This window comes from Carcharodon carcharias (genome assembly GCF_017639515.1).
Source record: "Carcharodon carcharias isolate sCarCar2 chromosome 37 unlocalized genomic scaffold, sCarCar2.pri SUPER_37_unloc_1, whole genome shotgun sequence".
Lineage (NCBI taxonomy): Eukaryota > Metazoa > Chordata > Chondrichthyes > Lamniformes > Lamnidae > Carcharodon > Carcharodon carcharias.
Genome location: NW_024470758.1, coordinates 1 through 115,000, shown reverse-complemented (window position 1 = coordinate 115,000; position 115,000 = coordinate 1). Strand labels below are relative to the sequence as shown.

General features: G+C 54.4%; 1 protein-coding gene across 1 annotated transcript; it reads left to right on the top strand.

The window, feature by feature from the left end:
- Positions 1–9,300: 9,300 nt before the first annotated feature.
- Positions 9,301–78,709, top strand: LOC121274488 (EH domain-binding protein 1-like protein 1; the record flags this gene model as incomplete). Its single annotated transcript, XM_041181827.1, has 12 exons — positions 9,301–9,746; positions 40,998–41,055; positions 45,138–45,233; positions 49,575–49,628; positions 52,178–52,356; positions 53,591–53,733; positions 61,719–61,796; positions 65,068–65,491; positions 67,360–67,867; positions 70,858–71,027; positions 75,057–75,105; positions 76,271–78,709. Coding segments are annotated over exons 1-12 (4,302 nt in total), but the record flags the coding sequence as incomplete, so codon positions are not given.
- Positions 78,710–115,000: the final 36,291 nt, after the last annotated feature.

Sequence of the window (115,000 nt, the reverse complement as noted above, 5' to 3'; positions counted from 1 at the left end):
CTCCCTCCCTAACCGCACAGTGGGTGTACCTACACCACAGGGGCTGCAGCGGCTCACCCCCACCTCCTCAAGGGGGCAATTAGGGATGGGCAATAAACGCTGGGCCCGGCCAGCGACGCGTGAATATATTTAAAAACAGAAACACCCTATGGGGGTGGGTGGGGTGGGGCAGTGGTTTGGGGCTAAGGAAAAAGGATAAAACAATGAATGAATAAAAAATAAAAATAAATAAGTATGAATGAAAATAAATATGACAGGGAAGCGGCCAAAAGTCACTCTTGCACTTGCTCTTCAGCAGAGCATTCGATTGGTTAGCAAACTTGGCATTCAAACTGTGACGATAGCTTCACCTCCTAAGGCCCTTACAAAAGGGGAGGAGCCCTTATTTTGGAAATGTGCCCCCTAATCCTAGACTCCTCCACGAGGGGAAACATCCTCCCAGCATCCACCTTGTCGAGTCCCCTCAGGATCTTCTACGTTTCAGTAAGATCGCCTCTTGTTCTTCTAAACTGCAATGAGCGCAGGCCCAAACTGCCCAACTTTTCCTTGTAAGACAAACCCCCCTTCGTCCCAGGAATCAGCGGAGGGTATTTTCTCTCAACCACCTCCAGCGCAAGCACCAACCACCCATACGTGGTCTTTTTTACCCCCGCAATAGCCTTTGACCCTGTTAACCGCAAAGGCTTATGGGGTGTCCTCCTCACATCTGGCCACCCTCAGAAATTTGCCACCATCCTCTGCCTACTTCACGGTGGCATGCAAGCCGTGATCCTCGCCAACGGAGCCATCACGGTGAAGACTGGGGTCAAACAAGGCTGCGTCATTTCAACAACGCTCTCCGTTGTGGCGATCCTGCCCTTCACGCCCAGCGACTTACCCACCGGCCTGGAGATAATCTACAGGGCAGGCCGGAAACTGTTCACCCCACGCCGCCTAGAACCCAAAACCAAAAGCACTCCGACCTCAGTCATAGTCAGTTGACTTTTGACCGCTCTCCAAATTTTCCCCTCCCGCCCACGGTGGTGCCCACTGTGGGCAGGGCCAGAAAATCCTGCCACTGGTGTCGTCGGCAAACATCTGGTTCCTTCATCCAAGTCATCGTTGTAGATAGTTGAGGTCCTGGCACTGATCCCTGTGGCACTCTACTAGTTGCGGCTTGCCAACCTGAAAAAGATCGATTTATCCCTACTCTCTGCTTCCTGTCAGCTGCCCTATCTATTATCCAGGCTAAAGTTACCCCCCTTACACCACGGGACTCTTATTTTGCATTGTAGCCTTTGACATGGCAACTTATCAAATGCTTTTTGGAAACCCAAGTGCACCACATCTACAGGTTCCCCTTTATCCGCCTTGCTGGCTACTTCTTCAAAGAACTCTAATAAATTTTTTAAACACGGTTTCCCTTTCACAAAACCATGTGGACTTTGCCAGACCCCACTATGATTTTCTAAGTATCCTGCTATAGCCTCATCAAGAGTCCTAGTCCAGGATTCTCTTAAGGTTAACTTGCAAGTTGAGTCCGTAGTTAGGAAGGCAAATGCAATGTTGGCATTTATTTCGAGAGGACTAGAATATAAAAGCAGGGATGTGCTGCTGAGGCTTTATAAGGCCCTGGTCAGACCACGTTTAGAATATTGTGAGCAATTTTGGGCCCCGTATCTCAGGAAGGATGTGCTGGCCCTGGAGAGGGTCCAGAGGAGGTTCACGAGAACAATCCCAGGAATGAAAGGCTTAACATATGAGGAACGTTTGAGGGCTCTGGGTCTATACTCGATGGAGCTTAGAAGGATGAGGGGGGATCTGAATGAAACTTACAGAATACTGAAAGGCCTGGATAGAGTGGACGTGGGGAAGATGTTTCCATTAGTAGGAGAGACTAGGACCCGAGGGCACAGCCTCAGAGTAAAGGGAAGACCTTTTAGAACAGAGATGAGGAGAAACTTCTTTAGCCAGAGAGTGGTGAATCTATGGAATTCATTGCCACAGAAGGCTGTGGAGGCCAGGTCATTGAGTGTATTTAAGAGCGAGATAGATAGGTTCTTGATTGGTAAGGGGGTCAAAGGTTATGGGGAGAAGGCGGGAGAATGGGGTTGAGAAACTTATCAGCCATGACTGAATGGTGGAGCAGACTCGATGGGCCGAATGGCCTAATTTCTGCTCCTATGTCTTATGGTCTTATGGTCTAATTTGCCTATGGCCTATGGCTCATAGGCCTATCAATTTCTGCGTTCTGCCTCCCTTCTTTCTTGAATAAAGATGTCATGTTTGTTATTTTCCAATCCGCAGGGACGCTTCCAGATTCTAAGGAATTTTGGAAGATTATGACCAATGCCTCTACTCTCCCAGCAGCCACCTCTTTTAGGATCCACGGACTTGTCGACCTTTAGGCCCATTAGTTTTCCCATTACATTTTCCCTGGTGGTGGTGATCATTTTAAAGTCCTCCCCCACCCCCAGTCCACCGCACCTCCTGCCCCCCTCCCTTTCACCTCTTAATTTTCAAATATCTTTGTTAGGGAGGTCATAGCAGGGTACGGAGAAACTCATAGTGGGGGCTGGCAGAGTCCACATGGTTTTGTGAAAGGGAAACCGTGTTTAAAAAAATCTTTGGGAAGTTTTCAAAGTCTTCTAGATGGACACGGACCATGTGATCAACCCTTCCACCCACCATGTCCTTGTTTCCCATTATTAATGCCCCAGCCTCACTCTCGAGGGGGCCAACAGTCCTTTTCGTTACACGTTTCCCATTTAAACACTCGGGCCGTGGAAGCGCTCACTCAGAAAGCTAGCTCAGGGTCGCCGCCTCTGAGGCCGGTGAGAAAATGGGCCTGGTAAACTGAGGTCCTCTCTTAACCAGCTCCCACACCAAAGTACCTCCTCCCCCTACCCCCGCGTCGATTAAGATCAATGGTGACATCCTGGCAAACGTGGGACCATATTCCACATCTTAGGATCCTCCTCTCGATGAAGGTGCAAGTCTTCATCGCTTCCAATGTGCCAGTACAGCCTTCATCTGACGGAGGACGAGTATTTGCAGATTGCGATCTCAAGCCCAATACTAAAGTCAGGGGCAGCAGTGACCCTCCTGCTCCTATAGGCTTCGGAGGCTTGGACAGCCAACGGCGGGTACCTCAAACCATCGCCGCGCTACCACCAGCGGGGTCTTCGCAAGACCCTCCAAACCCAGTGGCAATGAAGGCGGGCCCAACCCCCAGCGCCCGTTCCCGAGCCAACACGACAAGCGTCGAGGCACCAGTCGCTCAAAACCAGCTCCGCTGTGTGAGACACGTCGGCCATAGGCCTGAGCCCACGCTCCCGAAGCAACTGCTCTGCCCGGAATTCGGACGCGGCAGGAGACTCCCGGGTGGAACACCGGGAAGTCTTTAAGGATGTCCTCAAAGAATCCCGAAGGGGTCAAACACCTCCCCCACCCCCCCCCCCCACCGCCCCCCTTCCCACGCCGACTCCTGGGAATGTCCAGCTTGTGACAAACCAAATTGGAGAAGGCTCATCTGGGACAGCACAGAAGACATCGAGGGTCTTCGCTGGACGCGTGTAGAGGTGAGACCGAGGCGCGGAAGAGGACCCTCCAAACCCAACCCTTCCAGCACTGCCCGCCCAGCGTGAGAGAGAGTCGGCATCGGACTTGCCGGCCATCTCGGACCCCATCAAACCAGAGTGGAAGCAAGTCATCCTCAATCCCGAGGAGACGGCCTAAGAAGAAGGACCCCTCCTTAAGTGAGGAGACCCAAACTGCACCCCATACACTAGGGGCCATCTCACCAAGACTCTGTACATCTGTAGCAAGGCTTCCATACTTTTATATCCCATCCCCCTTGCAATAAAGGCCAACATGCATTTTGCCTTCCTAATTACTTGCTGCACTTGTATGTTAACTTTTTGTGATTCATCTACAAGCACCAGATCCCACTGTACTACAGCAGTCTACAGCCTCTCTCCATTTAAATAATATTTTCCTTTTCTAATCTTCCTGCCAAAGTGAACAACTCACATGTTGAACATGATGCACTATCGTTGCACACGCACTTAGCCTATCCATATTCCTTTGCAGGCTCTTTGTATCCTCGGCACAACTTACTCTCTCAGCTATTATTGTAACATCACCAAGGAACAGAGGAGGTGCAAGCTATAAAGTGACGGAGACAGAGTACGGCAGCTTGGATCAACTGGTATCCCTCACTCCCTCTTACCCGAGTCAGAAGATCGTGGGTTCGAGACACAATCCAGAGATGAGTCCATAAACCATGTGATTAGGTGAGCAGAGGGGAAATAGTGAGGGAGTGCTGCACTGTCAGAGGGTCAGTACTGAGTGAGTGCTGCTCTGAGGCAGGTCAGTAACTGAAACAGCACTGCAATGTCGGAGGGTCAGTACTGAGGGAGCGCTGCACTGTGGGAGGGCCAGTACTGAGGGAGTGCTGCTCTGTCGCAGGTCAGTAACTGAACAGTAACTGAAACAGCACTGCATTGTCGGAGGGTCAGTACTGAGGGAGTGCTGCACTGTCGGAGGGTCAGAACTGAGGGAGTGCTGCACTGTCGGACAGTCAGTACCGAGGGAGTGCTGCACTGTCGGAGGGTCAGTACTGAGGGAGTGCTGCACTGTTGAAGGGTCAGTACTGAGGGAGTGCTGCACTGTCGGAGGGTCAGTACTGAGGGAGTGCTGCACTGTCGGAGGGTCAGAACTGAGGGAGTGATGCACTGTCAGAGGGTCAGCACTGAGGGAGTGCTGAACTGTCAGAGGGTCAGTACTGAGGGAGTGCTGCACTGTCAGCGGGTCAATACTGAGGGAGTGCTGCACTGTCGGAGGCTCTGTACTGAGGGAGTGCTGCCCTGTCGGAGGGTCAGTACTGAGGGAGTGATGCACTGTCAGAGGGTCAGTACTGAGAGAGTGCTGCACTGTTGAAGGGTCAGTACTGAGGGAGTGCTGCACTGTCGGAGGGTCAGTACTGAGGGAGTGCTGCACTGTCGGAGGGTCAGAACTGAGGGAGTGATGCACTGTCAGAGGGTCAGCACTGAGGGAGTGCTGAACTGTCAGAGGGTCAGTACTGAGGGAGTGCTGCACTGTCAGCGGGTCAATACTGAGGGAGTGCTGCACTGTCGGAGGCTCTGTACTGAGGGAGTGCTGCCCTGTCGGAGGGTCAGTACTGAGGGAGTGATGCACTGTCAGAGGGTCAGTACTGAGGGAGTGCTGCACTGTCGGAGGGACAATACTGAGGGAGTGCTGCACTGTCGGAGGTTCAATACTGAGGGAGTGCTGCACTGTCGGAGGGTCAGTACTGAGGGAGCGCTGTACAGTCGGAGGGTCAGTACTGAGGGAGCGCTGCACTGTTGAAGGGTCAGTACTGAGGGCGTGCTGTACTGTCAGAGGGTTAATACTGAGGGAGTGCTGCGCTGTCGGAGAGTCTGTACTGAGGGAGTGCTGCACTGTCGGAGGGTCAGTACTGAGGGAGTGCTGCACTGTCGGAGGGTCAGTACTGAGGGAGTGCTGCGCTGTCAGAGGGTCATTACTGAGGGAGTGCTGCACTCTCAGAGGGTCAGTAATGAGGGAGTGCTGCACTGTCAGAGGGTCAGTACTGAGGGAGTGCTGCACTGTTGGAGGGTCAATACTGAGGGAGTGCTGCACTGTCGGAGGGTCAGTACTGAGGGAGTGCTGCACTGTCGGAGGGTCAATACTGAGGGAGTGCTGCACTGTCAGAGGGTCAGTACTGAGGGAGTGCTGCACTGTCGGAGGGTCAATACTGAGGGAGTGCTGCACTGTCAGAGGGTCAATACTGAGGAAGTGCTGCACTGTCGGAGGGTCAGTACTGAGTGAGTGCTGCACTGTCAGAGGGTCAGTACTGAGGGAGTGCTGCACTGTCAGAGGGTCAGTACTGAGGGAGTGCTGCACTGTTAGAGGATCAGTACTGAGGGAGTGCTGCACTGTCGGAGGGTCAGTACTGAGGGAATGCTGCACTGTCAGAGGGTCAGTACTGAGGGATTTCTGCACTGTTAGAAGGTCAGTACTGAGGGAGTGCTGCACTGTCGGAGGGTCAGTACTGAGGGAGTGCTGCACTGTCGGAGGGTCAGTACTGAGGGAATTCTGCAATGTCGGAGGGTCAGTACTGAGGGAATGCTGCGCTGTCGAAGGGTCAGTACTGAGGGAGTTCTGCACTGTCGGAGGGTCAGTACTGAGGGAGTGCTGCACTGTCGGAGGGTCAGTACTGAGGGAGTGCAGACCTGTGTGAGGGTCAGTACTGAGGGAGAGCTGCACTGCTTTTCAGTTGAGACATGAACCGGAAGTCCCATCTGCCCTCTTGGTTGGATGTAAAAGTTCCCACGGGCACTATTGGAGGAAGTGTGTTCGGGAGAAGGAGTGTTGTTCTTCCCAGTGTATTGGAGCCAATATTTACCCCTCAACCACCATAACTAAAAGTAGATAATCTCATCATTATCACATTGCTGTTTGTGGAATCTTGCTGTCATAGAGTCGGCACAGCACAGCTGGCCATTCAGCCCTTCGATTTCATGCTAGCTCTCCGTACAATGCAGTCAGTCCCATTCCCCCCTGCTCTACCCCCGTATCCCTGCACGGTTATTTCCCTCGAGCGCCCACCCAATTTCCTCTCGGAATCATTCATCGTCTCCGCTTCCACCTCTCCCCGCCTCGTGGGCAGTGAGTTCCGGGCCGCGATCACTCGCTGCGTTAAAATCCTTCCTCCTCACATCCCCCCCTTCCTCACCCAAAACCTTAAAACCTGTGTCCCCCACCCCCAGTCCTTGTCCCACCAATGGAGACAGAGGGGAGCAGCATGTTGCTAAAGAATAGCGACAGACTGAGGGAGCGGGCCAGGCTCTGGTGTCTACAGTTCGACCTGAGGAACAGTCGAGGGAATTCACTCTGGATCCAAGGAAGGCAAGCTAGAATTGTTCATTTTTAACGCTACCAGATGGAGGAGCAGGGAGATTTGGACGTACAAATTTACAAATCGCTAGAAACTGGAGGCCAAGTACAAAATGTAATTAAAAAGTCTAATGGGAGATTATCCTTTATCTCAAGGGGTCTTCAATCCAAAGGGGGTGGGAGTTATGTTACAGTTTATATAAAACTGGTCAAACTACCCCTGAGGACTCGAAACGTCAACTCTTTTCTTCTCCGCCGATGCTGCCAGACTTGCTGAGTTTTTCCAGGTAATTCTGTTTTTGTTTTTGTTTTGGATTTCCAGCATCCGCAGTTATTTTGTTTTTACCCCCTCCCCACCCCTACCTGGAGTAACCGGGTTCGGTTCTGGGCCCCGCACCTCAGGAAGGACACTTCGGCCTTGGACGCAGCGCTCACAGATTCACCAGAACGATCCCTATGCTTAAAGGGTTAAATTGCGAGGACAGGCCGCACAGCCTGGGCTTTTATTCCCACGGGCGTAGGGGGTCAAGGGGCAATCTAGTCCAGGGGTTTAAGATGATTGAAGGATTTGAGAGGGTCGACGGTAGAGAGAAACTGTTTCCTCAGGTTGTTTGGGGGTGGGGCGGGTGCAGTTCAGAACAAAGTGGGGGCCGAACCTTAAAACGAGAGCCAGGCCGTTCGGGGGGTGATGTCAGGAAGTGCTTCCTCACACAGAGGGGAGTGGGAATCTGGGAAATCTCTCCCCACCCCCATCCCCCCGCAAAAAGCTGTCCAGTCTGAAGATCAATTGAACATTTCCAAGCTGCGATTGATAGAATATTTTTGTTGCGCTAAGAGGGCTCGGGAACTAAGGCGATGTTAAGATACAGATCAGCCGTGATCTCGTTGAATGGCCGGAAGGGGTTCGAGGGGCTGAATGGCCTCCTCCTGTTTCTGTAGCTAAAAGCAAAATACTGCGGATGCTGGAAACCTGATACAAAAACAGAAAACGCTGGGAAAACTCAGCAGGTCTGGCAGCATCTGTGGAGAGAGAGAGAGAGAGAGACGGAGTTAACGTTTCGAGTCTGTATGACTTGAAAGAAGAGTCACGGAGTTCTGAATAAGAGTCATACGGACTCGAAACATTAACTCGGTTTCTCTCTCCACGGGCGCTGTCAGACCTGCTGAGTTTGTCCAGCATGTTCTGCTTTTGTTCCTCCTGTTTCTATATTGATGGGGCTGCTTTGCCCCGGCCTGTGGGTACAGTTGGTCTGTCCCTCTCTTGACTTCTCACACCAGGTCCTCTCACGGGCCTTCGTCTGCTGGATTACCTGATCATGGCCTGGGTTGAGTCGGTAGTTAGGAAGGCAAATGCCATGGGGAGAAGGCGGGAGAATGGTGGGGGGGGGGGTTGAGAAACTTATCAGCCATGATTGAATGGTGGAGCAGACTCGATGGGCCGAATGGCCTGATTTCTGCTCCTATGTCTTATGGTTAGAACTGGTGTGTGGGACAGTGTAGTGGTAATGTTACCAGACTAATAATCCCGAGGCCCAGGATCGTGGTGGGGGGGGGGGGATGGGTTCAAATCCCACCACATAGAGTCATAGGGGTCTGCAGCACAGGAAAAAGGCCCTTCAGCCCATCGAGTGTGTGCCGGTCAAACAAGTACCTAAGTATTGTAATCCCATTTTCCAGCTCTAGGCCTGTAGCCTTGTAGCCAAACGCTTCTGATGGAATTTAAACTCAGTTAATAAATCTGGAATTATAAAGCTAGTCTGTAGTGACTTTGAAATCATCATCGATTGTGTAAAAAAAACCCCCATCTGGTTCACTAATCGGAAGGAACCCTGCTGTCCTTACACGCGTGAATCCAGACTCCACACCCACGGCACTGTGGCTGACTGTTAACTCCCTCTGAGAGCCACTCAGCTGAAGGGGCATTTTTTGTGGGGGTGGGGGGTGGGTGGGGCAAGAAATGCTGGCCTTGCCAGCGACTCCCACATCCCGTGAAAGAAAAAAGTGTGTTGGGGGTGGGGGGGGGGGGGGGGAGGAATAAGGCGCTATATGAATGCAGGTTATTGTTGCCTGGTGTGTGTGTGTGTGTGTGTGTGTATCTCTCTCTCTCAGAGAGAGAGGTAAAAGGCTTATCTGGATCGGTGCTGAGTCTCTCTGAAGGGTGGTTTACATCAGTTTATGCAGCGGTGACACACATAAGGCAGGACTAAGGAAAGAGGAGGGGCAGAGCTAGACAGAGTGAGAGAGAGAGAGAGAGAGCGAGAGGGAGCTGGTCAGTTTGCAAGTCCTTTCTCAATCAAGAGATTGCAACTGTCGGGAAGGGAGCTGGGGAAATGAATTGCCTCTGTGGACATTGACAGGAGAAGCTTGGGGCTGGGGTCTGGGGGGGTTGGGGGGCGCGGTGTAGTGTACACCAGGCAGAACAGACGTGGACTGAATTCAGTGTGTGTTTCATTTCCTGACTTGGAGTAGCCCTGGGGGAACATTGACAAAAGTGGATTAGGTCTCTATTTGAAAAGTGTGACTGGGCTGCAGACATGTGATATATATAATTTCTTGTGAAGTTTGTTTGCAAGGCAACCTCCTGCTCTTACACCACCCCCACCACCACCCCCCCTCCTCCTCCACCACCACCAAACACAAAACAAAACTGTTTTCTCTCTCTCTCTCTCTCTCTCTCTGTGGTGGGTGTTTGGTTTGTTTACAGCCCGAGGGATTTTTTTTAGCTAAAAGCACAAGACACGAGAAATGACCTCGGTGTGGAAGAGGCTCCAACGAGTGGGCAAAAGAGCAGCCAAATTTCAGTTCGTCGCTTCCTACCAGGAGCTCGTAGTGGAATGCACCAAAAAATGGTGAGTCAAAAAGTTTCATTCTATCCGAGAGTTTCTCTCGCAAGATCGAGGAGAGGGAGCCGGAGGGGCAGGGTTCTGAGACTTCTCCTGCGACTGACTAGGGAGGGGAGAGGCAAACAGTTTAAGGAAGTGTAGCTGCCAAGTCCATTTCTCCTTTTGACACAAGCCTCCCCTCCTGGGGACCCGCGATGGTCTTGTTTTGCCAAAGCCAAAAAAAGATCGGACTTGTTACAATATATAAATATATATAAGGAGCAAGAATCGTTTTGTTTTTTTGTTTGAGCTGGGGGTGGTTTGGTACAGTCTTGCCTTGCAGCTGAGTTTGTTTTGTGTGTGGTGGGGGGGGGGTGCAGTAATCTATTTTATAATCAGTGTAAATCCTCCAGGAAGGGAGAGACAGTTGATCCCCTCTCCTCCCCTCTACTCTTCGTCGGCCCCTCTCCTCTGCCCCTCTCCTCTGCCCCTCAGTCATTGAGGCTCGGTGTGCCTGGGGTTTTGGGGCAATTATAGCCATGGCAGGGGAGAGATGATAGCCACTCTGCCTTGCCCCTCCTCTCAGTGTGTAGAGTCCAGCTCGCTCCCAGCACTCCTGTAACCCGAATGGGTGCGTTTATTTTTAAAATTAAGTTCATTACGACGTTGCTATGCACTTTGAGATCCCAGGGGGGGATAGCTGTGTGAAGCTTTCACAATGTTCCTGTGGCTGTGCCCTTTTGTGTTTGGGGGTTACTCGTCTGGGTGAATTCAGGGAATCAGTAGTCCGCAGGGTGCTGCACTCTTCCTACTTTACGCTCCATTCTCACCCACCTGGTGTTCGACAGGTAAAGCAGGCCCCGTCTTCTGTACTCCAGACCTTTACACAGCCTTTGTGACTGCTGACAGCTTTCATCTGCACAGTCCCCGAGCCAAGCTGCAGCTCCCTGGATCTACCCTCACCCTGTGCTGCCATGGCTCTGCGGAGTGGCAGAGAGAGATGGCGGCGCCCTCTGGCCTGCACTACAGTGCCTCCCACCGCCCCAGTCCCCCAATAACATCTCCAGGTTGCTGAGGCAGTGAGGGGGAGCTTTACTCTGTATCTAACCCCATGCTGTACCTGTCCTGGGAGTGTTTGATGGGGATGGTGCAGAGGGAGATTTACTCTGTATCTAACCCTGTACTGTACATGTCCTGGGAATGTTTGATGGGGACAGTGTAGAGGGAACTTTACTCTGTATCTAACCGCGTGCTGTACCTGTCATGGGAGTGTTTGATGGGGACAGTGTAGAGGGAACTTTACTCTGTATCTAACGCTGTGCTGTACCTGTCATGGGAGTGTTTGATGGGGACAGTGTAGAGGGAGCTTTACTCTGTATCTAACCCCGTGCTGTACCTGTCCTGGGAGTGTTTGTTGGGGACAGTGTAGAGGGAGATTTACTCTGTATCTAACCCCGTGCTGTACCTGTCCTGGGAGTGTTTAATGGGGAAAGTGCAGACGGAGATTTACTCTGTATCTAACCCCGTGCTGTACCTGCTCGGAGTGGGGTTGGTGGTACCTGTCTCTTTTAGTACTGACACCACCTATCCGATAGAGGACAATCAATTTGCATCTAAAAAATTAATACTTCTTTGAGGGCACAGATTAAAGTGTGGATATGGCACTTTTAGAAACATAGAAACTAGGAGCAGGAGGAGGCCATTCGGCCCTTCGAGCCTGCTCCACCATTCATTATGCTCATGGTTGATCATCCAACTCAATAGCCCTGCTCCCGCTTTCTCCCCGTACCCTTTGACCCCTTTCGCCCCAAGAGCTATATCTAACTCCTTCTTGAAAACATACAATGTTTTGGCCTCAACTACTTTCTGTGGTAGCGAATTCCACAGCCTCACCACTCTCTGGGTGAAGACATTTCTCCTCATCTCAGTCCTGAATGGTCTACCCTGTATCCTCCAGACTGTGGCTCCCTGGTTCTGGACTCCCCCCACCATCGGGAACATCCTTCCTGCATCTACCCTGTCTAGTCCTGTTAGGATTTTATATGTTTCTATGAGATCACCGTGCATGTTTCTCTGCAAGTTTCGTGGAAATGCGTTGTGTTGCAGCCCAGTGATTATTGACGGTATATCTTTGGTTGTAACATCACTATCTATGTGACTGAGTGATGCCAAATACTCCCAATGCCTGGGGAGAAGTGGGCTAGGAGGGTTGATTCGAGTGAACTGTCACACTAACAGCACCTTACAGCTCACCCTGCCCCTCTGGGACATCTCGAAACTGTTCATACGCTGTCAGTGCTGGTTAGAGAGGCTGTTGCTGTTGTTCGGAGGACCATTGGAACCTGGCACCGTTTACCACAACACTGAGCCTGAGGCCTAGATCCCCATTTAAAAGGGAATTGAGAACCCGTTGAGGAGGAAGTATAAAAATGGAGATGGGGAAGTGGGATTAGAGCAGGTTGCATCAGTTAACCATGTCCAGAGTCTTGGATCTTGTGTGTCTCCCTCATTATTGCTGGCCCTCGATCAGACCTTCCAGCATCACTGGACCCTGGGCCTTCATTGCTAGGCCTTGAACCTTCCCCCATTATCGCTGAGCCCAGGGGCTGCCTCCGGTATTAGTGGACCTTAACCTCCTAGTTGTCGATGGGCCTCAGTCCTCCCCCCCACCAACACCCACCACCCCCCCCCCACTCCCCCACCCCACCTCCCCTCCCCACTGGGACCTGGGCCTCTCTCAATATCACTAGGCCTCAGGCCTCTCCTGTTATCGCTGTGCTTTGGTCTCCTTTTCTATTATCAATGGGCCTCGAGCCTCCCTCGTTAATAATAGGACCTCCAACTGTGCCCATCAGACTTTGGGAAAGGGACACTGTGCGAGGGCAGCTTGCACATGCTTACAAATTCTTCAATTTGGATTGGGATTGTCATGAGGCTGCAACTCTGATCTTGGAGATCCCCCTTACATACTATGAAACAGGAAACAAACATAGATGAACTGGTCGGGCAGATAACAACTCTTCTCTGTTATCATGGAGACACATGGACCATCAGAAATGCTCCCTTCTTCATTCACTTACAGGATGTGGGCATCGCTGGCTGGGCCCAGCATTTTATTGCCCATCCCTAGCTGCCCCTTGAGAAGGTGGGGCTGAGCTATCTTCTTGAACTGCTGCAGTCCTTGTGGTGTAGGTACACCCACTGTGCTGTTAGGGAGGGAGTTCCAGGATTTTGACCCAGCGACAGTGAAGGAACGGCCGATATATTTCCAAGTCAGGATGGTGAGTGGCTCAGAGGGGAACTTGCAGGTGGTGGTATTCCCCATGTGTCTGCTGCCCTTGTCCTTCTAGATGGTAGAGGTCATAGGTTTGGAAGGTGCTGCTGAAGGAGCCTTGGTGAGTTGCTGCAGTGCATCTTGTAGATGGTACACACACTGCTGCTACTGTGCGTCGGTGATGGAGGGAGTGAATGTTTGTGGATGGGGTGCCAATCAAGCGGGGCTGCTTTGTCCTGGATGGTGTCGAGCTTCTTGAGTGTTGTGGGAGCTGCGCTCATCCAGGCAAGTGGGAAGTATTCCATCACACTCCTGACTTGTGCCTTGTAGATGGTGGACAGGCTCTGGGAGTCAGGAGGTGAGTTACTCGTTGCAGGATTCCCAGCCTCTGACCTGTTCTTATAGCCACAGTATTTATATGGCTGGTCCAGTTCAGATCCTGGTCAATGGTAACCCCCAGGATGTTGATAGTGGGGGATTCAGTGATGGTATTGCCATTGAATGTCAAGGGGTGATGGTTAGATTCTCTCTTGTTGGAGATGGTCATTGCCTGACACTTGTGTGGTGTGAATGTTACTTGCCACTTGTCAGCCCAAGCCTGGATATTGTCCAGTTCTTGCTGCATTTGGACATGGACTGCTTCAGTATCTGAGGAGTCACGAATGGTGCTGAACATTGTCCAATCATCAGCGAACATCCCCACTTCTGACCATATGATGGAGGGAAGGTCATTGATGAAGCAGCTGAAGATGGTTGGGCCGAGGACACTACCCTGAGGAACTCCTGCAGTGATGTCCTGGAGCTGAGATGATTGACCTCCAACAACCACAACCATCTTCCTTTGTGCTAGGTATGACTCCAACCAGCAGAGAGTTTTCCCCTTGACTCCAGTTTTGCCAGGGCTCCTTGATGCCACACTCGGTCAAATGCTGCCTTGATGTGAAGGGCAGTCACTCTCACCTCACCTTGGGAGTTCAGCTCTTTTGTCCATGTTTGAACCAAGGCTGTAATGAGGTCAGGAGCTGAGTGGCCCTGGCGGAACCCAAACTGGGCATCAGTGAGCAGGTTATTGCTAATGAAGTGCTGCTTGATAGCACTGTTGATGACCCCTTCCATCACTTTACTGATGATGGAGAGTAGACTGATGGGGGGTAGTTGGCCGGGTTGGATTTGTCCTGCTTTTTGTGTACAGGACATACCTGGGCAATTTTCCACATAGCCGGGTAGATGTCAGTGTTGTAGCTGTACTGGAACAGCTTGGCTAGGGGGTGCGGCAAGTTCTGGAGCACGAGTCTTCAGTACTATTGCTGGAATATTGTCAGGGCCCACAGCCTTTGCTGTATCCAGTGCCTTCAGCCATTTCTTGATATCATGTGGAGTGAATTGAATTGGCTGAAGACTGGCATCTGTAATGCTGGGGACCTCTGGAGGAGGCTGAGATGGATCATCCACTCAGCACTTCTGGCTGAAGATTGTAGCAAATGCTTCAGCCTTATCTTTTACACTGATGTGCTGGGCTCCTCCATCATTGAGGATGGGGATATGTGCGGAACCTCCTCCTCCAGTGAGTTGTTTAATCGTCCCTGACCATTCACGACTGGATGTGGCAGGACTGCAGAGTTTAGATCTGATCTGTTGGTTGTGAGATCGCTTATCTCTGTCTATCACTTGCTGCTTATGCTGTTTGTAACACAAGTATCCTTGTGTTATAGCTTCACCAGGTTGACACCTCATTTTTAGGTATGCCTGGTGCTGCTCCTGACATGCCCTCCTGTACTCTTCATTGAACCAGGGTTGATCCCCTGCCTTGATGGTAATGGTAGAGTGGGGGATATGCTGGGCCATGAGGTTACAGATTGTGTTCGAGTACAATTGGATAGGGCTGAGTGTCTTGCCAGGCCATTTCAGAGGGCATTTGAGAGTCAGCCACATTGCTGTGAGCCTGGATCCTCTTTGCCTGCCCGCTGTTTGCGTGGGTGGACTGCTGTCGCCATGCACTTTGACCTCAATGGCTGATCCTTGGGCTTGAGGGAACTAACCGGGTGTGTTGACAAACATCAGCGACAGTGCCATGCTGCTCCATGGTGCCAGGGTAAAGAAAGAACACTGCCACCCTATTGTCCTGGGGTGGGAGGTGGCGTTACTGACCCCCCACCCCCCCAGGGGCTGAATCTTCTTGCCCTCGTCGACAGAGCTCTGAGGCACTGGACAGCCCTCGTCGACTGCCCTCGAGGCCTACCTCAGCTGAGGGGATGAGGGCCTATGCACAGACCTGAGCTACACAGTCAGGGCAGTCACCAAACCTCAACGGGTGGTTCCAATACAGGCCCTGGGAGTTTTTGGCCACCAGAGATTGGCTCAGCTTAACGTCACTGGGCTAGTGACCCCAGAGGCTCGGACTAATGCTCTGGGGGACATGGGTTCAAATCCCATCAGGGCAGCTGGTGGAATTTAAATTCAATTAATAAATCTGGAGTTATAAAGCTAGTCTCAGTGATGATGACCATGACGACCATCATCAATTGATGTAAAAACCCCATCTGGTTCACTAATGCCCCCTCTTTACCCGGTCCTTACCCGGTCTGGGCCTACATGTGACTCCAGACCCCACAGCGATGTGCGTGACTCTGAAATGGCCAAGCGAGCCACTCAGTTTGAGGGCAATTAGGGGTGGGCAATAAATGCTGGGCCTCGCCAGCACATGCTGTGAAAGAATAACTTAAACTAAATTAACTTCCTGTGAGAGAAACGGCACCACTGACAGGGCAGCACTCCCTCAGCATTGGCACCGGGCGCACCCAGCCTGGCTTTTGCCCTCAAGCCTCGAGGGGTAGGGGATGGCAGTGATGGTCGAGCCAACAAGCCTCCACCATGATCAGTGGCCTCTGGGCCCAATCTGGGCATCGCCGCCTTGCTGCCTGTGAGATCTTGCTGTGTGTAAATTGGCTGCCTCCTTACCCGCTTTGCGACAGTGAATGCACTTCAGGGTTTGAGAAGAAAGGACTTTGTTGGCTGTGAAGCACTTTGAGACCTTGTGAGGTGGTGTCAGGTGCTTTCGAAATGCGGATCTTTCTGGCTCGGCGCCAAGAGAGCAACATGAGCAGAGTCAAGGTAGACATCATCGTTAGATTGGCAAGGACACGAGTAAACAGCCTATGGGATTTTACTCTCTGTCTGTATTCATGTCTCGCTCTCTTGCTAGTGTCTCTCGCTTGCACTCTCTCTCTCTCTCGCTTGCACTCTCTCTCTCTCACTAGTGCACTCTCTCTCACTAGCACATTCTCTCTCTCTCTCGCTAGCGCACTCTCTCTCTCTCGCTTGCACGCGCTCTTTTTCGCTAGCGCACTCTCTCTTGCGCGCTCTCTCTCTCTCGCTAGCGCACTCTCTCTGCCATGCACTCTCTCTCTCTCGCTTGCACGCTCTCTCTCTCACTAGCGCACTCTCTCTCTCTCGCACTCTCTCTCTCGCTTGCACGCTCGTTCTCTCTCTCGCTTGTGCACTCACTTGCGCGCGCTCTTTCGCTTGCGCGCTCTCTCTCTCTCTTGCTTGCGCGCTCTCTTTCTCTCGCTTGTGCTCTTTCTCTCTCTCGCTTGTGCACTCTCTCCCGCGCTTGTGCTCTCTCTCTCTCGTGGACTCGCTCTCGCTTGTGCACTCTCTCTCTCGCTTGCGCGCTCTCTCTCGCTTGCGCGATTAGCTCCCACTCTAGCTCTCTCGCTCTGTCGTTTGCACTCCCGCTCTCTCTATCTCTCGCTCTGGCGGTATCTTCTCTCCCTGTTGTCTCAAAAGAAAAGGGCTCCCCACAGTGATTGGCAGTTCCGAACTGGAGTCCCAGTTGCCAGGCCAGACCAGCAAACGGCAATGATTGATCAAGCGCACAGCATGATCCCACATGCAGGAGCAACCCACCCCAACACCCCAGCTCCCCGCCGACCCCGAGCAATCACTTCAGAGACGAAGGTTGGCCTCAGGAAGCCAGAGAGGAACCCTAGCCCTGAACGAAGCGGGAAAGACAGGAATAGTAAAACAAGAGAGAGAGAGAGAGGGAGAGACAGAGCCTGAGTGGTCAGTTTACATTTCAGAAATTCCCAAACAGCTCGAAGTAAAAGAGAAAGTCGCCTGAGACCAAATAGGGAAGAGTGACAACTGCTGCCAAGTATGAGCTGATCTCAGCCCCTGTTTCACCGCCAGCCTGCCCAGGAAGCTGATTTATATCGGATTCCCTGAGAATAATTCACTTTCCAACCTGGAGAGCACAGAAGCACCAAAAGTAGGAGGAGGCCCTTCACTCATCATGGCTCTTTTCCCAGCACATTGTACTTAGTCCCATTCTCTATCGAGGGAGCGCTGCACTGTCGGAGGGTCAGTACTGAGGGAGTGCTGCACTGTCGGAGGGTCAGTACTGGGGGAGTGCTGCTCTGTCGGAGGGTCAGTACTGAGGGAGTGCTGCACTGCTGGAGGGTCAGATCTGAGGGAGTGCTGCTCTGTCGGAGGGTCAGTACTGAAGGAGTGCTGCACTGTCGGAGAGTCAGTACTGAGGGAGTGCTGCTCTGTCGGAGGGTCAGTACTGAAGGAGTGCTGCACTGTCGGAGGGTCAGTACTGAGGGAGTGCTGCACTGTCGGAGGGTCAGTACTGAAGGAGCGCTGCACTGTCAGAGGGTCAGTACTGAAGGAGTGCTGCACTGTCAGAGGGTCAGTACTGACGGAGTCCTGCACTGTCAGTGGGTCAGTACTGAGGGAGTGCTGCACTGTCAGAGGGTCAGTACTGAGGGAGTGCTGCTCTGTCGGAGGGTCAGTATTGAGGGAGTGTGGCACTGTCGGAGGGTCAGTACTGAGGGAGTGCTGCGCTGTCAGAGGGTTAGCACCGAGGGAGTGCTGCACTGTCGGAGGGTCAGTACTGAGGGAGTGCTGCACTGTCAGAGGGTCAGCACCGAGGGAGTGCTGCACTGCCGGAGGGTCAGTAATGAGGGAGTGCTGCACTGTCAGAGGGTCAGTACTGAGGGAGTGCTGCACTGTCGGAGGGTCAGTACTGAGGGAGTGCTGCACTGTCGGAGGGTCAGTACTGAGGGAGTGCTGCACTGTCAGAGGGTCAGTACTGAGGGAGTGCTGCACTGTCGGAGGGTCAGTACTGAGGGAGTGCTGCACTGTCAGAGGGTCAGTACTGAGGGAGTGCTGCACTGTCGGAGGGTCAGTACTGAGGGAGTGCTGCACTGTCAGAGGGTCAGTACTGAGGGAGTGCTGCACTGTCGGAGGGTCAGTACTGAGGGAGTGCTGCACTGTCAGAGGGTCAGTACTGAGGGAGTGCTGCACTGTCGGAGGGTCAGTACTGAGGGAGTGCTGCACTGTCAGAGGGTCAGTACTGAGGGAGTGCTGCACTGTCGGAGGGTCAGTACTGAGGGAGTGCTGCACTGTCGGAGGGTCAGTACTGAGGGAGTGCTGCACTGTCGGAGGGTCAGTACTGAGGGAGTGCTGCACTGTCAGAGGGTCAGTACTGAGGGTGTGCTGAACATTTTGGGAGTGTCATTGAACCCAGGCCCCCGGGGCCTGCCCCCTCAAGCGGGTGTAAAGGGTCCCACGTCCCGTATTGGGAGAAGAGCGGGTGGGATATTAACCCGGGGCCCTGGAGCCACTGTTTACCCCTAGAGCAGCAGTGCTCAGAGTGACAAAAGGAGCAGTCACTTCAAAGCTAGGCCACATTTCACAGCCACTGTCTCTACCGGTGGTTAGAGAAAGTGTAAGTGGGTGTGCCTTTACACTGAAGGCGTTGTCACTTATACAACACTGTAAAGGTCAAAATAAATGCTGGATCATGCAGATATTTCCGGTAAATTCCAACTCATGGAGGAATCACTCCGGAGCGCTCCTGGAGTGACCGGGTTCAGGGAGGATATCTCGGCCTACGAGGGGGGCGGGCAAGGGAAGGGGCGGGTGTGTGTTGGGGGTGGGGGGGGGTGGGGGGTCAGGGGCGGGGTGAGGGTTGTGGGGGGGTGGGTGCACAGCGCAGAAAGGTGCCGGGGTGGTTGGGGGGGGGTTTGCTGAAGGGGTTAAATTCAGTCCGTCGGATGGAGCGCTCCGAGTCGGGAGTCCCTGGATTCGAGCCACAAGCTCCTCCGGAGGCTTCAGCTCGTAATGCAGGCCGACCCTGTCGGTGCAGCACTGTCAGAGGTGCCGACTGTCAGGCAAAATGGCGGCTGTATGGCCCTCCACAGCCTGCCCCCTCGGGTGGGTGTAAAAGATCCCACGGCCACTAGTGGAAGAAGTGTGGGGTGGGGGGGGGGGGTGGGCAGCGGGGAGGGAATTCTCCAGCCCCCCCCCCTGCCCCCCACCCCACCCAACACCCCCTCCCCGTAAAAACAAAACCTGATGACCCGATGGGCCGTTACCACGTTGCTGTTTGTGGGATCTTGCTGTGCGCGAGCCGGCCGCCCCGTTTCCTGCATTGCTCCGCTCCGAAAGCGCCCTTTGGGAACACGTCCTGAGGTGGCGAAGGGCGCTACAGAAATGCAAGTTTCATCTCCGCTTCCCACCCCGCCCCACTCGCCGTGGTAACTGGGAGTTCCATCGGGGCAATGGAGACGATGATTTAGATTCCCAGGGCGATCCCGTTGTGTGGGGGTGTGGGGGTGTGGGGGGGGTTGCGGTAGGAAAGGGGGAGAACTTTGACCTCCGGCTGACCTTCAACCTTCCTCTCGCCCTGTTGTTAACGTTATGGGTTTCGGGCAGCGGGAACCGCCTGTTCCCAACCCCGAAACAGACCCGAGGCGGTTTCCCGGACCCCGGGAGGGAGGCCGGAAATGGAAGGAAAGTGCTAGAAGCTCTCTGCCTTCAAGCTGAGGGGGCCTTGCTCCAGGGGTCAGAGGTTAAGAGTCCCAGTGCTGGAGATCGCTCTTTCCAGGGTTGGGGGTTGAGGGTCAATGGAGCGAGACCCATGGATCGACGTGGATGAGCCACAACACAATCGAGTTCAATGTCCACCCAGCTTAAATTCTTGAAGGTTGATTGTTTGTCAAGTGGCTGATTCATTCTCAGATGTTTCATTTATGAGATATCTCACTCACCCCTCCCCCTCTCTCTATTTCTCTCTCTCTCCCTTTTTCTCTCTCTCTCGCCCCCTCCCTTTCTCTCTTTCCCTCCCTCCCTCCCTCCCTATCTCTCTCTTTCTCTCTTCCTCTCCCACCTTCTCTCTCACTCTTTCCTTCCCCCGCTTTCTCTCCCCTTCCTTTCCCCTCTTTACCCCTCTCCCCCTTTTCCCCTCTCTCTCTTCCCCCCTCTTTTTGTCCCCCCCTTCTCTCTCTCTGTCCCTCTCTCTCTGCTCTCTCTCTCTCTGCCCTCTCTCTCTTCCCGCCTCTTTTTGTCCCCCCCTCTATCTCTCTGCCTCTCTCTCTCTCTGCCCCTCTCTCTCTGCCCCTCTCTCCCTCTTTCTGCCCCTCTCTTTCTCTCTCTCTCTGCCCCTCTCTCTCTGCCTCTCTCTCTCTCTCTGCCCTCTCTCTCTGCCCCTCACTCCCTCTCTCTGCCCTCTCTCTCTCTCTGCCCATCTCTCTCTCTGCCCATCTCTCTCTCCCTGCCCCCCTCTCTCTCTGCCCCTCCCTCTCTCTCTCTCTGCCTCTCTCTCTCTCTCTGCCTCTCTCTCTCTCTGCCCCTCTCTCCCTCTCTCTGCCCCTCTCTCGCTCTCTCTCTTTCTGCCCCTCTCTCTCTCTCTGCTCTCTCGCTCTCTCTCTTTCTGCCCCTCTCTCTCTCTCTGCTCTCTCACTCTCTCTCTCTGCCCCTCTCTCTCTCTCTGCCTCTCTTGCTCTCTCTTTCTGCCCCTCTCTCTCTCTCTGCCCCTCTCTCTCTCTCTGCCTCTCTCACTCTCTCTTTCTGCCTCTCTCGCTCTCTTTCTGCCTCTCTCTCTCTCTCTCTCTGCCCCCTCTCTCTCTGCCCCTCTCTCTCTGCTCCTCTCTCTCTCTCTGCTCTCTCGCTCTCTTTCTCTGCCCCTCTCTCTCTCTCTGCCTCTCTCGCTCTCTCTTTCTGCCCTCTCTCTCTCTGCCTCTATCGCTCTCTCTTTCTGCCCTCTCTCTCTCTCTCTGCCTCTCTCACTCTCTCTTTCTGCCCCTCTCTCTCTCTCTGCCCCTCTCTCTCTCTCTGCCTCTCTCACTCTCTCTTTCTGCCTCTCTCGCTCTCTTTCTGCCCCTCTCTCTCTCTCTCTCTCTCTCTGGCCCCTCTCTCTCTGCCCCTCTCTCTCTGCCCCTCTCTCTCTCTCTGCTCTCTCCCTCTCTCTCTCTCTGCTCTCTCGCTCTCTCTTTCTGCCCTCTCTCTCTCTCTCTGCCTCTCTCGCTCTCTTTCTGCCCCTCTCTCTCTCTCTGCTCTCTCCCTCTCTCTCTCTCTGCTCTCTCGCTCTCTCTTTCTGCCCTCTCTCTCTCTCTCTGCCTCTCTCGCTCTCTTTCTGCCCCTCTCTCTCTCTCTGCTCTCTCCCTCTCTCTCTCTCTCTGCTCTCTCGCTCTCTCTTTCTGCCCTCTCTCTCTCTCTCTGCCTCTCTCGCTCTCTTTCTGCCCCTCTCTCTCTCTCTGCACCTCTCTCTCTCTCTGCCTCTCTCGCTCTCTTTCTGCCCCTCTCTCTCTCTGCCTCTCTCGCTCTCTCTCTCTGCCCCTCTCTCTCTCTCTGCCTCTCTCTCTCTCTCTCTCTGCCCTTCTCTCTCTCTCTGCCTCTCTCTCTCTCTCTCTCTGCCCCTCTCTCTCTCTCTGCCCCTCTCTCTCTCTCTGCCCCTCTCTCTCTCTCTGCCTCTTTCTCTCTCTCTCTCTGCCCCTCTCTCTCTCTCTGCCTCTCTCGCTCTCTCTTTCTGCCTCTCTCGCTCTCTCTCTGCCCCTCTCTCTCTGCCCCTCTCTCTCTGCCCCTCTCTCTCTGCCCCTCTCTCTCTCTCTGCCCCTCTCTCTCTCTCTGCCCCTCTCTCTCTCTCTGCCCCTCTCTCTCTCTCTCTCTCTGCCCTCTCTTTCTCTCTCTCTCTGCCACTTTCTCTCTCTCTGCCTCTCTCTCTCTCTCTCTGCCCCTCTCTCTCTCTCTGCCCCTCTCTCTCTCTCTCTCTCTGCCCCTCTCTCTCTGCCCCTCTCTCTCTCTCTGCCCCTCTCTCTCTCTCTGCCTCTCTCTCTCTCTCTGCCCCTCTCTCTCTCTCTGCCCCTCTCTCTCTCTCTCTCTCTGCCTCTCTCTCTCTCTCTGCCCCTCTCTCTCTCTCTGCCTCTCTCTCTCTCTCTGCCCCTCTCTCTCTCTCTGCCCTCTCTCTCTCTCTCTCTCTGCCTCTCTCTCTCTCTCTGCCCCTCTCTCTCTCTCTGCCCCTCTCTCTCTCTCTCTCCGTTACACTCCCGCTCTCTCTGCCCCTCTCTCTCTCTCTCTCTCTGCCTCTCTCTCTCTCTCTGCCCCTCTCTCTCTCTCTCTCTGCCTCTCTCGCTCTCTCTTTCTGCCTCTCTCGCTCTCTCTCTGCCCCTCTCTCTCTGCCCCTCTCTCTCTGCCCCTCTCCCTCTCTGTGCTCTCTCGCTCTCTCTCTCTGCCCCTCCCTCTCTCTCTCTGCCCCTCTCTCTCTCTCTGCCCCTCTCTCTCTGCCCCTCTCTCTCTGTGCTCTCTCGCTCTCTCTCTCTGCCCCCTCTCTCTCTCTCTGCCCCTCTCTCTCTCTCTCTCGTTGTGCCCCTCTCTCCCCCTCTCCCCCCCAACCCCTCTCTCTACCGAGATGCAAGGCCATCCTCCTCTCCTGAGGGTGCTGACTCTCGCTGGGCCACGGGTCCAGGAGACCAGCTGCTCCCCCTGCTCCCATTCGGGCCTGAGCTGTGGGGGTGAGCGAGGGCTGGAAGCAAAGCCTGCGGCCTCCCCCTGCCCTCAGGCGCAGAGGGGGGTTCGGGTTGGGTTAGCCAGCAGAGAGAGGCAGACTCGGCTGCAAACACCCCACGAGGTAACACCCCCCCCCCACCCCCACAACTGCTGACCCCAGGAAACACCGGGGTATTCACCCTTGACGGGGAGCTCCACGGAGCGGACACACACACACACACACGCACAGGCAAGGCAAGCGAGTGGCTGTGGCCTGTGATTCTGGTCGGCCCCAGACCAGTGCTTAATGGTGAGGAAGCAGGAGACAGGCCAGAAAAGGACACAGTCTCCTGGAGGAGACTAACCTTGGGAAAAGGAGAAGGCAAACATTGCAAAAATTCAGGGGGAATGGAGTATAAAAGTCGGGGAGTCTTGCTACAACCACACGGGGCGTTGGTGAGACCCGCACCCGGAGTACAGTCTGCAGCTTTATTCTCCGTACACGTACTGGAGGCAGCTCAGGGAAGGTTCACTCGGCCGATTCCTGAAGGGAATTATCTTACGAGGAAAGGTTGAGCGGGTTGGGCCTATAATCCATTGTTTCGAAGAATGAGAGGTGATCTTATTGGGACATAGAAGATTCTGAGGGGACTCTGCCAGGGTGGATGCTGGGAGTCTGGAACGAGTTGGGGGGGCACAATTTCAGAATGAGGGGTCTCCCATTTAAGGCGGAGGTGAGGTGGAATTTCTTCCCTCAGAGGGTCGTGAGTCTGTGGAATTCTCTCCCCCCCGCGTGCAGTGGAGGCTGGGTCACTGAATATATTCAAGGCTGAGGCAGACGGGTTTTTGATCGACAAAGGGGATCGAGGGTTATTTTGGGGGGCGGGGTACAGACAGGAAAGAGGAGTTAAGACCACAATCAGATCAGCCGTGATCTTGTTGATCAGCCTCGAGGAGTCGAATCCTCCTGCTCCTATTTTCTTATGATAGAACCATAGAAAAGTTACAGCACAGAAGGAGGCCATTTGGCCCATCTTGCCCATGCCAGCCCCAGGACACCCAGGTGCCCTTTCTAATCCCACCTCCCTGCACCCGGCCCACAGCCCTGCAGCTGACAGCACTCCAGGTGCAGATCCCGGTACTTTCTAAAAGCTCGGCGGGGCCGCGTAGCTATGGTCGAATGAAGTGATAGGCCTAGCCCTGAGGCTTCAGGCCTGGCTAGGCCCCAGGCGTCCCCGCTAACCTCCCCCAGTCCCTCCCAAACTCCTCTGCATTCACGAACTGTTAAACTGTTCCCTTTGGCCACACCTGCAAGAGCCACCTGAGTTTCCGATGAAGGACCTCACGATGGCGGTAACCTTCCCAAGGCCACCGGCCCGTCCTCCAGAATGTGGGCAAGTAAGGCCCGGCGGTTATTACTCAACCCTGGGGTGCCATTTGGAAGCTGGGCCGCTGCAGAATGGTACCAGAACTAGGGGGTGCCAAAGAGAGGCCTGGTGTAGGGCAGGCAATACCCAGGCTTTAGTGATCCGGGTAGGCCTTTACAACATGGAGGCTGCTTTATCACCAACGTGTGGCTTCTGCATTGTTAGTGATGACCCAGGACCACCAGAGTATAAACATATGACTCCGAAAGTCACATTCTCTCATCACCACTGTTCCCATTAGCTGATGGTATCAAGGATGATAGGGGGGGGTGGGGGGGGGGGGGGGGGGGGGGGGGGGGGGGGGGGGGGGGGGGGGGGGGGGGGGGGGGGGGGGGGGCGGGGGGGCACAGATTTTGGGTAAGTTGGGGAATGTGAGGAGGAACTTTCTTTTAAACTCTTTGGATAAGCATTTATTGCCCATCCCTAACTGCCCTTGAAAACGGTATGGCTTGTTCTGCCACTTCAGAGTCAACCATGTTGCTGTGGGGAACAGCAGATTTCCTTCCCCCAGAGGGGGTATTAGTGGACCAGAGGGGCATTAATGGACCAGAAGGGCTTTTTCATGACCATCCATCAACAACGGTCATCGTTAGACTTTTTAACTCCAGGTTTTCATAGAATTCAAATTCCGGCAATGTGGGATTCGAACCCGGGTCCCCCAGAGCGTTACTCCATGTCTCTGGGTTACTGGCCCAGTGATAGTACCACTGCGCCACCTCCTCCCCAGCGAGAGGCAACGCCCTGGAACTCCCTGCATGGGGGGGAGGGTGGAAGCGGAGATGATGAATGATTTTGGAAAGACATTGGGTGGGCGCTCGATCATCACAAAAGTGGCCACATTTCATTAGACCATAAGACGGAGGAGCAGAAGTGGGCTATTCGGCCCATCGAGTCTGCTCCGCCATTCAGTGAGATCATGGCTGATCTGATAATCCTCAACTCCGCTTTCCTGCCTTTTCCCCATAACCTTTGATTCCCTTACCGATTAAAAATCTGTCTATCTCAGCCTTGAATATACTTAAGGACCCAGTCTCTACAACCCTCTGCGGTAAAGAATTCCACAGATTCACTACCCTCTGAGAGAAGAAATTCCTCCTCATCTCTGTCTTAAATGGGCGACCCCTTACTCTGAGATTGTGCCCTCTGGTCCTAGACTCTCCCACAAGGGGAAACAACCTCTCAGCATCTACCCTGTCAAACCCCCTAAGAATCTTATAAGTTTCTATAAGGTCACCTCTCGTTCTTCTAAACTCCAATGAGTACAGGCCCAACCTACTCAACCTCTCCTCATAAGAAAATCCCCTCCATACCCGGGATCAACCTAGTGAACCTTCTCTGGACTGCACCCAATGCCAGTACATCTTTCCTTAGATAAGGGGACATGAACTGTTCACAAGTTGACCGGGAGCGAGCCTGAGGATGAGACAGGCGCTGTCAAAACGCAAGGCTCCCTCCCCCTCTGCCTTTGCCGACCAGCCGGGAGGGTGGGGGGTGGTGGGGGGGGAGCGGGGGGAGCGCCCTGTTTAGTTTAGTTTAGTTTAGTTCTGTTTCTCGTCCGAAGCGCGGTCGCCGTGGTGATGAGGAGGGGAGCACAGCAAGATCCCGCTCGCTAGGGCCATTGCCAAACGGGCTGGATCATCGCGCAATGCTCCATGGCTGGAGGTTAAAGATCCAGCGAGGGCAGAGGGCTGTGTGGTGGGGGTGGGTTGGAGTGGGGAGGGTGGGGGTTAGATGTCCTGTGAAATAAGGCTGTGGGGTGGTTGGGGGGGGTCAGACAATGATTGTTCACTTGGCGCAAACCTCTCCCGGATTAAGCAAGGCTGCTCTCTATAAATAGCAATCTCACAGGAAGCAGCTGCCGAACAGAGAATAGCCTCCCCTTCGAACAGCAACTCATTCCCTCAGCGTCTCCGTCTGAAAGCAGAAGGGTGTAGGGAGGGGGGAGGAATCAGACTGCGGACGTCAGGAGACCTAGGCATGCTCCCCACCACCTCCCCCCCCCACCCCACCCCCAACCCCGGCTCCCAAGTGAATTTGACCCAGCCATGCGACTAAGTGAGGCATCACAGCGTGTCCGGCCTCGTTTTCCCCACCTTCCACCCACCCAACCACCCCCCCTCCCCACCCCACACCCCCCACTCCTCTTCCTGCACCAGCTCACGCTCCAGAAAGGAGCCGCAGGCACAAGGAGGAGGCCGCTCAGCCCCTCGAGACCGCTCCCAGCGTCCAGCCGAACCAGGGCTGATCTGAACCCCAACTCCAGCTCCAACCCGCCTCGGATCCCACAGCCCTTAACCCACCCGAAACCCACCCCTCTCGGGGCTGAACTTTTCAGGTGCCCCCCCCCACCACCAGGTCTCCGCAACTTTCTCGGGGGGGGCGGTGAAGAGGGGGGAGAGAGAGAGAGTTCCGGATTCCCACTCCCCTCTGAGTGAAGACACGCTTCCTGACATCGCCCCCGAACGGCCTGGCTCTCGTTTTAAGGCCCTGCCCCTCTTGTCCTGGACTCATCCCCCACCCCTCCCTCCCCCCGAGGGAACAGTTTTTCTCTATCGACCCTCTTGAATCCTTTAATCATCTTAAACCCCTCGATTAGGTCACCCCTCACACTTGTACACTCGAGGGAATACAAGCCTCGTCTGTGAGGCCTGTCCTGGGAATTTAGCCCCCTTATCCCTGGTGAATGTGTGCTGCATTCAACTCCCTCCACCCCTCCCCCTCCCCTACCCCCTCCCCCACTCCCACATCCACCTCCCTCCACCCCTCCCCCTCCCCCACTCCCACATCCACCTCCCTCCACCCCTCCCCCCTCCCCCACTCCCACATCCACCTCCCTCCACCCCTCCCCCCCTCCCCCACTCCCACATCCACCTCCCTCCACCCCTCCCCCTCCCCCTCTCCCACTCCCACATCCACCTCCCTCCCCCCCTCCCCCTACCCCACTCCACATCCACCTCCCTCCACCCTCCCCCTACCCCACTCCCTCCATCCACCTCCCTCCACCCCTCCCCCTCCCCCACTCCCACATCCACCTCCCTCCCCCCCTCCCCCCCTCCCCCACTCCCACATCCACCTCCCTCCACCCCTCCCCCCCTCCCCCTCCCCCCTCCCCCACTCCCACATCCACCTCCCTCCACCCCTCCCCCTCCCCCTCCCCCCTCCCCCACTCCCACATCCACCTCCCTCCACCCCTCCCCCTCCCCCCTCCCCCACTCCCCACTCCACATCCTCCTCCCTCCCCCCTCCCCCCCTCCCCCACTCCCACATCCACCTCCCTCCACCCCTCCCCCTCCCCCCCCTCCCCCACTCCCACATCCACCTCCTCCACCCCTCCCCCTCCCCCCTCCCCCACTCCCACATCCACCTCCCTCCACCCCTCCCCCCTCCCCCTCCCCCTCCCCCACTCCCACATCCACCTCCCTCCACCCCTCCCCCTCCCCCTCCCCCTCCCCCACTCCCACATCCACCTCCCTCCACCCCTCCCCTACCCCCTCCCCCACTCCCACATCCACCTCCCTCCACCCCTCCCCCTCCCCCTCCCCCTCCCCCACTCCCACATCCACCTCCCTCCACCCCTCCCCCTCCCCCACTCCCACATCCACCTCCCTCCACCCCTCCCCCTCCCCCTCCCCCTCCCCCACTCCCACATCCACCTCCCTCCACCCCTCCCCCTCCCCTCCCCCTCCCCCACTCCCACATCCACCTCCCTCCACCCCTCCCCCTCCCCCTCCCCCCTCCCACATCCACCTCCGTCCACCCCTCCCCCTACCCCACTCCCACATCCACCTCCCCCTCCCCCTCCCCCTCCCCCACTCCCACATCCACCTCCCTCCACCCCTCCCCCTCCCCCACTCCCACATCCACCTCCCTCCACCCCTCCCCCTCCCCCACTCCCACATCCACCTCCCTCCACCCCTCCCCCTACCCCACTCCCACATCCACCTCCCCCTCCCCCTCCCCCTCCCCCACTCCCACATCCACCTCCGTCCACCCCTCCCCCTACCCCACTCCCACATCCACCTCCCCCTCCCCCCTCCCCCTCCCCCACTCCCACATCCACCTCCCTCCACCCCTCCCCCTCCCCCACTCCCACATCCACCTCCCTCCACCCCTCCCCCTCCCCCTCCCCCTCCCCCACTCCCACATCCACCTCCCTCCACCCCTCCCCCTCCCCCTCCCCCACTCCCACATCCACCTCCCTCCACCCCTCCCCCTACCCCCTACCCCCCTCCCCCACTCCCACATCCACCTCCCTCCACCCCTCCCCCTCCCCCTCCCCCACTCCCACATCCACCTCCCTCCACCCCTCCCCCTCCCCCTCCCCCACTCCCACATCCACCTCCCTCCACCCCTCCCCCCCTCCCCCTCCCCCTCCCCCACTCCCACATCCACCTCCCTCCACCCCTCCCCCTCCCCTCCCCCCTCCCCCACTCCCACATCCACCTCCCTCCACCCCTCCCCCTCCCCCACTCCCACTCCCACATCCACCTCCCTCCACCCCTCCCCCTCCCCCACTCCCACATCCACCTCCCTCCACCCCTCCCCCTCCCCCTCCCACACTCCCACATCCACCTCCCTCCACCCCTCCCCCTCCCCCTCCCCCCTCCAAAGGCCCCGAGGTGCGGGGCCCCAGGGCTGAACCCAGTCACTCCAGGCGAGGGCCCTGACCAGAGGCACCAGCGGATTGAGAGGGAGCCACGGCCCATTTGCCCCCTCCAGCCTCCCCATTTCCTTCCGGGGTACTGAGGCCAAGGAGCTTGACGTAACCCATGGCCTCAACCTGGAGTCTCCCCGATGCTGCGGCCCGGGGGTCACTGCGCGCAGCCTTCGCAGAGGAACAGCCGAGAGTTAGGACAATGGTCGCGGGCTAAAGTTGTGAAGAGAATCTTTCATTTGTGTAGCACCTTTCACCGCCCCGGACTGTGAGATGCGCTCTGGGAGCTAGCGCTATGGAGTACTGTTGAACTTTGCTTTTAAACGGGTGTAAGTTTGATGTTGAGAGAGACTTGGCCTGTACTCACACCAGGAACACAGGAAGTTATCCTGTAGGTGCAGCAAGTGATCAGGAAGGTGAATGGTGGGTTGGATTTTATTGCAAGGGGAGTGGAACACGAGAATAAGGAAATCCAGCTGCAGTTGTACAGGGTCCTGGTCAGGCCACATCTGGAGTACAGTTGTGAGGAGCACACGCTCTGTCTCTAGTTCCACTACTCCATGTGTCACAGTGTATATTTCAATGATTTCTCCAGCCGGCCGTACAGCCCAGAGTGCTTTACCCAGGAATCTCAGAATGACCACTCATTCCCCAGGATCCTTCAATACACAACAACAGTTTTAGTTCATGACAAAACCAGACTTGTAGAGTAGAAAGACACAGCTTATTAATATGTAGTATGAAATATGAAAGTTTAATAATCACTCTTTCTAAATACCCTAACTCTCCCTCTCTCTCCCTCACACACACACACACACACACACACAAACTGACACGCGCACTCACACATGCACTTTCTTTCACACACGCACATACTCTCTCTCATGCGTGCGCTCTCTCTCTCTCTCCCTCACGCTCACTCTCTCACACTCTCTCTCTCTCACACACTCTCTCTCACACACACACTCTCTCTCTCTCTCTCTCTCACTCACACAAACTCTCTCTCACTCACACACACACTCACTCACACTCTCTCTCACTCACACACACTCTCACTCACACACACTCACTCACACTCTCTCTCACTCACACACACACTCTGTCACTCACACACACTCTCTCTCACTCACACACACACTCTCTCACTCACACTCTCTCTCACTCACACACACTTTCTCTCTCTCTCACTCACACACTCTCTCTCTCTCTCACTCACACTCACTCACACATACTCTCTCTCACTCACATTCTCTCTCACTCACACTCACTCACACATACTCTCTCTCACTCACTCTCTCACTCACATTCTCTCTCACTCACTCTCTCTCACACTCTCTCACTCACACATTCTCTCTCACTCATACACTCTCTCACTCACACACTCTCTCTCACTCACAGTCTCTCTCACTCACACTCACTCACAAACACAATCTCTCACTCACACACACACTCTCTCACTCACACACACTCTCACTCACACATACTCTCTCTCACTCACACTCACTCACACACACTCTCTCACTCACACTCACTCACACACACTCTCTCACTCACACACACTCACTCACACACACACACTCTCTCTCACACACACACACTGTCTCACTCAAACACACACTCTCTCACACACACTCTCTCACTCACACACACTCTCTCACTCACACACACACTCTCTCACTCACACACTCTCTCTCACACACACACACTCTCTCACTCACACACACACTCTCACTCACACACACACTCTCTCACTCACACACACACTCTCACTCACACACACTCTCTCTCACACACACACTCTCTCACTCACACTCTCTCTCTCACTCACACATTCTCTCTCACTCACACACACACTCACTCACACACACTCACACACACACTCACTCACACACACACACTCTCACTCACACACACTCTCTCTCACTCACAGTCTCTCTCACTCACAGTCTCTCTCACTCACACACTCTCTCACTCACACACACTCTCTCTCACTCACACACACTCTCTCTCACTCACAGTCTCTCTCTCACTCACTCACTCACACACACTCTCTCACTCACAGTCTCTCTCTCTCACTCACACACACACTCTCTCTCACTCACACACACACTCTCTCACTCACACACACACTCTCTCACTCACACACACACTCTCACTCACACACACACTCTCACTCACACACACACTCTCACTCACACACACACTCTCACTCACACACACTCTCTCTCACTCACACACACACTCTCTCACTCACACTCTCTCTCTCACTCACACATTCTCTCTCACTCACACACACACTCACTCACTCACACACACACTCTCACTCACACACACACTCTCACTCACACACACTCTCTCTCACTCACACACACACTCTCTCACTCACACTCTCTCTCTCACTCACACATTCTCTCTCACTCACACACACACTCTCACTCACACACACACTCTCACTCACACACACACTCTCACTCACACACACTCTCTCTCACTCACACACACACTCTCTCACTCACACTCTCTCTCTCACTCACACATTCTCTCTCACTCACACACACACTCACTCACTCACACACACTCTCTCTCACTCACAGTCTCTCTCTCACTCACACTCACTCACACACACACACTCTCTCACTCACAAACACACTCTCTCACTCACACACACACTCTCTCACTCACACACACACTGTCTCACTCACACACACACTCTCTCACAGTCTCTCTCTCTCACTCACTCACTCACACACACTCTCTCTCACTCACACACACTCTCTCACTCACACACACACTCTCACTCACACACACTCTCTCACTCACACACACACTCTCTCACTCACACACACTCTCTCTCACTCACACACACACTCTCTCACTCACACTCTCTCACTCACACTCTCTCTCTCCGTCACACATTCTCTCTCACTCATACACTCTCACACACACACTCTCTCTCTCTCTCACTCACACTCTCTCTCTCACTCACACACACACTCTCTCTCACTCACACACACTCTCTCTCTCTCTCTCTCACTCACTCTCTCTCTCGCTCACACTCCCTCTCACTCACACATTCTCTCGCACTCACACATTCTCTCTCACTCACACACAAAATAAGGATGTAGAGAAATTCTGCCAAATGGTTAAAAGTCAATGGTTCAAGGGAAAAGGATAGATGATGGAGTCCTTGAAATGGTGCCTGGGTTGTACGATTGGTTTCTCAGCGCTGATCCACAAAACAGTCGAAGACTCTTGCGCTACCTTTCAGCCGGACTTCGAGGAAAACTTGCAGTCAGTCAATTTCAAAACGTAGAGCGACTTTGGGGCAACTCCCATTTGCTTTTTGCTTTGGCCTGGGTCAGGAGCTTCAGGAGCTGCTGTCTTCGTTTCTCAAGCAGTTGATCCTTCTCGTTTCTCCCCCCAGAGCAAAAAACAGCCAATCCGCTTTTAAAACACTGTTTTCCAAAGCCATAAACCACCATGTGACCCTTTTGTGAACTGTCCACTGGGGGTCAAGGGCTCTCCAGCTTCTTTAAAACTGCTCAATTGCCTTTTCTTGAAAAATGCTGTCTTTCCCAGGAACAGCAGCAACCAGAGGCCTTGCATTAACCCTTTAAGGGACAGTGCCTTTTAAAACCAAACATTCCAGAATGTTCTTCGTCCTTGATGATGAACTATATTCCACGATTAAAGCGTTTGTGACACTGTTACAGTTATTGTCTCTACATTATATTTATAAATATTAATATACTTAATATTATATTAAGTATATTAATATAAGCAAGGATAGTCTTGTACTGGAGACGGTACAGTGAAGGTTCATTAGATTGGTCCCTGGGATGAGGGGGTTGTCCTATGGTGAGATGCTGAGTAAATTGGGTTTATATTCTCTGGAGTTTATAAGATGAGAGGCGATCTCACCGAAACCTATAAGATTCTGAAGGGGAAGAGGGGCTGTGGGAGTCGGTGGGTTTACAATGAGTATTGGTGGACAGTCTATCACCAGAATTGGAGACAGAGAGGTCTAGGAATGGAAGGGAAGTGTTGGGAGATGGACCATGTGAAAGTGAGAGAGGGATGGAAATCCTGAAGGAATTCCGAAGGGATTGTGACAGGGTGGACGCTGAGAGATTGTTCCCGCTGGTCGGGGGAATCTAAAACATGGGGGGGACACAGTCTCAGGATAAGGGGCCCGATATCCAATGTTGTTTGACAGGGGGCACCGGGATGATTTCACTCTTTTTAGAGGCGCTATATAAATGCGAACTATCGTGGTATGGCGTCAGCCGTGAATCGGCCTGGTAGCGCTCTCTCGTCTCGGACTTGGGCGCTGTTGTGGGTTCAAGCTACGTTCCAGGGACCCGGGCACAAAATAGGGCTGGCACTCCCCCTCCCCCCCACCAGTCTAGAGCAATCAACAGAGCCTCAGAGAAATACCTCCACCCATCCAGGGCCCAATGCATCAAAAATGGTGGCCGGGGGTCGGGGGGGTGTGGCGGGTGGTGGTTCTGTGCCTGTCTTCTACCCCCACACCCCCCCCCCAACCCCGCCTCCCACAACCCCTCAGCAACGATAGATTGTGGCCTTGCTGGATTACAGTGACCAGAAGCCCTTTGGTTTGCTGCTGGTATAAGTTGGATGATTGATTGAGCGTAAGGGGAGCCGATGGCGTAGTGGTAACATCACTGGGCTGGTAACCCAGAGGTCCCGGCTAATGCTCGGGGGGATGTGGGTTCAAATCCCACCACGGCAGCTGGTGGAATTTAAATCCAGTGAACAAAAATGGAATTATTAAATCTTATCTCAGTGATGGTGACCATCATCGATCGTCCTAAAACCCCATCTGGTTCACTAATGTCCCCTTTAGGGGAAGGAAATCTGCCGTCCTTACTCGGTCTGGGCCTACGTGTGACTCCAGACCTAATGTGGTTGACCCTTGACTGCCCCTCTGAAATGGGTCGAGCGAGACACTCAGTTCAAGGGGCAATTAGGGATGGGCAACAAATGCTGGGCCCCGCCAGCGAGGCCCACATCCCTGTGAAAGAATGAAGGGGGTAAAAAAAAGCAGATTTGAAAGCCAGCTGTCAAGGCCAAGGGCCTGGGGGGTTAAGATATAGTTTGGCCAAGATTCGATGCAAGTGAGGGGCTGAATGGACTCTTCCCCTTCCTGCACACGTCTGAGGGGGAGAGCTTGTGGGGTGTTGGGTTGAGTGGTAAAATATTGGCCGAGGACACTGACCGTGGCGTTTGGGGGTTGGGGAGATGGGGTATGGGGAAGAGAGAGAGAGAGAGAGAGACAGGGCCCCCACTCCCAATAGTACCCATGGGATCTACTAAGCCCTGCCTGAGGGTGCAGGCGAGGGTGCTTGTGCTGCTACATAAGGGATGTGGTGTGTTGGCTGAATGCCAGCCCGACAGTCAAACCAGTTGTTCCTCTGCTCTTTGCCAATGTGACGTGTACCAGCCCAGTGGGCAGATGCATGCGAATGATGACTAGCCCCCAGCTGACGCCAAGGAGCTAAAAGCAATTCTTCAGCTGGCTGTGGTATTCGTTCAACAGCGACATGCCAAGGGCAAGGTGACCTTTCACCCCAGCGCTAGCACCAACCGGATAATACCGCCCCTCGGTTAGCACGTCTGCCGTTGGTCACCTGTCACGTGACAGCAGGTGCCCAATGGCTGCTCTTGAAACGGCCCTGACTTCCCCCACTCCACCCTGCTGCTAATATGAGCTCTGTTCCCTCTCCCATAGCAGAAATGCATTGGAAGATTCTAGAACTCTCCTATAGCCTGATGGAACGTAATACAGTGCCCTGCCCCATTCTGCCAACTCACCCATTGGCACAGTCAGAGGGTCAGTACTGAGGGAGTGCTGCACTGTCAGAGGGTCAGTACTGAGGGAATGCTGCATTGTCAGAGGGTCAGTACTGAGGGAGTGCTGCACTGTCAGAGGGTCAGTACTGAGGGAGTGCTGCACTGTCAGAGGGTCAGTACTGAGGGAGTGCTGCACTGTCGGAGGGTCAGTACTGAGGGAGTGCTGCACTGTTGGAGGGTCAGTACTGAGGGAGTGCTGCACTGTCGGAGGGTCAGTACTGAGGGAGTGCTGCACTGTCGGAGGGTCAGTACTGAGGGAGTGCTGCACTGTCGGAGGGTCAGTACTGAGGGAGTGCTGCACTGTTGGAGGGTCAGTACTGAGGGGGCAAATATGACACCCCCATAATGAATTCTGAGTTAAACTGGCAAATTGAGCACCAGGTGAAGATATCTAGCTTGTGAATTCTGTGCTATTCAAGTTGAAAAGTGCCAAAAAGTGTAACATTTTCACAATCTAATGTCTTCCTTCCCCCACTCCCCATTGTCCCCATCAAACACTCCCAGGACAGGTACAGCACGGGGTTAGATACAGAGTAAAGCTCCCTCTACACTGTCGCCTTCAAACACTCCCAGGACAGGTACAGCACGGGGTTAGATACAGAGTGAAGCTCCCTCTACACTGTCCCCATCAAACACTCCCAGGACAGGTACAGCACGGGGTTAGATACAGAGTGAAGCTCCCTCTACACTGTCCCCATCAAACACTCCCAGGACAGGTACAGCACGGGGTTAGATACAGAGTAAAACTCCCTGTCCACTGCTCCAGCAACACTACCCGCTGTCAGTAGAGTGCTCCTTGCTGTGCTGAGTGACATTTCATTCTCCCAGGCACCATGTTCGTGGGCTCTTGCGCCCCTCTCTGCCCTTTACACTTCTGCTCTCCCAGTCTATATTTGAATCATTGAAATCCCCCTCTCTGACTGTTTAATATTTCTTGCATCCCTGTGTAATTTCCTTGCAAACTTGTGCTTCCACAACTTCCCCACTGCCGAATGAACCCAGCATTAAAACAACACGATTTTTTCCTCCCCTTAGCTTTGTCCAGATAGATTCTGCCCTCGACCCCCTCTGAGACCTCCTCTGTCCCCTGCTCTGAAATCCTCCTTAGCCAACTCTGCCGCATCTCCTCCTTTCTTGTCCTTCCTTATCTTTTCCGGAAGGACTTGAACCCAGGAATGTTCGGTACCCGCTCCTGGCCCTCCTTTGGCTCTTCACCACTGGCCCAACTCTACCTTTTCATTTTGTAACCTGGGTCGGAAGCTGCCGGCACAGACATGATGGGCTGAAGGGCCTGTTTCTGTGCTGTATGACTCTACATGGCTCTGCCTCGTCTTATTTACCGCACTCACTGCACTTACACTGTGTGAAACTAATTTTGCACTTCCTCTTGCTGTGACCCCACCTAACGCCTGGCTTTCTTTCATTCTCGACCGCTGCCTGTCTCTCCTTTTTTTTCCAGCCCCCTTAACTCTGATGTCTCCTCCTAATACCCACGCCCCTTTGCTGAGTTCGTTTGACCCCCTCCCCCCCAACTCTCCTATAGCACTGAGCAAAATCGCTCCATCCCCCACCCCCCCCTGTCCCCAACCGGGAAAGTTACTGTGGTTAAAAAAACCCCCATCTGGTTCCATGTTGTCCTTTTTTAGGGAAGGAAATCAGCCCCTTCCCCTCCCCCCCAACCGGTCTGGCCCGTATGTGACTCCCGTCCCTACCCGACGTGACTCGTGACTGCCCCCCTGAGTCGAATGGCCCGGAAGGGGCGATCTCAAGGTGGGGTGGGCGGGGTGGGGGGTGGTGGGGAGCGGATAACAATCGCTGGCCCCTGCCAGAGGTGCCCACGCGACTGCAGGAATTGTTGAAGTAGGAGAGCGGATAGGCCTGAAAGCAGCTGCGGCCTACGCTCTGAAGGCTGGGTGTTTGTGATAAGCACGCCTGTGGTGTAGAGTAACCACAGCCACTGCAGGAAGTGCGAGTCACGAGGGGCGTTTACATACAGGGAAGGGCTCATTGTCAACTAAAATAGACAGGGCGCGGGGACAGGCGCTAAAGCAAAGCTGTGAGCTGCCTGGGACAGAATCCCTCCTTCATCGAAGGCCGCCAATCAGGAGCAAGGAGCAGGCCCCTCGAGCCTACTCCGCCATTCAATAAGACCCCGGCTGACCTGACTATAACCCCAACCCCGCATTCCCGCCTACCCCTCCCCCACCCCCGATAACCTTTCACCCTCCCCCCACCACCCCCTCTTGCTTATCGATAATCTGTCAAGGAATACAGGGTGGGAAAGCGGGAGGTGACGCGCTTTGGCAGGAGGAATAGAGGAACTGAATGCCACTCAAATGGAGAAGGGCTGCAGAAAGCGGCGGCGCTGGGGGGGTTTGGGGCTCCTCATGCATGAATCCCAAAATGCTGGCATACGAGGACAGGGCACAGGGAAAAGGCAGGGCAATGGCACTAGGTCACAATGCTCATTTGGAGAGCCGGAGAGGACATGATGGGCCGATTGGCCTCCTTCTGTGCCGTTAAGATTTTGTGTTTCTGTGAAGTTCAGCAGGGAATAGGGAAGGCAAATGGAATGTTGGCCTTTATTTCAAAGGGAATGGAGTATAAAAATAGGGATGTCTTGCTAAAACTATACAATGTACCAGTTAGACCTCATCTAGAATACTGTGAGCAGTTTTGGTCCTCTTATCTAAGGAAAGATATACTTACATTGGAGGCAGAACAGAGAAGGTTCACTAGATTGATCTTGGAGGGATTTTCTTATGAGGAGAGGTTGAGTAGGTTGGGCCTGTACTCATTGGAGTTTAGAAGAATGAGAGGCGACCTTATTGAAACATATAAGATTCTTAGGGGGTTTGACAGGGTTGATGCTGAGAGGTTGTTTCCCCTCGTGGGAGAGTCTAGGACCAGATGGCACAATCTCAGAGTAAGGGGTCGCCCATTTAAGACAGAGATGAGGAGGAATTTCTTCTCTCAGAGGGTAGTGAATCTGTGGAATTCTTTACCACAGAGGGCTGTAGAAGCTGGGTCATTAAGTATACTCAAGGCTGAGATAGACAGATTTTTAATCAGTAAGGGAATCAAGGGTTATGGGAAAAAGGCAGGAAAGCGGATTTGAGGCTTATCAGATCAGCCAAGACCTCATTGACTGGCGGAGCAGACTCGATGGGCTGAATGGTCTACTTCTGCTCCTACGTCTTATGGACTTATCGCTCCACCCTAAAAATATTCAAAGACTCTGCTTCCACCACCTTCTGAGGGGTAGATTACCAAAGACTCAATGCCCTGTCTTCAACGAGTGACCCCTTATTTTTTATCAGTGACCCCTCGTTCCAGAGGAAACATGCTCTCCGCATCCACCCTGTCAAGACCCGCAGGGTCTTACATACCCCTGAACTCCCTGTAATCTGTCACGTGGCCCCGGGTCGCTGAGGGAGGGAGCAGAGTGTTGTCAATCCAACACACAGGCTGATGCTGGACTGGGCCCTGTTTGAAAGCCTGCTCTGCACACTCCATTACTGTTCCTTCGCATTTCCACCCCTGCTCGCTTCAGACATCTGATCACAGGAGATCCTCTCCACCCACCGGCTTTTCCGCTTTGGCTGACCTGGCGATTTCTCAGGCCGATCGCTGTCCAGCGGGAGTCCTGAAGCGTATCCAAGGGCAGCAGGCCATCCCAGCCCCCATCTCCACCAGCACCAGGTTACCCCCTCCACTGAGAATTGAAGAGCCCCCACATTACACCTAGTGTCACAGGCCCCTTCCCTCACTACAGAAAGTCATGGATTTGAGCCCCCTCCACAGCCCATGAACCAGGCTCACACTCCCTAAGCAGGACCGAGGGAGTGCTGCACTGTCAGAGGGTCAGTACTGAGGGAGTGCTGCACTGTCAGAGGGTCAGTACCGAGGGAGTGCTGCACTGTCAGAGGGTCAGTACTGAGGGAGTGTCACACTGTCGGAGGGTCATTACTGAGGGAGAGCTGCACTGTCGGAGGGTCAGTATTGAGGGAGTGCTGCACTGTCAGGGGGTCAGTACTGAGGGAGTGCTGCACTGTCAGAGGGTCAGCACTGAGGGAGTGCTGCACTGTCAGAGGGTCAGTACTGAGGGAGTGCTGTACTGTCAGAGGGTAAGCACTGAGGGAGTTCTGCACTGTCGGAGGGTCAGTACTGAGGGAGTGCTGCACTGTCGGAGGGTCAGTACTGAGGGAGCGCTGCACTGTCAGAGGGTCAGCACTGAGGGAGTTCTGCACTGTCGGAGGGTCAGTACTGAGGGAGCACTGCACTGTCAGAGGGTCAGTACTGAGGGAGTGCTGCACTGTCAGAGGGTCAGTACTGAGGGAGTGCTGCACTGTCAGAGGGTCAGTACTGAGGGAGTGCTGCACTGTCAGAGGGTCAGTACCGAGGGAGCGCTGCACTGTCAGAGGGTCAGTGCTGAGGGAGTTCTGCACTGTCAGAGGGTCAGTACTGAGGGAGTGCAGCACAGTCAGAGGGTCAGTACTGAGGGAGTGCTGCACTGTCGGAGGGTCAGGATTGAGGGAGTGCTGCACTGTTGGAGAGTCAGCACTGAGGGAGTGCTGCACTGTCGGAGGGTCAGAACTGAGGGAGTGCTGCACTGTCAGAGGGTCAGCACTGAGGGAGTGCAGCACTGTCAGAGGGTCAGCACTGAGGGAGTGCTGCACTGTCAGAGGGTCAGTACCGAGGGAGTGCTGCACTGTCAGAGGGTCAGTACTGAGGGAGTGTCACACTGTCGGAGGGTCATTACTGAGGGAGAGCTGCACTGTCGGAGGGTCAGTATTGAGGGAGTGCTGCACTGTCAGGGGGTCAGTACTGAGGGAGTGCTGCACTGTCAGAGGGTCAGCACTGAGGGAGTGCTGCACTGTCAGAGGGTCAGTACTGAGGGAGTGCTGTACTGTCAGAGGGTAAGCACTGAGGGAGTTCTGCACTGTCGGAGGGTCAGTACTGAGGGAGTGCTGCACTGTCGGAGGGTCAGTACTGAGGGAGCGCTGCACTGTCAGAGGGTCAGCACTGAGGGAGTTCTGCACTGTCGGAGGGTCAGTACTGAGGGAGCACTGCACTGTCAGAGGGTCAGTACTGAGGGAGTGCTGCACTGTCGGAGGGTCAGCACTGAGGGAGTTCTGCACGGTCGGAGGGTCAGTACTGAGGGAATGCTACACTGTCAGATGGTCAGTACTGAGGGAGTGCTGCACTGTCAGAGGGTCAGCACTGAGGGAGTGCTGCACTGTCAGAGGGTCAGTACTGAGGCAGTGCTGCACTGTCAGAGGGTCAGTACTGAGGGAGTGCTGTACTGTCAGAGGGTAAGCACTGAGGGAGTTCTGCACTGTCGGAGGGTCAGTACTGAGGGAGTGCTGCACTGTCGGAGGGTCAGTACCGAGGGAGTGGTGCACTGTCGGAGGGTCAGCACTGAGGGAGTTCTGCACTGTCGGAGGGTCAGTACTGAGGGAATGCTGCACTGTCAGATGGTCAGTACTGAGGGAGTGCTGCACGGTCGAGTGTCAGTACTGAGGGAGTGCTGCACTGTCGGAGGGTCAGTACTGAGGGAGTGCCGCACTGTCGGAGGGTCAGTACTGAGGGAGTGCTGCACTGTCGGAGGGTCAGTACTGATGGAGTGCTGCACTGTCGGAGGGTCAGTAGTGAGGGAGTGCCGCACTGTCGGAGGGTCAGTACTGAGGGAGTGCTGCACCGTCAGAGGGTCAGCACTGAGGGAGTGCTGCACTGTCGATATAGCTGCCATCCAGTTTAGACGTTAAACCAGGGGCCTTGCCTGAACTCTCCGACGGACTTAAAAACTTCCACGGCCGCTATTCGAAAAAGAGTTGTTTGCGGGGTTGGGTCCGGTGTTGGGTCCGGGGTTTGGTCCGGTGTTGGGTCCGGTGTTGAGTCCGGTGGGGGTTTATCTAGTGTCTGGGGTCCAACATTTATCCCTCAACCTCACAACCCGATGATCTGGGTCATTACCGCACTCCTGTTCCTGTGGGAGCTTGCTGCGTGCAAATTGGCTGCTACGTGTCCTACTTTGCAGTGGGGACTTCAAAGGGCCCTTTGTTGAGAGTGGGGCACTCTGGGACGCCCTGAGGCACTTTTATTTTTAAGGCGTTATACAAACGTAGGTCTTTTAAGCATCTTTCGTCGTGGGGTGAGGTGGGGTGACGGGGTGACCGGTGGATGTTCAGGGGGCTGCACCGGCTGATTGTGTTCCGGCTGAGGGGCAAGCATTTGTGAGTTCGATATGAGGACTGACGACGGTTTCGTTCTCTCCCCAGGCAACCGGACAAGCTGATCGTGGTGTGGACGAGGAGGAGCAGGCGGGTGTGTTCCAAGGTGAGTGTGGACTGTCCGAGCATCGCCGTGTCAGCTCCTGTACTTGTACGCCGCAAAATTTGACCCCCTCCCCCACTCCAAGCCACAGAAGGAGGTATTGGGCACAGGCAGCTCTGAGACTGATCCAAGAGGGTCAGCTTTAAGGAGCGTTGTAGAGGAGGGAGAGGCGGAGAGGTTTAGGGAGGGAATTCCAGAGCTTAGGGCACGACCACCAATGGCGGAGCGATTAGAATCCAGCGGGTTTGGGTGGGAGGAATGCGCAAGAGGCCGGAATTCTTGGAGTTATCGCGAGGGGGGATTGTGGGGCTGGAGGAGGTGACGGAGGTAGGGGGAGACGTGGGTGGGGTTCAAAAGCGAGGGTGCGGGCTTTTGACAAATCGAGGGGCTGCCTAACCTTGAGCCAGCGTGGGTCAGCGAGCACAGGGGGGATGACGCGTCAGTGGGACGTGGTTCGAGCTGGGAGACGGGGTCGGGGGAGGGGAGAGCAGAGCTTTGAGCGCCTTCGGGTTGGTGGCCGACTTTGGGGGTTGGGGGGTGGTGGGAGAGGGGGAGTGAGTTGGACGATCGAGCCTGGAGGTGGCGAAGGCACAGATGAGGCCTTCAGCAACGGATGAGCTGAGAAGGGGCGGAATTGGGCGACGGAGGGGGAAGCGGGCGGCCTGAACTAGGTACGAGGCCGGCAGCTGGTCCCGGGATTGGAGGCGACACCGAGGTTTGGAATGGACGGCCTCGGACAGTTGCCAGGGAGGGGGATGGAGTCGGCAGCTCGGGATCGGAACTTAGAGCGGGGACTGAAAACGGCGGCTTCAGTCTTCCTGATATTTAATCGGAGGGAATTTCTGCTCTTCCAGCACTGGATGTCGGATAAGCAGCCCTGATAACCTAGCAACAGCTGTCATCAACGCTTTAATCGTGGAATATAGTTCATCTTCAAGGACGAAGAACATTCTGGAAGGTTTGTTTTTAAATGAAGCTGTCCCTTAAAGGGTTAATGCAAGGCCTCTGGTTGCTGCTGTTCCTGGGAAAGACAGCATTTTACAAGAAAAGACAATTGAGCAGTTTTAAAGAAGCTGGAGAGCCCTTGACCCCCAGTGGACGGTTCACAAAAGGGTCACATGGTGGTTTATGGCTTTGGAAAACAGTGTTTTAAAAGCGGATTGGCTGTTTTTTGCTCTGGGGGGAGAAACGAGAAGGATCAACTGCTTGAGAAACGAAGACAGCAGCTCCTGACCCAGGCCAAAGCAAAAAGCGAATGGGAGTTGCTACAAAATCACCCTACGTTCTGAAATTGACTGACTGCAAGTTTTCCTCGAAGTCCGGCTGAAAAATGGTGCAAACGTCATCAATTGTTTTGCGGACCTGTGCTGAGACAGGATCCTGTGTGCCTGTGTGTGCACCTGTGTGTGTCCCTGTGTAAGTGTGTCTGTATGAGTGTGTCTGTGCGCCTGTGTGTGTGAGCCTGTGTGTGTGCCTGTGTGTGCGCCTGTGTGTGCATCTGTGTGTGTGTCTGTATGAGTGTGTCTGTGTGCCTGTGTGTGAGTGCCCTTTTTTGTTTGACTGTCTGTGTGTGTGACTGTAAATGTGACTGTGTGAGGCTGTGTGTGTGTGTGAGGGTCAGTGTGTGTGCGAGTGTGCGTCTGTGTGCGAGTGTGTGCGCATGTTTGTTTGTGCGTGTGTATCTGCGTGTGTGCTCATGGAGTACCACGGTTCAGTTCAGGGCCCCATTCCTCAGGAGAGATATACTGGCCCTCAGATGGGGTGCGGTGAAAATTCACCAAAATGATAACCAGGGAGTAAATTGAAGGGCTCAGTTGGTGGAACTCTGGTCATCAGGAAATTGTACGTTCGAAACAAACTCCAGGACCTGGAACATAAGCTTCAAGCCGACACTCACAGGGGAGTGCAGCACTGTCAGAGGATCAGTACAGAGGGAGTGCTGCACTGTCGGAGGGTCAGTACTGAGGGAGTGCTGCACTGTCAGAGGGTCAGTACTGAGGGAGCGCTGCACTGTCAGAGGGTCAGTACAGAGGGAGTGCTGCACTGTTGGAGGGTCAGTACTGAGGGAGTGCTGTACTGTCAGAGGGTCAGTACTGAGGGAGTGCTGCACTGTCGGAGAGTCAGTACTGAGGGAGTGCTGCACTGTCGGAGGGTCAGCACTGAGGGAGTGCTGCACTGTCGGAGGGTCAGCACTGAGGGAGTGCTGCACTGTCGGAGGGTCAGTATAGAGGGAGGGCTGTACTGTCAGAGGGTCAGTACTGAGGGAGTGCTGCACTCTCAGAGGGTCAGTACTGAGGGAGTGCTGCACTGTCGGAGGGTCAGTACTGAGAGAATGCTGCACTGTCAGAGGGTCAGTATTGAGGGAGCGCTGCACTGTCGGTGGGTCATTACTGAGGGAGTGCTGCACTGTCGTAGGTTCAGTACTGAGGGAGTACTGCACTGTCAGAGGGTCTGTATTGAGGGAGCGCTGCACTGTCGTAGGTTCAGTCCTGAGGGAATGCTGCACTATTGCAGGCACTGTTTCTCGGGTTAAATTTTAAATTGTCTGCCCTCTCCCGATCCCATGTGTACTTCCAATGCCCGTCTCAACTTTCCAGCCAAAATCATTTCGCCCTGTGACCAGTGGAAGGGGCTGCAGCACCTCATCTGGCGGGAGGGTGTAACTGCAGCATGGCACATTGGCACAAGAAGATTCCATTATGGACTCTGAACCACGTGCTCGGTCCTTCCTCCTCCTCCCTGTTCTCTTCGCTGAACCCCCAAGAATTGATTCTCTCCTTCTGTTCCTGTTGACCAGAACTGTGCAGAATTCTCAAGGTGTGGACAGATCGGAGGAGCACGAAGAGGAATCTACCAAGCCTCTTGAGACTGTCCCATCATGTGCTACACACGCGTGTATGCATGCACACACTGATGGGAGAGGGGTGGAGGGGGGGGTGTGTGTCTGCGATTTCCCTCCTCGCATTGAACCCCCTGTGTTAAGAGAGATGGAGGGGGGATCTCAGAGGGATGTTCAAAATTACTAAAGTGTTCGATAGGGTTGATGTCGAGAAGACATTTCCACTTCAGGCGAGACCAGAACTTGGGGCCATGAATATAAGGGAGTCACTAATAAATCCAATTGGGAATTCAGGAGAAACTGAACTGGACCAGCCATATAAACACTGTGGCTACAAGAGCAGGTCAGAGACTGGGAATCCTGCAGTGAGTTAACTCACCTCCTGACTCCCCAAAGCCTGTCCACCATCTACAAGGCACAAGTCAGGAGTGTGATGGAATACTCCCCACTTGCCTGGATGAGTGCAGCTCCCACAACACTCAAGAAGCTCGACACCGTCCAGGACAAAGCAGCCCCGCTTGATTGGCACCCCATCCACAAACATTCACTCCCTCCACCACCGACGCACAGTAGCAGCAGTGTGTGTACCATCTACAAGATGCACTGCAGCAACTCACCAAGGCTCCTTCGACAGCACCTTCCAACCCCACTACCCCTACCATCTAGAAGGACAGGGGCAGCAGACACATGAGGAACACCACCACCTGCAAGTTCCCCTCCAAGTCACTCACCACCCTGACTTGGAAATATATCGGCCGTTCCTTCACTGTCGCTGGGTCACAATCCTTGAACTCCCTCCCTAACAGCATGGTGGGTGTACCTACACCACATGGACCTGCAGCGGCTCAAGAAGGCGGCTCACCCCCACCTTCTCAAGGGGGCAATTAGGGATGGGCAATAAACGCTGGGCCCAGCCAGCGAAGCCCACACCCTGTGAATGATTGGAAAGAAAACCGAGAGTGGGGAGAATGTGGAACTCACTCCCATAGGGAGTGCTTGAGGTGAAGACTATTGATGTATTTAAGGGGGAAGCTGAATAAACACACAAGGGAGAGAGCAAGAGAAGGATATGTTGATGGGGGGGAAGATGAGGAGGGGCTCGGAGGAGGCTCCTGTGGAGTATAGACTCCAGCACTGAGCTGATGGGCTGAATGGCCTGTGTCTGGAGATTTGATGCAGGTAAGAGGAAGTTTGGTTTTCTGGTGTGTATCTTTTCAATAATTACATTTTTCTCAATCTCTTGCAGCCACACGGTTGGCAGCCGGGGATAAAGAATCCGTACCGGGGCATGGTGCTATGGCCAGTGCCAGAAAATGTTGACATCTCAGTCACCCTCTACAAGGTAGGCAGCTAATGCACAGCGCCATGGCAACAAGAGGCCTCGGCCTCTACACATTCCACCACAAGGTGTGGGATCCTGTCCCACAGCAGGGCAGTGCTGAGGGAGTGCTGCACTGTCGGAGGGTCAGTGCTGAGGGAGTGCTGCACTGTCGGAGGGTCAGTACTGAGGGGGTGCTGCACTGTCGGAGGGTCAGTGCTGAGGGAGTGCTGCACTGTCAGAGGGTCAGTACTGAGGGAGTGCTGCACTGTCGGAGGGTCAATACTGAGGGAGTGCTGCACTGTCAGAGGGTCAGTACTGAGGGAGTGCTGCACTGTCAGAGGGTCAGTACTGAGGGAGTGCTGCACTGTCGGAGGGTCAGTTCTGAGGGAGGGCTGCACTGTCAGAGGGTCAGTACTGAGGGAGTGCTGCATTGTTGGAGGGTCAGTACTGAGGGAGTGCTGCACTGTTGGAGGGTCAGTACTGAGGGAGTGCTGCACTGTCAGAGGGTCAGTAGCGAGGGTGTGCTGCACTGTCAGAGGGTCAGTAGTGAGGGAGTGCTGCACTGTCGGAGGGTCAGTACTGAGGGAGCGCTGAACTGTCGGAGGGTCAGTACTGAGGGAGTGCTGCACTGTCGGAGGGTCAGTACTGAGGGAGTGCTGCATTGTTGGAGGGTCAGTACTGAGGGAGTGCTGCACTGTCGGAGGGTCAGTACTGAGGGAGTGCTGCATTGTTGGAGGGTCAGTACTGAGGGAGTGCTTCACTGTCGCAGGGTCAGTACTGAGGGTGTGCTGCCCTGTCAGAGGGTCAGTACTGAGGGAGTGCTGCACTGTCGGAGGGTCAGTACTGAGGGTGTGCTGCACTGTCAGAGGGTCAGTAGTGAGGGAGTGCTGCACTGTCGGAGGGTCAGTACTGAGGGTGTGCTGCACTGTCAGAGGGTCAGTAGTGAGGGAGTGCTGCACTGTCGGAGGGTCAGTACTGAGGGAGCGCTGAACTGTCGGAGGGTCAGTAGTGAGGGAGTGCTGCACTGTCAGAGGGTCAGTAGTGAGGGTGTGCTGCACTGTCGGAGGGTCAGTACTGAGGGAGTGCTGCACTGTCGGAGGGTCAGTACTGAGGGAGCGCTGAACTGTCGGAGGGTCAGTAGTGAGGGAGTGCTGCACTGTCAGAGGGTCAGTAGTGAGGGAGCACTGAGGTTTTCATTTGCACAGTGTTGGCCGTGTTTCCTACATGGCAAAGTGCAGCAGCCAGTTTGTGCACAGCAAGCTCCCACAAACAGGCCAACGTGATAATGAGCGGATAATCTAGTTTACTGAGGTTGGTTGAGGGATAAATATTCAGCCCAGGAACACCAGGAGAGACCTGCACACCACCACCGCCCCCCCACACCCCGCCGCCCCCCACCCCCACCAACCCCTCACCCTGACCTGTCCTTCTTGCAAAAGGGACCTTGTACGTCCATCGGAGAGAGGGGTGGCCAGGGGGGCTGGGTTTAACGTCTCCTCCGAGGAACGACAATGCACTGCTCCCTCAGTATCGTCGTCGGACATGTTGGCCTGGGTGTTGGGCCTAGTTCCCTGGAGTGAGACTCGGGCAAGCTCCAGAGCCAGCGGAGAGCGAGTGCTGACTTGCTCTGAATACTCCCATTATCCCTGGCACGGAGAGGGGATTCCAAGCTGGGAACCCGGACGATCTGAGGAAGTTGCGTCCAGGGACATTTGTCACAGTGACTGGCAAGAGATGGCTTTGGCCTGTCTGTGTATCACGGTGACCCTCTCGCTGTAAACACAGTCAGATGTTCACCCCAACCACTTTAAATCCCCCACTTCAATCCTTTCCTGCCCTTACTTGTAGCCCTATGGTATGTGCAGAATATTTGACTATAAACAAAGCTGTGTTTTGTTTCGAACCTCCTCCTGGGTCTGGCAATTTCTGGAAGGTTCTGTGAGTCTCTCCTAAAAGCGCGCGCATTAATATTGTCCCTGACACCCCTTGCACCCAGTCAAAGCCTAAATTACACATGGAAACCCTCTAATCCAACCAACTTCACACTACCACCCCCACCCCCACCCCCACACTACCACCCCCACCCCTGCACTACCTCCCCCACCCCCACCCCCACCCCCACACTACCACCCCCACCCCCACAATACCACCCCCACCCCCGCACTGCTACCCCCACCCCCACACTACCACCCCCACCCCCCGCACTACCTCCCCCACCCCCACCCCCACCCCCACACTACCACCCCCACCCCCACAATACCACCCCCACCCCCGCACTGCTACCCCCCACCCCCATACTACCACTCCCACCCCCGCACTACCACCTCCACCCCCACACTACCACCCCCACCCCCACAATACCACCCCCACCCCCGCACTACCACCCCCACCCCCACACTACTACCCCCAACCCACAATAACACCCCCACCCCCACACTACCTCCCCCACCCCCACACTACTACCCCCACCCCCACAATACCACCCCCACCCCCACAATACCACCCCCACACTACCTCCCCCACCCCCACACTACTACCCCCACCCCCACAATACCACCCCCACACTACCTCCCCCACCCCGCACTACCTCCCCCACCCCCCACACTACCTCCCCCACCCCGCACTACCTCCCCGACCCCCCACACTACCACCCCCACCACCGCACTACCTCCCCCACCCCCACAATACCACCCCACCCCCACACTACCTCCCCCACCCCCCACACTACCACCCCACCCCCACACTACCACCCCACCCCCACACTACTACCGCCACCCCCACACTACCCAACCCCACCCCCACAATACCACCCCCACTCCCACACTACCAGCTCAATCCCCAAAATACCACCCCCACACTACCACCCCCACCCCGCACTACCACCCCCACCCCCACAATACCACCCCCACCCCCACAATACCACCCCCACCCCAACAATACCACCCCCACCCCAACAATAAAACCCCCACCCCCACACTACTACCCACTCCCCCGCACTACCACCCCCACCCCCACAATACCACCCCCACCCCAACAATACCACCCCCACCCCCACAATACCACCCCCACCCCAACAATACCACCCCCACCCCAACAATACCACCCCCACCCCAACAATACCACCCCCACCCCAACAATACAACCCCCACCCCAACAATACCACCCCCACCCCCACAATACCACCCCCACCCCCACACTACCACCCCCACCCCAACAATACCACCCCACCCCCACAATACCACCCCCACCCCCACACTACCTCCCCCACCCCAACAATACTACCCCCACACCAACAATACCACCCCCACCCCCACGATACCACCCCCACCCCAACAATAAAACCCCCACCCCCACACTACTACTCCCACACCCACACTACTACCCCCATCCCAACAATACCACCCCCACCCCCACAATACCACCCCCACCCCAACAATACCACCCCCACCCCAACAATAAAACCCCACACCAACAATAAAACCCCCACCCCCACACTACTACCCACACACCCGCACTACATCCCCCACCCCAACAATACCACCCCCACACCAACAATACCACCCCCACCCCAAAAATACCACCCCCACTCCCACACTACTACACCCACTCCCATACTACCTCCCCCACCCCCATATTACCACCCCCACCCCTGCACTACCTCCGCCACCCCCACACTGCCTCCCCCACCCCTGCACTACTAACCCCAGCCCCACACTAACTCCCCCACCCGCGCCTCCCTTGCCTCACCTTCTCCATCCTTCCTTTGAGTTATTGTTTAATAGCAAGTGAATAACCTTTCACCTTTATTGAGGTAACATACATCTCCCATCAAACACTCCCAGGACTGGTACAGCACGGGGTTAGATACAGAGTAAATCTCCCTCTACACTGTCCCCATCTAACACTCCCAGGACAGGTACAGCACGGGGTTAGATACAGAGTAAATCTCCCTCTACACTGTCCCCATCAAACTCTCCCAGGACAGGTACAGAACGGGGATAGATACAGAATAATGCCCCCCCCTTACACTGCTGGAACAATATGCCTAGCCTCAGTGGAACGCCCCATGCTGCACTGCAGTGACCGTGTTCCATTCTCCTGGCCGCTATCTTGTCCCCCCTCTTGCTGAGCTCCATGCTGATGTGGCTGTTATAATTTGCGCTCCCACAGGCTCTCGTGACTGGCCTTCGACTTTCCAAAATCGTACTTGGCCCTCAGTCACTGGGCCCAGTGGGATGTCCGTTTGGCTCGCCTTTTACCCCAAAGTTGAAAGGTCAGCGGCCAATCCCTTGCTACGGAAATGTGGATTTATCTTTAAAGAATCATGTGGACCTCACCCTGACTTGTTGTTTCTATTTTTAGGACCCCCTGGCTGAAGAATTTGAAGATAAGGAATGGACATTTGTAATAGAAAATGTAAGGCACACATTAATTAACATATTGTACTCTGTCCAATTCTGGGCACCGCACTTTAGGAAGGACGTCATAGCCTTGGAGAGGGTTTTTAATTCATTCACAGGATGTGGGTGTCGCTGGCTGGGCTCAGCATTTATCGCCCGTCCCTAATTGCCCCTTGAAAAGGTGGTGGTGAACTGTCTCCTTGAACCGCTGCAGTCCTTGTGGTGTAGGTGCACCCGCAGCGCTCGAAGAGGGTGCGGAGGGAGATTTACCTGAACGGGACCAGGGATGAGGGGACTTCAGTTCCTGTGGGGAGACTGGAGAAGCCGGGATTGTTGTCCTCCCAGCAGAGAAGGTTAAGGGGGAGATTTAATCGGGGCGTTCGACATCATGAGGGGGTTTGGACAGAGTAAATAAGGAGAGACTGTTCCCAGTGGTAGGAGGGTCGGTAACCAGAGGGGACAGAGATTGAAGAGAATCGGTAAAAGAACCAGAGGGCGGAGATGAGGAGAATTTTTTTTTTTTACACAGCGAGTTGTTGTGATCTGGAAGACGCTGCCTGAAAGGGCGGCGGAAGCAGATTCAATAGGAACTTTCCAGAAGGAGAATTGGCTAAACACTTGAGGGGGAACGATTTACAGAGCTAAAGGGAAAGGGCAGAGTTGGGAGGAGGGAGGAAAGAGAGCTCTTTTCGAGAGCCAGCAAGAGCACGATGGGCCGAATGGCCTCCACCTGTGCTGTGAGATTCTCTGATGGTGGATCCAGATTTGACCTCAGTGCCTGGACAGAGGTCAGAGTTTCAACAACGCCTGAAGAATGAACAGCGTCACCCTCTCCCAGATTAAACTGGCAAATTAAATGCAAAGTCTCGTGTCCACCACACATCTGGCGCACTTCGGTGTATCGGGGCCATCAAGCGCAGAGGTGAAAAGCCCCCATTTGTTTCCAACTCGACTCCCCGGCCCGGGCCTTCCCCCGAAGGGCAGAGGCAGGAATTTCCAAGCATCCGCCACTCTAAAGAAATATGGCCTGTGTGCATTTCTGTAGCCCCTTTCCCCACCTCGGGGCCTCCCAAAGTGCTTCGCAGCCAGGGAAGTAATTTTTTGACATGTAGTCACCATTGTCGTGGAGGGAAAGCACCAGCCGATTTCGCACAGCAAGATCCCACAAAAAAAAGCAACAGCTTAATGACGCAGGTCATCTGTTTTACTGATGTTGGTGGAGGGATCAATATCGAACCCAGGAACCGGAGACGAACTCCCCCCAACTCCACCCCCACTTGCAACCCAACCCCACCCCACCTCCAGACCCACCCCAAATCCACCTCCACCCCTAACCCCTGCCACGGCATCGTTAATGTTCCCCTCAGAGGGCAGAAGGGGGTCTCAGTTGAACATCTTGTCCAAGGAAGTTCAGCTCCCCCCCACAACTGACCCTCCGACAGTGCAGCACTCCCTCAGTACTGACCCTCCAACAGTGCAGCACTCCCTCAGTACTGACCCTCTGACAGTGCAGCACTCCCTCAGTACTGACCCTCGGACAGTGCAGCATTCCCTCAATACTGACCCTCCGAAAGTGCAGCACTCCCTCAGCACTGACTCACTAATAGTTCAGCAACTCCCTCAGTCACTCAGCTCTGTGAGTGCTTCCCTGTGCAACACCCGCAGACAGAGAACTCTTACTTATGAACAATGCTGTATCTCTGCAATCTCAGTGTGGGTGCAGATGACAGTGTAAGATATTCATTGTTGCATTAACGTGATGTACAGGCTCAGGCTAGAGTCACATGTTGGCCTGGCTCTGGGAGAGGAAGCAGTCTTTTTTTCCCAAGAAAACATCAACGAACCAGTTCTACTGGTGTCCTGGCCAACAAATATCCCTTAAACAACATAAGTCAAGCTTTGTTAACCATTTATTTACCTGACTCGCGTGCTTGATGCAGGACAAAGCAGCCCTGCTTGATCGGCACCCCATCCACAAACATTGACTCCCTCCACCACCGACGCACAGTAGCAGCAGTGTGTGTACCATCTACAAGATGCACTGCAGCAACTCACCAAGGCTCCTTTGACAGCACCTTCCAAACCCACGACCTCTTCCACCTAGAAGGACAAGGGCAGCAGACACATGGGGAACATCACTGCCTGCAAGTTCCCCTCCAAGTCACTCACCATCCTGACTTGGAAATATATCGGCTGTTCCTTCACTGTCGCTGGGTCAAAATCCTGGAACTCCCTCCCTAACAGCACGGTGGGTGTACCTACACCACGGGGACTGCAGCTGTTCAAGAAGGCAGCTCACCCCCCACCACCTTCTCAAGGGGGCAATTAGGGATGGGCAATAAATGCTGGGCCCAGCCAGCGAGGCACTGATGGCAGGCGTTAATTAGATGCAGTGTAATGGCTGCACCTTAGCAAATCTCCGATGGCTGTGAGGTACTTTGGGAGGCTGTGAGAAAGTGGGGAGGCCTCGCAGGCCGAAGAGGTACCGAGGGAGTGAGGGACGGGCTGAGTCATATGCGAGTTGTTATCCACCCGGTAAAACCTGCGGGGTTCCCTCCTCCTCAGGAAACCAAAGGCCATCGGAAGGTCCTGGCCTCAGCGGACATCAACATGAAGAAGTACGCCAGCCCGATGCCCACGGTCACCGATGTCAAGTTGAAACTCAAGCCTCTCTCCGTCAAGGTGGTGTGCGCCACGCTGCAGTTCTCCCTCTCCTGCGTCTTCCTCCGTGAGGGACGAGCAACGTGAGTCTGTGGGTTTTACACTCTGTCCGCCCAAGGTTCGGTGCCCCCCACTCCTCCTCTCGCCCCCCACCCCACTCCTCCTCTCGCACCCCCCACCGCACCCCCTCCACCCCACCTTCTTCCTCTGACAGTGCGGCACTCACTCAGTACTGACCCTCCGACAGTGCAGCGCTCCCTCAGTACTGACCTTCCGACAGTGCAGCGCTCCCTCAGTACTGACCATCCGACAGTGCAGCGCTCCCTCAGTACTGACCCTCCGACAGTGCAGCACTCCCTCAGTACTGACCCTCTGACAGTGCAGCACTCCCTCAATACTGACCCTCTGACAGTGCAACACTCCCTCAATACTGACCCGCCGACAGTGCAGCGCTCCCTCAATACTGACCCTCCGACAGTGCAGTGCTCCCTCAGTACTGAACCTCTGACAGTGCAGCACTCCCTCAGTACTGACCCTCTGACAGTGCAGCGCTCCCTCAGTACTGACCCTCTGACAGTGCAGCGCTCCCTCAGTACTGACCCTCTGACAGTGCAGCGCTCCCTCAGTACTGACCCTCTGACAGTGCAGCGCTCCCTCAGTACTGAACCTCTGACAGCGCAGCACTCCCTCAGTACTGACCCTTTGACAGTGCAGCACTCCCTCAGTACTGACCCTCTGACAGTGCGGCACTCCCTCAGTACTGACCCTCTGACAGTGCAGCTCTCCCTCAGTACTGACTTTCTGACAGTGCAGCACTCCCTCAGTACTGACCCTCTGACAGTGCAGCACTCCCTCAGTACTGACCCTCTGACAGTGCAGCACTCCCTCAGTACTGACCCTCTGACAGTGCAGTACTCCCTCAGTACTGACCCTCTGACAGTGCAGCACTCCCTCAGTACTGACCCTCTGACAGTGCAGTGCTCCCTCAGTACTGACCCTCTGACAGTGCAGTACTCCCTCAGTACTGACCCTCTGACAGTGCAGCACTCCCTCAGTACTGACCCTCTGACAGTGCAGCACCCACTGAGTCACAGCTGGCACACTGCAAAGGAAGGCAAATTCCTGGGGTTATATGGGGCACAATTGTCTGCTGTAATGGGGGAGCTGCTGTAGAGGGGGATGTGCCAGTGGCCTTACCTTAACCCCCCGATCTTGTGTCCACCTCACTTCTATTCAATGTGGGTTTTCTTCATTCTGAACTGCACCATTACCTCCCCCCCCCCCCCCCCCCCCCCCCCCCCCCCTTCTCCCTCATAGGGACGAGGACATGCAGAGTCTGGCGAGTCTTATGAGTGTGAAACAGGCCGACATCGGCAACTTGGACGACTTTGCTGAGGAGAGCGACGAGGAGGGAGATGAGAAGAAATTGCGGCAGGAAGACAAGGCGAGCAGGATGAAAGGTGAGCGAGTTATTAGTCTGAGTCTGGACTACTTACTCACACCCCTATGATTTCAGCCCGCTGTTCTCACGGTCTTTGTGCTTTGTCCCTTCCACTCTGCGTGTCTATTGACATCCATGTGTCAACCAATGGGTCGAGGCCCAGACAAGACTTGTGGCAAAGAGTCTGTTTTACAGCAAACAGAGTCTGTTTCAATGACTGAACTACAGCAAACAGTCTAGAGTGTCTATTTAAGCAATAACCTACAACAGTCTACAGGGTCTATTTAAGCACTCAGCTACAGCAGTCTACAGAGTCTATTTAAGCACTTACCTACAGCAAACAGTCTACAGGGTCTATTTAAGCACTTAGCTACAGCAAACTGTCTACAGAGTCTATTTAAGTAGCCAGCTACAGCAAACAGTCTGCAGAGTCTATTTAAGCACTCAGCTACAGCAAACAGTCAACAGAGTCTATTTAAGCAGCCAGCTACAGCAAACAGTCTACAGGGTCTATTTAAGCACTCAGCTACAGCAAACAGTCTGCAGAGTCTATTTAAGCACTCAGCTACAGCAAACAGTCTACAGTGTCTATCCAAGCAGCCAGCTACAGCAAACAGTCTACAGAGTCTATTTAAGCACTCAGCTACAGCAAACAGTCTACAGAGTCTATTTAAGCAGTGGACTACAGCAAACAGTCTACAGAGTCTAGTTAAGTACTCAGCTACAGCAAACAGTCTACAGAGTCTATTTAAGCAGTGGACTGAGCTCATGACCAAAACTACAGCAACTTCTCCCGATAAAAGCAGGGCTATTTTTTCCGGTTAGTATAGAGTCAGTGGAGCACAAAAGCGTAACGTGAATTATGTGGGTAAATTCGATCCCTGTCCCTTAGAGCCGTGCGATCTCCAGCCACGACTGACGAGGATATTGCCCAATCATCTCCAAACTGGCCATGCCTCGTGGCCTCACCACACTCAGCCCTTTGGTTTTTGTTTATTGACGATCCCCTCCTAATCTGGTAGCTATCGACTCCACCCCTCCTTTTTCAAATATGCTCTAACCTGAAGCCCCAGTCAGTTTGCTGGTCGAGTATTCCAACATTCGGCGCGGGGGGTGGGTGGGGGGTGCTATTTTACGTTTGTTTCTTGCCTGGCTTAAGATCTCGTTATGTAGGACTGAGGGCGCAACTCCTATGAATCTTGTGCCAGAGAGAGCGGGTCATGAGGAAGGATTAACAAAGCTCGAACTTACGGGCGCAGAAAGAAAGACTGGCATTTCTATAGCGCCTTTCCCCACCGCAGGCTGCCCCAAAGCGCTTCACAGCCAATGAAATACTTGACGAAGCGTGTCACGTAGGTAGCGCAGCTCCCAGTTTGCGCACAGCTTGGTCCCAAAAGCATCAATATGATAGTGACCCAGATCGTCTGTTTTATGCTGTGGTGTAGGTTGAGGGATGAATTCTGGGCCCAGGATCCCGGGGAGAACTCCCTCCCTCTTTCCTTCCAAATAGCGGCTGTGGGGTCTTTTACGCCCACCAGTGAGGGCTGACGGGGGCCTCGATTTAGCGTCTCATCTGCAAGACGGCGCCTCGGTACTGGCACTGGGAGTCTCAGCTTAGATTGTGGGGCTCGAACCCTCGAGGTAGATCAGTAAGGCCAAGGGTCGGGTGGAGGGGGCGCATTAACGCCGAGCTCTGAAGATACCATAGCTACCTGGCTACTCCCCAATACCCTGATACCCCCCCTGCCGCCCGAACCTCAACCCCTCCAGCAGCTATCCAAGTTTCTGCTCCGATTTCACTTCCCCTCCCCCTCCCCCACCCCTGCTGTCTGTTTTCAATTTTTAAAGTCCTGCCAAGTACAGGGAGGTTTAAGGAGCTTGGAGGAGTCTGGGTGGAGTTTGAGGCAGCAACTCCCAGGCGTACGCCAAATACACCAAAAGGGTTCTTACCTACGTACCGACTATATACAATGATAAAGTATTCACATTAAATATGATCTTACAAACTATTTCCCTGATTATATTACAAAATTAAACTGCTGGATGGCTGGAAGGGTATCCACCTTGTCTGGGTTGGTGACAATCTTGTCTAGATTCTAGATTCCAGATCTCAGATGGGAGGTTAAACTGAGGTGCTCGTCTGCCTCACGTGGGCTTAAAAATCCCACAGTACCTATTGGCCGCCATCTTGTTTGGATTGGTGGCCATCTTGTTTGGATTGGTGGCCATCTTGTTTGGATTGGTGGCCATCTAGTTTGGATTGGTGGCCATCTAGTTTGGATTGGCGGCCATCTAGTTTGGATTGGTGGCCATCTTGTTTGGATTGGTGGCCATCTAGTTTGGATTGGCGGCCATCTTGTTTGGATTGGTGGCCATCTTGTTTGGATTGGTGGCCATATTGTTTGGATTGATGGCCATCTTGTTTGGATTGATGGCCATCTTAGTTGGATTGGCGACCATCTTCTTTGGATTGGTGGCCATATTGTTTGGATTGGTGACCATCTTGTTTGGATTGATGGCCATCTTAGTTGGATTGGCGACCATCTTCTTTGGATTGGTGGCCATATTGTTTGGATTGGTGACCATCTTGTTTGGATTGATGGCCATCTTAGTTGGATTGGTGACCATCTTGTTTGGATTGGTGGCCATTTTGTTTGGATTGATGGCCATCTTAGTTGGATTGGTGACCATCTTGTTTGGATTGGTGGCCATCTAGTTTGGATTGGTGGTCATCTTGTTTGGATTGGTGGCCATCTAGTTTGGATTGGTGGTCATCTTGTTTGGATTGGTGGCCATCTAGTTTGGATTGGTGGTCATCTAGTTTGGATTGGTGGTCATCTAGTTTGGATTGGTGGTCATCTAGTTTGGATTGGTGGTCATCTTGTTTGGATTGGTGTCCATCTTGTTTGGGTTGGCGGCCACCTTGTGTGGGTTGGCGGCCAGCTTGGCAGGATTGGCAGAGCCCGGCACTTGTAGTCATGTAACTATGCAGGCTATTGGTTAGACCCTCATCTAGAATACCATATGGCCCTTCATTTCAAGGGGAGTGGGGTATGAGTAGGGAAGTCGTGCTACAATTGTACATGGTTGGCGAAACGGCACCTGGAGTACTGTAAACAGTTTTGGAGGAGTTCAGAGAAGGTTCACTAGACTACTTCCTGAGATGAAGGGTTTGTCTTCAAGGTTGGGCCTATACTCACTGGAGTTTCCCCCACTGAAACATGCAAGACTCTGAGGGGGCTTGACAAGGGTGGATGCCGAGAGGATGTTTCCTCTTTGTGGGAGAATCTAGAACTAGGGGGGGCACAGTTTTAAAGGTCAGGGGTCGACTGAGATGAGGAGGAATTTCTTCTCTCAAAGGGTCATTGGCCTTTGAGGCTCTGTCACCCAGAGAGCAGCGAGGGCTGGGTTAGACGGATTTTTGATCGACAAGGGAGTTGAGGGTTATGGGGGGAACCGGGAGGGACGTGGAGTTAAGGCCACAATCAGATCCGTCATGATCTTATTGAATGGCGGAGAAGTCTCAATGGGCTGAATGGCCTCACTCCTGCTCCTGCTTCAAATGATCTTATGCTAACCCAGCCATAAGTAACCTGATCCCTCAGTGCGGTGGAGGTTAGCGATTATGACCCATGTTGGCCACTTCACCTCGGTGAAGAGCTCACACACAAGCCTTAAAAATTGGGAATTTGGGAATGCTGTAGATATCGTGACTCCCTCCTGGAAGTCTGAGCGATCTGTGACCTTCTGCACTTTCCACTCTGCCGCTTGACCTTTTCCTGAGAACTCCCTTTTTCGTTCTGTCGCAGGGTTTAAGTTTCTCTTTAACACGGAGCAGCTGAGAGGTGGGTCATTGTTGCGGTGAAGCTTGCTGTGCATCGAGTGCCACTAACCGCCACCTTCCCCATCCCACCCCCACCAGCCACCCAACCCTCAACCCGCTGTCCCACTCCAGGCTTTCAGAGTGATCCGGATCCAGCTGCTGAAAGGGTTCCGCTCCGTGTGTTTGAGAATGCTGTGTTTTGCTCATTTTCGCACTGTTGGTACAAAGACATGGCCCAGGTGATTAACTATTGTCCTGCTACCGTAATACAGGGATTACTGACCCCACCTAACCTACCGCATAACCGTAATGCAGGGATTACCGTCCCCACCTAACCTACCCCCATAACCGTAATACAGGGATTACCGTCCCCACCTAACCTACCCCCATAACCGTAATAGAGGGATTACCGCCCCCACCTAACCGACCCCCATAACCGTAATACAGGGATTACTGTCCACATCTAACATACCCCAATAACCGTAATACAGAGATTACTGTCCCCATCTAACCACCCCCATAACCATAATAGAGGGATTACCGCCCCCACCTAACCTACCCCCATAACCGTAATACAGGGATTACCGCCCCCACCTAACCTACCCCATAACCGTAATACAGGGATTACTGTCCCCATTCTAACCACCCCCATAACCATAATAGAGGGATTACCGCCCCCACCTAACCAACCCCATAACCGTAATACAGGAATTACTGCCCTCACCTAACCTACCCCATAACCGTAATACAGGGATTACTGTCCCCATCCAACCTACCCCAATAACCGTAATGCAGGGATTACTGCCCCCACCTAACCTAACCCCATAACCGTAATACAGGGATTACTGTCCCCACCTAACATATCCCCATAACCGTAATAGAGGGATTACCGCCCCCATCTAACCTACCTCCATAACCGTAATACAGAGATTACTGTCCCCATCTAACCTACCCCCATAACCATAATAGAGGGATTATTGCCCCCACCTAACCAACCCCATAACCGTAATACAGGGATTACTGCCCCCACCTAACCTACCCCATAACCGTAATACAGGGATTATTGCCCCCACCTAACCTACCCCAATAACCGTAATGCAGGGATTACTGCCCCCACCTAACCTACCCCCATAACCGTAATACAGGGATTACTGTCCACACCTAACCTACCCCCATAACCGTAATAGAGGGATTACCGCCCCCACCTAACCAACCCCATAACCGTAATACAGGGATTACTGTCCCCATCTAACCTATCCCCATAAGCATAATACAGGGATTACTGTCCCCACCTAACCTACCCCCATAACCGTAATACAAGGATTACTGCCCCCACCTAACCTATCCCCATAACCGTAATACAGAGATTACTGTCCCCATCTAACCTACCCCAATAACCGTAATACAGGGATTACTGTCCCCATCTAGCCTACCCCAATAACCGTAATGCAAGGATTACTGCCCCCACCTAACCTACCCCCGTAACCGTAATACAGGGATTACTGCCCCCACCTAACCTACCCGCATAACCGTAATACAGCGATTACTGCCCCCCCATAACCGTAATACAGGGATTGTTGCCCCCACCTAATTTACACACATAACCGTAATACAGAGATTACTGCCCCCACCTAACCTACCCCCATAACCGTAAAACAGGGATTACTGCCCCCACCTAATCTATCCCCCGGAACCGTAATACATGGATTACTGCCCCCACCTAACCTACCTCCCCCATAACCGTAATACAGGGATTACCGCCCCCACCTAACCTACCACCCCCATAACCGTAATACAGGGATTACAGCCCCTACCTAACCTACCCCCCATAACCATAATACAGGGATTACTGCCCCCACCTAACCTATCCCCCATAACCGTAATACAGGGATTACAGCCCCTACCTAACCTACCACCCCGATAACCGTAATACAGGGATTACCGCCCCCACCTAACCTACCCCCATAACCGTAATACAGGGATTACCGCCCCCACCTAACCTATCCCCCATAACTGTAATACAGGGATTACCGCCCCCACCTAACCTACCCCATAACTGTAATACAGGGATTACCGCCCCCACCTAACCTACCCCCATAACTGTAATACTGGGATTACTGTCCTGTCTAAACTGTCCCCATTACCCTAATTCGCTGACCACTGCCCTATCTGACGATCCCATTATCGTAATGCACTGATTACTGCCCCTCTATAAACCAGCCACGCTACCTTATTCTCTGGAGTTCTGCCCCTATCTGAACAAACCCTATCATCTTATTCTCTGGATAATGGCCTTTCCCCTGGCTTCTGCTGCTATTTTCTTCAAGGCGCTGACACGCTGAGGTGCGATTCTAAACGGGCCTGGTGAACACCCTGGTGCCTCACTCAGACTTTCACGTGGATGTAGGCGGCGAGCGTTTTGGGCCAGCTATTCAACTTGGGCAGCATCACAACCCCGCACGTGACCCAATGACCTGACGTTCCCCAGCCGAAATTGGTTGTTAGTTGACCGTCGGGAGAAGGCAGGCTCTCTGAGCTAAGCACTGGGGAGGATACCGAAGCAATCACAGGCCGGACAATCCCACCCCCCACCCACCCACACCCCCATCCCAGTTGTTAAGTGTTAAAGGCCGACTCCGTTGCCCGAGGGCTGTAACCATGCTCCATGCTTTTCCTTTGCTCCGCTAATGTGGAACGCCCTGGGGTGTTGCAAGTGAATGACTGAATGAGGTGGGGAGGTGTGGGATGGTGGGGTATGGGGGTGGTGGGGAGAGTGGGGGTGTGGGGGGTGGGTGGGGTATGTGAAAGCTGCATGCTGGGGCCGTGCATGCTCATTGCACGTGTGCTGCTGACATGGTTTCCAATTGGTCGAGCTGCCCTGGCAGGCAGGTTGGCAGTGTTTTGGGGAGGGGGGTGCGGCAGTGCATAGGTGAGGTGGGGGTGAGATACATGTGGGGTCATCTCAGTTGTGGGGGGGGGGGGGGGGAAGGGTGCCGGGGTAGAATACTCGAGGGTGAGTAATTAACTGGCTTTTGACAATAGAAAGATGAGGCCCCACGTGAGATTTGTTGGATGTCAGAACCTTATTGTACACAAAATGTCTTTCTGAATCTAACCTTCGACTGATCTGGAACAAGGACAATCAGGGACATTGATCGTGTTCCCTCTCAAACTCTGTCACTCGCATTTACTTTCTTACCCTGATTTGTGTTTCCCCCTCGCAGATTCCCAACTCTTTTACCAAATTATTTCTCTTTCTCTCTCTCTCTCCCTGTCTCTCTCTCCCTCTCTCCCGCTCTCTCTCTCTCCCTCCCTCTCTCTCTGTCTCTCTCTGTCTCTCTCTCTCTCCCTCTCTCTCTCTCTCCCTCCCTCTCTCCGTCGCTCTCTCTCTTCCTCTCACTCTCTCTCCCTCTCTCTCTCTCCGTCTCTCTCTCTCTCCCTCTCCCTCCCTCTCCCTCTCCAGCTCTCTCTCTCCCTCCCTCTCCCTATCTCTCTCTCTCCTCTCTCTGTCTCTCTCTCTCTCTTCCTCTCTCTCTCTCTCTCTCTCACTCCCTCTCTCTCTCTCCCTCTCCCTCTCTCTCCGTCGCTCTCTCTCTCCCTCTCACTCTCCCTCTCCCTCTCTCTCTCTCTCTCCCTCTCTCTCTCTCTCCGTCTCTCTCTCTCCGTCTCTCTCTCTCCGTCTCTCTCTCTCCCTCTCACTCTCTCTCCCACTCTCTCTCTTTCCCTCCCTCTCTCTCCCTCTCTCTCTCTCTCTCCATCTCTCTCTCTCTCCCTCTCACTCTCTCTCCCTCTCTCTCTCTCTCTCTCTCTCCCCCTCTCTCTCCCCCTCACTCTCTCTCTCTCTCTCTGTCTCCCTCACGGGTTTGGGATTTGCAAGCTTTGCGAGGGAGAGAAAGAAAGAATGAGAGGCATCGATGGAGGCCGGGTTATCCCAGTATGCACTGCGGTGCTGAAAAGCCCCTGTCAAAGTGCAAGGACCTCTGGGAAAACCTGTCAGCCAGTGACCGGGAGACAGGGAGCGCAGCCCTTGCCTGCCTCCATCGCTCCGACATTTCGCGGAGACAATGAACCGTGTCGAGTGTAGGAAAGGCGGGATGGTGAATTGGGGATAGTGGGGGGGGTTGCTGGCATATCGGCTGATTTCTCCCCCTGTCGGTAACTCTGTGGCCGTTGTGTTCCAGATGTCAGTGAGCCCCTCGATGTGCTGCAGGAAGAGGAGGAGGATTACGGAGCAGATGGAACGAGTCAAGATGCAGCGGGTGAGTTTTCCACAACGCGGCATTCCGGGGTGCCTTTTCCCAGATTTCGGATGTGCCCTTCCCACAACATCGGTCTGCATCTCCTCCCCCCACCCCACCCCCCTTCAGGCCACAAAGACTGACCCCAAAATGCCTGGGATTTCGGCTCGGTGACTTGTCAGCTATGTAACCATGGGAGGCATCATCCGCAAACAAGCGTCTCCCAGTTACAATGACTGGGGAGGGTCACAAGCCCCAGTGTGTTTGATGGGGACAGTGTAGAGGGAGCTTTACTCTGTATCTAACCCCGTGCTATACCTGTCCTGGGAGTGTTTGATGGGGACAGTGCAGAGGGAGATTTACTCTGTATCTAACCCCATGCTGTACCTGTCCTGGGAGTGTTTGATGGAGACAGTGTGGAGGGAGCTTTACTCTGTATCTAACCCCGTGCTGTATTTCTGTCTGGGTTCCTTCAATCTCTTGTCACACTTTAGTGAAAGATCAGCCGATAGCCCACGGAAGCAGAGCCAGTGATACTTGGTGAGAGGGGACGTCTGGAAAATTTGATCCCTTCCTCAAGCACCGCTCGGCTTGCAATACCTGCCATACCTGTAGGTGGTGCTCTAATGGAGGCTTGCAGCGTTCAACTTGGTGTCTATTGGTAACACTTAACAAAACACAGCCCCCACCCCCCCCCACACACACCTCCCTCCCCCACAAAATAAGACCTTACACTCCAACAGCTCACACTGCAACACAACAGCTACTCGCAATGACACATTACATTTAACACAGCAAGGGATCCCACGGGAGCATTGTCCGAACAGTACCTAACCCCGAGGCCACATGAGGAGATGTTTAGGGACATGTGACTAAAAGCTTGGTCAAAGGGGTCGGTGTTAAGGAGCGTCTTAAAGGAGGAGAGGGAGAGTCGGAGAGGTTTAAGGAGGGAATTCCAGAGCTCAGGGCCCCACCCAGGCAGCTGAAGGCCCGGCCGCCAAAGGCGGAGCGATGGGAATCGGCTCGAGAGGCCGGAATCGGAAGGGTGTAGAGGCCTCGGAGGGTTATGGGGCTTGCGGTGGTTATGGAGGAAGGGAGAGGCAAGGCCAAGGAAGGATTTGAAAAATAAGGATGAGAATTGTACCGTTGGAGGAGTTGCCAGGCCCTGAGCCAACGCGGGTCAGCGAGCACAGAGGGGCGTGACTTTGGTGTGTCAAAGGGCACGAGGCAGCAAGGGTTTTGGGTGGGCTGCGGCTTACAGAGGTTGCAAGGTGAGAGGTCAGTCAGGAGGGCTTTGGAATAGTCAAAAGTCCAGAGGTAACCAAGGCACGAGTGAGGGTTTCAGCAGCCGAAGAGCTGGGCCAGGGTGGAGACGGCCAATTGTATGGTGATGGAGCGGCCATGGGATCAGCAGCTCAGCTCGGAGTCAAATAGGGTGGAAAGGTTAAGGATGATCTGGCTCAGCCTCAGACAGTGGCCGGGGAGAGGGAGGTGGAGTCAGTGGTAAAGGATTGGGGTTTGCGGTGGAGAACAACCAGGATAGCTTAAGTCTTCCCAATATTTAACTTGAGGAAGTTTCTCCTTGTCCAACATAGGAAGCCAGACCAGTAACCTGGCAAGTCCAAAGTGGTGGAGGGGGACAAGAGCGACGGTGCTGAGGTAGAGCTGACACCTATAACAGCACGCACTGAAACACAACAACAACTTGCCTTTATGTAGCCATCAATAATGTGTCGCTTCTCGCCATCGTTGTAAGCACCCCCTCCCCCTCCAGCCCTGAAACACTGCAAAGATCTCCACACGTCTCCAATTCTGGCCTCTCGCGCTCAGTGAGTCCGAGGGGAAGCAGTAGATTCAGATTTGCAGGCGCCGCTTCTCGTGTTTTCAGTTAACTGTTTTTTTAATCATTTGCGTATCAGAGTCTGAGATGGCAGCGTCTTAGACTTTAAGGTGGGGACTGGTGTTTTAGCGCTCATGCTCTGTGTTATAGAGGTCAGTGGATGGCAGTGGATACGATGAAAGGCCAGAGATAGTCTGTTCTACGTGGGAATTTGTGGAGGGAGCATCAGCTGTTACTCAAGCTCCGAGTTCCTTCCTTCCTTAAGAAAGGACATAATTGCATGGCAGCCAGTTCAGAGAAGGTTGGCTTGACTGATTCCTGGGATGAGGGGGGGGGTTATAAAATGAGGAAAGGCTGGACCTGTGTCCACTGGAGTTTAGAAGAATGAGAGGCAATCTTACTGAAACCTATAAGATCCTGAGGGGACTCGACAGGGCAGGTGCTGAGAGAGTGTTCCCCCTCCTCGTGGGAGAGACTAGAACTCGGGGACGCAGTTTAAAAATAAGGGGCTCCCCTTTAAGACGGAGATGAGGAGGAATTGTCTTTCTCTGAGGGTTGTGAGTTTGTGGATCTCTCTCCCCCAGAGAGAGCTGGAGGCTGGGTCACTCAATATTTTTAAGGCTGCGGTAGGTAGATTGTTGATTGACAAGGGAGTCCAGGGCTATTGGGTTGAGGGGGGCGGGGGGTCAGCGGGAATGTGGGGGTCGAGGGTTACAATCGGATCAGCCACGACCTTATTGGATGGCGGAGCAGGCTCGAGGGGCCGAGTGGCCTTGCTCCTGCCCCTAACTCGTGCGGATGTTCACATGAGGGGTTCACTGCAGCGCAGCTGGGAGTCTGAGAGTGAGCTCGAACCTGCCTTCGAGGAGGTGGTTATCCAGCCAGGGGGAGGGAGTGGGTAAGCGCGAGATAGGGTCAGAGGAAGGCGCCGGATGTTTCCGGAATCCCCTAAGTCAGTGGCAGGCTCTAACCGGTTTCCCGTTTGGAATAGCGTGGTTGGTTGGGGGGGGGGGCAAAGGGGAGCGCTTTGCCCTCCCCTTGGAGAAATCCAGTCAGAATCCAACCCGAGCGCCGCCAGGCCTGCAAGCAAAAAAGAAACGCAGAAGTCACGGTAGGGCACAGGAGGAGGCTATTCAGCCCATCGATTCCATGCTGGCTCTCTGTACACCAATCCAGTCAATCCCCCCACTCAATCTCTTTGGGGGAGAACAACCACAGCTTCTTCAACTCCCTAACCCCTGTCGCTAAAATCCCCTTGTCCCTGGGACCGTTCTGGTCAATCTCCTCCGCAACCCTCTCTTGGACCCTCACATCCTTCCCAGAACTGGACCCAATACTCTAGTTGTGGCCTAACCAGAGCCTTGTACAGATTGTAGGAGATTCAACAGCCAGAGTTGTAAGATAGGCATTTCTGTAGTCGCAGGAATGATTCCCATGTGGTATGTTGCCTAGGTCGATGGAAGATGGATGCCAGGCGAGGTCGCGGGTCAGTGGTCACCCCGGCCAGTTCAGGCCCCTTCAGCCCCGTCCGGAAGCCACAAGTCAGGCACGGGAACCCTTTCAATGAAGACCGGTACCCACCCGTGACGCCAGAGGAGGGTCGCAGCGGCAAGAGTGGGAGCGGTGTGCACCATCCCCCCAACGTTGTCGGGGAAAGGTCGGCTGGCCCGTCCGGAGGTCAAGGCCCGGAGGCCAAGCCGCCCTTGGACGGTGGGAGGCCAGGCCAGGATGGCCAGCAGGCGCTCGCCAACCCTGCCGAGCCAAGCAACCCCTTCGAAGAAGAGGAGCCCGTGGCCTCAGGCCTGATCTGCAAGCCTGAGGAGCTGGGCCCCGCTGCTGTTGCCGAGCAACCTACAACGGGGACAAAGGATGATGGGTAAGCGAGAGGCTTTCGGTGAAGCGGCCAAGGAACCGAACCTACCTGATCGGCGTCAAACTTGCCCTGACCCTCCCACTCCCAATTCTTCTCCCGGCACTGCTGGCCCCCACCAGCACGGCACTTGCGATTTCAGACCGTTTGCGTGACTGGACTTGTCGTTCCAGCGCAGAACCATAAAATGGCGACAGCACAGGGGGAGGCCATTCAACCCATCGTGTCCATACCGGCTCTCGGCAAGAGCAACTCAGCTCCCCTCACCGCCCCCCGCCACCCCACCAGCTTCCCACCAACCCCCCCCCGGTCCTATTCCCCTCCACCCTGCAAAATATTTTTCTCTTCAGGTAATTATCCGATTCCCCTTCGAAAGCCTCGACTGATCCTCCACGTTCCCAGGCAGCGGGTCCCAGCTCCTAACCGCTCGCAGGGTGGAAAGGTTCCTCCTCGCGTCACCTTTTGGTTCTTTTGGCCAATCAGCTTGAATCCGTGCCCCTCTCGTTCCCGACCCTTCCACCAGGGGCGGTAGTTGCTACCTATCGACTCTGCCCAGACCCCTACTTGGTTTTGAACCCCCCCCCGCCCCCCGCCTCACCCCGTCAAATCTCCGCTCCACCTTCTCCTCTCTGAGGAAAACAATCCCAATTTCACCGATCTATCTAAATCGCTGAAGTCCCTCGTTCCCTGGAACCGTTCCCGGTGAATCTCTAACACCTCCGCATTCTTCCGAAAGTGCGGGGGGTCCCACAGCTGGACACAATAGTCCAGCTCATTTCCTGACACCCTCCAGGGACGATACCTACCCCCCTGCCCCCCTCCCACTTCCCCGGTCTTTGCCTGTAGTAGACTCCAGTCCAGCACGATTGACCCTTAGTTGCCCTCTGAATTGGCATAAGCAGCCCAATCAGGCATGTCAAACCACAATGAAGTGCCAACTCTCGCAGCTTGGGTTTAGCACCTGGACTCCTGCGTGAAGCTGTCTCGCCCGGCGAAACAGCAAACCCAAACCCCGGGTGATATTTCACCCCCTCCCCCAACCCCACCACCCCCACCTGTCCTTCACATGTTCTGGAAATTCATCTCCCATTGCAGACACCAGGAGTTTAGGAAAAAGTAATGATTGTGGGGTAACTGCACACAAGGGGTGAGGGTAACCCTGGACTCTCCCCGTCTATTAAGACTCTAGTCAGTGCGTGTGGGGCTCGGGGTCAGTGGGTGTGGGGCTCTCGGTCAGTGGGCGTGGGGCTCGGGGTCAGCGGGCGTGGGGCTCGGGGTCAGCGGGCGTGGGGCTCGGGGTCAGCGGGCGTGGGGCTCGGGGTCAGCGGGCGTGGGGCTCGGGGTCAGCGGGCGTGGGGCTCGGGGTCAGCGGGCGTGGGGCTCGGGGTCAGCGGGTGTGGGGCTGGGGGTCAGCGGGTGTGGGGCTGGGGGTCAGCGGGTGTGGGGCTGGGGGTCAGAGGATGTGGGGCTCGGGGTCAGAGGGTGTGGGGCTCGGGGTCAGCGGGTGTGGGGCTGGGGGTCAGCGGGTGTGGGGCTCGGGGTCAGCGGGTGTGGGGCTGGGGGTCAGCGGGTGTGGGGCTCGGGGTCAGCGGGTGTGGGGCTCGGGGTCAGCGGGTGTGGGGCTCGGGGTCAGCGGGTGTGGGGCTCGGGGTCAGCGGGTGTGGGGCTCGGGGTCAGAGGGTGTGGGGCTCGGGGTCAGCGGGTGTGGGGCTGGGGGTCAGCGGGTGTGGGGCTCGGGGTCAGCGGGTGTGGGGCTGGGGGTCAGCGGGTGTGGGGCTCGGGGTCAGCGGGTGTGGGGCTCGGGGTCAGCGGGTGTGGGGCACACCCATTGTACGATGGTCGCCGCTCATCCTACGCTCTCCTCTTACCTGCAGCTCCGTGAAGCCTGACGGGGTGACCGGAGAGAAGCCGCTGCCGGCTCCGAGGCTGAAGAAAAGGCAGCACAGTTTGACCGCGCCGACTGACCCCCCGGCATTGCCCGGCGCCACGCCAGCGGGCACAGCGGGACCTCCAGCGGACCTCCCCAAGCCGTCGACGTCGCCGCCTGGCACCCGGAGCTCGAGCCTCAACCCCAAGGCGGCAGCGCCGACCCCAGCGGCCGACACAGGGAGCCCCCAGGGGGCCGCAGCCGGCGGCGGGGGGTCTGCCCGGGACTCCTCGGCGACGCAGGCCGACAGGCGCCCGGCAGCAGCGCCGCTGCCGCCCCGGGGGCAGACGCCGGAGGCGCAAGGGCCGGCCGGCCAGAAGGAGGCCGAGGTCCGGGCCAAGCGGAAAGCGCCGCCCCCTCCCCTGGCCCTGGGCCCGGGCGTCTCGAGCCCCCCAGCGACCGAGACGAGGACGGTGGGATCGGGCCACGAGCCGGAGGCCGGAGAAGCCCCGTTAGTAAGTGTTCCCCCACGCCTGCCCCCACCCCCACCCACACACCCCCACCAACTGCGCCCACCGCCAACCCCCCCCCCCCCACAACCCTTCCTTCCTCTCCGATCTCAGGCCGCCCAAGGTGGGAGGGAGGTGGGGACACCGCTCCCCCCCCGCCCCCACGCCCAGCACCCCCCCACCGCCACCCTCGCCCAGGAGGAGAAGTCCCGCCCGTCCTTCAGCCCAATTGACAAGAGATCCCGGGAATGCGGCCGGGAGCGGCAGCTTCCTGAAGCGGATGGCCGCATTGACGTAGCGCCTTTCCCGAGGTCTGGACGTTCCCCAAAGCGCTTCCCCCTTCTCGGTGTGGCCACCGCCGTGATCTAGGAGACGCAGCAGCCCAATTGCGCACAGCAAGATCCCACAGAGAGCAGCCCGTGATAATGGCCCGGATCAGTCAATGTGGATGCGGGATAAATACTGGCCTCAGGACACCGGGGAGATTCCCCACACCACCCCACCCCCCACCCACACCACCGCTGCTCTTCTCTCAATAGTGCCCACGGGAGTGGGAGGGCAGATTGGATCTTGGGTTAATGTGTCATCTGTAAGACAGCATCTCCAACAGTGCAGCACTCCCTCAGTACTGACCCTCCGACAGTGCAGCGCTCTCTCATTACTGACCCTCTGACAGTGCAGCACTCCCTCAGTACTGACGCTCTGACTGTGCAACGCTCCCTCAGCACCGACCCTCCGACAGTGCGGCACTCCCTCAGCACTGACCCTCCGACAGTGCAGCGCTCTCTCATTACTGACCCTCCGACAGTGCAGCACTCCCTCAGTACTGACCCTCCGACAGTGCAGCACTCCCTCAGTACTGACCCTCTGACAGTGCAGCACTTCCTCAGTACTGACACTCTGACAGTGCAGCACTCCCTCAGTACTGTCCATCCGACAGTGCAGCGCTCCCTCAGCACTGACCCTCCGACCGTGCAGCGCTCCCTCAGTACTGACCCTCCGACAGTCCAGCACTCCCTCATTCCTGACCCTCCGACAGTGCAGCTCTCCCTCAGTACTGACACTCCGACAGTGCAGCACTCCCTCAGTACTGACCCTCCGACAGTGCAGCACTCCGTCAGTACTGACCATCCAACAGTGCAGCACTCCCTCAGTACTGACCCTCCGACAGTGCAGCGCTCTCTCATTACTGACCCTCTGACAGTGCAGCTCTCCCTCAGTACTGACCCTCCGACAGTGCAGCACTCCCTCAGTACTGACCCTTTGACAGTGCAGCACTCACTCAGTACTGACCCTCCGACAGTGCAGCTCTCCCTCAGTACTGACACTCCGACAGTGCAGCACTCCCTCAGTACTGACCCTCTGACAGTGCAACACTCCCTCAGTACTGACCCTTTGACAGTGCAGCACTCCCTCAGTACTGACCCTCCGACAGTGCAGCACTCCCTCAGCACTGACCCTCTGACAGTGCAGCACTCCCTCAGTACTGACCCTCCGACAGTGCGGCACTCCCTCAGTGCTGACCCTCCGACAGTGTAGCTCTCCCTCAGTACTGACCCTCCGACAGTGCAGCACTCCCTCAGTACTGACCCTTTGACAGTGCAGCACTCACTCAGTACTGACCCTCCGACAGTGCAGCTCTCCCTCAGTACTGACACTCCGACAGTGCAGCACTCCCTCAGTACTGACCCTCTGACAGTGCAACACTCCCTCAGTACTGACCCTTTGACAGTGCAGCACTCCCTCAGTACTGATCCTCCGACAGTGCAGCACTCCCTCAGTACTGACCCTCTGACAGTGCAGCACTCCCTCAGTACTGACCCTCCGACAGTGCGGCACTCCCTCAGTGCTGACCCTCCGACAGTGCAGCACTCCCTCAGTACTGACCCTCTGACAGTGCAGCACTCCCTCAGTACTGACGCTCTGACTGTGCAGCACTCCCTCAGTACTGACCCTCCGACAGTGCAGCACTCCCTCAGTACTGACCCTCTGACAGTGCAGCACTCCCTCAGTACTGACGCTCTGACTGTGCAGCACTCCCTCAGTACTGACCCTCTGACAGTGCAGCACTCCCTCAGTACTGACCCTCTGACAGTGCAGCGCTCCCTCAGTACTCAACCCCCGACAGTGCTGGTGGAATTTATATTCAATTCATTAATTGCCAGGTTGTTGTTTAAAACCCCATGTGGTTCACTAATGCCCCCTTCGGGGTAGGAAATCTGCCGTCCTTACCTGGTCTGGGCCTGCACGTGACTCCAGACCCCACAACGATGTGGTCAACTCTTTATAACCACAAATGGGCATTTGGGTTGCTCAGAGCTGTTGAAGAAGGCAGCTCGGAGCGACGCTCTTGGGGGCAGTTAGGGACGGGCGACAAAGGCTAGCCTTGCCAGCGAGGGCCACATTCCGGGCTGGAACGGGGAGTAGGAAAGGGAGGGAACTTGGGCTGGTTGAGCAGCAGTGGGAGGTGGCCTCACCGCTCCGAGACTGGGCCCAGCCTCCCGCCTAGCAGCTTTCTCCCCCTCGGCTTGTAGCCCCCCCTCGAGGGCCGCAGAGGGAGGGGTGACCTAATCGAGGAGTGTAAGATCATCGAAGGATTGGAGAGGGGTGGACGATAGAGAGAAACTGTTTCCTCTGGTCGCTGAGGGGTGGGGGTGGGGGAGGGGGGAGTCCAGGACATGTTGCGGGGGGGGGGGGGGGGGGGGGTGGGGTGTGGGGTCAAGGGTTACGGTGGAGGGGGTGCAGATGGGAAAGTGGCGCCAAGGTCAGAGCCGGATCTGGCGTGAGCGCAGGCTGGAGGGGCCGAATGGCCTACGCCACCCAGCCCCCCCCCCACCCTCGCTCCTAATCCTTAGGTGTCCTTCCGTTTGGTTTTGAGGGGGGGGGGGGGGTGGGGGGGTTGGCCTTGCGTGGCGGGCGGGCAGCTTGACGGAGCTCGAGAGGGCGCGCTTTACTGACGGTGCCCTTCCCCGCTTTGTGTCCGTCTCTCAACACAGCAGAGCCCCCTCCAGGGCCTGGCTCTGGCCAACACCAGCCGCTGCCTGCTGGACTGGTGCAGGGAGGTGACCCAGGACTACCGCCGGCTCAAGATCAGCAACTTCACCACCTCCTGGAGGAACGGCCTGGCCTTCTGCGCCATCCTGCACCACTTCCACCCCGAGCTCATGTATGTACCGCGCCAGCCTGCCTTTATCTAGCGCCTCCAGGGCCGTAACCTGCCCCATGGGGCCTTCTGAGGGCTGTTATCGATCAGGGTTTGACACCGGCCCAGCTCCACGGGGGCGGGGGGGGGGAAATGAGAGGGTGGCCTCCCCGGGCCTACTCGGTTGTGGGGGATGGGGCCTCCCCGGGCCTGCTCGGTTGTGGGGGAGGGGGCAGCTTCCCCGGGCCTGCTCGGTTGTGGGGGAGGGGGCAGCTTCCCCGGGCCTACTCGGTTGTGGGGGATGGGGCCTCCCCGGGCCTACTCGGTTGTGGGGGATGGGGCCTCCCCGGGCCTACTCGGTTGTGGGGGATGGGGCCTCCCCGGGCCTACTCGGTTGTGGGGGATGGGGCCTCCCCGGGCCTGCTCGGTTGTGGGGGATGGGGCCTCCCCGGGCCTGCTCGGTTGTGGGGGATGGGGCCTCCCCGGGCCTGCTCGGTTGTGGGGGATGGGGCCTCCCCGGGCCTGCTCGGTTGTGGGGGATGGGGCCTCCCCGGGCCTACTCGGCTGTGGGGGAGGGGGCAGCTTCCCCGGGCCTGCTCGGTTGTGGGGGATGGGGCCTCCCCGGGCCTACTCGGCTGTGGGGGAGGGGGCAGCTTCCCCGGGCCTGCTCGGTTGTGGGGGATGGGGCCTCCCCGGGCCTACTCGGCTGTGGGGGAGGGGGCAGCTTCCCCGGGCCTGCTCGGTTGTGGGGGAGGGGGCAGCTTCCCCGGGCCTGCTCGGTTGTGGGGGAGGGGGCAGCTTCCCCGGGCCTGCTCGGTTGTGGGGGAGGGGGCAGCTTCCCCGGGCCTACTCGGTTGTGGGGGATGGGGCCTCCCCGGGCCTACTCGGTTGTGGGGGATGGGGCCTCCCCGGGCCTACTCGGTTGTGGGGGATGGGGCCTCCCCAGGCCTACTCGGTTGTGGGGGATGGGGCCTCCCCGGGCCTGCTCGGTTGTGGGGGATGGGGCCTCCCCGGGCCTGCTCGGTTGTGGGGGATGGGGCCTCCCCGGGCCTGCTCGGTTGTGGGGGATGGGGCCTCCCCGGGCCTGCTCGGTTGTGGGGGAGGGGGCAGCTTCCCCGGGCCTGCTCGGTTGTGGGGGATGGGGCCTCCCCGGGCCTGCTCGGTTGTGGGGGATGGGGCCTCCCCGGGCCTGCTCGGTTGTGGGGGATGGGGCCTCCCCGGGCCTGCTCGGTTGTGGGGGATGGGGCCTCCCCGGGCCTGCTCGGTTGTGGGGGATGGGGCCTCCCCGGGCCTACTCGGCTGTGGGGGAGGGGGCAGCTTCCCCGGGCCTGCTCGGTTGTGGGGGATGGGGCCTCCCCGGGCCTACTCGGCTGTGGGGGAGGGGGCAGCTTCCCCGGGCCTGCTCGGTTGTGGGGGATGGGGCCTCCCCGGGCCTACTCGGTTGTGGGGGATGGGGCCTCCCCGGGCCTACTCGGTTGTGGGGGATGGGGCCTCCCCGGGCCTACTCGGTTGTGGGGGATGGGGCCTCCCCAGGCCTGCTCGGTTGTGGGGGATGGGGCCTCCCCGGGCCTGCTCGGTTGTGGGGGATGGGGCCTCCCCGGGCCTACTCGGCTGTGGGGGAGGGGGCAGCTTCCCCGGGCCTGCTCGGTTGTGGGGGAGGGGGCAGCTTCCCCGGGCCTGCTCGGTTGTGGGGGAGGGGGCAGCTTCCCCGGGCCTGCTCGGTTGTGGGGGATGGGGCCTCCCCGGGCCTACTCGGCTGTGGGGGAGGGGGCAGCTTCCCCGGGCCTGCTCGGTTGTGGGGGATGGGGCCTCCCCGGGCCTACTCGGTTGTGGGGGATGGGGCCTCCCCGGGCCTACTCGGTTGTGGGGGATGGGGCCTCCCCAGGCCTACTCGGTTGTGGGGGATGGGGCCTCCCCGGGCCTACTCGGTTGTGGGGGATGGGGCCTCCCCGGGCCTACTCGGTTGTGGGGGATGGGGCCTCCCCGGGCCTACTCGGTTGTGGGGGATGGGGCCTCCCCAGGCCTACTCGGTTGTGGGGGATGGGGCCTCCCCGGGCCTGCTCGGTTGTGGGGGATGGGGCCTCCCCGGGCCTGCTCGGTTGTGGGGGATGGGGCCTCCCCGGGCCTGCTCGGTTGTGGGGGATGGGGCCTCCCCGGGCCTGCTCGGTTGTGGGGGATGGGGCCTCCCCGGGCCTACTCGGCTGTGGGGGAGGGGGCAGCTTCCCCGGGCCTGCTCGGTTGTGGGGGAGGGGGCAGCTTCCCCGGGCCTACTCGGTTGTGGGGGATGGGGCCTCCCCGGGCCTACTCGGTTGTGGGGGATGGGGCCTCCCCAGGCCTACTCGGTTGTGGGGGATGGGGCCTCCCCGGGCCTACTCGGTTGTGGGGGATGGGGCCTCCCCAGGCCTACTCGGTTGTGGGGGATGGGGCCTCCCCGGGCCTGCTCGGTTGTGGGGGATGGGGCCTCCCCGGGCCTGCTCGGTTGTGGGGGATGGGGCCTCCCCGGGCCTGCTCGGTTGTGGGGGATGGGGCCTCCTCGGGCCTGCTCGGTTGTGGGGGATGGGGCCTCCCCGGGCCTACTCGGCTGTGGGGGAGGGGGCAGCTTCCCCGGGCCTGCTCGGTTGTGGGGGATGGGGCCTCCCCGGGCCTACTCGGCTGTGGGGGAGGGGGCAGCTTCCCCGGGCCTGCTCGGTTGTGGGGGAGGGGGCAGCTTCCCCGGGCCTGCTCGGTTGTGGGGGAGGGGGCAGCTTCCCCGGGCCTGCTCGGTTGTGGGGGATGGGGCCTCCCCGGGCCTACTCGGTTGTGGGGGATGGGGCCTCCCCGGGCCTGCTCGGTTGTGGGGGATGGGGCCTCCCCGGGCCTGCTCGGTTGTGGGGGATGGGGCCTCCCCGGGCCTGCTCGGTTGTGGGGGAGGGGGCAGCTTCCCCGGGCCTGCTCGGTTGTGGGGGATGGCGCCTCCCCGGGCCTGCTCGGTTGTGGGGGATGGGGCCTCCCCGGGCCTACTCGGTTGTGGGGGAGGGGGCAGCTTCCCCGGGCTTGCTCGGTTGTGGGGGAGGGGGCAGCTTCCCCGGGCCTGCTCGGTTGTGGGGGAGGGGGCAGCTTCCCCGGGCCTGCTCGGTTGTGGGGGAGGGGGCAGCTTCCCCGGGCCTACTCGGTTGTGGGGGATGGGGCCTCCCCGGGCCTACTCGGTTGTGGGGGATGGGCCCTCCCCGGGCCTACTCGGTTGTGGGGGATGGGGCCTCCCCGGGCCTGCTCGGTTGTGGGGGATGGGGCCTCCCCGGGCCTACTCGGTTGTGGGGGATGGGGCCTCCCCAGGCCTACTCAGTTGTGGGGGATGGGGCCTCCCCGAGCCTACTCGGTTGTGGGGGATGGGGCCTCCCCGGGCCTACTCAGCTTTGGTGGGGTGGGGGATGGGGCCTTCCCGGGCCTGCTCAGCCATGGGGGCTGGGGGATGTGGCCTCCTTGGGCCTGCTCAGCCACAGGATGGGTTATGGGGCCTTCCCGGGCCTGCTGAGCCACGGGGTGGGGGATAGGGCCTTCCCGGGCCTGCTCAGCCATGTGGGGTAGGGGATGGGTCCTCCCTGGGCCTGCCCAGCCACAGGGTGGGGAATGGGGCCTCCCAGGGCCTGCTCGGCCACAGGGTGGGGTATGGGGCCTTCCCGGGCCTGCTTAGCCACGGGGAGTGCAGTATGGGGCCTTCCCGGGCCTGCTCGGCCACGAGGAGCATCCACCCTGGCTGCATTCCGCCAAGGCCCACTCGAGTTATGGCGACCAGCGTCTCCAGGGGGTAATTTGCAATTTTTCCACTTCCACTCGGTCCCAGCCCGTTTCCACAACCCTTCAGATGGTCATGACGGTTTTCCCAATGTAGTCATTCACGGCTTGAGGACATTTTGGGTGAGCAGAGTTCCAACCGGGAACTGGGCTGGGGGTTCTATTCTCTCATTCTTGTTTGCTTATTGCTCCCTCTTTCTCTTTTCTCTCCACCGCAAACCTACCCACCCACCCACCCACCCCCCCCACCCCCCACCACCGACCCCACTCCACCCCCCTCAGAGATTACTCCTCACTGGACCCTCACGACATCAAAACCAACAACAAGAAGGTGGGTACAAGACTAGGCCTCGAGCCTTGTGAGAGGGTCAAGGGAAAATGGGTAAAACTGGAGGTTGGCACTGGGAATTGCCCACTCTGTCTGTGGTGTTTCCCCCCTCATGATCACACTGGGGAGATGGTCGCCTTAGTGGTAATGTCGCTGGACTAATAATCCCGAGGCCCAGGCTGATGCTCGGAGAGACACGGGTTCACATCCCACCACGGCAGCTGGTGAAATTCAAACTCAATTAATAAATCTGGAATTATAAAGCTTGTCTCAGTCATGGTGACCGTGGTGACCATCATCGATTGTTGTAAAAAAAAACCCATCTGGTTCACTAATGCCCCCTTTAGGGAAGGAAATCTGCTGTCCTTACCTGGTCTGGGCCTACACTTGACTCCGGACCCCACAGCGATGGACTCTGAAATGGGCCGAGTGAGGCATTCAGCTCAAGGGTGCATTTAGGGATGGGTAACAAGTGCTGGGCCTCGCCAGCGACACCCACATCCCCGAGAAAGAATTTAAAAACAATATCTTGCCCTGGCACCATCTCCTCGATTCCCTAGAATGGGACCAGGGAGGGAGGGACCTCAGTTAATGCGGAGAAGCTGGGGTTGTTCTCCTTAGAGCAGAGAAGGTTTAAGGGGGGGTGGGGGTGGGGGGTGGATTTAAACGAGTTCTCCTGGGGATTCAAAGGGGTTAAATCACAAGGAGAGGCCACACGAACTAGGCCGGCATTCCCGCCAGTGTGGAAGGTTAAGGGGTGAGTGATCCAATCGAGGGGTTTAAAGGATTCGAGAGGGTCAATGATAGAGGGGGACTATTTCCTCTGGATGGGGGTGACCAGAACAAGGGGGTAGAGCCTTAAAGCGAGAGCCAGGCCGCTTGGGGGTGATGTCAGGAAGAGTTTCTTCACGCTGAGGGGAGTGGGAATCTGGGAACTCTCTCCCTTCCCCCCACCCCCCACCTCCCCACCTGCACCCCCACCCCCCCGCCCACCACGTAAAACTGTCGAGGTTAAGAATCAATTGAAAATGTTGTTATAGTTGTTAACCCACTTGCCTTTCACGCGACGGCACCTCCAATTGCGCTGACGTGTTTTTTTTTACCCGCTTCCCCCCCCCCCCCCCACCCCCACCCCAACACCCCCCCCCCCACCCCCCTCCCACCCCAGGCCTTTGACGGGTTTGCCAGTCTCGGAATCTCCCGGCTCCTGGAGCCAGCGGACATGGTGTTGCTGGCCATCCCGGACAAGCTCATCGTGATGACCTACCTGTGCCAGATCAGGGCCCATTTCACCGGCCAGGAGCTCAACGTGGTGCAGATCGAAGAGAACAGCAGTCAGAGCACCTATAAGGTAGGCAACTTTGACTCAGACTCGCACAGCTCTTTGGACCCCATCCAGTTTTACTCAGAGCGAATGGAGGCCCACCAGGTCAGCTCGGTGCCACATAGACCCGACAGGCCCAAGAGACAGGCCCTGAAGAGGAACAGCAAAGCCTTGCTAAGCGACAACCAAGGCCCAGAGTCCAAAACCTCCCCTCAGGCTAACTTGTGCGCCAACACACCCACAGCGGCTGGGCATCATGCCAGCGGCGGCTCACTCCCTCCGAACTGTTCCCTGGCTCCAGCAGCCAGCGCCGGTGTCTCTGGGAGCGCCCGATCGACTGAGGTTGGCCTAGCCCCCGTGCCGAGACCTTTGGATCCCCAGCCGAATTCCAGGGTGGAGGCTGCGCTGGTCAAGGATCCTGGAAAGTCCGGGGCGGGTTCAGCCTCGGATGGGCACCAGGGGCCCAAGGACGTGCCCATAGCAAAGGCTCGCAGGAAGACGCGGGACGCAGCCGTGAAACAGGCTGATGGAAAACCCGTGAGACCGCCACCCCCAGAGGGTCATGGGAAGACCCAGGAGCTGGCCGTTACAGAGTTTGATGGGAAATCGGTCAAGCCGCCATCCTCACAGGATCATGGGAAGACCCGGGAACTGGTCATTACCGAGGATGATGGGAAATCGATCAAGCCGCCACCTTCAGAGGATCATGGGAAGACCCAGGAACTGGTCATTACCGAGGATGATGGGAAATCGGTCAAGCCGCCGCCCCCAGATGATCATGGGAAGACCCAGGAACTGGTCATTACCGAGGATGATGGGAAATCGGTCAAGCCGCTGCCCCCAGAGGATCATGGGAAGACCCGGGAACTGGTCGTTACCAAGGATGATGGGAAATCGGTCAAGCCGCCACCCCCAAAGGATCATGGGAAGACCCGGGAACTGGTCATTACCGAGGATGATGGGAAATCGGTCAAGCTGCCGTCCCCAGAGGATCATGGGAAGAACCGGGAACTAGTCATTACCGAGGATGATGGGAAATCGGTCAAGCCACCGCCCCCAGAGGATCATGGGAAGACCTGGGAACTGGTCGTTACCGAGGATGATGGGAAATTGGTCAAGCCGCCGCCCCCAGACAATCATGGGAAGACCTGGGAACTGGTCATTACTGAGGATGGTGGGAAATCGGTCAAGCCGCCGCCCCCAGAGGATCATGGGAAGACCCAGGAACTGGTCGTTACCGAGGATGGTGGGAAATCGGTCAAGCCGCCGCCCCCAGAGGATCATAGGAAGACCCAGGAACTGGTCGTTACCGAGGATGGTGGGAAATCGGTCAAGCCGCCGCCCGCAGAGGATCATGGGAAGCAGGTCGCCATGGAATTTCCCGTCACACAGAACGACGACCCACCTGTGGGGCCGCCTGCTTCCGAGGCTCGTGGGGAACGCCTCACCCCAGGGGGTCATGGGAAACCCATCGAGCCGGGCCCCGCCTCCGAGGAACAGACACTGGCCGATGAGGTGCCGACAGCAGAGGGCCCGGCAACGCCATTGGGTGATCCGCGTCTAGGGGATGATGGGAAGCCCGTCGAGCTGTTCATCAGTGAAGTCCCCACCGAGTCGGCACTGGGCGTCGCAGAGGGCCACGAGAAGCCTCCAGGGGTCCCCTCTTCCGAGGGGCCGCCCACCCAGGAGGGTCATGGGAAGCCAGCAGGTCAGTCAGCCGCAGAGGACGCTGGGAGGCCCCTGGCGCCGGCGGCCCTGAGTCCTGTGATGCCCTTGGCGGCGGAAGATCCGGAGGGGAGGCTGGGCCCGGAGAGCCCTCGGGCACCAGAGAAGGTTCCGGAGGGGGACGGGAGGGCCGACAAGCCTCCGAAAGAGGGCGCCAGCCTGCCCAATGGGGGGGCGGCCGAGCAGCCGCCGCCCGGGGACGGCTCCTCCGCCACAGTGGGCGGCGCCAACGGCAGGACGGGCACGGGGCGGCCGGAGAGGATCCACCGCTCCCAGTCGTCGGAGAGCCGGTCGCCGGGCAGGTCGGGCAAGTCGGGATTCTCGCACATCAGAGACGCCGACCTGGTGAAGAAGAGGCGGTCCAGGAGGCGCAGTGACTCCTTGGAGGAACCCGAGGGCGGCCAGAGCCAGGGCCAGAGCCAGAACCAGAGCCAGGGCCAGGGCCAGAGCCAGATCCAGAGCCAGAGCCAGAGCCAGAGCCAGCCAGAAGCAGCTGCTGCTCCGAACGCAGAGGTAAAAGGAACCGGCGTGGTGCTGGTGGGCACCAGTGCGGCTAGGGTGAGGGGTGGCTGGGGGTGGGGGGTGGGGGGGGTGGGGGGGTGCGAGTCGGCAGTGGGGTGCGGGTGGCGCATACCCACAGGTGACTTACCCACTGGGCGAAAGGAGTTCCCTCTATCCCATGCTCCGGAGGAGCAAGTCGCTAAAGCGAAGCAGAGACTCTGGCCACATCTTATCCTGAATCCCCTCTACCCCTCCACCACCCTGCCCCCCTCGCCACCCTCCCCCCGATCCCCAGCCCACCGGGATGTTTCGGAATGAGGCTCCCGGAGACCCCAGATAGCATGTCTGTGAGGGAACCAAGTGCCGGCTGACTGGTACAGCCCATCCGATGGAGACTGAGACTCAAGAGGGCCATTCAGAAGAGTCCCCCTTTCACCTGCATATGTACAGATGCCGACACAGACCCGCGGAGCGGGGCACCAGAGTCAATCCAGGGTAACAGAGCCAGCATTCAGTTTACTGCAGCAGAAGCAGCTTTGGAGGAGGCCAACACAGGCTTCTGATTCCAATTCCTGACTCCTGACTGATCCACTGTCGATGGTTTTCAGAACCAGACGATTGAGACGAAAACCAGCACCAACGTGACCCTGACTCTCATGTCTCCTGTATCTCAAACTCCTGTCAACTGTTTACTATCTGACAGACAAAACTCCCAGGGCAGGTACAGCACGGGGTTAGATACAGAGTAAAGGTTCCTCTACACTGCCCCCAACAAACACTCCCAGGACAGGTACAGCACGGGGTTAGATACAGATATAGTTCCCTCAAAACTGTCCCCATCAAACTCTCCCAGGACAGGTACAGCACGGGGTCAGATACAGAGTAGAGTTCCCTCTACACTGTCCCGATCAAACACTCCCAGGACAGGTACAGCACGGGGTTAGATACAGAGTAAAGCTCCCTCTGCACTGTCCCCATCAAACACTCCCAGGACAGGTACAGCACGGGGTTAGATACAGAGTAAAGCTCCCTCTACACTGTCCCCATCAAACATTCCCAGGGCAGGTACAACACGGGGTTAGAGACAGAGTAAAGCTCCCTCTACACTGTCCCCATCAAACACTCCCGGGGCAGGTACAGCACGGCGTTAGATACAGACTAAAGCTCCGTCAACACTGTCCCCATCAAACAATCCCAGGGCAGGTACAGCACGGGGTTAGAAACAGAATAAAGCTTCCTCTACACTGCCCCCATCAAACACTCCCAGGACAGGTACAGCACATGGTGTTAGATACAGAGTAAAGCTCCCTCTACACTGTCCTCATCAAACACTCCCAGCACAGGTACAGCACATGGTTAGATACAGAGTAAAGCTCCCTCTACACTGTCCCCATCAAACACTCCCAGGGCAGTTACAGCACAGGGTTAGATACAGAGTAAAGTTCCCTCTACACTGTCCCCATCAAACACTCCCAGGACGGGTACAGCACGGGGTTAGATATAGAGTAAAGCTCCCTCTACACTGTCCTCATCAAACACTCCCAGGACAGGTACAGCACAGGGTTAGATACAGAGTAAAGCTCCCTTGACACTGTCCCCAACGAACACTACCAAGAAAGGTAGAGCACGAGATTAGGTGCAGAGGAAAGTTCCTTCTACACTGACCCCATCAAACACTCCCAGGACAGGTACAGCACGGGGTTAGATACAGAGTAAAGCTCACTCTACACTGTCCCCATCAAACACTCCCAGGACAGGTACAGCACGGGGTTAGATACAGAGTAAAGCTCCCTCTACACTGTCCCCATCAAACACTCCCAGGACAGGTACAGCACGGGGTTAGATAGGGAGTAAAGTTCCCTCTACACTGTCCCCATCAAACACTCCCAGGGAAGGTACAGCACAAGGTTATATACAGCGTAAAGCTCCCTCTACACTGTCCCCATCAAACAGTCCCAGAACAGGTACCGCACGGGGTTAGATACAGAGTAAAGTTCCCTCTACACTATCTCGGTCAAACGCTCCCAGGACAGGTACAGCACAGGGTTAGATACAGTGTAAAGTTCCCTCGACACTGTCCCCATCAAACACTCCCAGGACAGGTACAGCACGGGGTTAGATACAGTGTAAAGCAACCTCTACACTATCCCCATGAAACACTCCCAGGACAGGTACAGCACGGGGTTAGATACAGAGTAAAACTCCCTCTACACTGTCCCCATGAAACACTCCAAGGGCAGATACAGCACGGGGTTAGATACAGAGTAAAGCTCCCTCTACACTGTCCCCATCAAATACTCCGAGAGGAGGTACAGCACGGCGTTACAGACAGAGTACAACTCCCTCTACATTATCCCCATCAAACAATCCCAGGGCAGGTACAGCACGGGGTTAGAAACAGAGTAAAGCTCCCTCTATAATGTCTCCATCAAACACACTCAGGACAGGTACAGCGTTAGATACAGAGTAAAGCTCCCTCCAAAATGTCCTCATCAAACACTCCCAGAACAGGTACAGCACGAGATTAGATACAGAGTAAAGCTCCTTCTACACTGTCCCCATCAAACACTCCGAGGACAGGTACGGCACGGAGTTACATACAGAGTAAAACTCCCTCTACATTGTCCGGTTCAAACACTCCCCGGGCAGGTACAGCACGGGTTAGATACAGAGTAAAGCTCTTTCTACACTGTCCCCATCATACACTCCCAGGGCAGGTACAGCACGGCGTTACATACAGAGTAAAACTCCCTCTACAACGTCCCCATCAAACACTCCCAGGACAGGTACAGCACAGGGTTAGATACAGAGTAAAGCTCCCTCTACACTGTCCCCATCAAACACTCCCAGGACAGGTACAGCACGGGGTTAGATACAGTGTAAAGCTCCCACTACACTGTCCCGAACAAACATTCCCAGGAAAGGTACAGCACAGGGTTAGATACAGAGTAAAGCTTCCACTACACTGTCCCCATAAAACACTCCCAGGACAGGTACAGCACAGGGTTAGATACGGAGTAAAACTCCCTCTACACTGTGCCCGTGAAACACACCGAGGGCAGATGCAGCACGGGGTTAGGTATACACTAAATCTCCCTCAGCACTGTCCCCATCAAACAATCCCAGGACAGGTACAGCACGGGGTTAGATACTGAGTAAAGCTCGCTCTAAATTGTCCCCATCAAACACTCACAGGACAGGTACAGCACGGGGTTAGATACTGAGTAAAGCTCGCTCTAAATTGTCCCCATCAAACACTCCCATGAAAGGTACAGCATGAGATTAGATACAGAGTAAAGCTCCTTCTACACTTTCCCCATGAAACACTCCCAGGACAGGTACAGCACGAGGTTAGATACAGAGTAAAACTCCTTCTACACTTTCTACATCAAACACTCCCAGGACAGGTACAGCACGGGGTTAGACACAGAGTAAAGCTCCCTCCACAATGTCCTCATCAAAGACTCCCAGGAAAGGTACAGCACGTGGTTAGATACAGAGTAAAGCTCGCTCTAAATTGTCCCCATCAAGCACTCCCATGAAAGGTACAGCACGAGATTAGATACAGAGTCAAGCTCCTTCTACACTGTCCCTATCAAACGCACCCAGGACAGTTACAGTATGAGGTTAGATACAGAGAAAAACTCCTTCTACGCTTTCTACATCAAACACTCCCAGGGCAGCTACAGAATAGGGTTTCAATCAAAGTAAAACTCCCTCTACACTGTCCCCATTAAACACTCCCAAGGCAGGTACAGCACGGGGTTAGATACAGGGTAAAGCTCGTTCTGCACTGTCCCCATCAAACACACCCAGGGCAGGTACAGCACGGCGTTACATACTGAGTAAAACTCCCTCTACACTGTCCCCATCAAACAATCCCAGGGCAGATACAGCAGGGGTTTAGAAACAGAGTAAAGCTACCTCTACACTGTCCCCATCAAACACTCCCAGGCCAGGTACACAACGGGGTTAGGTACAGAGTAAAGCTCTCTCTACACTGTCCCAATCAAATATTCCGAGGACAGGTACAGAACAGGGACAGATACAGAGAAAAGCTCCCTCTACACAGACACTATCAAACACTCCCAGGACAGCTACAGCACGGGGTTAGATACAGGGTAGATTTCTCTCTACACAGTCCCCAAACGAACACTCCCAGGACGGGTACAGCACGGGGTTAAATACAGAGTAAAGCTTCTTCTACACTGTCCCCATCAAACACTCCGAGGGCAAGTACAGCACGGCGTTACAGACAGAGTACAACTCCCTCTACATTGTCCCCATCAAACAATCCCAGGGCAGGTACAGCACGGGGTTAGAAATAGAGTAAAGCTCCCTCTACACTGTCTTCATCAAACACTCCCAGGACAGATACAGCACGAGATTAGATACAGAGTAAAACTCCCTCCACAATGTCCTCATCAAACACTCCCATGAAAGGTACAGCACGAGATTAGATAAAGAGTCAAGCTCCTTCTACACTGTCCCCATCAAACACTCCCAGGACAGGTACAGCACGGGGTTAGATACAGAGTAAAGTTCCCTCTACACTGTCCCGATCAAACACTCTCAGGACAGGTACAGCACAGGGTTAGGTACAGAGTAAAGTCCCCTCGGCACAGTCCCCATCAACACTCCCAGGATAGGTACAGCACGGGGTTAGATACAGAGTAAATCTGCCTCTACACTGTTCCCATCAAACATTCCAAAGACAGGTACAGCACGGGGTTAGATAGAGATTAAAGCTCCCTCTACAATGTCCCCATCAACCACTCCCAGGACAGGTAGAGCACGGGGTTAAATACAGAGTAAAGCTCCCTCTACACTGTCCCCATCAAACACTCCCAGGGCAGGTACAGTAGGGGTTTAGAAACAGAGTAAAGCTCCCTCGACACTGACCCATCAAACACTCCCAGGACAGGTACACAACGGGATTAGATACAGAGTAAAGCTCCCTCTACAATGTCCCCATCAACCACTCCCAGGACAGGTAGAGCACGGGGTTAAATACAGAGTAAAGCTCCCTCTACACTGTCCCCATGAAACACTTCCAGGACTGGTACAGCACGGGGTTAGATACAGAGTAAAGCTCCCTCTATACTGTCCCCATCAAACACTCCCAGGGCAGGTACAGCACGGGGTTAGATACAGAGTAAAACTCCCTCTACACTGTGCCCGTGAAACACACCGAGGGCAGATACAGCATGGGGTTAGGTATACACTAAATCTCCCTCAGCACTGTCCCCATCAAACAATCCCAGGACAGGTACAGCACGGGGTTAGATACAGAGTAAAGATCCTTTTACACTGTCCCCATCAAACACTCCGAGGGCAGGTGCAGCACGGCGTTACAGAAAGAGTACAACTCCCTCAAAATTGTACCCATCAAATTATCCCAGGGTAGGTACAGCACGGGGTTAGATACAGAGTAAAGCTCCCTCCACAATGTCCTCATCAAACAATCCCTGGACAGGTACAGTACAGGGTTAGATACAGGGTAAAGCTCCCTCTACACAGTCCCCATCAAACACTCCGAGGGCAGATACAGCTCAGGGTTAGGTGCACACTAAAGCTCTCTCTGCACCGTCCCCATCAAACACTCCCAGGGCAGGAACAGCACGGGGTTAAATACAGAGTAAAGCTCCTTCTACACTGTCCCCATCAAATACTCCGAGGGCAGGTACAGCACGGCGTTACAGACAGAGTACAACTCCCTCTACATTGTCCCCATCAAACAATCCCAGGACAGGTACAGAAAAAGCGGTTAGAAAAAGAGTAAATCTCCAACTACACTGTCTCCATCAAAAACACCCAGGACAGGTAAAACATGGGGTTAGATACAGAGTAAAGTTCGCTCCACAATGTCCTCATCAAACACTGCCAGGACAGGTACAACATGGGGTTCGATACAGAGTAAAGCTCCCTCTACACTGTCCCCATCAAACACTCCCAGGACAGGAACAGCACAGGGTTAGATACAGAGTAAAGCTTCCTCTACACTGCCCTCATCAAACACTCCCAGGACAGGTACAGCACGGGGTTAGATACAGAGTAAAGCTCGCTCCACAATGTCCTCATCAAACAGTCCCAGGACAGGTACAGCACAGGGTTAGATACAGGGAAAAGCTCCCTCTACACAGTCCCCATCAAACACTCCCAGGACAGGTACAGCACGGGGTTAGATATAGAGTAAAGCTTCCTCTACACTGCCGCCCACAAACACTCCCAGGACAGGTACAGCACGGGGTTAGATACAGAGTAAAACTCCCTCTAAACTGTCCCCATCAAACAATCCCAGGGCAGGTACAGCAGGGGTTTAGAAACAGAGTAAAGCTCCCTCCACACTGTCCCCATCAAACACTCCGAGGACAGGTACAGCACAGGGTTAGATACAGAGAAAAGCTCGCTCTACACGGACCCCATCAAACACTCCCAGGACAGGTACAGCTCGGGTTTAGATACAGAGTAGAGTTCTCTCTACACAGTCACCCATCAACCACTCCCAGGACAGGTACAGCACGGGGTTAAATACAGAGTCAAGCTCCTTCTACACTGTCCCCATCAAACACTCCGAGGGCAAGTACAGCACGGCGTTACAGACAGAGTACAACTCCCTCTACATTTTCCCCATCAAACAATCCCAGGGCAGGTACAGCACAGGGTTAGAAACAGAGTAAAGCTCCCTCTATACTGTCCCCATCAAACAGTCCCAGGACAGGTACAGCATGGGGTTAGATACAGAGTAAAGCTCCCTCCACAATGTCCTCATCAAACAATCCCTGGACAGGTACAGTACAGGGTTAGATACAGGGTAAAGCTCCCTCTACACAGTCCCCATCAAACACTCCCAGGACAGGCGCAGCACGGGGTTAGATACAGAGTAAAGCTTCCTCTACAGTGCCCCCATCAAACACTCCCAGGACAGGTACAGCACGGGGTTAGATACAGAGTAAAGCTCGCTCTAAATTGTCCCCATCAAGCACTCCCATGAAAGGTACAGCACGAGATTAAATACAGAGTCAAGCTCCTTCTACACTGTCCCCATCAAACACTCCCAGCACAGGTAGAGCACGAGGTTAGATACAGAGTAAAACTCTTTCTACACTTTCTCCATCAAACACTCCCAGGGCCGGTACAGCACGGCATTACATACAGAGTAAAACTCCTTCCACACTGTCCCCATCAAACAATCCCAGGGCAGGTACAGTAGGGGTTTAGAAACAGAGTAAAGCTCGCTCGACACTGACCCATCAAACACTCCCAGGACAGGTACACAACGGGGTTAGATACAGAGTAGAGCTCCCTCTACACTGTCCCCAGCAAACGCTCCAAGGACAGGTACAGCACAGGGTTAGATGGAGAGTAAAGTTCCCTCTACACTGTCCCCATCAAACAATCGCAGGGCAGGTACAGTACGGGGTTAGATACAAAGTAAAGCTCACTCTTCACTCTCCCCATCAAACACTCCCAGGACAGGTACAGCACGGTGTTCGATACAGAGTAAAGCTCCCTCTACACGGTCCCCATCAAACACTCACAGGACAGGTACAGCACGGGGTTAGGTACAGAGTAAAGCTCCCTCTACACTGTCCCCTTCAAACACTCCCAGGACAGGTACTCAACGGTGTTAGATACAGAGTAAAGCTTCCTCTACACTGCCCCCATCAAACACTCCCAGGACAGGTACAGCACGGGGTTAGATACAGAGTAAAGCTCGCTCTAAATTGTCCCCATCAAGCACTCCCATGAAAGGTACAGCACGAGATTAAATACAGAGTCAAGCTCCTTCTGCACTGTCCCCATCAAACACTCCCAACACAGGTAGAGCACGAGGTTAGATACAGAGTAAAACTCCTTCTACACTTTCTCCATCAAACACTCCCAGGGCCGGTACAGCACAGGGTTACATACAGAGTAAAACTCCCTCTACACTGTCCCCATCAAACACTCCCAGGACAGGTACAGCACGGGGTTAGATACAGAGTAAAGCTCCTTCTGCACTGTCCCCATGAAACACTCCCAGGACAGGTACAGCACAGGGTTACATACTGAGTAAAGCTCCCTCTACACTGTCCCCATCAAACACTCCCAGGACAGGTACAGCACGGTGTTAGATACAGACTAATGCTCCCTATACACTGTCCCCATCAAACACTCCCAGGGCAGGTACAGCACGGCATTACATACAGAGTAAAACTCCCTCCACACTGTCCCCATCAAACACTCCCAGGACAGGTACAGCACAGGGTTAGATACAGAGTAAAGCTCCCTCTATACTGTCCCCATCAAACACTCCCATGACAGGTACAGCACAGGGTTACATACTGTGTAAAGCTCCCTCTACACTGTCCCCATCACACACTCCCAGGGCAGGTACAGTACGTTGTTAGATACAGTGTAAAGTTCCCTCGACACTGTCCCCATCAAACACTCCCAGGACACGTACAGCACGGGTTTACATACAGAGTAAAACTCCCTCCACACTGTCCCCATGAAACACTCCGAGGGCAGATACAGCTCAGGGTTAGGTGCACACTAAAGCTCTCTCTGCACCGTCCCCATCAAACACTCCCAGGGCAGGAACAGCACGGGGTTAAATACAGAGTAAAGCTCCTTCTACACTGTCCCCATCAAATACTCCGAGGGCAGGTACAGCACGGCGTTACAGACAGAGTACAACTCCCTCTACATTGTCCCCATCAAACAATCCCAGGACAGGTACAGCACGCGGTTAGAAAAAGAGTAAATCTCCAACTACACTGTCTCCATCAAAAACACCCAGGACAGGTAAAACATGGGGTTAGATACAGAGTAAAGTTCGCTCCACAATGTCCTCATCAAACACTGCCAGGACAGGTACAACACGGGGTTCGATACAGAGTAAAGCTCCCTCTACACTGTCCCCATCAAACACTCCCAGGACAGGAACAGCACGGGGTTAGATACAGTGTAAAGCTTCCTCTACACTGCCCTCATCAAACACTCCCAGGACAGGTACAGCACGGGGTTAGATACAGAGTAAAGCTCGCTCCACAATGTCCTCATCAGTCCCAGGACAGGTACAGCACAGGGTTAGATACAGGGAAAAGCTCCCTCTACACAGTCCCCATCAAACACTCCCAGGACAGGCACAGCACGGGGTTAGATACAGAGTAAAGCTTCCTCTACACTGCCGCCCACAAACACTCCCAGGACAGGTACAGCACGGGGTTAGATACAGAGTAAAACTCCCTCTAAACTGTCCCCATCAAACAATCCCAGGGCAGGTACAGCAGGGGTTTAGAAACAGAGTAAAGCTTCCTCCAAACTGTCCCCATCAAACATCCGAGGACAGGTACAGCACAGGGTTAGATACAGAGAAAAGCTCGCTCTACACGGACCCCATCAAACACTCCCAGGACAGGTACAGCGCAGGGTTAGATGCAGGGTAAAGCTTCCGCTACACAGTCCCCAACAAACACTTCCAGGACAAGCACAGCACGGGGTTACATACAGAGTAAAGCTTCCTCTACAGTGACCCCATCAAACACTCCCAGGACAGGTACAGCACGGGGTTAGATACAGACTAAAGCTCGCTCTAAATTGTCCCCGTCAAGCAGTCCCATGAAAGGTACAGCACGAGATTAGATACAGAGTCAATCTCCTTCTACACAGTCCCCATCAAACACTCCCAGGACAGGTACAGCACTGGGTTAGATACAGAGTAAAGCTACCTCTACACTGTCCCCATCAAACACTCCCAGGACAGGTACAGCACGGTGTTAGATACAGTGTAAATTTCCCGCTAGACTGTCCCGATCAAACACTCTCAGGACATGTACAGCACAGGGTTAGATACAGAGTAAAGACCCCTCGACACAGTCCCCATCAACGCTCCCAGGATAGGTACAGCACGGGGTTACGTAGAGAGTAAAACTCCCTCTACACTGTCCCCATCATACACTCCCAGGCAGGTACAGCATGGCGTTACATACAGAGTAAAACTTCCTCTACAACGTCCCCATCAAACAATCCCAGGGCAGGTACAGTACAGGGTTAGAAACAGAGTAAAGCTCCCTCTACACTGTCCCCATCAAACACTTCCAGGATGGGTACAGCACGGGGTTAGATACAGAGTAGAGCTCTCTCTACACAGTCCCCATCAAACACTCCCAGGACGGGTACAGCACGGGGTTAGATACAGAGTAAAGCTCCCTCTACACTGTCCCCATCAAACACTTCCAGGACGGGTACAGCACAGGATTAGATACAGTGTAAAGCTCCCTCTACACTGTCCCCATTAAACACTTTGAGGGCAGATACAGCTCGGGGTTAGGTGCACACTAAAGCTCCCTCTGCACCGTCCCCATCAAACACTCCCAGGACAGGTACAGCACGGGGTTAGATACAGAATAAAGCTCCTTCTACACTGTCCACATCAAATACTCCGAGGGCAGGTACAGCACGGCGTTACAGACAGAGTACAACTCCCTCTGCATTGTCCCCATCAAACAATCCCAGGACAGGTACAGCACGCGGTTAGAAAAAGAGTAAATCTCCCACTACACTGTCTCCATCAAACACTGCCAGGACAGGTAGAGCATAGGGGTAGGTACAGGGTAAAGCTCCCTCTACACAGTTCCCATCAAACACTCCCAGGACAGGTACAGCACGGGGTTAGATACAGAGTAAATCTTCCTCTACACTGCCCCCATCAAACACTCCCAGGACAGGTAGAGCACGGGGTTAGATACAGAGTAAAGCTTGCTCTAAATTGTCCCCATCAAACACTCCCAGGACAGGTACAGCACAGGGTTAGATACAGAGTAAAGCTCGCTCTAAATTGTCCCCATCAAGCACTCCCATGAAAGGTACAGCACGAGATTAGCTACAGAGTCAAGCTCCTTATCCACTGTCCCCACCAAACACTCAAAGGACAGGTACAGCACGAGGTTAGATACAGAGTAAAACTCCTTCTACATTTTCTACATCAAACACTCCCAGGACAGTTACAGCACGGGGTTACATACAGAGTAAAGCTCCCTCCACAATGTCCTCATCAAACACACCCAGGACAGGTACAGCACAGGGTAAGATACAGGGAAAAGCTCCCTCTACACAGTCCCCATCAAACACTCCCAGGACAGTTACAGCACGGGGTTAGATACAGAGTAAATCTCCCTCTGCACTGTCCCCATCAAACACTTCCAGGAGAGGTACTGCACAGGATTAGATACAGAGTAAAGCTCCCTCTACACTGTCCCCATCAAACACTCCCAGGACAGGTACAGCATGGGTTTAGATACAGAGTAAAGGTCTCTCGACACTGTCCCCCTCCAACATTCCCAGGACATGTACAGCACGGGGTTATATACACTGTCCCCATCAACCACTCCCAGGACAGGTACAGCACGGGGTTAGATACAGAGTAAATCTCCCTCTGCACTGTCCCCATCAAACACTTCCAGGACTGGCACTGCACGGGATTAGATACAGTGTAAAGCTCACTCTACACTGTCCATATCAAACACTCCCAGGACAATACAGCACGGGGTTAGATACAGAGTAAAGCTCCCTCTACACTGTCCCCATCAAACACTCCCGGCACAGGTACATAACGAGGTTAGATAATGAGAAAAGCTACCTCTACACTGTCCCCATCAAACAGTCCCAGGACAGGTAGAGCACGGGATTAGATACAGACTAAAGCTCCTTCTACACTGACCCCATCAAACACTCCAAGGATAGGTACAGCACGTGTTTAGATACAGAGTAAAGCTCCCTCTACACTGTCCCCATCAAACAGTCCCAGGACAGGTACAGCACGGGGTTAGATACAGAGTAAAGCTCCCTCTACACTGTCCCCATCAAACACTCCCAGGACAGCTACAGCATGGGGTCCGATAATGAGTATAGCTCCCTGTACACTGTCCCCATGAAACACTCCCAGGACAGATACAGCACGGGGTCAGATACAGAGTAAAGCTCCCTCTGTACTGTCCGCATCAAACACTCCCAGGACAGGTACAGCACGAGGTTAGATATAGAGTAAAGTTCCCTCTACTCTGTCCCCTTCAAACACTCCCAGGACAGGTACAGCACGGGGTCAGAAACAGAGTAAAGCTCCCTCCACACTGTCCCCATCAAACACTCCCAGGACAAATACAGCACGGGGTTAGATACAGAGTAAAGTTCCCTCTACACTGTCCCCATCAACACTCACAGGACCGGTACAGCACGGGGTTAGATACACAGTAAAGCTGCGTCTACACTGTCCCCGTCAAACACTGCCAGACAGGCACACAACGGGGTTAGATAAAGAGTGAAGCTCCCTCTAAACAGTCCACATCAAACACTCCCAGGACAGGTACAGCACGGGTTTAGATACAGAGTAAAGCTCCCTCTACTCTGTCCCCTTCAAACACTCCCAAGACAGGTACAGCACGGGGTCAGAAACAGAGTAAAGCTCCCTCTACACTGTCCCCATCAAACACTCCCAGGACCGGTACAGCACGGGTTTAGACACAGAGTAAAGGTCTCTCGACACTGTCCCCATCCAACATTCCCAGGACATGTACAGCACGGGGTTATATACACTATCCCCATCAACCACTCCCAGGACAGGTACAGCACGGCGTTAGATACAGAGTAAATCTCCCTCTGCACTGTCCCCATCAAACACTTCCAGGACTGGTACTGCACGGGGTTAGATACAGAGTAAATCTCCCTCTACACTGTCCCCATCAAACACTCCCAGGACAAATACAGCACGGGGTTAGATACACAGTAAAGCTCCCTCTACACTGTCCCCGTCAAACACTGCCAGACAGGTACACAACGGGGTTTGATAAAGAGTAAAGCACCCTCTACACAGTCCCCATCAAACACTCCCAGGACAGCTACAGCACGGGTTTAGATACAGAGTAAAGCTCCCTCTACTCTGTCCCCATCAAACAATCCCAGGAGAGGTAGAGAACGGGGTTAGGTGCAGAGTAAATCTTCCTCTACACTGTCCCCATCAAACATTCCCAGGACAGGATCCGCACGGTGTCAGATACTGAGTAAAGCTCCCTCTACACTGTCCCCATCAAACACTCCCGGGACAGGTACAGCACGGGGTTAGATACAGAGTAAATCTCCCTCTGCACTGTCCCCATCAAACACTTCCAGGACTGGTACTGCACGGGATTAGATACAGAGTAAAGCTCACAATACACTGTCCCCATCAAACACTCCCAGGACAAATACAGCACAGGGTTAGATACAGAGTAAAGTTCCCTCTACACTATCCCCATCAACACTCACAGGACCGGTACAGCACGGGGTTAGATACAGAGTAAAGCTCCCTCTACAATGTCCCCATCAAACACTGCCAGACAGGTACACAACGGGGTTAGATAAAGAGTAAAGCTCCCCCTACACAGTCCCCATCAAACACTCCCAGGACAGGTACAGCACGGGTTTAGATACAGAGTAATGCTCCCTCTACTCTGTCCCCATCAAACAATCCCAGGACAGGTAGAGCAAGGGGTTAGATGCAGAGTAAATCTCCCTCTACACTGTCTCCATCAAACATTCTCAGGACAGTTTCCGCACGGTGTCAGATACTGAGTAAAGCTCCCTCTACACTGTCCCCATCAAACACTCCCGGGACAGGTACAGCACGTGGAAAGATACAGAGTAAATCTCTCTCTACACTGTCTCAATCAAACACTCCCAGGCCAGGTACAGCACAGGCTTAGATACAGAGTAAAGCTCCCTCTACACTGTTCCCTTTAAACACTCCCAGGACAGGTACAGCACGAGGTTAGATATAGAGTGAAGCTCTCTCTACACTATCCGCATCAAGCACGCCCAGGACAGGTACAGCACGGGTTTAGATACAGAGTAAATGTCCCTCTACATGGTCCCCATCAAACTCTCCCAGGAGAGGTACAGCACGGGGTTAGATACAGAGTAAAGCTCCCTCTACACTGTCCCCATCAAACACTCCCAGGAGAGGTACAGCACGGGGTTAGATACAGTGTAAATCTCCCGCTACACAGTCCCCATCAAACACTCCCAGGACAGGTAGAGCGCAAAGTTAGATACAGAGTAAAGCTCCCTCTATACTGTCCCCATCAAACACTCCCAGGACTGGTACAGCACGGGTTTAGATACAGAGTAAAGCTCCCTCTACACTGTCCCCATCAAACACTCCCAGGACTGGTTCAGCACGGGGTTAGATACAGAGTGAAGCTCCTTCTATACTGTCCCCATCAAACACTCCCAGGACAGGTACAGAACGGGATTAGATACAGAGTAAAGCTCCCTCTACACTGTCCCCATCAAAGACTCCCGGGACAGGTACAGCACGTGGAAAGATACAGAGTAAAACTCCCTCTACACTGTCTCAATCAAACACTCCCAGGGCAGGTACAGCACGGGGTTAGATACAGAGTAAAGCTCCCTCTACACTGTGCCCATCAAACACTCCCAGGACAGGTGCAACACGTGGTCAGATACAGAGTAATGCTCTCTCTACACTGTCCACATCAAACACTCCCAGGACAGGTACAGCAAGGGGTTAGATACAGAGTAAATCTCACGCTGCACTGTCCCCATCAAACACTGCCAGGACAGGTAGAGCGCAAAGTTAGATACAGAGTAAAGCTCCCTCTATACTGTCCCCATCAAACACTCCCAGAACTGGTACAGCACGGGTTTAGATACAGAGTAATGGCCCCTCTACACAGTCCCCATCAAACATTCCCAGGACAGGTACAGCACGGGGTTATATACACAGTAAAGCTCACTCTACACTGTCCCCAACAGACTCTCACAGAGCAGATACAGCACAGGGTTCGATACAGAGTAAAGCTCCCTCTACACTGTCCCCATCAAACACTCCCAGGACTGGTACAGCACGGGTTTAGATACAGAGTAAAGCGCCCTCTACACTGTCCCCATCAAACAATCCCAGGAGAGGTAGAGAACGGGGTTAGATGCAGAGTAAATCTCCCTCTACACTGTCCCCATCAAACATTCCCAGGACAGGTTCCGCACGGTGTCAGATACTGAGTAAAGCTCCCTCTACACTGTCCCCATCAAACACTCCCGGGACAGGTACAGCACGGGGTTAGATACAGAGTAAATCTCCCTCTGCACTGTCCCCATCAAACACTTCCAGGACTGGTACTGCACGGGATTAGATACAGAGTAAAGCTCACAATACACTGTCCCCATCAAACACTCCCAGGACAAATACAGCACGGGGTTAGATACAGAGTAAAGTTCCCTCTACACTGTCCCCATCAACACTCACAGGACCGGTACAGCACGGGGTTAGATACAGAGTAAAGCTCCCTCTACAATGTCCCCATCAAACACTGCCAGACAGGTACACAACGGGGTTAGATAAAGAGTAAAGCTCCCTCTACACAGTCCCCATCAAACACTCCCAGGACAGGTACAGCACGGGTTTAGATACAGAGTAATGCTCCCTCTACTCTGTCCCCATCAAACAATCCCAGGACAGGTAGAGCAATGGGTGAGATGCAGAGTAAATCTCCCTCTACACTGTCTCCATCAAACATTCTCAGGACAGTTTCCGCACGGTGTCAGATACTGAGTAAAGCTCCCTCTACACTGTCCCCATCAAACACTCCCGGGACAGGTACAGCACGTGGAAAGATACAGAGTAAATCTCTCTCTACACTGTCTCAATCAAACACTCCCAGGCCAGGTACAGCACGAGGTTAGATATAGAGTGAAGCTCTCTCTACACTGTCCGCATCAAGCATGCCCAGGACAGGTACAGCACGGGTTTCGATACAGAGTAAAGGTCCCTCTGCATGGTCCCCATCAAACTCTCCCAGGAGAGGTACAGCACGGGGTTAGATACAGAGTAAAGCTCCCTCTACACTGTCCCCATCAAACACTCCCAGGACAGGTACAGCACGGGGTTAGATACAGAGTAAATCTCCCGCTACACAGTCCCCATCAAACACTGCCAGGACAGGTAGAGCGCAAAGTTAGATACAGAGTAAAGCTCCCTCTATACTGTCCGCAACAAACACTCCCAGGACTGGTACAGCACGGGTTAGATACAGAGTAAAGCTCCCTCTACACTGTCCCCATCAAACACTCCCAGGACTGGTTCAGCACGGGGTTAGATACAGAGTGAAGCTCCTTCTATACTGTCCCCATCAAACACTGCCAGGACAGGTACAGAACGGGGTTAGATACAGAGTAAAGCTCCCTCTACACTGTCCCCATCAAACACTCCCGGGACAGGTACAGCATGAGGAAAGATACAGAGTAAATCTCCCTCTAAACTGTCTCAATCAAACACTCCCAGGGCAGGTACAGCACGGGGTTAGATACAGAGTAAAGCTCCCTCTACACTGTCCCCATCAAACACTCCCAGGACTGGTACAGCACGGGTTTAGATACAGAATAAAGCGCCCTCTACACTGTCCCCATCAAACAATCCCAGGAGAGGTAGAGAACGGGGTTAGATGCAGAGTAAATCTCCCTCTACACTGTCCCCATCAAACATCCCAGGACAGGTTCCGCACGGTGTCAGATACTGAGTAAAGCTCCCTCTACACTGTCCCCATCAAACACTGCCGGGACAGGTACAGCACGTGGTTAGATACAGAGTAAATCTCCCTCTGCACTGTCCCCATCAAACACTTCCAGGACTGGTACTGCACGGGATTAGATACAGAGTAAAGCTCACAATACACTGTCCCCATCAAACACTCCCAGGACAAATACAGCACGGGGTTAGATACAGAGTAAAGTTCCCTCTACACTGTCCCCATCAACACTCACAGGACCGGTACAGCACGGGGTTAGATACAGAGTAAAGCTAACTCTACAATGTCCCCATCAAACACTGCCAGACAGGTACGCAACGGGGTTAGATAAAGAGTAAAGCTCCCTCTACACAGTCCCCATCAAACACTCCCAGGACAGGTACAGCACGGGTTTAGATACAGAGTAATGCTCCCTCTACTCTGTCCCCATCAAACAATCCCAGGAAAGGTAGAACAAGGGGTTAGATGCAGAGTAAATCTCCCTCTACATTGTCTCCATCAAACATTCTCAGGACAGTTTCCGCACGGTGTCAGATACTGAGTAAAGCTCCCTCTACACTGTCCCCATCAAACACTCCCGGGACAGGTACAGCACGTGGAAAGATACAGAGTAAATCTCTCTCTACACTGTCTCAATCAAACACTCCCAGGCCAGGTACAGCACAGGCTTAGATACAGAGTAAAGCTCCCTCTACACTGTTCCCTTTAAACACTCCCAGGACAGGTACAGCACGAGGTTAGATATAGAGTGAAGCTCTCTCTACACTGTCCGCATCAAGCATGCCCAGGACAGGTACAGCACGGGTTCAGATACAGAGTAAAGGTCCCTCTACATGGTCCACATCAAACTTTCCCAGGAGAGGTACAGCACGGGGTTAGATACAGAGTAAGCTCCCTCTTCACTGTCCCCATCAAACACTCCCAGGACAGGTACAGCACGGGGTTAGATACAGAGTAAATCTCCCGCTACACAGTCCCCATCAAACACTGCCAGGACAGGTAGAGCGCAAAGTTAGATACAGAGTAAAGCTCACTCTATACTGTCCCCATCAAACACTCCCAGGACTGGTACAGCACGGGTTTAGATACAGAGTAAAGCTCCCTCTACACTGTCCCCATCAAACACACCCAGGACTGGTTCAGCACGGGGTTAGATACAGAGTGAAGCTCCTTCTATACTGTCCCCATCAAACACTGCCAGGACAGGTACAGAACAGGGTTAGATACAGAGTAAAGCTCCCTCTACACTGTCCCAATCAAAGATTCCCGGGACAGGTACAGCACGTGGAAAGATACAGAGTAAATCTCCCTCTGCACTGTCTCAATCAAACACTCCCAGGGCAGGTACAGCACGGGTTTAGATACAGAGTAAAGCTCCCTCTACACTGTCCCCATCAAACATTCCCAGGACAGGTTCCGCACGGTGTCAGATACTGAGTAAAGCTCCCTCTACACTGTCCCCATCAAACACTCCCGGGACAGGTACAGCACGGGGTTAGATACAGAGTAAATCTCCCTCTGCACTGTCCCCATCAAACACTTCCAGGACTGGTACTGCACGGGATTAGATACAGAGTAAAGCTCACAATACACTGTCCCCATCAAACACTCCCAGGACAAATACAGCACGGGGTTAGATACAGAGTAAAGTTCCCTCTACACTGTCCCCATCAACACTCACAGGACCGGTACAGCACGGGGTTAGATACAGAGTAAAGCTAACTCTACAATGTCCCCATCAAACACTGCCAGACAGGTACGCAACGGGGTTAGATAAAGAGTAAAGCTCCCTCTACACAGTCCCCATCAAACACTCCCAGGACAGGTACAGCACGGGTTTAGATACAGAGTAATGCTCCCTCTACTCTGTCCCCATCAAACAATCCCAGGAAAGGTAGAACAAGGGGTTAGATGCAGAGTAAATCTCCCTCTACATTGTCTCCATCAAACATTCTCAGGACAGTTTCCGCACGGTGTCAGATACTGAGTAAAGCTCCCTCTACACTGTCCCCATCAAACACTCCCGGGACAGGTACAGCACGTGGAAAGATACAGAGTAAATCTCTCTCTACACTGTCTCAATCAAACACTCCCAGGCCAGGTACAGCACAGGCTTAGATACAGAGTAAAGCTCCCTCTACACTGTTCCCTTTAAACACTCCCAGGACAGGTACAGCACGAGGTTAGATATAGAGTGAAGCTCTCTCTACACTGTCCGCATCAAGCATGCCCAGGACAGGTACAGCACGGGTTCAGATACAGAGTAAAGGTCCCTCTACATGGTCCCCATCAAACTTTCCCAGGAGAGGTACAGCACGGGGTTAGATACAGAGTAAGCTCCCTCTACACTGTCCCCATCAAACACTCCCAGGACAGGTACAGCACGGGGTTAGATACAGAGTAAATCTCCCGCTACACAGTCCCCATCAAACACTGCCAGGACAGGTAGAGCGCAAAGTTAGATACAGAGTAAAGCTCACTCTATACTGTCCCCATCAAACACTCCCAGGACTGGTACAGCACGGGTTTAGATACAGAGTAAAGCTCACTCTACACTGTCCCCATCAAACACACCCAGGACTGGTTCAGCACGGGGTTAGATACAGAGTGAAGCTCCTTCTATACTGTCCCCATCAAACACTGCCAGGACAGGTACAGCACGGGGTTAGATACAGAGTAAAGCTCCCTCTACACTGTCCCAATCAAAGATTCCCAGGACAGGTACAGCACGTGGAAAGATACAGAGTAAATCTCCCTCTGCACTGTCTCAATCAAACACTCCCAGGGCAGGTACAGCACGGGTTTAGATACAGAGTAAAGCTCCCTCTACACTGTCCCCATCAAACACTCCCAGGACAGGTACAGCACGGGGTTAGATACAGAGTAAAGCTCCCTCTACACTGTGCCCATCAAACACTCCCAGGACAGGTGCAACACGTGGTCAGATACAGAGTAATGCTCTCTCTACACTGTCCACATCAAACACTCCCAGGACAGGTACAGCACGGGCTTAGATACAGAATAATGCTCCCTCTACTCTGTCCCCATCAAACAATCCCAGGACAGGTAGAGCAAGGGGTTAGATGCAGAGTAAACCTCCCTCTACACTGTCTCCATCAAACGTTCTCAGGACAGTTTCCGCACGGTGTCAGATACTGAGTAAAGCTCCCTCTACACTGTCCCCATCAAACACTCCCAGGACAGGTGCTTAACGTGGTCAGATACAGAGTAAAGCTCCCTCTACACTGTCCCCATCAAACACTCCCAGGACAGGTTCAGCACGGGGTTAGATACAGAGTGAAGCTCCTTCTATACTGTCCCCATCAAACACTCCCAGGACTGGTTCAGCACGGGGTTAGATACAGAGTAAAGCTCCCTCTACACTGTCCCCATCAAACACTCCCGGGACAGGTACAGCACGGGGTTAGTTACAGAGTAAAGCTCCCTCTACTCTGTCTCAACAAACACTCCCAGGACAGGTACAGCACGGGTTAGATACAGAGTAAAGCTCCCTCTACACCATCCCCATCAAACACTCCCAGGACAGGTACAGCACGGGTTAGATACAGAGTAAAGCTCCTCTACACTGTCCCCATCAAACACTCCCAGGACAGGTACAGCACGGGGTTAGATACAGAGTAAATCTCCCGCTGCACTGTCCCCATCAAACACTGCCAGGACAGGTAGAGCGCAAAGTTAGATACAGAGTAAAGCTCCCTCTATACTGTCCCCATCAAACACTCCCAGAACTGGTACAGCACGGGTTTAGATACAGAGTAATGGCCCCTCTACACAGTCCCCATCAAACATTCCCAGGACAGGTACAGCACGGGGTTATATACACAGTAAAGCTCACTCTACACTGTCTCCAACAGACTCTCACAGAGCAGATACAGCACAGGGTTTGATACAGAGTAAAGCTCCCTCTACACTGTCCCCATCAAACACTCCCAGAACTGGTACAGCACGGGTTTAGATACAGAGTAAAGCGCCCTCTACACTGTCCCCATCAAACAATCCCAGGAGAGGTAGAGAACGGGGTTAGATGCAGAGTAAATCTCCCTCTACACTGTCCCCATCAAACACTCCCGGGACAGGTACAGCACGGGGTTAGATACAGAGTAAATCTCCCTCTGCACTGTCCCCATCAAACACTTCCAGGACTGGTACAGCACGGGATTAGAAACAGAGTAAAGCTCACAATACACTGTCCCCATCAAACACTCCCAGGACAAATACAGCACGGGGTTAGATACAGAGTAAAGTTCCCTCTACACTGTCCCCATCAACACTCACAGGACCGGTACAGCACGGGGTTAGATACAGAGTAAAGCTCCCTCTACAATGTCCCCATCAAACACTGCCAGACAGGTACACAACGGGGTTAGATAAAGAGTAAAGCTCCCTCTACACAGTCCCCATCAAACACTCCCAGGACAGGTACAGCACGGGTTTAGATACAGAGTAATGCTCCCTCTACTCTGTCCCCATCAAACAATCCCAGGACAGGTAGAGCAAGGGGTGAGATGCAGAGTAAATCTCCCTCTACACTGTCTCCATCAAACATTCTCAGGACAGTTTCCGCACGGTGTCAGATACTGAGTAAAGCTCCCTCTACACTGTCCCCATCAAACACTCCCGGGACAGGTACAGCACGTGGAAAGATACAGAGTAAATCTCTCTCTACACTGTCTCAATCAAACACTCCCAGGCCAGGTACAGCACGAGGTTAGATATAGAGTGAAGCTCTCTCTACACTGTCCGCATCAAGCATGCCCAGGACAGGTACAGCACGGGTTTAGATACAGAGTAAAGGTCCCTCTACACTGTCCCCATCAAACACTCCCGGGACAGGTACAGCACGAGGAAAGATACAGAGTAAATCTCCCTCTACACTGTCTCAATCAAACACTCCCAGGGCAGGTACAGCACGGGGTTAGATACAGAGTAAAGCTCCCTCTACACTGTCCCCATCAAACACTCCCAGGACTGGTACAGCACGGGTTTAGATACAGAGTAAAGCGCCCTCTACACTGTCCCCATCAAACAATCCCAGGAGAGGTAGAGAACGGGGTTAGATGCAGAGTAAATCTCCCTCTACACTGTCCCCATCAAACATTCCCAGGACAGGTTCCGCACGGTGTCAGATACTGAGTAAAGCTCCCTCTACACTGTCCCCATCAAACACTCCCGGGACAGGTACAGCACGGGGTTAGATACAGAGTAAATCTCCCTCTGCACTGTCCCCATCAAACACTTCCAGGACTGGTACTGCACGGGATTAGATACAGAGTAAAGCTCACAATACACTGTCCCCATCAAACACTCCCAGGACAAATACAGCACGGGGTTAGATACAGAGTAAAGTTCCCTCTACACTGTCCCCATCAACACTCACAGGACCGGTACAGCACGGGGTTAGATACAGAGTAAAGCTAACTCTACAATGTCCCCATCAAACACTGCCAGACAGGTACGCAACGGGGTTAGATAAAGAGTAAAGCTCCCTCTACACAGTCCCCATCAAACACTCCCAGGACAGGTACAGCACGGGTTTAGATACAGAGTAATGCTCCCTCTACTCTGTCCCCATCAAACAATCCCAGGAAAGGTAGAACAAGGGGTTAGATGCAGAGTAAATCTCCCTCTACATTGTCTCCATCAAACAATCTCAGGACAGTTTCCGCACGGTGTCAGATACTGAGTAAAGCTCCCTCTACACTGTCCCCATCAAACACTCCCGGGACAGGTACAGCACGTGGAAAGATACAGAGTAAATCTCTCTCTACACTGTCTCAATCAAACACTCCCAGGCCAGGTACAGCACAGGCTTAGATACAGAGTAAAGCTCCGTCTACACTGTTCCCTTTAAACACTCCCAGGACAGGTACAGCACGAGGTTAGATATAGAGTGAAGCTCTCTCTACACTGTCCGCATCAAGCATGCCCAGGACAGGTACAGCACGGGTTCAGATACAGAGTAAAGGTCCCTCTACATGGTCCCCATCAAACTTTCCCAGGAGAGGTACAGCACGGGGTTAGATACAGAGTAAGCTCCCTCTACACTGTCCCCATCAAACACTCCCAGGACAGGTACAGCACGGGGTTAGATACAGAGTAAATCTCCCGCTACACAGTCCCCATCAAACACTGCCAGGACAGGTAGAGCGCAAAGTTAGATACAGAGTAAAGCTCACTCTATACTGTCCCCATCAAACACTCCCAGGACTGGTACAGCACGGGTTTAGATACAGAGTAAAGCTCCCTCTACACTGTCCCCATCAAACACACCCAGGACTGGTTCAGCACGGGGTTAGATACAGAGTGAAGCTCCTTCTATACTGTCCCCATCAAACACTGCCAGGACAGGTACAGAACGGGGTTAGATACAGAGTAAAGCTCCCTCTACACTGTCCCAATCAAAGATTCCCGGGACAGGTACAGCACGTGGAAAGATACAGAGTAAATCTCCCTCTGCACTGTCTCAATCAAACACTCCCAGGGCAGGTACAGCACGGGTTTAGATACAGAGTAAAGCTCCCTCTACACTGTGCCCATCAAACACTCCCAGGACAGGTGCAACACGTGGTCAGATACAGAGTAAAGCTCCCTCTACACTGTCCCCATCAAACACTCCCAGGACAGGTACAGCACGGGTTTAGATACAGAATAATGCTCCCTCTACTCTGTCCCCATCAAACAATCCCAGGACAGGTAGAGCAAGGGGTTAGATGCAGAGTAAACCTCCCTCTACACTGTCTCCATCAAACGTTCTCAGGACAGTTTCCGCACGGTGTCAGATACTGAGTAAAGCTCCCTCTACACTGTCCCCATCAAACACTCCCGGGACAGGTACAGCACAGGGTTAGATACAGAGTAAAGCTCCCTCTACACTGTCCCCATCAAACACTCCCAGGACAGGTACAGCACAGGGTTAGATACAGAGTAAAGCTCCCTCTACACTGTCCCCATCAAACACTCCCAGGACAGGTAGAGCGCAAAGTTAGATACAGAGTAAAGCTCCCTCTATACTGTCCCCATCAAACACTCCCAGGACAGATACAGCACGGGTTTAGATACAGAGTGAAGCTCCTTCTACACTGTCCCCATCAAACACTCCCAGGACTGGTTCAGCACGGGGTTAGATACAGAGTGAAGCTCCTTCTATACTGTCCCCATCAAACACTCCCAGGGCAGGCACAGAACGGGGTTAGATACAGAGTAAAGCTCCCTCTACACTGTCCCCATCAAACACTCCCGGGACAGGTACAGCACGAGGAAAGATACAGAGTAAATCTCCCTCTACTCTGTCTCAATCAAACACTACCAGGGCAGGTACAGCACGGGGTTAGATACAGAGTAAAGTTCCCTCTACACTGTGCCCATCAAACACTCCCAGGACAGGTGCAACACGTGGTCAGATACAGAGTAATGCTCTCTCTACACTGTCCACATCAAACACTCCCAGGACAGGTACAGCAAGGGGTTAGATACAGAGTAAATCTCCCGCTGCACTGTCCCCATCAAACACTGCCAGGACAGGTAGAGCGCAAAGTTAGATACAGAGTAAAGCTCCCTCTATACTGTCCCCATCAAACACTCCCAGAACTGGTACAGCACGGGTTTAGATACAGAGTAATGGCCCCTCTACACAGTCCCCATCAAACATTCCCAGGACAGGTACAGCACGGGGTTATATACACAGTAAAGCTCACTCTACACTGTCTCCAACAGACTCTCACAGAGCAGATACAGCACAGGGTTCGATACAGAGTAAAGCTCCCTCTACACTGTCCCCATCAAACACTCCCAGAACTGGTACAGCACGGGTTTAGATACAGAGTAAAGCGCCCTCTACACTGTCCCCATCAAACAATCCCAGGAGAGGTAGAGAACGGGGTTAGATGCAGAGTAAATCTCCCTCTACACTGTCCCCATCAAACATTCCCAGGACAGGTTCCGCACGGTGTCAGATACTGAGTAAAGCTCCCTCTACACTGTCCCCATCAAACACTCCCGGGACAGGTACAGCACGGGGTTAGATACAGAGTAAATCTCCCTCTGCACTGTCCCCATCAAACACTTCCAGGACTGGTACTGCACGGGATTAGAAACAGAGTAAAGCTCACAATACACTGTCCCCATCAAACACTCCCAGGACAAATACAGCACGGGGTTAGATACAGAGTAAAGTTCCCTCTACACTGTCCCCATCAACACTCACAGGACCGGTACAGCACGGGGTTAGATACAGAGTAAAGCTCCCTCTACAATGTCCCCATCAAACACTGCCAGACAGGTACACAACGGGGTTAGATAAAGAGTAAAGCTCCCTCTACACAGTCCCCATCAAACACTCCCAGGACAGGTACAGCACGGGTTTAGATACAGAGTAATGCTCCCTCTACTCTGTCCCCATCAAACAATCCCAGGACAGGTAGAGCAAGGGGTGAGGTGCAGAGTAAATCTCCCTCTACACTGTCTCCATCAAACATTCTCAGGACAGTTTCCGCACGGTGTCAGATACTGAGTAAAGCTCCCTCTACACTGTCCCCATCAAACACTCCCGGGACAGGTACAGCACGTGGAAAGATACAGAGTAAATCTCTCTCTACACTGTCTCAATCAAACACTCCCAGGCCAGGTACAGCACAGGCTTAGATACAGAGTAAAGCTCCCTCTACACTGTTCCCTTTAAACACTCCCAGGACAGGTACAGCACGAGGTTAGATATAGAGTGAAGCTCTCTCTACACTGTCCGCATCAAGCATGCCCAGGACAGGTACAGCACGGGTTCAGATACAGAGTAAAGGTCCCTCTACATGGTCCCCATCAAACTTTCCCAGGAGAGGTACAGCACGGGGTTAGATACAGAGTAAGCTCCCTCTACACTGTCCCCATCAAACACTCCCAGGACAGGTACAGCACGGGGTTAGATACAGAGTAAATCTCCCGCTACACAGTCCCCATCAAACACTGCCAGGACAGGTAGAGCGCAAAGTTAGATACAGAGTAAAGCTCACTCTATACTGTCCCCATCAAACACTCCCAGGACTGGTACAGCACGGGTTTAGATACAGAGTAAAGCTCCCTCTACACTGTCCCCATCAAACACACCCAGGACTGGTTCAGCACGGGGTTAGATACAGAGTGAAGCTCCTTCTTCACTGTCCCCATCAAACACTCCCAGGACAGGTACAGAACGGGGTTAGATACAGAGTAAGCTCCCTCTACACTGTCCCAATCAAAGATTCCCGGGACAGGTACAGCACGTGGAAAGATACAGAGTAAATCTCCCTCTGCACTGTCTCAATCAAACACTCCCAGGGCAGGTACAGCACAGGCTTAGATACAGAGTAAAGCTCCCTCTACACTGTGCCCATCAAACACTCCCAGGACAGGTGCAACACGTGGTCAGATACAGAGTAATGCTCTCTCTACACTGTCCACATCAAACACTCCCAGGACAGGTACAGCACGGGTTTAGATACAGAATAATGCTCCCTCTACTCTGTCCCCATCAAACAATCCCAGGACAGGTAGAGCAAGGGGTTAGATGCAGAGTAAACCTCCCTCTACACTGTCTCCATCAAACGTTCTCAGGACAGTTTCCGCACGGTGTCAGATACTGAGTAAAGCTCCCTCTACACTGTCCCCATCAAACACTCCCGGGACAGGTACAGCACGGGTTTAGATACAGAGTAAAGCTCCATCTACACTGTCCCTATCAAACACTCCCAGGACTGGTTCAGCACAGGGTTAGATACAGAGTGAAGCTCCTTCTATACTGTCCCCATCAAACACTGCCAGGACAGGTACAGAACGGGGTTAGATACAGAGTAAAGCTCCCTCTACACTGTCCCAATCAAACACTCCCGGGACAGGTACAGCACGTGGAAAGATACAGAGTAAATCTCCCTCTAAACTGTCTCAATCAAACACTCCCAGGGCAGGTACAGCACGGGGTTAGATACAGAGTAAAGCTCCCTCTACACTGTGCCCATCAAACACTCCCAGGACAGGTGCAACACGTGGTCAGATACAGAGTAATGCTCCCTCTACAATGTCCACATCAAACACTCCCAGGACAGGTACAGAAAGGGGTTAGATACAGAGTAAATCTCCCGCTGCACTGTCCCCATCAAACACTGCCAGGACAGGTAGAGCGCAAAGTTAGATACAGAGTAAAGCTCCCTCTATACTGTCCCCATCAAACACTCCAGGACAGGTACAGCACGGGTTAGATACAGAGTAAAGGCTCCCTCTACACTGTCCCCATCAACACTCCCAGGACAGGTACAGCACGGGGTTAGATACAGAGTAAAGCTCACTCTACACTGTCCCCATCAAACACTCCAGGACAGGTTCAGCACGGGGTTAGATACAGAGTAAAGCTCCCTCTACACTGTCCCCATCAAACACTCCCAGGACAGTTCAGCACGGGGTAGATACAGGAGTAAAGCTCCCTCTACACTGTCCCATCAAACACTCCCAGAACAGGTAGAGCACGGGGTTAGATACAGAGTAAAGCTCCCTCTAAACTGTCCCCATCAAACACTCCCAGGACAGGTACAGCACGGGGTCAGATACTGAGTCAAGCTCCCTCTACACTGTCCCCATCAAGCACTCCCAGGACAGTTACAGCATGGGGTCAGATACAGAGTAAAGCACCCTCTACACTGTCCCCATCAAACACTCCCGGGACAGGTACAGCACGTGGAAAGATACAGAGTAAATCTCTCTCTACACTGTCTCAATCAAACACTCCCAGGCCAGGTACAGCAAGAGGTTAGATATAGAGTGAAGCTCTCTCTACACTGTCCGCATCAAGCATGCCCAGGACAGGTACAGCACGGGTTTAGATACAGAGTAAAGGTCCCTCTACATGGTCCCCATCAAACTCTCCCAGGAGAGGTACAGCACGGGGTTAGATACAGAGTAAAGCTCCCTCTACACTGTCCCCATCAAACACTCCCAGGACAGGTACAGCACGGGGTTAGATACAGAGTAAATCTCCCGCTACACAGTCCCCATGAAACACTGCCAGGACAGGTGGAGCGCAAAGTTAGATACAGAGTAAAGCTCCCTCTATACTGTCCCCAACAAACACTCCCAGGACTGGTACAGCACGGGTTTAGATACAGTGTTAAACTCCCTCTACACTGTCCCCAACAAACACTCCCAGGACTGGTTCAGCACGGGGTTAGATACAGAGTGAAGCTCCTTCTATACTGTCCCCATCAAACACTGCCAGGACAGGTACAGAACGGGGTTAGATACAGAGTAAAGCTCCCTCTACACTGTCCCCATCAAACACTCCCGGGACAGGTACAGCACGAGGAAAGATACAGAGTAAATCTCCCTCTACACTGTCTCAATCAAACACTCCCAAGGCAGGTACAGCACGGGGTTAGATACAGAGTAAAGCTCCCTCTACACTGTGCCCATCAAATACTCCCAGGACAGGTGCAACACGTGGTCAGATACAGAGTAATGCTCTCTCTACACTGTCCACATCAAACACTCCCAGGACAGGTACAGCAAGGGGTTAGATACAGAGTAAATCTCCCGCTGCACTGTCCCCATCAAACACTGCCAGGACAGGTAGAGCGCGGGTTAGATACAGAGTAAAGCTCCCTCTATACTGTCCCCATCAAACACTCCCAGAATAGGTACAGCACGGGGTTAGATATAGAGTTAATCCCCTCTACACTGTCCCCATCAAACACTCCCAGGATAGGTACAGCACGGTGTTAGATACACAGTAAAGCTCACTCTACACTGTCCCCCTCACACACTCCCAGGAAAGGTACAGCACGGGGTTAGATACAGAGTAAAGCTCGCCCTGCACTGTCCCCATCAAACACTCCCAGGACAGGTACAGCACGGGGTTAGATACAGAGTAAAGCTCCCTCTACACTGTCCCCATCAAACACTCCCAGGACAGGTACAGCACGGGGTTAGATACAGAGTAAAGCTCCCTCTACACTGTCCCCATCAAACACTCCCAGGACAGGTAAAGGACGGGGTTAGATACAGAGTAAAGCTCCCTCTACACTGTCCCCATCAAACACTCCCAGGACAGGTACAGCACGGGGTTAGATACAGAGTAAAGCAGCCGCTACACTGTCCCCATCAGCACTCCCAGGACAGGTACAGCACGGGGTTAGATACAGAGTAAATCCCCTCTACACTGTCCCCATCAAACACTCCCAGGACAGGTACAGCACGGGGTTAGATACAGAGTAAAGCTCCCTCTACACTGTCCCCATCAAACACTCCCAGGACAGGTACAGCTCGGGGTTAGATACAGAGTAAAGCTCCCTCTACACTGTCCCCATCAAACACTCCCAGGACAGGTACAGCACGGGGTTAGATACAGAGTAAAGCTCCCTCTACACTGTCCCCATCAAACACTCCCAGGACAGGTACAGCACGGGGTTAGATACAGAGTAAAGCTCCCTCTACACTGTCCCCATCAAACACTCCCAGGACAGGTACAGCACGGGGTTAGATACAGAGTAAAGCTCCCTCTACACTGTCCCCATCAAACACTCCCAGGACAGGTACAGCACGGGGTTAGATACAGAGTAAAGCTCCCTCTACACTGTCCCCATCAAACACTCCCAGGACAGGTACAGCACGGGGTTAGATACAGAGTAAAGCTCCCTCTACACTGTCCCCATCAAACACTCCCAGGACAGGTACAGCACGGGTTAGATACAGAGTAAAGCTCCCTCTACACTGTCCCCATCAAACACTCCCAGGACAGGTACAGCACGGGGTTAGATACAGAGTAAAGCTCCCTCTACACTGTCCCCATCAAACACTCCCAGGACAGGTACAGCACGGGGTTAGATACAGAGTAAAGCTCCCTCTACACTGTCCCCATCAAACACTCCCAGGACAGGTACAGCACGGGGTTAGATACAGAGTAAAGCTCCCTCTACACTGTCCCCATCAAACACTCCCAGGACAGGTACAGCACGGGGTTAGATACAGAGTAAAGCTCCCTCTACACTGTCCCCATCAAACACTCCCAGGACAGGTACAGCACGGGGTTAGATACAGAGTAAAGCTCCCTCTACACTGTCCCCATCAAACACTCCCAGGACAGGTACAGCACGGGGTTAGATACAGAGTAAAGCTCCCTCTACACTGTCCCCATCAAACACTCCCAGGACAGGTAAAGCACGGGATTAGATACAGAGTAAAGCTCCCTCTACACTGTCCCCATCAAACACTCCCAGGACAGGTTCAGCACGGGTTAGATACAGAGTAAAGCTCCCTCTACACTTTCCCCATCAAACACTCCCAGGACAGGTACAGCATGGGGTTAGATACAGTGTAAAGCTCCCTCTACACTGTCCCATCAAACACTCCCAGGACAGGTACAGCACGGGTTAGATACAGTAAAGCTCCCTCTAAACTGTCCCCATCAAACAGTCCCAGGACAGGGACAGCACGGGGTTAGATACAGAGTAAAGCTCCCTCTACACTGTCCCCATCAAACACTCCCAGGACAGGTACAGCACGGGGTTAGATACAGAGTAAAGCTCCCTCTACACTGTCCCCATCAAACACTCCCAGGACAGGTACAGCACGGGTTAGATACAGAGTAAAGCTCCCTCTACACTGTCCCCATCAAACACTCCCAGGACAGGTACAGCACGGGGTTAGATACAGAGTAAAGCTCCCTCTACACTGTCCCCATCAAACACTCCCAGGACAGGTACAGCACGGGGTTAGATACAGAGTAAAGCTCCCTCTACACTGTCCCCATCAAACACTCCCAGGACAGGTACAGCACGGGGTTAGATACAGAGTAAAGCTCCCTCTACACTGTCCCCATCAAACACTCCCAGGACAGGTACAGCACGGGGTTAGATACAGAGTAAATCTCCCTCTACACTGTCCCCATCAAACACTCCCAGGACAGGTACAGCACGGGGTTAGATACAGAGTAAAGCTCCCTCTACACTGTCCCCATCAAACACTCCCAGGACAGGTACAGCACGGGGTTAGATACAGAGTAAAGCTCCCTCTACACTGTCCCCATCAAACACTCCCAGGACAGGTACAGCACGGGGTTAGATACAGAGTAAAGCTCCCTCTACACTGTCCCCATCAAACACTCCCAGGACAGGTACAGCACGGGGTTAGATACAGAGTAAAGCTCCCTCTACACTGTCCCCATCAAACACTCCCAGGACAGGTACAGCACGGGTTAGATACAGAGTAAAGCTCCCTCTACACTGTCCCCATCAAACACTCCCAGGACAGGTACAGCACGGGGTTAGATACAGAGTAAAGCTCCCTCTACACTGTCCCCATCAAACACTCCCAGGACAGGTACAGCACGGGGTTAGATACAGAGTAAAGCTCCCTCTACACTGTCCCCATCAAACACTCCCAGGACAGGTACAGCACGGGGTTAGATACAGAGTAAAGCTCCCTCTACACTGTCCCCATCAAACACTCCCAGGACAGGTACAGCACGGGGTTAGATACAGAGTAAAGCTCCCTCTACACTGTCCCCATCAAACACTCCCAGGACAGGTACAGCACGGGGTTAGATACAGAGTAAAGCTCCCTCTACACTGTCCCCATCAAACACTCCCAGGACAGGTACAGCACGGGGTTAGATACAGAGTAAAGCTCCCTCTACACTGTCCCCATCAAACACTCCCAGGACAGGTACAGCACGGGGTTAGATACAGAGTAAAGCTCCCTCTACACTGTCCCCATCAAACACTCCCAGGACAGGTACAGCACGGGTTAGATACAGAGTAAAGCTCCCTCTACACTGTCCCCATCAAACACTCCCAGGACAGGTACAGCACGGGGTTAGATACAGAGTAAAGCTCCCTCTACACTGTCCCCATCAAACACTCCCAGGACAGGTACAGCACGGGGTTAGATACAGAGTAAAGCTCCCTCTACACTGTCCCCATCAAACACTCCCAGGACAGGTACAGCACGGGGTTAGATACAGAGTAAAGCTCCCTCTACACTGTCCCCATCAAACACTCCCAGGACAGGTACAGCACGGGGTTAGATACAGAGTAAAGCTCCCTCTACACTGTCCCCATCAAACACTCCCAGGACAGGTACAGCACGGGGTTAGATACAGAGTAAAGCTCCCTCTACACTGTCCCCATCAAACACTCCCAGGACAGGTACAGCACGGGGTTAGATACAGAGTAAAGCTCCCTCTACACTGTCCCCATCAAACACTCCCAGGACAGGTACAGCACGGGGTTAGATACAGAGTAAAGCTCCCTCTACACTGTCCCCATCAAACACTCCCAGGACAGGTACAGCACGGGTTAGATACAGAGTAAAGCTCCCTCTACACTGTCCCCATCAAACACTCCCAGGACAGGTACAGCACGGGGTTAGATACAGAGTAAAGCTCCCTCTACACTGTCCCCATCAAACACTCCCAGGACAGGTACAGCACGGGGTTAGATACAGAGTAAAGCTCCCTCTACACTGTCCCCATCAAACACTCCCAGGACAGGTACAGCACGGGGTTAGATACAGAGTAAAGCTCCCTCTACACTGTCCCCATCAAACACTCCCAGGACAGGTACAGCACGGGTTAGATACAGAGTAAAGCTCCCTCTACACTGTCCCCATCAAACACTCCCAGGACAGGTACAGCACGGGGTTAGATACAGAGTAAAGCTCCCTCTACACTGTCCCCATCAAACACTCCCAGGACAGGTACAGCACGGGGTTAGATACAGAGTAAAGCTCCCTCTACACTGTCCCCATCAAACACTCCCAGGACAGGTACAGCACGGGTTAGATACAGAGTAAAGCTCCCTCTACACTGTCCCCATCAAACACTCCCAGGACAGGTACAGCACGGGTTAGATACAGAGTAAAGCTCCCTCTACACTGTCCCCATCAAACACTCCCAGGACAGGTACAGCACGGGGTTAGATACAGAGTAAAGCTCCCTCTACACTGTCCCCATCAAACACTCCCAGGACAGGTACAGCACGGGGTTAGATACAGAGTAAAGCTCCCTCTACACTGTCCCCATCAAACACTCCCAGGACAGGTACAGCACGGGGTTAGATACAGAGTAAAGCTCCCTCTACACTGTCCCCATCAAACACTCCCAGGACAGGTACAGCACGGGGTTAGATACAGAGTAAAGCTCCCTCTACACTGTCCCCATCAAACACTCCCAGGACAGGTACAGCACGGGTTAGATACAGAGTAAAGCTCCCTCTACACTGTCCCCATCAAACACTCCCAGGACAGGTACAGCACGGGGTTAGATACAGAGTAAAGCTCCCTCTACACTGTCCCCATCAAACACTCCCAGGACAGGTACAGCACGGGGTTAGATACAGAGTAAAGCTCCCTCTACACTGTCCCCATCAAACACTCCCAGGACAGGTACAGCACGGGGTTAGATACAGAGTAAAGCTCCCTCTACACTGTCCCCATCAAACACTCCCAGGACAGGTACAGCACGGGGTTAGATACAGAGTAAAGCTCCCTCTACACTGTCCCCATCAAACACTCCCAGGACAGGTACAGCACGGGGTTAGATACAGAGTAAAGCTCCCTCTACACTGTCCCCATCAAACACTCCCAGGACAGGTACAGCACGGGGTTAGATACAGAGTAAAGCTCCCTCTACACTGTCCCCATCAAACACTCCCAGGACAGGTACAGCACGGGGTTAGATACAGAGTAAAGCTCCCTCTACACTGTCCCCATCAAACACTCCCAGGACAGGTACAGCACGGGGTTAGATACAGAGTAAAGCTCCCTCTACACTGTCCCCATCAAACACTCCCAGGACAGGTACAGCACGGGGTTAGATACAGAGTAAAGCTCCCTCTACACTGTCCCCATCAAACACTCCCAGGACAGGTACAGCACGGGGTTAGATACAGAGTAAAGCTCCCTCTACACTGTCCCCATCAAACACTCCCAGGACAGGTACAGCACGGGTTAGATACAGAGTAAAGCTCCCTCTACACTGTCCCCATCAAACACTCCCAGGACAGGTACAGCACGGGGTTAGATACAGAGTAAAGCTCCCTCTACACTGTCCCCATCAAACACTCCCAGGACAGGTACAGCACGGGGTTAGATACAGAGTAAAGCTCCCTCTACACTGTCCCCATCAAACACTCCCAGGACAGGTACAGCACGGGGTTAGATACAGAGTAAAGCTCCCTCTACACTGTCCCCATCAAACACTCCCAGGACAGGTACAGCACGGGTTAGATACAGAGTAAAGCTCCCTCTACACTGTCCCCATCAAACACTCCCAGGACAGGTACAGCACGGGGTTAGATACAGAGTAAAGCTCCCTCTACACTGTCCCCATCAAACACTCCCAGGACAGGTACAGCACGGGGTTAGATACAGAGTAAAGCTCCCTCTACACTGTCCCCATCAAACACTCCCAGGACAGGTACAGCACGGGGTTAGATACAGAGTAAAGCTCCCTCTACACTGTCCCCATCAAACACTCCCAGGACAGGTACAGCACGGGGTTAGATACAGAGTAAAGCTCCCTCTACACTGTCCCCATCAAACACTCCCAGGACAGGTACAGCACGGGGTTAGATACAGAGTAAAGCTCCCTCTACACTGTCCCCATCAAACACTCCCAGGACAGGTACAGCACGGGGTTAGATACAGAGTAAAGCTCCCTCTACACTGTCCCCATCAAACACTCCCAGGACAGGTACAGCACGGGGTTAGATACAGAGTAAAGCTCCCTCTACACTGTCCCCATCAAACACTCCCAGGACAGGTACAGCACGGGGTTAGATACAGAGTAAAGCTCCCTCTACACTGTCCCCATCAAACACTCCCAGGACAGGTACAGCACGGGGTTAGATACAGAGTAAAGCTCCCTCTACACTGTCCCCATCAAACACTCCCAGGACAGGTACAGCACGGGGTTAGATACAGAGTAAAGCTCCCTCTACACTGTCCCCATCAAACACTCCCAGGACAGGTACAGCACGGGGTTAGATACAGAGTAAAGCTCCCTCTACACTGTCCCCATCAAACACTCCCAGGACAGGTACAGCACGGGGTTAGATACAGAGTAAAGCTCCCTCTACACTGTCCCCATCAAACACTCCCAGGACAGGTACAGCACGGGTTAGATACAGAGTAAAGCTCCCTCTACACTGTCCCCATCAAACACTCCCAGGACAGGTACAGCACGGGGTTAGATACAGAGTAAAGCTCCCTCTACACTGTCCCCATCAAACACTCCCAGGACAGGTACAGCACGGGTTAGATACAGAGTAAAGCTCCCTCTACACTGTCCCCATCAAACACTCCCAGGACAGGTACAGCACGGGGTTAGATACAGAGTAAAGCTCCCTCTACACTGTCCCCATCAAACACTCCCAGGACAGGTACAGCACGGGGTTAGATACAGAGTAAAGCTCCCTCTACACTGTCCCCATCAAACACTCCCAGGACAGGTACAGCACGGGGTTAGATACAGAGTAAAGCTCCCTCTACACTGTCCCCATCAAACACTCCCAGGACAGGTACAGCACGGGGTTAGATACAGAGTAAAGCTCCCTCTACACTGTCCCCATCAAACACTCCCAGGACAGGTACAGCACGGGGTTAGATACAGAGTAAAGCTCCCTCTACACTGTCCCCATCAAACACTCCCAGGACAGGTACAGCACGGGGTTAGATACAGAGTAAAGCTCCCTCTACACTGTCCCCATCAAACACTCCCAGGACAGGTACAGCACGGGTTAGATACAGAGTAAAGCTCCCTCTACACTGTCCCCATCAAACACTCCCAGGACAGGTACAGCACGGGGTTAGATACAGAGTAAAGCTCCCTCTACACTGTCCCCATCAAACACTCCCAGGACAGGTACAGCACGGGTTAGATACAGAGTAAAGCTCCCTCTACACTGTCCCCATCAAACACTCCCAGGACAGGTACAGCACGGGGTTAGATACAGAGTAAAGCTCCCTCTACACTGTCCCCATCAAACACTCCCAGGACAGGTACAGCACGGGGTTAGATACAGAGTAAAGCTCCCTCTACACTGTCCCCATCAAACACTCCCAGGACAGGTACAGCACGGGGTTAGATACAGAGTAAAGCTCCCTCTACACTGTCCCCATCAAACACTCCCAGGACAGGTACAGCACGGGTTAGATACAGAGTAAAGCTCCCTCTACACTGTCCCCATCAAACACTCCCAGGACAGGTACAGCACGGGGTTAGATACAGAGTAAAGCTCCCTCTACACTGTCCCCATCAAACACTCCCAGGACAGGTACAGCACGGGGTTAGATACAGAGTAAAGCTCCCTCTACACTGTCCCCATCAAACACTCCCAGGACAGGTACAGCACGGGGTTAGATACAGAGTAAAGCTCCCTCTACACTGTCCCCATCAAACACTCCCAGGACAGGTACAGCACGGGGTTAGATACAGAGTAAAGCTCCCTCTACACTGTCCCCATCAAACACTCCCAGGACAGGTACAGCACGGGTTAGATACAGAGTAAAGCTCCCTCTACACTGTCCCCATCAAACACTCCCAGGACAGGTACAGCACGGGGTTAGATACAGAGTAAAGCTCCCTCTACACTGTCCCCATCAAACACTCCCAGGACAGGTACAGCACGGGTTAGATACAGAGTAAAGCTCCCTCTACACTGTCCCCATCAAACACTCCCAGGACAGGTACAGCACGGGGTTAGATACAGAGTAAAGCTCCCTCTACACTGTCCCCATCAAACACTCCTAG